The following is a 144,179-nucleotide window of genomic DNA, read 5'->3' on the forward strand; positions in this document are numbered from 1 at the left end:
GGTTATCGGGACGATGTTTTAAGAAATTTTAACATTATTGTAAAAATGATGAAAAAAAAAACAGAATTTCATCAAATTCTTTTTTATTCTAAATTTATAGCATTAATTTTCTAAGATATTTTTACTTTATGAGCATAGTCTATTATTAGCAAGCATTATAAAATTTACTCCATCGTGACGTCGCGTCAATTAAAAATTTTAAAATATTCATAAAAAATCAAATAGAATTTTTTTTTTTTTTTTTTGATAATTTTTTCATCGATGAAATAGGGTGTAGTTTCCCTGATTTTGATATGTGCACTTTATGCAAACTCACCCTGGATATTGTTTATTGGACCCACCTCACATGATTAAGCTAGCCCGAAATGTTTTTGCGGAAACTAAAATGAGTTCTGAAAAAGGAGATATCAATAAGAATAAGATCAAACCATTTTCTTCTTATTTCGGCATTCGAAGGCAATCTAGAAAAAAACTGTTTTGTTAGGTCTTGTTTTTACATTTAGTGTGTTTACCCTATTTTCAAAGTTTGTCAGATAGGTACACATTTGACCATGGAGCATAGAGAATTCTCTATGCTCCATGCATTTGACACACTTGACAACCATATTTACCGGTATTGCTAGTAATAAATTTATTATATTTACAAATTACCTACGGTGCTATTGTGAGAAATATCTTTGTTTTTAATAAGTAAACCTGTAAGCGAAAGTAATTTGTTTTAGTACATATGCGGTACTCTCATAAGTTTATCATATTATGCAAATAAGTACGTTTTCATTTTCATTTCTTACACAATCTTATTATATTAAAGGAATTAAATATTTTATATGGCAATCGTGCGAATGAGACACAACGAAGCTTAAATTATTCTCTCTCGAGCCCGAGATTTTTGACTGTGTATTTGAATATTCTAAAAACAACGATATCGCTTTAAAAATAGAGGTCAATTTTATTTAAAAGGATTTTACCAGTAAGCCTTCCAGTTGTACGTAGTACATACTAATTCCATGGTCACACCCATGAAGCTTATAAGCTTCTTGGTCACACCATTGTCGGACTATCAAGACAGATTAAAAATTTCTTATTATCTTTCAATTATTTTTTTTAAATAATTAAAAATAGTCAGTCCAGGATTTTTTAGGAAACCCATTTTTAATATATTATCTAATACTGTACTAAATTTATTATAAAGTATTTTTCATTCTTTTATCAGCTCGGAAGATCGACCTAGGTTCGAATCTAAGACCATTTTAAAAGAAGTATCAATCGTAAATAGAGATCAAATCTTTTCTTATAATTAAAATTGTTGACTTTTATATCAATCCAATTATCCAATAGGACAACAAAACCTTTCTTTTTTCATTTTCCAATTGAGTTATTGACTAATAGGATTTTTGCATATTAGACATTTATAAGTATCTGTAATCAAATGTCAAACAGAGTACAAAACACGAACTAAATTGATCTAACTTGTTTGTTTTGTAGTAATGAGATTTTGTGAAAACATTATAAACTAACATTGCATATACTAAAGTGAAACAATATTTATGTAATTGTTATAATCGAGTTATATTATGAAGTAACAGTGACATCATGCGGCGAGGTCATAATGTTATAGGCGGATGGCGCAATGAAAATCCGAGGCATTACAGACCTCGGAACGGCGGCAATCCTCATTTTAGATCCTCAAGAAGTTATGGCTTATTCGATCCACCGAGGTTAATAGTATAAATTATCTAATATCAAATTAAAATAATCTTAGCAACTTATATGTCAAATTTCAAAAATGCTTACCTTGTACTTTATAAAAAATATTAGTAATCTAATTAGCATTGTTTTGTAAACATTATACTTATATGAGTTTGTAAATTTACATTTTTAATTTTATTTTAGGTAAAAAATTTCTTGAAAAGATACGTAATAGAAGTAAAATATTTCAGATTCCCGCCACCGAGTTCAAGGTCAGGGCGACAACAATTCTACGCTCGCTCAGAGAAACCTGATCAAAGTACTTCAGAGCATGGAGATAGGAATAGATACAGAATTAATCGCTATAGTGGTTATCACCAAACTCATCAACATACAGAAAGACATATCCCAACAGTGCAGCAACAGGGAAGACACAGTAGTAATGATCATAAAAATACATATAAAGATGCACAAAATTTTTACAAAGACATATGTACTGATAATTTTCACATAAATAGCATGGGAGATGTGGATCATCGCCAAATTCCACAACTGAGAGATTCATTTGTTAAACCGTACCCACACCCATGGCAGACAGGAAGTAATGTACAACAAAGTGTTCATAAAAATCAAAGTATTGAAAGTGATGAAGTGACTAAACTTTCAGCTGATTACACAGGTCATAGACCCCCTGCCTCTGACCACTTTGGTAACAATCCTAATAATTCCCTCTCATTCAGTAGGTCTGTAAATGATACTGTTGATTTGATTAGAAAAAGATTGTTGAACCGTAATGAACAACAGACTACATCAGAAAATTTTGAAAATAACCAAAACAGAGTTGTGCTTCAGAATAATCACTCCCAAGGAGAAAAAACTAGCATACCACCAAAACCTCTAAACCAGCAAGAAAGTCCCACTAAAAAGTATCAACGGCAGCAGCATAGTGATAAATCAAACTGTGCAAAAATTAAAAATAAAATTGTTCATCAGTTATTCAAGATGGACAAAGATAAAATTCACAAACTTATGGACAACCCAAATTCATCAGATAAATTTGAATATGCAATCAGCAGTCTAATTACTGAGTCTCAAAACAGTTTTAACAGACATTTGAGGTCAGCTGCAGAAAAATCCCTATGTAGTTCAAGTGCCGACTTTATGCAAAATGACAATAATACAATATATGAAGACACATTTATGAAACAAATGCAATGTATTTTAGACCCTCAAGATACTATACTACTTGAGGACATTAAACCGATAGTAATGGCAGAATTGTGTAAAGTTTTACAGATTGGTGAATTTGAAGATCAACATTATAATGTTGCTGAAACTGATAACTCATACTCGGTACACAATGAACTACACAATTTTAACAACTATTCGAATAATGAATATTCATATAAGGACTATAATCATGAGAATGTTGAATACATGAAACCTGAGACCAGTGAAAGTAAATATAAACCTTATGAAGAAAATCAAGTTCCATATAAAAAAACTAACCCATTATTTGAAAGGAGATCAAGAAGAAAAAGCTATAGCTACAGTGAGGAAGGCTGTACTTCATCAGAAACTTCTTATTATAATAAATCTATTGCCGATACCTGTGATGATGAAAGAAGGCCTGAAGCATCACAACAGTTATTCAATACGAGTTCAGAACATTTTTCAGAAGAAGATGATCCTTTTGCTGAATTAGATAAGCAGTATCATGTCGCTGTTGATCCAGATTTCATAGAACAAGATGATATCTCACATCATACACAAGTTACAGACACATACAATAAAAATTTAATGACTATTAAAATGGAATCGGACACCTATTCACCAGAAAAAAAATCAAACTCAGTCACAGAAAGTTTAAGTAGTCAGACGCAAGGTGTAATTAATTCTTCAGATGCATTAAACAGATCTTGTGAATCATTCAATGAGAGAAAAGATGATGATAATTTACAATCCAAGACAGAAAATTTTACTAATAATTTACTTGTACAAGATAACAATTGTAATCCAGTTACTAGTACTAATGATAGTAAAGATGAGAAAAATAAATCACAGTCAAAAGAAATGACAAAAGAAAATGAAAAATCGATCCACATTGCACCTATAATTAAGACTGCAACAACGTCTAACTCTCGCAAGCGGTCGACAGACCAAAGACCTTCTCACCGTAAAGAAAAACGAAAAAAAGTTGACTTGTGTCAAACTGAATCAAATAAGCAAATATTAAATAAAAATATAATAATAAATGTTAATGACTGTGCATCCAAGTCATCTGATAACTGTGAAGCCCCCAAGTCAATATTTAATTTATTTTTTTCTAAAGAAGAAGATAAACCTGTATCTAAAGAAAACAAGAAAGTTGGTTCAAATGATAAAAACTACACAGACAAACATGTCAAGAGAAAAGAAACTTTAAAGAAAGAAAATGAAAAGAAGCCCAAAACCAGAAAAGATTCAACATCCAGTCAAATAACGAGTACTAGTGATAATAACGTAAATAGTAATAGCCAAGGGCAAACCAAAACAGAACCAAAAATTACTTTGAAGACAATAGATATGTTCACTGAGCAGCCGCGAAAAATAAATGTTCATCACGCTCATAGAAACACTTCTCAGACTCCAACTGTTGCACCTAAAACTAACATTGACAATACTCCTAAAACAAAGGGACCACTCTCTCAGCCACTAGTAAAAAGACACGTAGCTGTACAAGTTATTAGAAAAGTACATGTAAAAGAAACACAAACAGAAACAAAAAAAATCGCTGTTAAAGCAGTACAGACTGACACAATAGTTCCAGAAAGACCATGTTTAAAAGCAACTGATGCATTTGAAAGAATGAAAGAAATTGATTTAGAGATACAAGTTTTGCTTCAAGAAAAATTTAAACTGTACAATTCAATCGAAACCAAAGATTCAGACACGAATCCGTTGCAAACATTGGGTATGACAGTACTAAGTGTAAATCATTTCAATGAGGAAGAAAATGGACCAATGCAAGATGACTTAAGTGAAGATGTAATTGTGGAAGAATTTGCAAACATACCTGTTGAAGAGTTAGAACAGATAGCTCTAGAAACTGTGCAAGAAGAACAAGTTGAAACACCAAAAGTGGAAAAAAGAAGCAAACGCCAAAAAGTATCTTACCAGGATTCACTCAAATCAGAGAGTCCAACAACAGTTACCAGAAGGAAAGGTAGAAAAGCAAAATCACCAAATATATCTCTGATAGAACAAATTATTACAGATGATAGGCCTCTCGAAGATATTATATCTCTAGACGATCTGGAAGCTCCACAAACAACAAGAAGTAAAGCAAAAAAGGCACGAAAAACAGCAAAGTCAAAAGGAGTTGGGAAAACAAAAACCGTAAAAAGTGTCATTCCTGAAATTGAACTAAAGGAATGTTCTGTTGTTTTAATAAGAACAGATCTAAGTAATTACGTTCAATTACCACAAACCGAAGAATCTGAAATCTCTACTGAAAAAGTTCTAAAAGAGGATAACGAAGTTTATGGAGAAATGAGTCAATCAGAAATGCTTCAACTTAATGATAATATAGTTGAATTTGTCGCAAATCATATGCAATTTGATATGTTAGACGTATCTGAAGACATAGTTGTAGGTGACAACTGTGAGGTAAAGAGCTTGGATGATAAAGAAATTGCTGAAACTATATCTGTACCAATCAGTGAAGAAATTATATTAGACAATAGTCAGTCATCGATGGAAGATCTGACAGCACCAGCAGCATGCCAAGGAGGAGAGTGTAAAATGTATGATTATTCCGCAGACGAAAATCTCCGTCGTGATTCTATTGTCGTAACGGGCAATGGTGATGCTGTTCTCGCAATTGAAGTAAGTGTCACAGCTTTTGTAGTTATCTTACTTCTTAAATTATAAATGCGAGAGTTTGTGAAGATGGATAAATGTATGTTTGTTACTCTTTCACACCACACAACAAAAACCGGCGGTTTGCGGGTTCAAGTCTCGCTTGGGTTGTATTTGTGCATATATTTTTCTCCGGTTTGGATGTCTGTCTTTGTGGGTCTCCCCCACTGTGCCTCGGAGCGCTCGTTAAGCTGTCGGTTCCGGTTGTTATCATATACATGATAGCGATCTGATAGCGATCGTAATTCATAGCTGGGAATATGTTTGCCAACCTGCAGCGTGGTGGATTAAGCTCCGATCCTTCTCCGACATGGGGAAAGAAGCTTATGCGTAGCTGTGATATGTTACAGGCTGGATCGTGATCGAATTACTCATTTAAAAATTACTGAAACTATTGTAATGAAACTTGATATGTAGAAAACTGAAGATCAAGAATAACACGTACTATTTTTGTTCCAACATACCCACAGGATCAGAGGCTCCGCTAATATTTTAATATTTTATATTATGTTGCTTGAACTTAGAGCGTAAATATTAAAATATATATATATATATATATATATATATATATATATATATATTATATATATATATATATATATATATAAGTAAGATTTAAACTTAATGTTGTTTAAAATGTAATTTTAGCATTAATTTTGTAAGTTCAATAAAATATTTATTGCAGTGTGTTGAAAACAATTTCCTAGCGGCTTGTTTGGATGGTAATGTCTACTACTTTAGTCACGAAGGACAGCTCATAACTACTTTGCGAGGATCGAATCTTGCGGTGACTTGCTTGACTATTGTTAAGGAGAAATACGGAACTACAGTATATACTGGCTCTTTGGATTCTCGGATACGTTATTACGATCTAGAGGTAAAATCTATATTTAACAATTAATCTAATATATAAAATTCTCTTCGGTGTTTGTAGTTAAACTCCTCCGAAACGGCTTGACCGATTCTCATGAAATTTTGTCTGTATATATTGGGTAGGTCTGAGAATCGAACATCTATTTTTCATCCCCTTAAAAGTTAAGGGTAGTCCACCACTATTTTTTTTTTTTTTTTGATAAATTATTTATTTTTTATTTTATTATGATTTGGCGTCAAAAATACACAACCCTAAATTTTTACCCTTCTACCACGAAACACTATTTTTAAATAGCGTTTAGCGGCAAGACAACGTTTGCCGAGTCAGCTAGTTAAATATAAAATTGAATACTTGCCATGCTCCCGTGAAAAATTTCAAATCCGAAACCTTTCAAACAATACTATCTAGACACATATTATAAAGCTGAATTTTTGTTTGAACCTGATAGAATTAGAAACTAGTACTTAGTTGTATAACCTGGCTCTGGTCTGACCTGGTCGTCCAAGACTATAGGCTATATCCATAGGTGCTGAAATTAAAAAAAAAATGCATAAAACAGCGAAGGCCCTTTTATTACATACTAGGTGACCCGGCGAACTTCGTATCGCCTAACACAAACTTTATCGTATGGTATTAAAGTTCAAATTGACTTTTAAGTATTATCACAAATCTTTTGTATGGGAGTATAGAAAAGTGTTGTTTTTAGACTTTTTCAGGAAATTTAAATTTTTTTTTTTTTTTTTAGAATTTTTCTCTCCGTAAGAACCATCCTCGTACTTCAAGGAACATTTTAAAAAAAGAATTAGCGAAATCGGTCCAACCGTTCTCGAGTTTTGCGCGTAGCAACACATTTTGCGATTCATTTTTATATATAAGATGGGATAACATGAATGCAAAGTCTAGGGCGGCATAAGTTAGTTTTATAAAACCATGAAATTCGATTGCTGAAAGATAGTTTGGATAGTCGAAAATACAAAAAATATATATATAAATTATTAAAATGTAACGCCAACTAAAATTAGTTACGCCTGAAATATTGCAACATTAACAAAAGTAAAATCACATACAAAAATATCTATAATTTTGATTCGTTCTTTTAAATTATACATTTCATATTTCAGTGAAATATTTACTTCATGGTCAAAAAACTAATGTAATAATCTCAAAGAATTGTATCATTATTGTATATCTATATATAATTTTTAATAATAAGAACAGTCCTCTTTATAACTTAAGATATTTTTTCTTTAGACGGGAATAGAAAAAGGACCTGAATGCAATGTGCTGAGTCCCATACAAACAATGGATCGTGCTTGGGACACTGTGTTTGTTGGTACGAGAACAGGATTTGTTCTCCAATTTGAGTGTAAAGTATGTACTTTTTATAATCACAATATATTTTTAGTATTATTAAAATAATTTTCGTTAGCAACAATAAGTAAAATAACATTTTATTGGAAATACATGTATGAGAAATTTATCTTATATTAAATTATATAAAAATATATAAATGTAAAAAAATATATAATTTTAATTTCAGAACAACATGCTCATACCAGTTAGCACCGTAAAGTTTTCTGACCAGTCCATCTTGGCCCTGAGAGCAATGAAAGAAGGTCCGCGTAAGGTTCTCCTTGTAGCAGCTAGGTCTGAGAATGTTACTATAAAAGACGCTCAAACTGGTCTGCTTTTGAGGACACTGTATGGACCAAAAATGACAGTTTATACTCTACTATATGAAGATGGCAAGGTGTACTGTGGCACCAGCAGTCATCAGATACACGTCTTTGATTATACGGTAAACTTAGTTTTAACAATACACACTAGCTATAACATAAAAGGAATTTGTTACTATTTACTTAAACTATATTCATTCCAATATTGATTTTCTAATCTGTTATAAAAAGAAAGAATAATGGTATTTCTTGTTTATAAATATGCTACTTTTTTTGTATTTTATTTATTCGGTCATTTTTAATAAAAATTATGAGAATATGTGCAAAACATGTTTTCAATTCATTTTATGTTACTTTATGTACAGTTTAATTTGTTATTCAAATTATTATCCATTTGTTAGTTCAAACAGACCAAAAAACTTTAAACAAAATTATCTGTTTTCAATTATTACGTCACTTTTTTAACATTACACACACTGTTAATTGTTTCCAAGGTAAGGGTTTTTTTTATCTAACCACAACCGTTCATGTTATATGTGAAAAAATAATTCCTAGACCCTTTTTAATTTTATTTGTCGTAATATACGAGCTACTCTGGCACGATAGCTCTGCAAACACTTCCCTTTGATTGCAAATTATAGCCGTTCTTACACGCTCATTAGACAGAAGGATCGCAGTTTTTTTTTACATACCGACCTAGTTGTATATGAGGACGAGGTACTTCCCCAGTCGGACTGCTCCAGATGTCGACCAGGACGTTTCCTGCAGTGCCCTACCTCAAAGTTAAAATCCCATAAATAGTAACACATTTGCATGTTAAACTTCGTCAATCACCGGTAGTAATAATAATAATAATAATAGCTCTATTTAAAAATAAACATTTTAAACAAATGGTAACAATTACAAAAATCACTTATGCATAAGTTAAATACACAAAATTTTTGAGTTCAGACTGATCATCCTATATGGATTATAGATATAATCTGTGTTAAGGATGATCAGCCAACCTCCCTGCTACAATATAATTTTGGCACAAGTTCTATAAGAAGGGGTAGACATATTTACAACAGATACAATCTTAAAAAATAATAAAGCATAAGATGCTGAATAAATCAAGTATATTTGAGTTAGTTAGTGTATGTGTGAGTGTAAGTGTGTGTATGAGTGAGTGTGCGAAAGTGCCTAAGCTAGTACATGTATCAGTTTAAGTAGACAAGAGTCTACAGCTTTGTAACCGGTGTAACAGACCCGGGTAGTACAAGGTAACGTTGCGTTTTGCAGAGCGGCGGTCACGTGGGCACGCACGAGGGGGGTAAGGGCGCGGTGTGCCTGCGCGCGAGCGGCGGGCTGGTGTTCGCGGGCTGCTACGACGGCTGCGTGTACGTGTACCGCGAGGGCGAGGCGCGGCCCTTCGCGCAGGTGCGCGGGCCCAGCCTCATGCTGCTGTCGCTGGCCGTCGTCGGCGGCAAGGTGAGGGTAGCTCTGTAGCGGGACGTGCCCCGCGCTGTCTTCAGCTATGTGTGTCTTGTACAACTGGGTCGCCACAGAAGCGTACGGTTCACCTGATGGTAAATGTTTACCGTTGCTTATAAAGGTGTGCAACACTAGAAAGATCGCAAGTGCAACGACCTTACCCCCTCAATACCCACCCGCTCAGAAGCTCTGGTCTACTTACTCGCCACAAGAACACAATACTAAGCAGTATTAATTAGATGTAGTTTTAGATTTTTAACAAATGCAGGCGATAAATGGTACACAGTAAAGTCTATTATAAACTTATGCTGTACCTTAAAATGATACATATACCAACATTGTCATTAACGATAAAAAGGAAGGATATGGTGGCGACGTTGGTATGTACTGAGTACGGAGTTTGAAAGTTTTTGATCCTCCCACCAAAGATTTTTGACCCACGTCCATTCCCCCTCCCCCCCCCAACGTAACTACGTAACCCATTCTTACCTAAAACTTATATTGCTCAAAGTATTGAAAAGTCACTAAACACTCGTTTTCTTTTTTTATTAAAAATTTGCTTAAGTTACATTCGAGGGATTTCCGACGAGAGAAATACGTTGCTGTCCTTAGATTTAACGTTCGTAGCGTTTTACTCAAATAAAAAAAAATGTTACGTAGCGCATTATTTGAAACCCCATCCCGGTCGTGTCACGCGCCGTAACGCTTTCAAGACGCTTCCCTCCCCCGAATTGCGTTACTGTTTGTACGCCCCGTAGAGTTGTTTTGAGATAAGTAAATATGTTTTTCTCAAATTGTTGCGTACCCAAGACAGCTAGGTTTTTATGTACATATAATTTGTTTTTTTCTTATTGCTTCTACTATACATTATTTCACTCTTATGACGATAATTGATCCATTTCTACGATTCACTTTATATTTAAGATAAGATAAAAACGGGTAGTAAAATTCACTATAAACTTTTAGATACAAAAATTGTCAATAAAATTGTTCTATTTATTTATTGGTAATTCATCTAATATAAATAGATCAATTTAACTTAAGTTACAGACTAAAAGTTTTGTATTAAATTATAGTCTTATATTATTGCTAGCTTTCCGGCTACACTTTGTTGACTGTTCCGTTATGTCACTCAGGGATAAAGTAGTGTTTCACTGGTGAAAGAATATTTTAAATCGGCCTACTTCTTTTTAAGTTGATATTATTACAAATAAACAAAAAATCAAATATTTCTTGTTATACTATTCGTTCCTTTTATAATATTAGTCTAGTTTAGTGACTACAATATAAACATATTGTTACAGATAATTGCCGGCTACAAGGACAGAAGTCTGTACATATGGAAGATACCTCTTTGTATATTACAAGAAATGATACTTTAATTTTCTACCGATCTGTGTGGATCACGCACTGTTATATTTTATAGTTTCGTATATTTTTTTCTTCTCGCTGTAACATTGCATAAAATAAATAGTTTTAATGGGTTATTAATTTTATTTTAATTTTATATTAATTAAAAATTGTGTTAATCAATGAAATTTATATTAGTGTATAAAATCAGTTTGTTTTTTTTTTTGTGTTTTTGATTAGGAAGTCGGAATATCTCATGCAATAAATGTAATTAATTTAATAATAAAATTTTCAAGTTATACCTTGTCCAACCGTTTTTCTTTGTGACAGTTCAGGTCTATAAAGGTTTTTTTTCGGAATAATTTACTAAATAATTCTACCGTAATGTCACACTATTGACGGGTAATGATTAGTAGTGAAGTGTCCTGTCCATAACAAATTCTTAAAATACAATAAATCGATCATTTGATAAAAATAACGTCATGTAATGTCAATGTTTTTATAAACTTGATGAAAAATAAATATGGAAATAAAAATAATATCTAAGATTCCAAGATTGATTTTTTGCAAGGAATTAAGTCGAAATCATGGAATTTAATTTCAAACCAAAAGTAAAGAACAATAACTCTGTGTACGCGTTGGTGAAATTTAACTTTAAAACGCGTGGTTAGAGTTTACTCTGAATCAAGTTACTATATTAACTAATAGCAGTTAGTTGTAGTAGTTATGAGCAAATATACCTACATGGAAAATCAATACAATCAATACTTATTTATTTAACAGACTATAATTGGGTACACAAATGAAACAAGTAAAATTATTAAATAAACTAACAAAACAACTAATAAACGAATAAATAATTAATATTTTTAGACTAAAAATATTTCATTAAATCGATTGAAAAATCTTCTTAAACAAAATCAATCATTATTTCAAATAGAATTGGTAACGTGTGAAAGAGTCACTTACTTAAATTTTCTTGAACTGTCAAAAAGAAAAACGAATGGATGGAGTATATTATTATGTCCATTTATTTTGATATCAGTCATACTGAGCCAAAAAACTTTAGTTTTCTCATTCCAAAGAGTTTTGTGATCTGACTCGTATTTACATAAACATTAAATTATAATTATTAGTATTAAAAGACAAACTCCTATTTTATTTCAAAACTAGCTGTGCCTGCAACTTCGTCCGCGTGCAATTAAAAAAAATATTCCAGCTCGCAGAATTACAAAACAATAATATTTCTAAAATATCAGTAGCCTAAGTCACTACTGTTTCAGAGATTAGCCGGAACAAACAGTCAGACAGACAAAATTGTAAAAAAATGTTATTTTGGTATATGTACCGTGTATACATCCATATGACACTCCAATTTTATTTATTTGTATAGATAAAGAGTTAACGGAGTTATGTTACTCTTCTGGTTGCTAATATTCGTGACCTTTTAACTATTTTGAAGATTGTTTAAAATAATCTAGTTAACATCAAAAACTAAAAGAAAATATGGGAAAAGCTGAATTTTCCATATTCTGCTTGAAATTTGTATAGCTGAAACAGGAGTCCTAGATAGCCTATGATAAATGAAACGAAAGGTTGAGAGTAGAAAATGAGAGAGGATCTCAATCCAACACACTCGCAAAACTAACGTTTTTTTTACGACTTTTTTAAGATTCGACGTACGACGCTTAGTAGTTCGACTGTATTATTATTGTGTTATTGTGTTTGTTCTCAAAGAGAAAAAAAATTCTTCAAATTATATGCATTAATAGGATAACTCAAAAACTACTCGTAAGATCTCAATCAGATTTCGATCGTCAGATCACTTAAGTGAGACCACGTGACAAGCACCAGCTTTGGTACACAATAAGAATTGTCAAAATCGGTACACCCACACAAAATTCAGTCGAATTTAGAACCTGCTCTATTTTTGACTTTATTCTATGAAACATTTTTCATAACAGGTGTGTTAGGAAAGTATACCTAGGTGAAAACGATACTGAACGCAGGTAGGTACAGTACTAATCTTCACCCGAAGGACATTTTAAAGGGGTTAAACAAGATAAAAACATCCAAGAAAGACCGAGAAACCGAAGAAACCCCGACGACCGAACCCTGACCGAAGAAAGAAGAAGAGATCGACTATCTATGAAAAAAACGATAAATGTATAAAAAATAACTTATATAATTAGATTATAGTGAATATGAGTTTGGGGATTTGACATACAAGACTCCCAGAAGAATCCCTGAGCCTTTTTGTCTAATATCCATGTGTATTGTCCATTGTTGAACATGGGCCTCCCCAAGTTCACCCCAAAAACGGCGTGAACTCGTGTGTTGCCCATAGTTACGTCGCTGGGTAGGTGACCCCAGGGTTGGCTTTGTCGCACCGAAGACGCTACTGCCCGTCTTCGACCTGTATATTATAAAGTCAGCAATTGAATGGTTATCTCGCCATCGGTCGGCTTTTTAGGTTCCAAGGTAGTAGTGGAAATCCCTTAGGGCAAGGAGAAGCGCTGAAGTGGCGTGAATTTCTGCAGAGATGTCATATCGACTGGCGATATATCGAGGTACTGAGATGTATGTACGACGCGGTGACGATGACCGTACATGTCCAGGACCAGAGAACAAGACCTATTTCCCTCCGGCGTGGAGTAAGACAGGCAGATCTAATATCACCGAAACTGTTTACCACTGCGCTGGAGGATGTCTTTAAGACTTTCGATTGGGGGGAACGAGGGATCAACGTCAACGGTGAATACATCTCTCACCTTCGTTTCGCCGACGATATTTTCATCTTTACGGAGACGTTGGATGAGTTAGGCCAAATGCTGGCCAGCCTAAACGAGTCCTCCCAGCGTGTCGGTCTCTGTATGAACTTGGACAAAACGAAAATTATGTTTAACAACCGTGTCATACCGAGACCGGTATCGGTCGATGGTACCCTTCTCGAAGTTATTCAGGATTATATTTACCTCGACCATACTACCCAACTAGGCTGCAGCAACTTTGAGAAGGAGACCGACAGGAAGATTCGGTTGGGCTGGGTGGCGTTTGGCAGAATTCGTCGAGTCTTCACTTCGAAGATTCCGCAATGCTTGAAGAGAAAAGTCTTCAAGCAATGCGTCCTGCCTGTGTTAACATACGAAGCCGAGACGTGGACACTGACGAAGGGACTGGTTACCACAAGTTTAAAGTCGCTCAACGTGACTGTCCGCGAGAGAACGGAAGTAACCAACATAGCCCACAGAATTTGCAAGTTTAAGTGGCAGTGGGCTCGCAGGACCGATGGCCGTTGGAGTAGACGGGTCCTGGAGTGGAGACCGCGTCTTAAGTACCTATTATCTTTTTATCATTCTGTTATAATTATATTTGTTTCAATTGGATACTTGCAAATAAAAATAAAATAATACTAAAACGTTTTTATGAGGGAAAATACTATGTTTTAAAATTCATACGGATAATAATAATTTTATTGTAATAGTGACAAGACGTAATGTCATTTCAGAACGCAATTTATTTTTGCCAAGTGGCACTCCTGCAATAAGGTGAATATCTGACTTACGTCAGTGTGGGTGTCTCAGTGTCGGCGGCCATTATTCTACGTATAATATTATATTTTTTTGTTTTGCGCTATACAATATTCGAAACAAAGAAGTTGATTGTATTCAATATTCGCTAATATACAATCATTTTGGTTCAAATAAAATTATAGTACAAAATGAATCCAGAATAGTAAGTATCTTTTTTACTGTGGTGTGTGAAACAAGGATGGGCAAAATTTCGATTCAATTTTAGCATATTCATTCAGAGAAATCTCAATGATTTTCCTATCTTTAACAAAAAAGTCAACAATGTATGTTATATAGTGTGTGTTTCGTTTCTTTTGTTTTATCTTTAAAAAACCTATGGTGAGTCATTACGATCATAGTACCAACAAAATCGAAACGTAATCACGAATATCTATGTGAAGGTGCACTAAAATGTTCAACTAGTTCTCACTTTCGCCTTTTTTACAATATTCTTTTATAGTAAAAGACTAAAATCTATCATATAAGATTTCTTTGTTTAGCGAGACAAAGATACGCCTCCTAGACGAGGTCGTAGAGTGCGTGTTTATCGTTTCAAATTTTATTGACGTCGTATTCGATTCTTATTCGCATCGTATGTGTTAAAGTACAAATCATTGTTTACAGCGACTACCTGTTCAAATTACTCTTGATTGGTGACTCTGGTGTTGGCAAATCCTGTCTCCTACTCAGATTCGCAGATGATACGTACACGGAAAGTTATATTAGTACTATCGGAGTGGACTTCAAAATAAGGACTTTAGATTTAGATGGAAAGACAATAAAGTTACAAATATGGGACACAGCAGGCCAAGAACGGTTTAGAACAATCACTTCATCATACTACAGAGGAGCACACGGCATCATTATTGTTTATGACTGCACAGACCAGGTAATATTGTAACAATTTTTTTTTCAATTTAGGTATGTATCATTGTTATATTTTGTTAGTAGGTAAAACATTTTAATGAACTAGTTAGCTCGAAGTAGCAAAAAAGTGTAGAGTTCTATTAAATTGTTGGAGTAATAGATAATTTGAGTTAGGGAATTTTTATCATATTTTTAGTGGACAACCCTTGTCTTGAGAACCAAAATTTTAATTAAAAAGTTTCCTTTTATCACAGTTAATCACAATAATAAAATTATTTTACTTATAATTTTTATTATTCTAAAGAGACCACTTCTTTAATTTTGTCAACTATTACTAACTGTAATAAAAAATAAACATTAAAATGTAATTATTCTTACCAAACAAATCATATTTCTCAATTCTTACTTTAAAGCTACATAAATAAACAATTTTTGAACTCTTTTATTTACTTAGGGAAGCAACAAAAATATTTTTGAATATTTATTCCTATATTTTTTGTTTCCTAAATTCTTGAATTAAATATTTAAAATATGAAGTACATTTAGAGAAACTATCTGTATTGTCAATACACTGACCTTGATATAAGCTAAGGTTGTGCACACAATGAAAGATGCTTATGTCAAATATATTTTTATCATTTTATAATCAACTAAACAAACTACACTTAAAATATGGAGGTAATGATTAAATAAAAAACAATCGTATTTAACAGAATATAATATAAGTAACAATATTAGACACAAATAGATTGAGGTAGAGCATAGAATATTCTGCTCAAAATCTTTAGTGGCACGTTTGGGGAAATACCTCATCGTAACTGAAGATCACAGCTAAATAATACTGCTCTCGAGTACTGTTGAGTTCCTGTGGTGAGTGAGTTGCCCAGAGCTACTGGGTAGGGTCGCAGGGTCGCAGGGTAGGGTCAGTGATGCGCCTACAATGCTTTTGGTGTTGCATTTATGTATAAGCTACGGTAATCACTTACGATTAGGTGATGGTAATTTGTTCCAATTGTTTTTTTTTTTTCAAAGTAGTTGTGAATCCTTCTTTTACTGCCAGTTAAATACTTAAAATAGAATTTATAAAATTTATTAAGTAAATAAACATTAAATTTATCTTGTTAATATTGTAATAAGGAAAAATAAACATGAAACTAAAATTACTAAACAAAATTAAAATAATCGAAATGTCATATCTATAGTAATAAATGGATGGCCGATTTTTTTGTTTGGTTGTACTGCAAAAAAATACTGAACCGGTCAGAATAATATTATAATATTGTTGAATACCACTAGCTGTGCTCCCGACTTCGTCCACGTGGAATAGTGACTATATGTTTGACGTGATTCTTTAAATTGGCCTAATTTTTTTATTTATGTACCAATTGATATGAAACAAACAATAAATGTTAAGCTAAGCTTGTCACAATACATTAGTGAAAACCACATCTAAATCGGATAAGTCCTTTCTGAGATTAGCTTGCACAAATGCATAGACAAATAGACAAAAATTCTGACAATCATTGTTTTGGAGTGCTATTTGCGTTGATAAAGGTCCCAGAAACCATAAATTCTCAAACTGGTGAAACTACAGTTCTGATGAAATTCAAGTTCTGACATACTGTAACTGTCCATCCCTGAACTTATAAGGGCGTGTGCTAAACTACACTCATTATAGTTGTTCAATTTTTTTTTTCATAATATTGTCAAAGTTTTGAAGTCTTTCGTCTGATACAAAAAGTAATATGAATCTATACTAATATTATAAAGCTGAAGAGTTTGTTTATTTGTTTGTTTGAACGCGCTAATCTCAGAAACTACTGGTCCGATTTGAAAAATTGTTTTAGTATTAAATAGTCCATTTATCGAGGAAGGTTATAGGCTATATATCATCACGCTAAGACTAAAAAGAGCGGAGCACCAACGAAGAATGTTCCAAAATCGGGTGTTCTTTTTTCCTTTTGAGAGCTTCCGCTGCGTGCGCTGTGAAAACAGTTAAATTTTCGCAAAAATCATGTATGACAGAATTGATCCTTTTTAAAAGTTCTAAAAAAAGTCCGCGACAACATATATCTACCTTTTAAGGTTAGCTCACTACAACCTTTTTTATGCTAACCAAGTTTGTTCTAAAATAATGCATTATTTGCGAAGATGTTTTTATAAACATGATATTAATCCTTATCTAAATAAATACGTTATTCATCACAAGTATTTGATTTAAAACAAAATAGCCTTTTAGTTTGTTGTAGTAGAGTATCTCAGGAGATATCGCAGTTTTAATAACATCGCAGCAAAATAATGATCAAGTATTGCGCGCGCCTCTGTTCCACCGCGCAGAAGCTAGTAAATAAATAAAATAATTGATTTATAATCGCGTAAATCTACATCTGCACATAAAGAGATGTACATAATTATATTGGGCTAGTGCAAATACGTAACTGCCTCGCACTTAACGGCATCCACTAGTATTTATTCTTATGTCGGGGGTTTGGAAACACATACTCCAGACACACAAGCATACAATCTGTACAACCCATTCAAATCTTTGTCATGAGCTTGATACTCACATAATTATTTTTTAATTACAAATCATTTAAAACATAAATATGTCATAGCTCATTAAAATTCGTCTCATGTGAATTTAAAACAGATAGCTTTACTTGTACTCGAGCCAAATTAGCAGAAGTGATCTAAGTAAGAATTTATAAACTGAATCACAACTGACATACTTTAAAATTTAATGCTTAGAAATGATGGACTTACATAAATCGATAATTTCTAATATTTGATATATATATATATATATCAAATATTTGATATATATATATATCAAATATTTGATATATATATATATATATATCAAAGAGTAGTTCCGGAGACTATATTAGTATAGCTACTTAATTGCATCAGAATGAATTTACGTGAAGAAATTCTATTTAAGAACTATATACAAGTAATAACTAGAAAATCAGAAGCTGCTTTACCTATAGTGCAGGGGGTGCGTTGCACCCGGACGCCGGGTGTTCGGGGGCGACAGCTGCACGCAAGTGCCCAAAATATCGATATAAAAAAATCAATCGACAAATATCGTTGATATTTGTTCATTGATGATACCCATATCCATAATTTTTCTTCACTTACAATTGTAAAGATTTCTTTATTAGTTCAACTGCACCGGGGCGCTACATAGTCTACAGACGCCCCGCATAAAATAGTGTATTGTAATGCCTTTTGATTTATGATATTCATGTTTTTAGACTGCCTTTTTAACCTACTTCTACGACTAGACCAAACGACTATTTTTTTTAATGTTAATCATCCTCATAACTTTTTATTGGGTTTGCCGATTTTGCTGATTCTATTTTTTATCGAAAGCTATATATTTGTCATGTGTCATTTAAATTTAATCGAGATCTGACGTGTACTTATTGAATTATCCTTAATAATGCGTATTTAATTGACTGAATTACCGATCACCTACGTTGTATTACTTGCCGATGTAATTGAAGTCGGTTTTTTCCGAGCAATAATTATGTACAAATCAATAGTATATTATGCAATAAATAATTTTTTAAACTTAGAACGTGCCAAACGAGCAAACGTTCCGCCTGATGGTAAGCGGATACCGTAAGCTATGGACGCCTGCAACACTGTGAACATTGCAAACGCATTGCCGACCCTAATTACTTACTCTCCGCAGTAGCTCTAGCCACCGTACTCACCACAGTTAAACAATTAAACAAAACTACTTAAGGAGCAATACTATTTATCTGTGATCTGGTTTTATCATTTTTGATAATTCTGTAATTTTGAGGTACTTCCCTAGTCGGGCTGCTCTAAACTTCGAGCAAGATATTTCCTGCTGTTCCCTACTTCAAATGAATAATCATCAAAATTAATGTTAATCAATTTCTTCATCTGTCAGGACTCATTCAGCAACGTGAAGCAGTGGTTAGAGGAGATCGATCGCTACGCATGCGACAATGTTAACAAGTTGCTCGTCGGCAATAAGTGTGATCTGACCACAAAGAAAGTTGTCGACTACACCACGGCTAAGGTAAGGTTTATAGGTATATATTTTTTATACCACTAAGATGAATAACAAATGTGCAGTTACCCTGGCCTGTAGAGTGTTTACCATTCGCTATGATGGCAAACAAGCATATTATGCTCCTGATGGTAAGCAGTTGCACTAAACTATGGAGTATTACAAATGCCTATGTAAGTATGCAATATCAAGTGCATCACAAAGGGGTCATTCAAGTATTACGTAAGCAGGATTTTAGTAATTTTTAACCCCCCCCCCCCCCTCCCCTTGTCAGCGAAAGTATATTTTTAATCTATTCAGAAATAATAAATAAATATTGCTGACGTAACCACCATCTAGACCTCCGGCCCCCATGTCATCAAAAATAAGCAAAACATAGGTGTCCCCCGGTCGTCACTCGTCATATCGGTGTTTACGTAATACTTGAATGTCCCCAAAAGTGTTGTCGACCATACTCTTGACACTTCATAGAAGCTCTGGCTACCGTACCACAGAAACAACACTGCTTAAAACTAAGAGCAGTAGTATTTTGGTTACAAATTTCTGTAAGGTTGAGTTACCGTCCAGTCCGTCACCAGATTTTGAGCAAGATTTTTTTGCTGTGCCTTACACAATAATAATTACGTTTGTTAAATATGTGATAAGACTTAGAAATAAATTCGAAATTGACTCAGTAAAAAACTTAAAACATGTAAATCAATACAACCGAGTTCTCAATTGCTTAATTTGTCCTTCTTATATATCTTATTACATCTTGTTTTATATTACAATACTGTCAACTGTAAATAATTATGTGTTTTTATATCATTACATAGTGTAAAACAGTCTCTTCCCGCTGTCTGTATGCTCAGATCTTCAGTAAATAGAGTGATTCCAGAGGAAGGTTTATATGTATAATCATGCATAATATAGTAGAGGAACAGCGATAGTTTTTGCAACCCAGCGAAGCCGGGGCGGGTCGCTAGTATTATTTTAAAGTACACCTCTATTAAGCTTTATTATTATTCATGTCCTTTTTCTAAAGGATGTCTGGAAGATACCGCTCTTTAGTGATAAGACCGCCTTTTGTACATATTTCTTTTTTTTTTTTTCATATTTTATGTTACATGTTTTGTTTGTGGTTGTACAGTAAAGTATATTTGTAATCATAAATAATATATTACAAGTATTGTCTTCTGTACATTTTCTTATTATAACAGCATAAGTTGCATTAAAATATAAGAAATTACAAATCTCATCAGACAAAGACAAAAATAAATCAAATGAACTTTGCAAGTCGTATTCAATATAAAGATAATAAAGTGCAACGTCAGTACAATAAACTATGGGTAATTAGACACATTTTGATTACAAGTTCATTACCATCTGTTTAATATTAAACTTGAATTATGTATTTATTATGTATATAGTTTCACACTGCTATTATTCATGATATAGTCATATGTATAAAGCACGTCGTTATATTTCGTACTTTTTTAATTCTCGTACATTTAAATAGATTATACATAATGAAATTATATGCATAAAGCATCTAAGAATTATACTTTGTACGAATACTTATTATTCCGCATTTTTTCATATATTTCTTTACATTAAAATCGTTATTAACCTGACAGTTGTTGCCATAGACACCGGATAACGATCGTTACTCGTGGTAGGGAAACCATCGCCAACCCGTAGTAGAGCAGCGTGGTAGATTAAGCTCCAAACCTTCTCCTGTGTGAAGAAATAGGCCTTTGCCCAAGTGTATGACATTTACAGGCTGACTCAGTTCGGTTCAGTTAAACCTTATATGAAATTATAATTTTTGTCAAATGTGATCATAATAGAAATTTTTCGAAAGGCATCAGGTTGCATTGTGTTTGTTGGTTGTTCGCACGTTCAACGAAATATAAATAATAATAATATTCTGTATTGTACACCATTAAAAGATACAAACAAAAGTAGTATAATTAGAGGAAGATGTACAAAGGCGGTCTTATCGCTAAAAGAGCGATTTATTTCAGACAATCTTTAGGTATAGGACAGCGCATAGAAAAGCGGTTAGGAAGTGTACAAATAATTGTTATAGAAATTAGAATACATCACAATAGATTATAAAATTATACATACATATATACATACATATGCTTACACACTTACATACATTCACATATACACATATACTCACATATAAAGGCGAAAAGACAATATAAATAAATACACGTGATATCTCAAAATACCCCCCCCCCCCCGTGATATTCCGTGATGCTTTTCCCAATACCCCCTTATCTAGTCTCGCGTGACTAATAGACCGGCAATTCCGTTCCGGCAGCAATACGCGGAGCAGCTCGGCATACCGTTCCTCGAGACGTCGGCGAAGAACTCGACCAACGTGGAGCAGGCGTTCATGACGATGGCGGCGGAGATCAAGGCGCGCGTGGGCCCGCCGTCGGCCGGCGCGCCGCCCGGCGCCGCCGTCAAGATCGACCAGGGCCGCCCCATCGACACCGGCAAGTCCTCCTGCTGCTGAACGGCCCGCACGGTATCCACCACCTCTATCTACACCAAATAACTAGCCTTACTACAGGTCGGCTTGCGGCTTCGTCTGCGCTGATTTTAACTATTCAATGTTTACCTGTACAATATAGCCTACGTTACTCACTGATAACGTAGCATTCTACTGGCGAAAGAATTTTTAAAATCGGGCCCCCTAATATTTGAGTTTATCCAACTCCTCAACTTTTACCTGTTAAATATAGCCTACGTTACTCACTGGTAACGTAATATTCTACTGGCGAAAGAGTTTTTAAAATCGGGCCCCTAATTTTTGAGTTTATCCATTGCAACGAACAATGAATTTGACTAGCTCGTTGGTGAAGTTTGCAGTGCAGTGGCGCAGAGTCCAGCTCCGATTCAGGATGTCAGTGGAGTTAATTGTATAAGAATCTAGCCTTACTACAGGTTTCGGCTCGCGGCGTCGTCTGCGTTGATTTTAACTATTCAATGTTTACCTGTACAATATAGCCTACGTTACTCACTGGTAACGTAGCATTCAACTGGCGAAAGAGTTTTTAAAATCGGGCCCCCTAATTTTTGAGTTTATCCATTGCAACGAACAATGAATTTGACTAGCTCGTTGGTGAAGTTTGCAGTGCCATGGCGCAGAATCCAGCTCCGATTCAAGATGTCAGTTGAGTTAACTGTATAAGAATTTCCTCAAATATATATCTCACAGGTATCAATCTACGGAACTGACGACCTTGTTTGTCTGTGGCGTGTTTAAGATATTTATTTATTTATATTTTAAAAAGTCAAATCTATCCGCTTTGCAATATTATAGTTGTAAAAATTTACCTAATAGGCCCGTTTTGAATTTTGTCATCGCGATGTAACTAGTGATGTAACCATACGACTCGGTACTCGATTCTCACAATAAATCGATTCAAGTTTGATCGATTTAATTATGTAATGTAAAGTGCATTGGGTTAAAGTTATAATTAGAAAATTTAATTATTTTTATTTTTTTGTCTTTAATTTAATATTTTTAGTTACAATAACATTCACTCGCTTACAAAAATTCAAGGAAAAGCGAAAGTGATTGAATCTTCATTCAATCGTTTTCTTCGGATGATGAGCCATAACCGTCCATTAAGCTATCGTCGCCTTTAAATATAATTATTTCATTTTCAATTATATTATCAATATTGACGTCTCCGTCGTAGTATTCCGTTATTATTTTTCAAGTTTTTTTTTACCACTTTTGCCCAGACTTCTTTAGTAATTTTGGCACAAGCTTCTTTCAACAATATCATCATTTGCATCATTGCGTACTGCGAATCCTTTAACTTGAGCCCAGATCAATTCAATAGTATTTTACTAACAATAGTACTGCTACGATCTTATCACTTTATGTCCATACTGAAGTCCATGCAAATTGTGATTTTGTCCATTTCTAAGAATGTGTGCAAAATTAAATCATATCATTCCATCATAATTTTCCTCTTATTTTCTTGTATTTGAATCCAATTTACTTCATAATTGTTGTTAAAGACGTGGAACTTACACTAAACAGACAAGCCTCTCGTGGTAATAGAAATTAAAATTGCATGCTACTATCAAGTAAGCGCGAAAAGAATACTCGCGATGTATTCCATTATCTATTGTTCTTTTATTATTATTATTCTATTATTATTTAACGTGGCAAAAAAACGCACGTATTTTTTTTAAAAAAACATGTAAATTCTTTTATTTTTTGTTTCAGTTTCGTTATAAGTTACTATGGTATTCTAGTGTCTTTCTTAAATGTCAAAACAGGCCTATATTTTGATGACCATAGTATATATATGTGTACATACGTCCGCAGGGTGGCGGCAGGGAGCAGGTCGAAGGGCGCCGGTCGCTGCACCCAGCTGTTGAACTACAATTACCACAAATAAAATTCATGATCGCATCCCTATTATTAATAATAAATAAATAAAAATTATATATAGTTCCGAGTGCCGTCGGTCTCGTAATGTTAATTCGTAAGCTGACTCCTTTTAAGTTGCTACTGTCCGGTGTATTAGAGGAGCGAGGCGGAATGTATGGGTGGATGTTTATACATGTTTATATATAATGAATATTGTAGGTTAATTTCGTGCTGTATTCCAAAATATATATGAACACGGAGAGGTATATGTGTTTGTAATGTCGGATGTTTTGAAACGAGCCTTTTGATATCTTAAGATGTATACTTAAGTATAACTCGACCGGTTGGCTATCGATTTGTAATACCGCGTTCCTATTTTCTGAAAACGGTTCCTATTGCCCGTGAGCGTTTGCTACGTGTCGTTGTTCGTGAGTAAAACGAATGGTTTTCTGATTATAGGAACAGGTAAGTGTCTCGCAGAAATAGTTAGCACAGTTGCACATAGTTGGTCGGCCGCCGTGCTGTCATACAAACGGAGATTCATTGTCACCACGAAGCGTAGGCTAATTTTTATTATTTAATCTGCTTTTCTTGCGTTTTTACATCATGAACGTCACAGAGGTACTAATTTTATAAATATCGTCTGCACTGGGTGTTATTATTCAATATTAATAATATACTTATCAATTGCGATGCGTACTGGGGTTGTGCTGTTCGAAATTTTGTGTTAGATATTCTCATTTAACAGAACACTAGTATATTTTAACACAAAATTGTAGATATAGCAACATTGCCTTAGGAAATTTAGACAGATGTATAGTAAACTTACGTAGCCATCGATAACAATCAAGCGGGAACATAGTATTAATTAAAAGACATATTCATATACTGATATCACTGAAATTGTGATCCTTTTAAAATATATACCGCTTAGTGTTTTAAATATTAATCAAATTTAATAAAGGTTGGAACACATTATAGCTACACTGTTTGAGTTATAATGTGATCATTTTGAAATGTATTGTGTTTTTGAAATATCACAAGTACATAGACAAAAAGATCACTTTGAGAAGGTAATTAATTTTAGATATATGATGTATGTAACATTACATGTTAAATAAATTTAATTTTTTATTAAAGTAGATAAGATACTTAATTTTTAGCATAAAATAATAGAATGGTGTTTAAAAATAACTTAACATCAATGTGTTCCATATCTTCTTATTACATATGAAGTAATAAGCAATGTTTGATTATATTATTATAATAATGTGATTGATATTTAAAATGTTAAGTAAATAAATTATTAATTATTATTTCCATCTTATAATATTAACTTACTCAGTATGTCGTTATTTTTGTACTATTATGTGAAGAAGTTAAGTTTACTTAATCGATCCGCTAACCCACTGTAATTCTGTATTGAGGGTTTCTTAGAAATTAAAACAGTATGCTATTTAAAGATGTTTTATTTAATCCCTACTTTTCCTTAGATGTGCCTAATGTATGTATAAATTTATTTTTATTTTCTTTCATTTATTATTTATTTATTTAATAAAGGCATACCAACTAAGTACATAAAACAACTTTCTACATTAAAACAATACCACTAAGATTTACAATTATGCACTTAAATTAAAAGTTTTCACAACATTGTTAGAATGTCACTGTAATTAGACATTAATCTTATTTGTGTAATCTACCGAAAAAAGAACATTTGATTCATACAATAAAAAACAAATTTCTAGGCGTATTTAAATGTTTGGCGGCAGTTTGGTGTAGTCAATACATTAAAATTCAACGGTTGCACAAAGTCACAAACGTTCAGAAGTTCGATTGCGCTCAAAGCAAGTGGTTGAGCGGAGCTTACTTTATTAACAACAGCACCTCATCATATACTCGTAGTCATGACAAAGCCCGTGCAAGTTGAGAGGACACTGAAGAAAATCGGGACACTGAACAGGTAATTGGTCTGTAAAGTAAAATTATATTTTAATTATCTAATAAATGATAATAAATTACTAGTTGTTCATATGCTTCTTGAGGTGCCGATAAATGTGTTTTTGTATTTCCGGACCCAGTATAGTATTTCAGCGTATTTATTTAATTGTACCATGACCGTTAACCTTTAAGTATGGACGTCATTTTTTCTCAACACTACTGTGGACGTGTAGTCTCACAGGCTCCTATATGCACACACATTTTTTTGGGGAATTTGACATAAGATCGTTTTAAAACGAATTAAATATTGAAATTATGTAGTTTAGCAATTAAATAACTTGCTTATATAATCAAAATGTATTTTAAAAATTCTAGAAATATTAAAAATCAAAAATTATGGCTCTTTTCAGTCTAAATCTACCGAGGTTACATTTTTAGGTAATAAAAACAGCCAAACTTATTCTCATAACAAAATAAGTATTTTTTTCTCAAAATATAATGTATAAGAAACCAAAAACAGAAAACATATACTTCATGTAACAAATACAAAAAATTTTGACAACAACTCAAATAACGTAAATTTATTGACAGTCAGCGCACAAAGGTCTAGAATATTGGAGACACACAGGTTTGTTGCACCCAACACAAACATGGGTAATCATCCTATGTTTTTTCGCGGAACAGATTTTACATGCTGTTCTGGTTCTTTGACTGGTTTCTTGATCCTGGACATCTTCTGTAACCTTATTATTACCTAAAATTACAGTATGGTCAACCTCAGCGCTCTTGGCAGTCATTTATTTATAAAACGTCTTTGATATACGTAGACATACCACAAGCACATGTGCTAATTTTTTAAAATCTCTTTCCGCAGCTTTTGATTGGTGTATGTTATATAAAATGTACGCATTCATGGCACTCAAGTCAAGGACATGATATAGCAACACCATAGGCTATCTCTATCACTACAAGATTATTCTCCTATGTCCTGGTCCTGGTCCTGGTCATCATCACTGTCACTTTCATCAGTTTGTACTCCAATATAAAAAAAAATCTTCAGTACTCTCTTCATTGTCAGACTGATCCGAACCTAATAACAACCCACTCACTTCTTGTTAGAAAGGTGGAAAGGATCTCCTGCACAAAAAAATGTTCTCGCAGGGCCCTGAACAGAACTCGTAGATGGTCGTTTTGCTTTAGAACTGCCGGTTTTATTGTTTTTTGACATTTTGTACTTCAAAATATGATACAAACTAATCGCTACTCTTATAAAATATATCATAGGGCAAAAGTGGACGTGTAGCCTGACAGGCTCCGGTCAATATTTTCATGGTCATTACTTAGGTGATATTCATTGGAAGACGCAACTCTCTCTCTCGTTGGTAGTTTTACAACTAAAACAAAAGCTACTGAGCCGCATAACCGCGGGGAGTGTGGACAATTAGGTGAAACTAAGAAAACGAAAACATCGAGTAGCCTGTGAGACTCCACGTCCATACTTAAAGGTTAAAAATAAAATGAACTGTTTTTGCCTAATATATACGGAGACAAAGGGTTCGGGCATTCATCATTACAGCCTATACAGTCTACTGCTGGACATAGGCCTCCACAAGTTTACGCCAAAAATAACGTGAACTCATGTGTTTTGCCCATAGTCACCACGCTGGGCAGGCGGGTTGGTGACCGCAGGGCTGGCTTTGTCGCACCGAAGACGCTGCTGCCCGTCTTCGGCCTGTGTATTTCAAAGCCAGCAGTTGGATGGTTATCCCGCCACCGGTTGGCTTTTTAAGTTCCACGGTGATAGCGGAACTGTGTTATCCCTTAGTCGCCTCTTACGACACCCACGGAAAGAGAGGGAGTGGCTATATTCTTTAGTACCGTAGCCACACAGTACCAGTTCGGGCATTGACGACCTGATAACCTAAATAAACACTTGAATAGTCTAGCAAAGTATAAAAGGTAATCTATTAAGAACGAAGCTAGAAAAAAAAAGCTCCAATTAAATTCTCTGGGCTTTTTTTTATTAATTTTAATAATTTTTCTATCTAAAAATATATCTAGTAGTGGTTAAATACCTATATAATTAGAGAATTATCACTATATGAATCGCGAAAATATTTTACATATTTATAACATCACGTGAAAATATTAAAATTAATATAGAATATTAGAGATATTAGTAGACGACGACGACAACGTAGACAACTACCAACTAGGCAAAGATTTCATATTCTATTAAGAAAGGCAGATTGCTAAAACCGTTCTGCTTTACTAAGTACCTATAGATAGTTTAAGTTAAAAATCATTAAGATGGCTTTCTTCAACGATGATTATGAAAAATAATTTTCAGACTGATTATCCAATTGAAAGTGAAAAACCTACAACAATAGGTACCTATGTTACCATTGTGAATGAAGGTCAAACCCAAAGCTATTATGACGCAATGAAATATTTACATATAAATATATCTACAAATGTGTAAACTATTTTATTACCTAATCCATAAGCACAACCGCAGCAGTAGCCGTGGATTATCGCTTCATCATCTTCGCAAGCTGCCGGTGGACAACCGTTACACCATAATCCCATTCCGAGCCATGGAATATTCCCTAATTGTTAAATAATCACATTTTTTAATCGCAGAGTATGTCAGAGGTATCAATATCAACAAGATAAATTAGAAACATACTACCGCTTTTACCCGCGGCTTCGCTCGCATTGATTTTTTTTTTTTTAATAAAAAGAATCCTATGTTACTTCTAATACCTCCAAGAATATGTGTACAAAGTTTCATGATGATTGGCTAAGAAGTTTTAGCGTGAAAGCGTAACAAACAAACTTACATTCACATTTATAGTATTAGGAGGGATGTCATAGAATTTTATTTATAAATTAAAACTAATTTTAACTCTAAAAGTGATAAAATCATGTATACACAATTCTTAAGTATATAAAATTATAAATAATATCACAAATATACCTTTGTTATAATAATATTCGTCGTAAGACATTATATACCCCATGTAGGTACTCAGTGGGATATTGTGGGGGGACATTGCCATGGCCCTGGACGGCACACGAAAGGGGGGCGGCAAAATCACGACTTTTTCAAATGACAAAAAAAATCAAATCGCGTTCGCGATGTAACATAGAAAATATAGTTTAATTGAGAACCTCCTTCTTTTGAAGTCGGTTAATGAACATAATGAAAATTGTGCTTGTATTAGTTTCGTAAAATAAATGTAAATGCAAATTTTCGATGTACCCCGGGTGGCAACAAATCACGCTAGCCACCGTAAGTAATAGGTATTTAGACTCAATTTCAATCACTTGAAAAATAACGATTAATATTGTAAAGAGATAATTACCTAACTGCACAATTACCTTTCCATAACAACAACATAAATGGTAATAGTTTAAAAAAAATCTTACATATTATGAAAATTTAGTCGTGCTTATGCGCAGAAAAATTCTTAATTTTTCTTTGAGGATAAATATTTTTTGGGTCTTTGTAACAGGACTAAAGAAGTTTAACAGAAATCTCTATAATATTTGTATTTATTATAATACTTACATCTCGGCGCTTTTTTCACTGCGTTCAAGCCAGTTTCCGATGAGGGTAAAAACAGCGTGAACGATACATTTATGAAAAAATTTAAGAGTATCCAACAAAATAATACCCTTCGTAAATACATGTCGAACTGTCTCTCACATACATGTCAAAACTCCCTCCTTATATAGGTAGTTTCCCATACACTAAGTTATTATTATTTTGGTAATTATAGGTCATTGTCACTAGGTGATTAGTTAAATAATTTTACGATGAGATAATATTGACGTTTTTACTTTTTCAATAATATCAAGAAGGCATATTTTAAACTTTTTACGTCGCTTTTTCTTTATTCTTTTCATTTTATATTTGCCTATTGTGATGCGTTACCAAACTCCGTGCAATAATTAACATTATAGTATTCAATTACGAAAAGTTTTTTTTTTTTTTAAATCAGACCATCAAGCATTTTTATGACATACAAACATTCGAAATTATTCGGGAATCGAACTTGCAACCACAACGAACCGTTGATCACTGCTCTACGGCACCATCAAAGTGTCTGCTATAGTTTTTTTTTTTTTTTTGTAGTTTTTTAGGGTATTTAGTTTTCATACGTTTCTTTATATGATATTTTCATAATTATTTAATCTTAAAATATCGCTAGTAAAGAAAATAAATATGAAGAATATTTTCAATTAAATCCAATACAAAAAGCGCCAAAAGAATTCCGACCTGTGCGTTCAGATGATTACTGTGTTACCACTATGCGTAAGTAACCCCACCCCCCTTTTTACGTGGGGAAAATCCTTATGGACATCCTGTGGCGCGGGGCTACCAGAGAGGTGTCAGACTCTTACTGACTAAAAACCGCCACCTGTGTTCCGCCGATGCGCCTATATGGTGGGATCGCGAGGACGCTATAGTATGCTTCCGCAACCCCACCGGCGCTTATGCTTACGGGCTCATTGTGGTGCAGAACACCTCAGACGGCGCACTTGAACACGTAGTGCACCTTCCGCCTCAGGGCCGATTAGCGCGGACGACGGAACCCCGACCCACCACTCGCCGGGCCCGCGGGTGGGGTGTAAACCCCCCGCCCGCAACACCACACCTTTCAGAACCGCACTCCAGGGGCGCAACCTCCTCGCGCCACCCCGGCGCCTCAGGCGAGCCCACCTCAGTTGGCAAACGCCAAGGTGGCCACGGCCGCCCACTACGGCGAACCGCGACCTCGGCGAAATAGAGAGCGCGCTTTCGCGCGCCTTAGGGCGGGTGAGCGAACGCACCCACGCCGACCTCCGCGTGGGGTAAGGAAAACCCGACCCCCACGTCTCCGTACCGTCTCAGTGCCACACCTTCACCGTCGGCACCCTACGTGCTACCCTGCACCGCACACGACCTCCGAGCCGTAGGATGGGTACGCCGCCCCCCGGCCAAAGGCCTTACAATCCTCAGGAGCGCGAACCAACGTCCCCAGCAATCTTCTGGTTTTAGTCCGCGGGGGTCCGAAAACCCCTACCACCCACGGCGGTAAAACCGCGAGCGGCGTTCCCCTTGGGTCCGATACGCGCCCAGTAGGAGATCCATCTACTCCCCTGGAAGTTAATCAGACTTGTGAAATAGACAGACTAGCGAATAGTGTCAGAAATTGTGAAAATTAAGAAATAAATTAAGGTAATAAATTAAAGTAATAATAGTGTTACATGTGGTAGAAGCGTCCGCAATATTAAATTAATGTAACTTTCTATACCTAATACCTTACGTTTAAAAGTTAAAAGTTTTATTGGTGTATTAAACAAATAAAAAGGGTATAGGACCATATGAACAGTAGTAATGAGGACCCGAAAAAAAATCTTTTTTAATCATAGAACATTTATTTAAAGTGACTTTATTTGGCACAATATTTCCAAAGCGATATGTTACAATAAAAATTAACATCAGTCAAAAAAAACTTAATAAATAATATCCCATCAAATACAATTTTGTAAAAATTATAGTATTGAGCATCAATTAAAAAAAATGAGATCAAACAATATCACAGATAAAATACAATTATCTAAAAAGTGCATTTTATGAATACTTTTACAGATAAAATTTAATTAAGACCTAAATCTAAGATAGAGAATAACTGAATATTTAAATCTAATGATAAGTCTATTTATATGTCGATAAGTTTGGCATTGTCTTTGACAATAAAATATTATCATACATTAAAATTAAACTGTCGTAGAAAACAAAATATGACTAGATTTGTCAAATCGAGACCACAATATCGCTTAGCTTCTAAATATAAAATAATTATGTATCTGTTTAAGTCTCCTGTTATCTAAAACACAGGCATTTAGTTGCCTACCTTAGGAACAGACGACCCACGTGTATATAAAACATATTAACACATTATTAATATAATGTCAGTATTTTATTCTGCTCATCATCTGCTATTTCACAGATTAATCTTTAGAACGACGACGGCTTTATTAAAGGACATACATAATATAATCCTATAATGTCAAAATGTTTATAATTTATAAATGTATAAAACTTTGGCTACAATAAGATTTAAATAATACTTATACTATAGCAACAATATAATGGAAATAGAGAGAAGCGAGATTGACACACTTTTAGTTCTAATAACGTACATGTACATTTTTTTTAAGAATCACTATATCTCATCAATTAATTCTAATCGCATAAAAAGCGTAGATTATATGAATACAATATATATTTATAACTAAATTTGGCAACAATTACAACTTATATCTAAACCCAGATCTATAATCTATATGTACTCATAGTTTTCCAAATGTAACGTAATAAAAAAAAAAAAAAAAAAAAATTAGTAAAAACAAAAAAAATGATAAAATGCGTTACAACTAACATTATTAATAAATATTAAAACATTTGGTGACTAGAAGCATTCCTTTAATTACACATAGGGAAATACCTAATGAAATTTTTATATGAAAATGACGCAACTATTTTTTGATTACATCATCATTAACTGCGCTAATTGATATTTAGCATTTACTAGGGGACAATAAAACTTGATTGTAACATTTATCTGTAAAAATTAAAATAGATCGCTAAATGTTACTAAGCGCAAAATTCGAGAACGATTGAACCAATTCAGCCATTTTTTAACCGACTTCCAAAAAAGGAGGAGGTTCTCAATTCGACTGTATTTTTTTTTTTTTTTTTTTTTTTTTTTTTTATGTATGTTACATCAGAACTTTTGCCCGTGTGGACCGATTTCGACAAATTTTGTTTTAATCGAAAGGTTTTGTGTGCCAATTGGTCCCATTTAAATTTATTTGAGATCTAACAACTACTTTTCGAGTTATATCTAATAATGCGTTTTTACTTGACGCTTTTTTCGTCGACCTACGTTGTATTATACCGCATAACTTTCTACTGGATGTACCGATTTTGATAATTCTTTTTTTGTTGGAAAGAGGATATCTCTAGTTTGGTACCATGATAACGAAACTAGGATCTGATGATGGTATCCCAGAGAAATTGAGGGAAACTCTCGAAAATCCGCAATAACTTTTTACTGGGTGTACCGATTTTAATAATTTTTAATTTAATCGAAAGCTGATGTTTGTCATGTGGTCACATATAAATTTTAATGAGATCTGATAACTACTTTTTGAGTAATCTTTGATAACGCGTAGTTACTTGACTATTTTGTCGTCGATCTACGTTGTATTACTCGTCGATGTAATTGAAGTCGGTTTTTTTTTCGTTTGCGAGCAAACACAATTATTTTTGAGCTTATTATTTTCCGAGTGACTAATAACTTAAAAGTCGACTAAATGTTTGCAACAAATAAAATAACTTGCCAGCGATTAAATATTTTCGCGACTATTATATTATGTAAGGTTCAAAATTAAAGTTGTTATAAAAACTAAAAACTAGCAGCTGCGTTTAGGTAGCAAATAAACTATACCAGTCAAATAAAATATTAGGCAAGAAGTTATAAATAATGACTTGGCGACTAATAATGTTAGTAGGGTGGCAAAGATAATAATATTACCAACTATTTCGTGCCGTCTAAAAACCCACTTTCAGGCTTCGCTTTGCGGGCAGCTCTAAATATTAAAACGAGTACAATAAAAATGAATAAGAGTTAATTATTAATATTTTTTGATCATAATTTCATGAAAACGGCGGAAGGTGCGATGGTTGGATACGAGTGTAGTGCGGGGTGGCGGGGTGCGTGTGGGTGCACGGCCAATAGCAAGCGGCGCGGGCGGCGGGCCCACGCGACTTCTAGATTGTTATTGTTTTCATTATTCGCCGGTAATGTGCACGTTAATGTTTAGTTTTGTTTATTTTGCGTAATATTTTAGTGAATTACCAGTATTTAGTGATTTATATGTGGAGATGAGTCAGTTAGAGTTAGCTGGACCAAGTCGTGAAATAAATTGTGATGAAGGAGTGCCGGATTACTATTCAAGTGGAGCAGAATCAGAGGATCAAGGACCAATGAAACCCAAACGTGGACGAAACAAACTTTGGGTTTTTAAATCTAAATTTTCAAACTTGAAAGAGGCGGAAGATTTCGTGAATTCAAAAAATACTTGGTCTCGGAAATTTACGCGAATGACAGAAGAGGGGCAAAAACGTTTTTACAGGTGTAATAAAGTTCGGAAGAAGGGACCACAGTGTGCGGCAGAACTTTATTTGTTATTTGAGAGTGGAACCGACAATATTCTTGCATATCATACAGATGCTGAACATAATCACGAAAATATTGGCACTCGAGGCGACTACGGCATCGACGCTCATACTCAAACAGAAATCAACAGACTTTTTGACTTACATTTGAAGCCTAAAGCTATATTGCCTTCTCTTCAAAAAATTGATGGAATAAATTTGCCTACAAAAGTTCAACTAAATAATTCTTTAAGTGATAGGCGGCGCGTGAAATTCGGACACCACACTATTCACTTAGGTGAATTAGAAAAGTAGATACATGATCATGAAGCTATTCCTGAAGATGAGGATAAACCATTTGTTATTAAGTACTGGATATTAGAGAGTGACCAACCGATCTTCAGATTTGTTTTGACAACAAGAAAATTATTAAAGTTTGTATGTTCTTCTGACGTTTTCCACGCTGATGCAACCTACAAATTGATATGGCAAGGCTTTCCTGTTTTGATTGTTGGAACTACAAATAAAGACAGAAAATTTTATCCCCTTTGCTTAGGAGTTTCCACTAATGAACAAGAAGAAGACTTTGAGATGATTTTTAGTGGATTAAAGGAGAAAGTTCATTCACTGTTTAATCATGATTTACAACCAAAAGTATTAGTGTGTGACGCAGCTCAAGCAATAAAAAATGCTTTTATCCATGTTTTTGGTTCTGATACTACTGTGCGTATGTGTTGGGCGCATGCTAAAAAAAATATGCAAAAATCTGTTGAAAAGTTTGTAGAAAAAAGATACAGAAAAGATATTTTGCAAGATATAGACGCTTTGCATAATGCATCATCAGTTGATATTTTCAATGCTGCTGCCCATGCTTTTGTTGCCAAACATGCTACTAAGACAGCATTCATACAATACTTTAAAAGGGAGTGGCTAGTCAAAAACCCTAACTGGTACTTTGGGGCTGCAGCAACCCTTTCACCGACCACAAACAACGCTTTAGCATTTAACAAGACTATCAAAGATCATAATACGATGCGGGAACGTTTTCCCCTTTCACGTTTCCTTGTTGTGGCGAGTGATATGGTTACCCAATGGTCAAACCAAATCTCTGAAGACTTATTCCCAGAGACACACAACATTGAACTCAAAGAATGGACAGAAGGATATTGTTGGGCAAAGCAGAACATTAAAGTAAAGACTTTAGCATCGGATTATACAAACAACGTTTATATAGTACCTAGTGAGAAAGCTAGGGCTACGGATATGGCATATAACGAAACATGGCATACATTTGATGAGTATAAAGAAAAAAACTTTGCGTTCTGGAAAGTTGTACTGCCAAGAACAGAATGGAAGAAAGGCATGTGCAATTGCCCTCAATTTTTTAAAATATATGTGTGTAAACATATAATAGGCCTCGCCATAAGGTTGAAACTAGCCACTCCGCCTTTAGAGGCCAAATTGATTCCAATTGGTCAAAAAAGAAAGCGAGGGCGTCCTGCCAAATCTAAACCTACCCTAATAATACAATAATAATATATTTTTTTTATTTAATTGTGTCTAACTGCGTAACTTTTTATTGTGTAACTTTAATACTTAGGTATAACTACAGTCTTCTATGATTATTTAAAAATAAATAAAAGTAATTACTCTTTTTATTTTTTTTATTTATTCACCTATAATTTTGAAAATAAAGGCCGCAAAATATTTTTTCTGCATGCCATTTTAGAGTTTATTTAAAGCTATTAAAAGTCACACATTATATGTATAATATAAGCTAGTTTATATTTATTCTTCATACAAACAATTTTAAATAGAATCTGATTTATATTATTTATGAATGCCTATTTTCTATTTTATTTTCGCCATAAAGTTTCCGCTTAGATATTATTTCAGTTCCCAAAAGAAAAACTTGATGCTAGTTTAAATTAAAACGGAGCTTATTACTGATATATTAATATGCTACCTATTACTTATTACGATACTCCTTATTAGCTGCCAACCCATTATATATGGTACCCACTCTAATTTTTTTTTAAACCTATATTCATTTTACTTAGTTGCCGCACTAAATACATGCCTTTTTTTGTAGTCTCCTAATACTTTGTAGAAGGTTCTTACGAACCAACTGGGCACCGAGGTATTATTAATTGCACCCGGGCGCTATATGGGCTAGACTAGAGCCTTCCCTATTCTTAAGAAAGCATCTTGTCGGATCAGCTATAATATCAGAATAAATAAATGTTTATTAGTACGTTTAACTCAGTGCTTCTTTTGCGTTGAGAAAACGTATGTTTTGCCAGGGACCACCAACTGTTTTTGGAGAAAGTTGTGTTTGCTTGCAAACGATAAAAAACCGACTTCCATTACATCGACAAGTAATAAAACGTAAGTAGACGAAAAATAGTCAAGTAAATACGCATTATTACATATAGGTCGAAATGTACTTGGCTCAATTAAAATTTAAATGAAACCACACGACACACTACATTCGATTAAAACAAAAATCATTCAAATCGGTCAAAAGATCTGAGGTAACATACATTTAAAAAAAAAAAAACAATTTGAAAACCTCATTTTTCAAAAGTCGGTTAAAAATATAAAGTACTTAATTATGGCCCAGTGAGATTCAGTCACAGTGAACCCCGCTTCCGTGGATCGGGCGCTAGTCCGCCAGCGCCGGCTCAGACGGAGGCGCGCTCGGCGAGGTCGGGCGGGCGGGCGGCGCGGCGGGCGGGCGCCGGCAACAGCGCGCCGCCCTCGCACTGCTTGTTGCCGAGGCAGTTGCACGAGCACACCTGCCGCCGATTATACAACTCAAACTATTGTTAGCCACCAATATATATATATATATATATATATATATATATATATATATATATATATATATATATATATATATATATATATATATATATATATATATATATATATACGAGGGAGCGTTTTTATGTTCGCGGAATGAAGGGTAAGGGGTTGAAATAAAAAAACCAAATTATTTTTCCTTTTCAATATATTCACCTGCAAGACGGACACATTTTTCAGATCTTTCAATTAATTTATTTATACCCTCATAAAAAATGTTTTGTCTTTGTCCTCAAAATATGCTAAAACTGCCTCCTTAACTTCATCATCGGTGGTAAATTTTTTACTCCGCAGCTCTTTTTTTCATTTTTGGAAAGAGGTAATAATCACTCGGGGCCAGGTCTGGGCTGTAGGGTGGGTGGTTCAAAATATCGAAGCCCATTTTAAGCAGGGCAGCCAACGCAACGCGGCTCTTGTGGAGGGGCGCATTGTCGTACAAAAGCTGCACACCTTTCGTCAATTTTCCGTCTTTTCTGTTTAATGGCTTCTTTTAATCGCTCTAATATTAAAGCGTAGTATTCTCCGGTTATAGAAACACCTATATCTTTATAATCGATCAATAATTTTCCTTCTGAGTCCCAAAAGACCGTTGCCATGAGTTTCCCAGCTGACTGTGACACCTTAAACTTCTTGGGGGGTGATGTGCTCTTTTTATGCCACTGCATAGAGTCTTGTTTCGACTCAGGTTCATAATGATGAACCCAAGTTTCGTCTTCAGTAACAATTCGACTCAATACACCATCCTCGTCTTCATTGCAGAGGTCCAAAAATGCACGTGAACACTCTACGCGTTGTTGTTTTTGCGGCGGCGTGAGCATTCTCGGTACCCATCTTGCGCTGACCTTAGTCATGCCAAAATGATCGTGCAGGATTTTAAAACTGGTTGTATCGGATACGCCAACCATTTCTGCGAGTTGTTTCTTCTTTAGTCGAGCATCGTTGAGTACAAATTTTTCGACTTTTTGGATAATTTCTGGCGTGGTCACCTCGATGCTCCTGCCCGGCCTCGGATCGTCTTCAAGGGATTCCCTTCCTTTTTTAAACAAACTGTGTCACTTGTACACCATGGGTTTTCCTAGACAAGAGTCACCGTAAACCGATGACATCTCATCCATTATGGTCGCAACTGATTTTCCTTACTTGGTAAGCAACTTTATAACGGCACGAATATTCGATTTTTTCCATATTTCACTTTTCACTCCTGATTATGTTGCTTGGTTGGCGATAGCTCAAAGTCTAATAGTCTAATAACAATGAAATCTCGTATTTATACTAATTATGAGTCACTAAACACGTTACGATCCTAATGAACCTAATCACCCCCCTCCAACCCTCTCATTCCGCGAACTTAAAAACGCACCCTCGTATATATATTGGTGGTTGAAATATAAACAGAAAAAAATTGAGTGGATTGACTTTTATTTTTACACTACTGTAATGTAATGAACGAGCACCAAGGTCTCAGTGTATTTTTAAATATTACAGTGTTTACTTCCTAAGAAACCATATAAGTTATTGGCAGTGAAATCGTGTGAAACGGTATCGCTGAGTAGTGATGCGTTCTGTCCTGACAGTGATGTTATACTGCGAAACGTTTCTTATAAAAAGAGATAAATACATATTTACGATGTATATTGAAGTAAAACTTCTTACACACGCTGACTTGGGGAGTAAGCTGGTGATTGTGTGACGAGGGCGTGTGATCGGGTAAGGCGAACGGAAGTTGAGAGGGAGATATAAGTTAGATGGAGCTAAAGAAGTTTTACTTCAGTCGTTTGATATAAACTTTAAAGCACACTCATTTTTTTTTTATTATTTTGTGATTTGATCCTAAGCTTTCACGGCTTGAGTTTAAAAAAAATTACATTTAAATATTAGCAGCTTCTGTGATTGTAATATATTTCAAAATTGACAGATGTCTATAAATTACATTCAATTTTAACATTAAAGATCTTTGAAGATTTTATATATATATATATATATATATATATATATATATATATATATATATATATATATATATATATGTATATATATAATTACTTTACCTTACCTTACCGCACCTTAGGTCATCAAATTTATCTACTTTTCGTACAATAATATATATAATTTGTCGACCTCACCTACCCCCTAAACATGACATAGTTTGTATCAAAACTCACAGCACGGATTTTCGATACCAAATCACTACTAAAAAACATTTATATTATTAACATTATAAATTTTCGTCATTATCATCAAGCACGAATCAACAGAGTTTTTATAGTTCTTCCTGATCCCTTTCATTCATATCTGGGTACGAGCCTACTGACTGAACCTCTGTGCCCAGGAAATTTTTTACCAGAAATCATTCTCCCCGAGTCCATATGTATAAGTGTACTATTAATGATTTTGTAAGAATTAAATATAAACATAAGCACCTCACACTAAACAGCTAGTAGAAGGAAATTCTCATGTGTCGGGGGTCCGGGAAAACACACAATACTCCAGCACAAACGCCCAAACCACGGCATACATCTGTATGACCAATACAAATGTTTCGCAGTACAACCAATGCGACGTCATATTAAATTAATAAAGCAACTTACAGAAGCTTGGTCTTCATGCGAACGTTGGCGCCCCGCTAGTGGATGTGCGTCTATAGGCAGCACTATTCTCGAACTGTCCTTATCTTCGTCGCGAGCATTTTCCTCAGCTTGCCTAGAATAATAATATAAGTTAAAGAATCATACATATGTAAACATAATCTGTATAATAATTTGAAGAGGATTAGCCCAGGATTCCGGATCCATTTTTACTACTTTTTTTTATACAAATAGGTCTTAGCTAGACGTGTGCAACACCAGAATCATCGCAAGCGCGTTGCAAACCCTATCCCCAATTGCCCCAGGGGGGTCTGGTCACTTAGGTCGATGTACTACCCCAGTCGAGCTGCTCCATATTTTGAGCAGGAAATTTCCTGCTATGCCCTACCTACCTACCTCAGTTATAAGTTACTTATTAAAATCAAGTAAATTTTACGGGACAATAAATTTTTGAGAATCGTCAGCTTTACATATTTCATCCCTACTACCCCTTTTCTTTTATTAGCTACCATCATCGAAAATCGTTGTCAGAGGAAAAGTTGGGCACCTTGTCAAAATCTACTCTCCGAACGATTTTTCAAACTGATCAAAGATTAATCAAAATTCAAAATCATTTGTAATTGAAAATATTTTACTAATTGGTCCTTTGAGTAGCAAACTTTACGACGTTTCAGAATTTATATCTTTTTCGTCAAAGTTATATATTTTACTATTCATGAAATATATGCCTACACAATTGAAAATCTTTGTAGGTTTGCAATAAACAGTAGGTAAAATACAATAAACAACTAGTTTTGTTAGTTTCTCGTCAAATAACTCACATAGTCATGAATCGTAGCACCAATAAATTGATACTGGCTGCGACTACCGCCAGTCCGAACAAGATGAAAACTAGACTAAGCGCCACGTAGCCAGGTTTGCTTGTCAGTGCTTGATCGTTCTGAAAATTATATATATTTTATGATAAAGATAATAAATATTCAACCTTATTTCAATTGTCAATAATTAACAATACCTGCAAGGCAACGTAGTCGCCGAAACCGATAGTTGTAAGTGTGACAAAGCAATAGTAGAAACTGTCGAAGTAACTCCAACCTTCGTATCGAGAAAACACAGCAGCTCCTAAAAAATAACGGCTTTTATTTTACTGCAAAAAAAAATATCTCAAAGATTTAATTGAGTTCAATGATATGATACATAATTAGGTTGCACATAGTGTTTAGAAAATTGATAATGCACAAGATGGACATTTTGTGGACGTTATTTCCTAATAAACACGTTTAGTAATCCATACTGTTAGCATATGTAGCTGGCGAATTTTGATTTGTACATTGGTTATGTTTTTTTTTTTTTTTTTTTTTTTTTAACAAATATCAATTATTTCAGTTATCAATTATATCAGTTTTATATTTTAGTTTATATCCATATTATATTATTTTCTATCTTATTCAGACTAATCTTTGTCAGAGATCCTAAAGTCGGCTGCTGACTATTTAGGTATTTATATATATACTAGTGGTCACCCAGTGATAGAAATTCGACCATAATTAAAATTTTGAATAAAAAAATTAAAATAAAATAAAAATTTGAATAAAAATATTAAAATAAAATAAAAATCTTTTATTTTTAAACTTTCAATTTGACCACAGTCTTAACAATAAACAAAAGAGTATATGTGCGTATTATGGTGCGTGTTAAATACATGGTAGTGTGTGTGTGTTTTTTTTAAATTGATTTAATGTAGTTTTTAGCATAATTAAAAAAAATATTAGCATTCTGTACTCAGTGTGTCCGCGCGATTTGCCTAAAAAGGGGTACAAAATTTTTGTTTTACATATATACACTAATATTAAAAAGAGTCTGTTTGTTTGTTTAAACGCGCTAATCTCATGAACTGATGAAGTTTAAAATTCTTTTTCAGTTGGATAGTCCATTTAGTTAAATTTTTTTAATATGTTGTTTCCTCAAATTAACGCAAGCGATAAATTTACTTTGTGATATCTTTAAACTGTATTGTTTCATTATGCTTGACGTCACAGAACTCATAGAGCATAAAGTGCCAGCACATTAGCAATTTAAGGGAGTTACATATTTGCTGTGATATTAACATTAACATTTTTGTTTTCTGTCTAGACTGTCCTTATTTTAAAGCTTACCTGTTGTTATAATGATAGATGACAGCATACCAGTCGCAAACATGAGATTCATCTCGGTAGCTTCAGTTGTATTGCAACGTAAATAGCACTTAGCACGTCTAATTACCACTGACGCAAATTTGTTGAGACGCTCGCCTATACTTTGAAACATCACCAGACCTAGTGGAATGCCCACCTGCAAATAAAAAAAAAATTTGGCCTATGTACCGTGTTTGTGTTTATTTTTACTTTAAATTGCATACATTTTCATCTTAATTTAATAATTATGTTTAGTAATGAACATTTTATAGTTATAGATATGTCTATTGAATAAACAAGAAAAAAAATGGTATGACATTATTATAAACTAGCGACCCGCCCCGGCTTCACACGGGTGCAATGCTGATACTAAATATACTACAGAATGTCTTTATTTATAGTGTGAAGCTAGCTTATAGCATGGTTATTATTAACATAATAACAACAACATTCAAATATGCGTCATTAGATTACGCGTTGTTACAGAATGCGTTGAAGAAATAAAGGTTCACTGCTCTTTCCACGTAGGTGATAGTGTGATAATATGTAGCCTATATGTTGACCCGACTTCTTAATAATATTCGTGCCAAATTTGAAGTAAATTCATGCAGTTCTTTTTGAGTTTATCCCAGACATACATACAAACAGACAAAAATTCTAAAAATCATATTTTTGGCTTTGGTATCGATTGTAGATCACATCCCAAGTATTCTTTTAATAAAATATTTAGTGTACAGTTTTGACTTTCCTACCATTTTATTATATGTATAGATAACATAGTTATTTCTTTATTGTAAAAATAGTTTACTTGTTTACTGCTTAATGAACAGTTTATATCCAATGGCTCCAGTAAAATAAATGGCCCACATATCACACAAAAACAAAGCCCAAGATACCATTAAGAATCTGTATGATTTATAAAAAAATTTGTAACATATCAATCTTTAATACATTGGCTAGTGGCGTGTTCACTGAGCTGTGTCATCACACGTTAATGACTCGTTTTTCTTACCATAGCATAAGCCATACAAAATGCCTTTCCTCCGACAGTAACAGGTGTTGAATGTCCATATCCAATCATAGCTAGTACAACTGTAGCAAAATAGAAAGCTCCGGCAAACTTCCATTGAGGTCCAGCCTTGTGAGGTTTGTTCTCAATAATAACTATTTCTATCATGTGATAGTCTTCTGGTGTAATATTGTATTTACGCACTAAACCATTTTTCATATCTAAAATTAAAATTATTTATTAAAAAACAAAAAACCCAACTGCGTCAAATAACTATTAAAAAGGGAGGAACAAGCTTTACAAGTTAGTGTGAAATGTATTCAGTGCACCGAGTATTATATTACATTTGATACATATATAAACTACGAATATTTTAAAGTACTAGTTATACAATTTATTTCCTTCCAATTCTTGCTCACCAGGACAGTAAAGGTCTACAAAATACTGATGATATATCAATCAAATATTAACAAAACCTAAGTAAACTACTATCAACTTAATTTATAGTCCGATCAATATACATTTCCATCCCATTCCCACAGAGCCAAATATTGGTGGAGTGCCATTACAAATAAAGTTTTAAAAATCCCCATCAATCCTGTGTGCTACAAATGTTATTCGGGGTCAAAGGTCAAAATTTAAGGTTTTTTTTTTTTTATTTTTCTTAATTGAATTAAAATAATATGGCAGTACGAGGTTCGGTTCAAATTCATATCTAAAAAACAATCAAAGCTAAAACAAATTATTACCTGACAGTATTTCCCATCTTTTGCTTTCAGTATCAGATTCTAAAGCATCGAATACTGCAGCCCCAATAAGAAGATATGTGAATGTGCAAACAACCAACGAAAGAGTTCGAACGTTTTGTCTTTTCATGGTTATTTATTTTTTCTACCAGGTGAGTTACGTTTTTCTTTTTCAACTATAAGTTGTGCAAACGTAAGTGATAGATCTTGCAATCAAAAAGTAAAATCAGCTTATTTTATTACAATTTTTTTGATTTACTCTAAATTCTTTTGCTCATAAAAATCGCAAGTCCCAATAACGTATAAGTATCCTTAAACGTATGGAAAACAATACATAATCAACATTTCACTTACTTATGGCTATTATTTCACGCCATAATTTACGACGTATTTTGTATAAATAAAATTAATCGTGAATAAAATGAAAAATGGTTTAATGGAACCAAAACAATAATTTAGCTCTATTTGAATTTGTGACTTTAATACTGCAGTGTTGCTGTGCAAAGAGTATCTGAGTTGATGGTTGCTACTTGGTACTCCAACTACATACATTCATAAATCATAATTATATACATACATTTAATTTAATTATACAAAATTAATAAAATAATTTTGTTTATGAATATGTGTGTATATTGTTATGAATTTTGCCTTACAATTAAAAAATTAAGACATTGGCTACAATTTATCTGTAATTATGAAAATTATTTCCGAAACAGAAAATTCCCTTACATTACATCATAACAAATACAATAGGTAATAACTTTTTTAATCAACCGCTATCATTAGTAAAATATCAATATTATGTTTTATTATTGGAGTAGAAGTTATATTTTAATTCGATGGCGTAGAGAAGAAAAAAAAATAATTAAATGTGGTCATCACCCACATTACTTGAAAAGTTGAAAGTTGAAACGTAAGCTAGTAGTTTCAAGGACAGATAAGTCAATACTGTCTTTTTGACAGTTCTCTACATCGTGTGCTTCTGAGCGATTTCCGGCGAGGTGCCGAAATACTTAAAATACCACGATAATAATTTATAATTGTAAAAAAAATATTCTAACATGAAAATTCTTTGTAATAAAGCTAACCCGCCGCTCGGTAATATTTTGACTGGTTCCTTTTTATTTTAAAACCCGTAGGACGAAGTTTAAACTAGCTATTTTTGTATTTTATTTCAGGTGGTCTGCTCGCTGCAGAATTTTATAGATCTTCGGCAAATAATGTCGAGATTGTGTGGGGTGGCGAATCTTCTGTTACTCTTCCAAACACAAAGAAAGCTTTGTCGTATGGAACTAGTAACGACTTGATAAGAATTCTTGAGAATGCATTCAATAAATCAGTTGGACCACTACAGAGAGTGACGATGAACCATTGGTTATCTTTCAGTCTTATTCTTGATGAGGAAATACCTAAGTCTGTCGAGTATCTTGACAAGATTCTTGGTCCACTGACTTATTTAGTTGGTGAATCACTCACTGTATCTGATTTAGCTGTCTTTAGCGTTTTGTATGGTAAGTATTTATGTAAAAAAAAATTAAAAACCAATTTTACAACAAAATTCATATATGTTGGTTCATACAATCTTATTACAAAACTTTGCTGTAAATTATATCATCTTTAATTAACTGTCTTTGTATTTGTCATATTACATTCTTCACATATATAGATGATGCAATTGTGTAAGGAAATAACTCATTTCTTTTACAGCATCAAATAAATTTAAAGAGATATCAGCGTCAAACCCTCTAAAGAACATTCAACGCTGGATGAAGCTTGTTCAAGCGCAAGATCCTGTAACTAAAGTACTTAAAGAGTTACCTTCTGATGTCCTTGAAACTATATCAAGGGCATCTTCAAAGTAAACAATTTATTTAATATATACTAACAGAATACAGAATTTGTTGCATACTTTCAGCATTCGTATAATTATTTTTTGCATTATGTAATAAATTTAAATAAATAATATTACAGAAGGTCACCTTCAGTTAACAAAGATGCTGGATCTGGACGCCAACAAGAAGGCAAATTTGTTGAACTGCCTAATGCTGAAATGGGCAAAGTTGTTGTTCGTTTTCCACCAGAAGCTTCAGGGTAGGCATTAAAATTGTAATTTTTCTTTGGAGTATAAAACTGCTAACATACTATGGATACATTAAACACATTATTGTGTAAAGATAAGTGCAATAGCAATTTATCAATATAAGTGTTAAAAGAATAACAATAAAACTTCTTATCAGCTTATAATCAGTTAAGTGCAAAACTGTAAAATAAAACATGTGTATTATGATTAACCTATTGACATAGTTTGCAGTGGATTTGCTTTCTGCTTCAAGCCTTGCGGGTTTGATTCCTGCCCTGTAATATATATATTTACTTAAACTATTATTTATGTACCTTCAGAAAATATATATGTAGATATAACTCATCATCAGACATTGAGTTGCCTATGTGGGTATGTTAAATATTTATTATTTTTAATGAAATAAAATAAGTTATTACCCAATTAAATAATTTTTCAGGTATCTTCACATTGGTCATGCTAAAGCGGCTCTACTTAATCAATATTACCAACAAGCATTCAAGGGGAAATTGATTATGAGATTTGATGACACCAACCCTGCAAAAGAGAATGCTGAATTTGAGAAAGTAAGAGAGTTTATTATTAAAAAGAAAATAAAGTTTATTATATTCTCCTTTGTAGTCTTGTTAGAAACAGTACTCCTTTGTTTTACTACTACATTTGTTTTTGTACTGAGATTTTTTTTGATGCATTTATATTTTTAATTTTTTTCTATAATAAGTAATTTGATACAGCTATAATTTAATATAATTGCACTATCGCTACTTAGATAACATCTGTAATTATTAATATTTATACATATATATAATTTCCATTTTTACAACGGTAAATGCAATTTCCGATTCTTCTCTTCAAAATCTACTTTCTGAATTGGTGGTAGCTTCACTTTAACTGTGTAAAGTTAATTTATTAAAACAATTATAATTTTTAATAAAATGATGTTTCATCAAGTGCTTTTATTTTAAAACCTTCTGTCATAAAGGAATGATTTTGATTTTTTGATTTTTAGGTTATCCTTGAAGATGTAGAGATGTTAGAAATAAAGCCTGACATGTTTACTCATACATCACAATACTTCGACCTAATGTTAGAACTGTGTGAGAAACTTATCAAAGAAGGGAAGGCATTTGTTGATGATACTCCCGCTGAGCAAATGAAGAACGAGAGAGAACAGAAGATTGAGAGCAAAAATAGGAATAATTGTAAGTTGGATGTGTATGAAACAATTCTGTCTCTATATTTTTACATACATCCTTGTTTGTCAACCTGCTTACTTAAGAGAAATATTAAGAACTAGAAAAAATACTATTAAGTATTAACACTTGACAGATTCTAGTTCTCTCAACTTTTTTGTACTTTTAGTGGATAATAGTAATTTTAGCCGAGAAATAATTTCATAATATTATATTGTACTTAACTGATTTATAATTGGTCTGTCAAAGAATATGCCGATAGCCATCATATTTATTTTCTACTGAGATTATTTTATAACAAATAAACTATACAGTGCTTTTATACTTTGATCATGTAATATAGTATAATCAAAAACAATATTAATATGTATTTTTCAGCTGTTGAGAAGAACTTACAACTGTGGGAGGAAATGAAAAAGGGAAGTGCAATCGGTATTCAAAATTGTGTTCGAGCAAAAATAGATATGCAGTCCACCAATGGCTGTATGCGTGACCCCACTATTTACCGTTGCAAGCCCGAACCGCATCCACGTACTGGTAATAAGTACAAGTGAGTAGTTTATTATCAAATTTTACAAATTCAAATGTCGACTGGCCCTGTTGTACCACTTTAAAAGTGCTAAAATTTATAAATTTCTCTCATAATGAAGTAAAATAGATGTGTAAAAATTTCTTCATACCATATTCAATTTTATATTTGAAATCCACATTTTATACACTCAAAATATCATATTCACATATGAAATATTACCATATACAGTAGGTTTTCAAAAGTCAGGTCATGGAACATTGTTACTTCAATCTAATAACATTCATACAAAAATTTCAGAGTGTACCCAACCTATGACTTTGCATGTCCAATAGTGGATGCAATTGAGGATGTAACACATGTGTTAAGAACTATGGAGTACCACGACCGAGACCCACAGTTCTATTGGTTCATTGAGGCTTTGGGTTTGAGAAAACCATATATATGGGAATACAGTAGGTATGTATTTGTAAAGATTTTTTAAGGTATGAGGTTGGAGTTAAAAGTTATAAAATCTTATATAATTTTATATTGTTATGATAAGTTTAATAGTTTAATAGTTCAAATAGTAAAAGAATAGGAGAATTCACTGGATTAGTAGACTAATACTAGACTGGCCTTTTCGATAAATGTATTAATCTGTAATAATGGCTTAATAATTGCATAATAAATGGTTTCAATTTTTGATTGTCTTTTGTATAACAGGCCTTTTAACTAGTATCATATTCAATGACTACAATTCACAATAATATAGAGTCAATTGAAAAAAGTTGTTAATGTCTCTTGTTTGAGCTAAGCAAGCTAGAATTACAATTTCACAGCACTTGCTTTCAATTTTGATATATTAAAAATGTTGTCCCACCTGCACCATATCAATAATAAAGTATTACTTGATTTAATGCAACACAACTTATTAAAATGTACAAATATAGGATTTCTATTCTTTCAGATTGAGTATGACAAACACTGTCTTGTCCAAGCGGAAACTTACTTGGTTTGTGGAGCAAGGTCATGTCGATGGCTGGTAAGTCATATATATATATATAAATTATCATATTAGAAAGTTTTTCTTTATATATACTGTGTGGTTATGGCAGTAAATAATATAGCCACCACCTCTCTTTCCGTGAGTCTTGAAAGAGGGAACTAAGGGATAACACAGTTCCACCACCTTAGAACTGTTAAAGCCGACCGATGGCAGGGTAACTACCCAATTGCTGGCTTCCAAATACAAAGGCTGAAGAGGGGCAGCAGTGTCTTCAGGGCGACAAAGCCAGCCCTGCCGTCATCAACCAGCCTGCCCAGCATAGTGACTATGGGCAAAACATATGAGTTCACGCCATTTTTGCGCGAACTTGTTGAGGCCTATGTCCATCAGTGGACTGCGATAGGCTGAAGTAATGAGGATGAAGATGATGATGATATTAGAAAGTTTTTCAGTTCATATCTTTCAAGTGATTATCTTAATATATATAAATTACGCGTCACGTTGTTAGTCCGCAATGGACTCCTAAACTGCTTAACTGATTGTAATCAAATTTGCACATCGTGTGCAGTTTCATCCAACTTGAAAGATGGACTATATTTTATTTTGATATAATATGTAATTTTTTATTTAAGAAAAAAAAATCAGGCGATAAATATGTATTCATTTTAGAGGGTCAATATTTAAGAATTCATTGTTAGATTATTTTCTGTGTGTAAATAAGCTAATAGGTGAACTTTCATCCTATTATAAATGTTGTTAAAGGTTGTTTGGTTGTTATAGCTCTTTTGTCAAACAGCCTTTTGTATATATTATTATTTTTCTTTAAAAAAAATTCTTGGTAAAATCTTATGAGTGTACAATAAAGTATATTTACATATTTATTTATTTATAAAACAGTATGTTATCTACCAAGAATACATTTCTAGAAAGTAATCTTCTATACATATATTAATATGGGAAGCAAAAATTTTGTATCCATTAAGTTATAATAATTTAAATTATACATAAAAATACATTAAATCACTAAAGAAATCATTACACACACTACCATGTATTTGACACGCATATAAATACTCTATTGTTTATTATTATACAAGTTAGTCTTTGACAACAGTACCTTAATAATGTTCAAAGTTATAATTTAAATTATGGTCGAATTTCGATCACTGGGCGACCACTAGTCAATATAAAAGTGTTACCAAAGATATCAAAATTATAGGCTTACTTATACCGCTTTACCGCAAGTAATATATTTATTTGTATTTCACTAATATTGATTGTCGTTATCCAGGGACGACCCACGCATGCCGACGGTGCGCGGTGTACTAAGGCGGGGGTTGACAGTAGAAGGGTTAAGACAATTCATTAACGCTCAGGGGTCAAGCCGTTCCGTAGTTTTCATGGAGTGGGACAAGATCTGGGCTATTAATAAGAAGGTACCATTTATTTATCACACTTATATTATATGCATTACTTACTGGTATGATTGTTTTAATTGTTATTTGCGTTATGTTCTTGTTTAAATTAAAAATTTCATAAATATATACCTATATCAAGCATTTGTGTATTTTCTTAGAAAAATAATTTTTATAAGAAATTCATTCATGCCTACTTCTTCAAGTTTATTTTTAACTTTGCAGATAACTTTTTACTAATGAAAAATAAAATAAACATTACAAATTTACTTAAATACTACTAATAATACTAAATTAAATCTTTAACAAAAAAATATACTTTTTTTAATTTTTAGGTGATAGATCCAATCGCACCTCGCTACACTGCATTAGAAATGAACCCAGTAACCGTCAATCTTAAAGGAATCGAATCTGATAGTACTTTGAATGTGGCATTACACCCCAAAAACCCGGACGTGGGTAACAAAACCGTTTGGGTATCTAAACGACTGCTCATAGACCAAGTCGATGCGAAAACGTTGAAGGAAGGAGAAAATGCTACGTTTATCAACTATGGAAATGTTATGATTGACAAAATTCACAAGTAAGTGTTAACCTTCAAATAGATTTTAGCGCGTTAGTAAATTTTATGTTTGATGACGTAATAGACAGCTTTACAAACATATTAAGTATTTATAGTAGTATTAACTACATTTTAGTGTGCGTGAACGTACAAATACGCAGTTTTGCGTGTCAGTGACACGGTAAAAGGCATACGAATTACACTACAAGTAGTCAATGATAGTAAGATCTAATATTTGCGTAAGGTTCTGTATAGTTATCGAAAACAAAAAGTAAGAAATGGTCATATTCTAAGCATAATTAAAATAAAACTAGAAATATCTTAAGTTAGTACAGCCAACGTCCCACTGCTAGGTAAAGGTCACTTCTCTAAATAAAAGGTTAGGACCTTATCTACCAAGCTGCTTGACAGCGAGTTAGCAGATACAAGTATACAAGGCTACAAATAACTATTAGGTATTAAATATTAAGTTTTTTAGATGGAGAGTCTATGGGAACCATGGGAGGAGTTCTCCCGTGACCATGGTTACTGTAAAGTATCCAAAACGTCGGGCATTTAAAAAACTTAATAAACCGCGATAAAATCCGAAAAAGTTGTTTCATTACGGTTGTCAGTAAAAAAAATATACTTTTATTAAAAAATATAAGAAATAAAATATTCCATTTACCAGGGCAGCAGATGGTACTGTAACAAGTATAGATGCTACACCAAACCTTGAGAACAAAGACTACAAGAAGACATTAAAACTAACCTGGCTTGCAGACACACCACAATCTCCTATGGTGGAAACTTACTGTGTGTATTTCGATCACATTATATCAAAACCGTTACTAGGCAAAGATGAGGACTTCAAACAGTATATTGGACATCAGACCAGGGTAAGTGACAATTTTTTTATCGTAACAGACTGTACCTGTCAGATCTTAATGCGTGTGTTTAAAATATATGTAATTTGTTAATAATAGTATTTCATTTCGTTATTACTATTAAAAATAATTGTAGCAGTAGCCTTTTCTAAGATTTAACATTTTCAGAGCATCTAAGTTTTTAAATTTAAGAAAATTTAAAAAATACTCGACTAGAATTGATCCAGTCACTCTCGATTCTTGCGCTTAGCCCATACAAGTTATTCACTTTTCTTTGTATAGATTATATTATTCTATCTTAAAATTTCTAAGACATAATTTTGTTTCAGTGGGAAATCCCAATGCTGGGCGAGCCAGAACTAAGCAAGCTGAAACAAGGAGATATCATCCAGCTACAGAGGCGCGGGTTCTTCAGAGTGGACGTGGCCGCCGCTCCGCCCTCCCCCCACACATGTCGCGCCACGCCGTTGGTGTTGTTCCATGTACCAGATGGACATACCAAGGAAATGCCAGGGCAGGTGAGTGGAGTCTACAGGATCCAGGGGAGAGGCAATGGGTGAAATTACCTCCATTTCTTCTTTATTTATTACAATAAGCTTACGGCCTGCTTGATTGAAAGCTGTTACCAAAACCTTACGACGCGTGAAACACCAGAAGCATCGCAAGCTCGTTACCGACTCCACCCCAATCCCCCCCCCCCCCTCCCAGGTGCTCTGGCAACCTTACTCACAATAGGAACACAACACTACTTAAGAGCAATGTTATTTAAATGTGAGGTGATTGAGGTACTTGTTTCAAACTACCCCTGTCGGGGTGCTCCAATTTTGAGCAAGATGTTCCCTGCAGTGCCCTACCTCAAGACTACTTGTCTCGATTGAATGTAGATGTGGTAACTATTTCCATTTCTCATGTACTACATCATCTGCTACTCTGGTGGGTATCATGTTCTTTACAGCAAACATAACTGCATTGTTATAAAACATGTTATGAAATTGTGCAGAAACAAAAAGGAGGGTAGATTATATTTTAATATAAACGAAAAACTAGCAAGTGCGATTAATACACAGATTAATGAGAACCTTTTAAACAGTGAAAATCATCATTTCTTACTTGCTTATATTATTTTATGTGCTTTTTCTACTTTTATACTCAGATTACAAAAAGTTATATTGGGTAATTTCATTATGCTGGACATTAATTTTAAGTGAGAAGAGAATTTTTTTATTTAAATGCAGATACACTATTTTTTTTTAACATTGTTGAGTATAGCATTTTTTACATATTGAATACGGATTATAAAAAAAAATATATTATATGTGTAAAAAAATATATCAGATACTTATTTAATATTACCAATGTTAGAATATTTAAACGATATAAACGTAAGCACATGCTTTATTGCAAAAATATAATTAAAACCTGACAGTAATAAGCATGAGAAAAAAAATATAGAAAAAGATATGTACTGTATAAATGTAGTCTAACCAGATTAGATAAATAAAAAAAACTAGAAGAATTTTCTAAATCACTGTATTTTACTTAATTTATAGTATAAGGTAGGTATTAAGAAATTACCTCAACATCATCAAAAACATTTCAATTCGAAGAAAAACGTAAATCCATTTATAGATAACAAAAAAGAAACAAGTTAGTTTCTCACTAACTCTCTTAGATATAGTATCAAACTTAATATTAATACACGATAGTAGTACAATTTCAATATTTCAAAAAGATTCAAGTATTTGGTATTACTAAGGAAACTAACAGTCATACATCTCATAAACGAACGGATTAGCGTAAACAAATTCAATAGTAATTCTATATTTGGGATGAATAGTTAACATTTGTACAAGTAGCTTAAGGAGGGACTTAATTTTTTTGAAATCATTCGATTTCTGTATTTTCGTTCTCGTCGACGCCCAGTTATTGTAGTAGGCAGCATAAACAGTTTTATATAATTTCTTATACTTGTTAAAATTATTTGTAAATACTGCTTTCTGAAAACATATAATTTTATTAAAAAGCATATAATTTTTTATCTCTAATGATTTAACGAGTCCTTATTTACTTTACATAAAAAATAATATACATAATAATATATATGTATAAATTATGTACATGTATGATTTTTCGATGTTTAATTAAATATTTTAAAGGTATAAATTGAAAAAAAAATTGTCGTGTAAATTTAATTTGTCTATCAGATAAAAAAAGTTATGGAATATGAATGCACAACTTTATCGTTTTGTAAGTCATTTTATTTAATAGCTACCCTGTTTTTACTAAGATAAAATATAAAATTTTCTATATTAGAATCTGTACACTTATAAATTAATTTTATATGTTCAAACATTTAACATAAAGTTATTAATTTAAAAACACCAACCTCTTTAAAATAAAGTCGCTTTCTAAATATACCGCCGATAAAGTATTGGGATGTATAGCGAGAATTACTTAACATATCAGGAGGTATGTTACCAAGTGCACAAATTTGTTTGTTTAAAATATTTAAGTTGGAATCCCCAGGAAATAATTGTGTGCCTGTTGTCATTTCGTACAAAACTAAAGCTGTGCACCATACATCGACGCTGAAGCCGGCTGAGTAACCTAATATTACTTCTGGAGGACGGTAGTTTACTGAACCAATATTTGGTTTAATTAAAGCCTCTTCTATATAGTATGTACTATCAAATCCACACAATTTTAAACAGTTTTGAGAACTATTCAGTAAAATGTGACTAGGTTTTATATCTAAAAGTAAAAATGAAATTAAAAAAATGTATTTGAAAAAAAAAAAAACAAAAAGTATAAAATAAATCATTTCCATCAAATCCACTTACCAGAATGAACAACATTATTATTTCTTAATAAAGTAACAGCCGCTACTAGCTGCCTACCAAGTTCTTGAACTAAATCTATATGAAATGGTTTGGACGACTCTTCGAGCGCTTGTTTTAAGTTTTTCGGGTAGAAATCCATTAAAAAACACCAATATCTATTGAATGAAAAACTTTGTGAGCAATAAACGAGGAATAAATTTTCTTTTGGAATTTCGGCTTGCAATCTCCTCAACATATTTTCCTTATTTATGCCAAGATAAAACCTGTCTGATTGCTTACTGAAAAAAAAAAAAATTGTAACATTATGCTAACATATACATATTTTTTTTACCAACATATTAGTAAACTAAGATACAGATACAAACTTTAACATTTTAATTGCATACTGCTTGCCAGAAGAATCTTTGCATTTAAATATTTTAGAGAATTGACCATAATGTACTACTGATTCTACAGAATATGTTTTATGTAGATAATCAAACATTCTTTTTTCTAACTTTTGATATAGATTATTGTCGGATTTGCTTACAACACTTTTAAGACTTGTAGTAGATGAAGTCCTTTCTTTCATAAGCTCTTTGCCCTCATTTAGGACTGTAGCTTTTATATCTACAACTGGATTTACAATATTTGTTGTATTTTTAGGAGTTAAGTTTATACTATTGTCTTGAGATTCATTAGTATTATCTATGTTTGTAATATTAGGTTTATTATTTAGGAACTCTTTGGTATCTTGACAATTTTTGCTATTGATTATAATATCCTCATTTTTGTTTACATTTTTCAAAGGCATTTTAGTATGATCTATTGAGTCTTGCTCTGTATCTTTTTCAATTATTTTAGCTTCCGTGCATGTTGTGTTTTTAACAGTATACTCTACTGCAGTTGAATCAGATTGTGTATTAAAATTATCACTCCTCAATGTGTTTGTTTCAGTTATTCTGTCAGAATTATTATTATCTAAAATATTTGTTATAATTTCATTTTGTATCTCGTTTTCTTCATTATTAAGAGTAATATCTGATTTTTTTGTTGATTCAAGCTCAATTGTATCAGATTTTTCATCATTATCATTTGTCTTTAATCGGTTTTCACTACATGAAATTGTCACTTTATTTTCATTATATTTAACCAATTTATCTGGTAAATCAATAACACCTGAAGTTTCTTGTACAGTGTTATCATTGTCGTCACAGTTGTTCAGACATTCAACTATTTCATCAATATTAAAATCGTCCAGAAAACTTAAGTCAACATGCTGAGGTGATAGAGTTTGCTGTTTAGAACATAAAATTAGAAATTTTTATAGTAATCGTTTTTAACTATAATTAAATAACTTATATTTTTTTATTTAAGGAAAAAATTAAGTTAAAATAAAATTAATATACATACAGTAATTTATAAAATACATAATATAATATGTGAAATATATTAAACAATTCATTAAAATCTTTGAAAAGTATTCAATTAATACAATAAGTTATATGCTATTCACCGTTTCATTTTCCGCTTTTTGGCTCTTAGGTGACGGGGGATAACATAGTGGTGCTGATAGTATAACAATATTGGGGCTTTTACATAGAGAAAAATAATTATCCAACAATAAAATATACATTTTAGTTAGTATTTTTTAGGATACACTATGACTACATGTAATACTTCTATATTATTTTTTTTGGCTACCACATATATTCTTATTTATCTTACCTTCGGTTTTTTTAAATAGCTTTAACATCTATTATTTTACTTTATTGGCATTGACCAATATATTGATATAATATTATTTTAAAAGTACCACAAAAACCTTACAGTATTAACCTCCTTATTGACTACTTTATTATTAATATCACTTAAAAAAAGTCAATTTATCTATTTTCCTTACCTTAGGCATTGCATCTCTGGAAAGAAGAAAAAAGTATTGACCCAAATAATATTGAAACAAATAAAAGTACTTAATTTATTTTTAGCACATTACTATTTTCAGCTCTTTTTGCAAAATATTAAAGCTGTACTGCAACATAGAGAATGTTTTAGGTGGTTTTACTTACAAATTAAAGTAAGTAATATAATTCTTTTAAATTTAGTTCAATTTTAGACTATTAATAAATTAAAATACAAATATGTGATACTATTTGTTTATTGTTAGAAATTTTTGGAATTTACAAAAAGTAACAAAAATTAGACATAATTGTAGTAGAAACAATATTTAAGAATTTTTGCTTGAAAAATAAGTGACATTTGTAGTATTTTGTCTTAGTAACTTAGTACCAAATAAATAAGGATATAATCAGTATAATTATGAAAATTACTGGAAAACATCTTTTTTATGTTTACCAAACGCAGTCTTTTACACTTTATACACGACACCTGCAACATTCTTTTATTTTTTGCTGTACATAAGCCACAGTAAGAACTTTAGCTTCTTCATCAGTCTCTTGAGCAAGTAAGTAGGAAGAAGCAATTTGTAATCTAGATCGCATTCACAGTGTAGACATTTCAGTGGATAGTTTTTCATCTAATTTTTTTATTTTAAATAAATATAAATATCTTATAACATACAGACACGGTTGTCTGTTCCTAAGGTACACAACTTAATGCTCGTGTTCTTGGTAACAGCCGGCTGATATAGCTAAATATATTTATTTTTATAAATATTACACCCCGTCTCAGGCAGAAATCGAACTCATAACCCACGGAGCAGAAAGCAGGGCCACTACAAACTGCACCAACGAGCTAGTTAAATTTATAGGGTTTAATGGTTTTTTCTTGTTTGGATAAAACATTGTGAATTAAATTATATAAGAAATCATAAAACCTACATTTAAAATACCATAAAACATTATTATTTACCATATTAGCCTTTTTACAACAATACAGCGAAGAACTCATCTGATCAAATGTGTTGACACTGCCTTTAGTTTTGTTGTAAAATTTAAAAAATTATCTCAGATTTGTCAGTTTGTAGCAGCATCTTTATCACATGAAGACAACATATATAGCATCTTGAACGGTTTGTCTTGAATGATGTTAGGGATTAAGGTCCATTGAAATAGAATATAGATGTACCAACAACTTGAGAATCGATGTTTTTCAAATCTTCAGAAATCTTCGTTTGTTTCATATTATAATGTTATAACACTACTAGAAACTATATAAATTATTAATTATGATAAACTTATACTATGTTAATTATATATACATGTGTACATATGTGACAAGTAACAAAATGAAACGAAAAAACACAGTTACACAAAAGATAAACATGCGCTTCCCAGGCAGGCGCTAAGCGTAATCATAGCAAGTAAACCATGGTACTTACTGAACAGCAGTATTCATCTTTCAGACGGGTTGAACGAGGACAGAGTTGGCATGGAAACACTAGCTTTGGAACGCGTCAGTTAAAAAGATACAGTGATAGATTTGATTTACATGCACCGCGCACATTAACTTTCTAGTGTTAAATATTTCTTTTTTATTTATTAAGCTATAGTTTGTTTATGTAAAATCGGTAAAAAGCCAAAGATCTATTTGAATTTTGTTTATTGAAAATGTTTATAGGCTTAATAATATTGCGATTTGATTCATTCAAACTGAGCAATAACCATAATCGTCAAACAAATAACTAGAGGTGTCAAAAGGTTGTCGGCTTAATTACGAAGAATTTAATAATATGTTTTATTAATTTAAAAATCACATGAAACTAAAATAATATTTTGAAAGTACGAGACTGTTAACTTACAATTTTACGCTGTTAAGAAATGTTTAATTTCCTTCCGTTGTTTTATATGCGATATCGATTCATGTAACATGGAATAATATGTATTAACACTTATTTCTATAATAATAAATAAATAGGTAAATACAATGAACGTTATATTAAATCAAACGTAACAATTCAAATAATGTCACTTGATCACAATTCACACTTGTTTTTGATGGCTATTAGGGCGTGTTCCACCTAAAGCCCCCAACACCGTCGACCACGACCGCTGAAATTACCGTTCCCTAAGGTAAAAAATGCCGTGGGCGTTGTACTTGTAGGTGAATTTTATAAGTGGACGCATATTTGGGCGCCTTCAGGTGTCGGCTGTGTGCTCGCAATATGGCGGCATGGTGGAAACATAAAGCTATGGGAGTTGTGAGTAAAGTTAGAGAGAAAGTTGTAAGTATTTTGCATGGATTGGAGTAAAATTTAATTCAACATGGATTCCCGGAATATTATTGTTCAGTTTTTGCCTAATCGAATGAGAGAACATTCACAATTTGACAATGACAGTTATTTTTTAAAAAATCCCGCCACGTTTTGATGAAAGCCAACTTTGACCCACCTATATTTTGCGGGCGAATTGGGCCCGTTGTGGTCACGAACAATGACGTCACCTATGACGTCGAGCGATCGCTCACGACGACCACGGGCCTAAGGTGGAACGATAGAATACGCGTTGCGGATGCTTAGTGGAACGCTGCCTTAGTAGGCCTTTAACTGAGGTAGGGCACAGCAGGAAATCTGCTGCTCATTATATGGAGCAGCCCGACTACCCCAGTAGTACCTCGACCTTACAGAAGATCACAGCTAAGTTTTCAAGCAATATCGTGTTCCTGTTGGTGAGTAAGGTGACCAGAGCTCCTGGAGGAAACTGGGGATGGGGTCGGCAACGCGCTTGCGATGCTTCTGGTGTTGCAGACGTCTATAAGCTACTGTAGTTGCTTACCATCAGGTGAGCCGTACGCCTGTTTGCCGATCTAGTTCAATAAAGAAAAAGTGTAGTTAGCCATGGGGTTGCATAGTTCTAAAATAGTTATTCCTGATCATTAGGTAAATAACTCTGATATCCCTATTTTTAACGACTTCAAAAAAAGGAGGAGGTTACTCACTTCGACCGTATATGTATGTTTTTTTTATGTATGTTCGGGGATAACTCCGTCGTTTATGGACCGATTTCGACAATTCTTTTTTTGTTGGAAAGAAGATATCCATAGTTTGGTACCATGATAAGGAAACTAGGATCTGATGATGGGGTCCCAGAGAAATCGAGCGAAACTCGAAAATCCGCATAACTCTTTACTGGGTGTACCGATTTTGATGATTTTTAATTTAATCGAAAGCCAATATTTATCATGTGGTTATATTTAAATTTTATCGAGATCTGATTACAACTTTTGGAGTAATCTTTGATAATGCGTATTTACTTGACATTTTTTTTGTCTACCTACGTTGTATTACTTGTAGATATAATTGAAGTCCGTTTTTTTTTCGTTGGCCTGCAAACACAATTATAATTGCACTTAAATTAATACATTTTAAATAATAGTTTGTTTCTGTATTTAAAAGAAATCAGAAGGCTAATAACAGTCTATGTAATATAAAACCATACCAACACGGAAAAATATACGCGTCATTGAAAACAAAAAAAAACGTCTATTCAGCGCATTGTAGTTTGAAACTTTATAGTAGAAACTGAAAGGCGAACTTCTTTTAAGTACCTAAATTAAAATACTAATGATTTATAAAAAAAAATTTAATGCAATTTACAAGAACGTATGTACCCTACATATAAAAAAAATAAAATTGAAATGAATTTATAACATTTAACTTTTAGCATTGTTTTTTATCATATTACGTACAAAAAAATAATTTGACAAATTATATGCACTAAAATAATAATATATTTAATTTATTACAATATAAATAAAAATACAAACAGTTCTTTTTAATTTTGTTCTTTACATATATTTACTGTTTAAAATGATATACCAATGCTATTCAGCGAATAATTAAAAATTAGAAACAAAATATAATTACCTATGTATTGTTAATTATACATTGGTATTTTCTATCTGTTACATTTCAAATTATGTTAAGTTATATCACAATTGTTGAAATAATTATAAACATATATTTGAAAAAAAAAAAACAATCTTTTATTGTATTTAAAATAATAAGTACTAGTTACAACAATGTTACAAATTCTCATAAATTTCTCACTTTTTGCAAATATTGTTTATTTTTAAATTTTGAATGGTGTCAGAATCATTGTCCAATTTTGGAACCATTGCAACTATATTCTTTTCAAAGTAATCTTTATTCATATTATTACATAGTGTTTGTTCATCCATAAAAACATGATTAAATTTTGTATCATTATTGTTTGTCTCAAGATAGTCATACTTTAATTCTGTTTCTGTATTTACTGTATGAGAGTAAACGTCATTATGTATATCATACAGTTCTGAATGTTTTGTATCATCCACTTCAAGGATAAGAGTGTCAAGAGAATTTATAGAGGAATACATTTTTTCCGTTTTTTTGGAAACTAGATTAGAAGACCTTTTATCTAATAAGCTCCAATCATCGTCTAAATCCTTCATTCTCTGAAAATATTTAATACACATTAGTATGCACACATGTTTAAAACACTCGAGTAAATCACATTTTTAAACTAATTGATTTTAAACAGGAAAATTAACATAAACACATTTTTAATGTAATAAGATAAAAAGTAAGAAAAGTATATTAACTGACCCTTCTAGTTGACTGCATTAAACTTTCTATCTCATCGTCTGTTGAGAAACTAAAATCATCAGAACTAATGTTTTCATATATAGAGTTATTATTTAGTTCATTGCTTGTTGACGATATCGATGACAGGAACATTTCACGTCTTTTAAGAGTCTTCTCCTTTATAGATTAGAAAAAATATTCTAAGACATCATTGTTATTAGGTGAAAACTAAAATAAATCTAGGAATTTCTTAATGATATAAATATGTATGTTTAACACATTGCTGTCTGTTTCTATGGTAATAACTAAATATCTGTATTTGTTAACAGTAACTGTTAAAGAGGATAGGAATGTATCCCACAACCCTAGAGCAGGCAGTTATAGTGTACTCTATTGAGCAAACCATCAATTATATAAAGGAAAAAATAAATTACTTACAGTTTTTAACCCTCTATTACATTTTTCTTTTTTAATAGGTTTTTTAATTTTCTGCTTTTTGAAACATTTTTCTCTGCAGCAACACGGAACAATCCTGTCTTTCAAGATTTTTTGAAGAAAGGGATATTTTTCTTTTGACTCACTATCAATCAATCGTTTTTTTATCTTTGTGTTACATTTAACTTTTATTGTTAGTTTTTCCTTAGTTCTTTTGACAGTTTTTGATAAAATAAGAGTTTCCTTTTTGTCTGCACATTTTAAAAGTATTACTTTCCTCGTATGTTTAATATTTTTATTTGTTTTCCCCATTTTGATTTTAAATGTTTGAAATAAATAATAGCTGAGAACATAAAACGTAACTTCTTCGTTTTGATTAAATAATACCCACATAAAAAAAAAGTTGTTAACTGCATCGCAGTACAATAAATCATAATCACGTAAATTTCGTACACAATAACGTTACGGTTAAAATTTATATTTTATACTTCTATATTTTTTTACGTTCAATTTTTACTTTTTTTGAACAATCAATGAATAAATCGTTATTTAATAATTATCAGGCACATAAATTTTAGTAAAAAACTAAATAAAATCAGATTATTTTTATGTTTGACATTCAAAACTTTTTGACCTTTTGCTTTTGAAGATAATACGTTTGGAAATTGGTAATAATGGTTTTGAAGGAAATAATATAAAAAAAAAAAACGTTATTAAGCTAAAAACAATTCGCTTAATGTTGATAAAAAAATGAACAGACACAAACTACAAAGACCGTTTAATGAAACTAATGTAATGTTAAAGTATACGGAACGAGGTCTGATTGTATTTCGCGAATTCAGCAAGTATTCAGACTCCAGTAGTTATTATGAAACCTATTTATTCATCAAAGTATAATATAAATTTTGTTTTTATTATGTACTTATGTTTCATTTTGAATAATTTTGATGACATTTCTTATGATTTTACTTTTGAATAGCATTTATAGTTTAATCATCTGAACTTATAAAAACCAAACAGATATCTTTAAAGTATTATATTATCTAGTAATTAATTGAAGTGTTAACCGATTTTTTTTTTCAACAAAACAGAAATATCGTTTTTCACTAGTATATTTTTTATATAAAAATAAATATTGGTCGGATAGAAAAAACCCAAGTTGGATTTCAAAAAGTTGTATTTAAAAACTGAGACGGATCGGTTTAGTTATTTTCCAACAAGGTTGTTCAGTGTTCACCGACTTTGGAGACAGATTTTTGAGAAAAACGCGTTTAATGTTTTAAAAGCTCCAGCTCCTAATAACTCGATTTGGTGTTGTCTATGGACCATTCTTCCTCTCCGCGTGCACTCACGTGCTCTGTAGTCCGAACTCCGAAATGTACACGCTGTTTATCCTCTCTTTAGGCATATTGTATGCATATAATAATATAATGATCCTGTAAGTTGGTTAAATATACTATCAGTTATAAATATAGCTATTAAAAGTAGTTGTCAAACCGGCTAAATTATTTTGAGAGATTTTTCATATCAGTCGGTTGTAGCTCTCGTTTTTGTTCTGGGTTAAACGAACTACACCATTTTCTAATAAGTTCTCATTACTGAGATCTGTATAAATCGGAAGGATAGCCTTATTGATATCTTGTAAATGTATCAATGATGGATAGTCAGATCTGAAATTGGTTAATTCGTTGGCAGCTGCTGCCCACTGCTAAGTTCACCATGACTCTGATCTGATCGTCGATAATAATAATGTATGGACTACATAGCATTAAAAACATAAACGAGTTTTTAACTCTATTCCTTTGCTTAATTGTTTAGTACTCAAATACTACATTGTAACATTTATTACTCAATTTGTGAGGAGGTGTGCTGTGTGGCTACGGCACTAAAGAATTTAGCCACCCCCTCTCTTCCCGTGGGTGTCGTAAGAGGCGACTAAGGGATAACACAGTTCCACTACTACCTTGGAGCTTAAAAAGCCGACCGATGGCGGGATAACCATCCAACTGCTGGCTTTGAAATACACAGGCCGAAGACGGGCAGCAGCGTCTTCGGTGCGACAAAGCCAGTACTGCGGTCACCAACCCGCCTGCCCAGCGTAGTGACTATGGGCAAAACACATGAGTTCACGTTATTTTTGGCGTAAACTTGTGGAGGCCTATGTCCAGCAGTGGACTGTATAGGCTGTAATGATTGTGAGGAGGAAAATGTAGATATATCTTGCAGATATAAAAAAAAATGTTATTTTGTCACTTTGCGATTTTGATCACATTTTAAGAGAACATTTATAACTGATAGATAAAATTAATGGGACAGCGTGGAAAAGGAAAATCTAAAAAAGCTAAGAAAGCGCAGACGGTGCGGCCTTTACTTACAGACACGATATATTATCACCGTACTAGTTTAAAATTTTCTAATATGTAACATATCCGTACTGCACAAAAAAAAAAAAACGATTTTTATAAAATTCTTACTGTACGTAAGTAAGTTTAACACGTTAAAAATATTTTAATTTTTTAAAATTTTATTAGTAAATGGTGGTTCAACTCCTAACATAATTTTTACTGTCCCGATTTCTAGTTTCTACTACAGTTTTAATTACAAATTAGAAAATTTTACTAGTAGAAAAAAAAGCACTTCTCGTACTTTTCAGTTTGTGAGAATAAAGCACAGCTTCCTTGGAGGCACGCAATTTTAAACTCAGTAATGAACTTTTATGTTTATTTTTCAATTGGTCTTGCATTTAAGCGTTTCACATTAAATTCTAAATAGCGAACCAACCGGATAGTATAATATTGAAGGCTATAGCAACTTATTCGGCTATAAAACAAGACTCAAAATTTTTAAAATATAAATCTAAATCTGCTTTCGTAATTTATTTTGCGGAGCACGTTTTAAGGGCGTTTCTAATTTAGGATAAATTTGTATCTTTACTCACTTACGGTCTTACTTATAAAAATCTCGCTAAGCAATACTTAGCCACCGCTTAGTTAAACCGCTCTTAAGCTACAAATCCATGTTTAACTTTTGTTTACTTATAAACGTTGATTAGCTGTTACTTAGTTCAGAAACAAACAAAGAATGATAATTTTTTTTTTCTAACAAACACACGCAAGTAAGTAGATCAAACGTCACAATATAACAGCTGATTTATGTGAAATCCGCCATCTTGCCGCTTAGCAGGAGTTAAACTATGCCTCGGCAGTGTTTAAATTTGACGGCTATTTAAACACTACTTAACGACTTCTTAACGCTAAATAGTGTTTATAAGTGAGGTTTTTGCTAATCCGTTGCTAAGCAATTGATTAAAAATTAAGAAACGTTTATAAGTAAGACCGTTATTGTATAATAAAATAAATACCTAGTTAGTTAGAAATTTAAAGCTAATAAGTTATTTAAGTGTAGGTACCTACCTATATATATACCTCGTAAGATCCTCATAACGTTGTGAGACCCGACGAACATAATATATTATGTTGCACAGGTGCAAATCACATTTCTGTTAGGATACGAGAAAATTATATTACTACAACTGATCCCGTTACGTTTGAAAAATGGTCCTGTGACCGACAGACGTCATTGTAAAAAAAGGTAATAACAGTCCTTAGGGGCTAATAATACAAAGTCTTATCCTATGTAGTCCTAAGACTATTCTTTTTAAATTGTTTGTAAAATTTCGTCATGTTAGACTGTCGCACAGCTAGCATTTTATAACATAAAAATAATTTAAATAATGACGTTCATCTCATCGTACGACCAAAATAATGTTTCACTACGGAAAGTGAAAGTCAACGCCTGTCTACCACGTAGATTGCGAATTGTTCAAAACTTTAAAACATTCGGTTGCTTTGTTCCGCGTGTTACACGTGTGTGGGTTTTTTTTTTTATCTGTTATTATTTTATTATTTTAATCGCTAACTGTGTGCAAAGTATGTTATATTCGTTATTAATATATATGTATTTATGTTTTGTTGTACGTGTATGTGTAGTGTTTCATTTATTTGGAATTAGTTCGCGTATGGTTACATATTTTTTTGTATTTTTATGTATTTGTGTGTTTACAATATGTGTGGATTTATAACTGAAATTACCGACATGTAGCGTGTGCACAACTTGTAGTTACGACTTAACTAGACGAGTAGACGTTAAATAACAAACAGTCAATATATTATTTTGTAAATTTATTATGCTTTTAATATATATTTTTTTATTTATCTATTCCGTAGCATAATAAGAAGTACTTTTTTTAATTATTATTTTGTCTTTTTGTTTTTAAAAATCAAACACGAAATATTTATTACACATTTCATCATTTCCGCTCTAACGTCTAGATGGTTTTTTCAATCTGAAATTTTGAATCAAATAGCGTGGGATATAAACAATGAAAAAATATTTAAATAATGTTACTATTATTTTGTCTTTTTGTTTTTAAAAATCAAACACGAAATATTTATTACACATTTCATCATTTCCGCTCTAACGTCTAGCTGGTTTTTTCGATATAAAATTTTGAATCAAATAGCGTGGGATTTAAATAATGAAAAAATATTTAAATAATGTAACTATATGTACTGTAATATAGATGTATAGATAGAAGTTATTGTGTGTTATGACACCGAGTAAGGAATTATTTGTACCGGCTTATGTATTGAAAAGAAAATTTCTGCAATGCATTTAAAAAAAAATCACGCTACGACTCATGCATGTACAAAGAATAAGAGGGAACTTAATGCCAATGTTTTTGGCCACAGCCAGCTCATAAACATATTCAAATCTGTCCGGTGTATGAATACTGTCGGTCTCAGTTTTTGTCACCTGATAGCGGTCACCTCATAGTAGGGAATATATCCGACACCTGTAGAGAGAATAAACGTGAAGTTTAAGCTTCAAGCTTTCTACATGGAGATAAAGCCTATCCCCAGTAGTGCAACGTTAGAGTTTTAATATGTCGATCAATGATATGAACCCACAAAGCAGTTGATGGAATCGAACCCACGCCACGTAACGCCACGCCATTAAAAAAATTAGTTATTACAAAAAAAAAAAACGAGTATACTTTAGACCACACGACTGAAGTAAATCTTCTTTAGCTTCACCTAACTTATATCTCCCTCTTAACTTCCGTTCGCTTCGCCCGATCACAATTTTCGTAGCACTCGAATCATGCATTCACCAGCTTACTCCATAAGTCAAGCGTTCCGTAAAGAAGTTTTACTTCAGTAATATAAATAATTGTTATTAATTAATAATTTTGTCAACAGCCGAAATCAGTTCAGACGACGCAAGCCAAGCAAACCGCACCCGCTCCAACACCCACGAATGATGCAGCTAAGCTAAACGAACAAATAACCAAGCAGGGTGATACTGTTCGCTCCCTGAAAGCTGCTAAAGCTGATAAAGCTAAGGTCGATGAAGCTGTTAAGACACTATTGGATCTGAAGGCTCAGTATAAATCTGCTACTGGTCAGGTTCGTATATCTTTACATTTTAATTTATTTATCAAACCTGAGGAGGCGAGGAGTGTTCGATTTTGGTTCGATCTCCTGTTATGTTAAATAAACAATGTCGCATGTAAGCAGTTCATAAAAAGTTGTCTATTCCTAATATTCCTTGCTAGTAAGGATCTGTTATGTTCAAAGTCTATAATTTCTTTTAATTGATCACGATTTGAAAGGAAAAGGACCGAAATATTGACCTTAAATCATAACATGAATTATTGCTTTATCTAATTGTTGTTTAGTTCAAAATAAATTGCAAGACTTTCACCGAATTAAGCTTGAATCGTGATCAGTTCTGTATCTATGTTTCATAAACTTATGTACGTTTAGTAGCACTATTTTTAGATTTTTTTTTCAACAGCTTGTCTAAGAAACTTCAGATATTTATTCCTTAATATAATCTTTTTTACGTTGACCTTATGAGTGCTAGTTGTATAGACGACATTAATCTCTTTTAAATTTACATAACCAAGGCCAAGAACGGCATTCTAGACTGTTTCGATATCTGTAGAATTTTGGACTGCGCTCTAACACTTTCGATGTACATATCTCTGTAGAGTTTCTTCTTTAAGTTTTTTAAAACAGTTGCGCGTAATTATGGACACGTGAATATGAAAAGCCAACTGAATTTTCTAATTTTACATAAAAGGGATAAATTGCTAGTTTTTTTTTTCCGGGACAGTCAGGAAGACAGGATGTCTTTTTATTAGACTTATAAAATATAACATGATTTTTCACAAGCAACAAAAAATGCATTTAGCCTTTCCTTTCCAAACTCTTTAATAAAGAAAAATAACTTGTTTAAAGGATTGGAAACCAGGCGCGGCTCCAACTGCATATGCTGCTCCCAAAGAGGACGTGTCTTCTCTTAACAACGAGATAACCAAACAAGGTGACTTAGTCCGTTCCCTGAAGGCTGCTAAAGCTGAAAAAGCAAAGGTAGATGAAGCGGTCAAACAATTATTGGATTTAAAAGCCAAGTACAAGACAGCGACTGGTCAAGTAAGTTTATTTATTAATTTTAATTACTATAATATTTATTAATTTAAATATATTGGCTGTGTGGCTACGGCATTAAAGAATATAGCCACCCCATCTCTTCCCGTGAGTATCGTAAGAGGCGACTAAGGGATAACACAGTTCCACTACCACCTTGGAATTTATAAAGCCGACCGATGGCGGGATAACCATCCAACAGCTGGCTTTTAAATACACATGCCGAAGACGGGCAGCAGCGTCTTAAGTGCGACAAAGTCAGCCCTGCGGTCACCAACCCACCTGCCCTGCGTGGTGACTATGAGCAACAGACATGAGTTTACTCCATTTTTGGCGCGAACTTGTGGAGGCCTATGTCCAGCAGTGGACTGCCATAGGCTGAAATGATGATGAAATTCTATGAAATTACTTTAAAAAGTCTATATCTATATGTTACTATTTTAAATTAGTAACTATTCAGTTTTTTTATACAAAGTTTTGAATTTCTTTTAACACTAAGCAATCCTTCTTTATCTTTTGTAAGTACTTTGTAATATTTTCCAATAAGTTTTGACCATCAAAAATGTTTTTGATTTCGGGTTCGAATCCGTTCAAGAGCAAGGGTGTCGTCATTTTGTTGTATTTATGTTTGAAATGTATGCTTTTAGACTCCCGACAAAATCCTCTTGGGAACTATTAAACGCGCATGATTTATTTATTGGATTCGACAACATAATTATAAATATTGTAACATTGAAACTTCGTAATTATTTCTATTCAAAGTATAGGTTACGTTATTTTTCCTTAAAGGATTGGAAACCAGGAGCAACCGCGCCTGTTTCAACACCATCTACTAACAACGCAGATTCTCTAAACCAAGAGATCACAAAACAGGGTGACTTGGTTCGCTCCCTCAAGTCTAGCAAAGCTGAGAAGGCTAAGGTTGATGAAGCGGTCAAAATATTGTTGGAATTGAAAGCTAAATATAAGACGGCTACTGGGCAGGTAAGGTTTAACTTCATTTTGTAAATTTAGATAGAAATTCTCTATGCATTAAATAAATAAATTTTGAATATATGAGTTACTGAGATTAGGCTTCTTAAACCAAGAAACAAATACTTTGATATTTTAGGAGTAATAAAAAGAAATATGTATTATATTAGGGATTTGTTGACTAGGCTGAATTTTTTTTAATAGAGGTAAAAAATTGGAATAATTTTTTTCAAACCAACAGACATAAAAACTATCTTCTACATGTATTATACATATATAATAAATAAATAAAGAAACGTTTCACACTGACCGGACCCTAGTGGAATTTTTTCCTGTTTCGGGGATCTGGAAACACACACAGTACACAAGCACAAACGCTCAGGTCACGACAAACATCTATGTATTTTGTGTATCATGTCGTGAGCGAGGATCGAACCCGCGACCGCCAGCACAACAGCCTGTGACAAGACTATAACATCGTATTCATATTTTAGGACTGGAAACCAGGATCAACTCCCGCACCAAAAACATCCTCTGACAGTTCAGCGTTAGACACAGAGATTTCGAAGCAAGGTGACTTGGTCCGATCTCTCAAAGCCGCTAAGTCTGACAAAGCAAAAATCGACGAAGCGGTTAAGACTCTACTTGATTTGAAGGCCAAGTACAAGGCTGCTACAGGACAGGTGATTATTATACATTATTAAATGAGCTTTGTGTCAAACAAGTCTTAACTTATCTTGTATTTGAATTAAATGTTCTTGGCAACTTTGGGATATTTATTAACATGTTCGACGATGGTCATTTTGACTACCTAGAATGTTGGCACTTGGCACTATAAAATTATTTGTAAGAACAATAAAAATGGAAATTTATTATTATTATTATAAGTTTTTTATTGTGTAGGAATTTATCATATTTTATCATAGGTGTTTTATGTGATAGAATATTATTATTGTTAATAAATATTAGTGTTGATAACTGTGAGAATTAAAAGTGTCATATAATCACACGGTTATAATAATAATATATAACTGCTTCTAATCTGTTAAACCTCTCTTAAGATTTATAATTCTGTGTAGACGTATATGTATTAAATACTAATTTTAATTAAAGTACGAAGCGTTAAATCTCTGATTATACAAATATTAAAATTTAATTTTTACAGCTGTTTAGATATTTAGTTAATTTCCAAATGTCGTAATTACTGTTGATTTTTTGTACATAGTAAATTGTATTAATATAATTGTATTTAATATTTAGTAAAAATACACATTTTTAATATTGTTCATAACTCTTGATGATCTTCAGTGTCTAAACGTATTTCTTGTTTTTAAATCTAACTTATAAGAAAAAAAAATCAATATGTTATTATAATATATTTTTAAGTTAAATTTCGCAATACTTATATACATTTTAATATTTTATTTATGAAATAAAATATTTTTAAAACATCTGAGAAATTTTCAAATAAAATAAATTATTTGAATTATGAAATAATTGTTGACTAATGTTATAGGATTGGAAACCACAGGCTCAAGAGCCAGTTGCCAACAGTGACGATTCTAAGGTGGCAGCTATCCTGTCACAGATCGCAGCTCAGGGCGATAAAGTGAGGAAACTCAAAGCTGAGAAGGCGGATAAAAGCTTGGTTGACGTTGAGGTTACCACAAAATTCATTATTTACTATAAGGAAGTAGGCTTTTTTAAGAGCATTTGTAATGCTACTTTATGTTCGTAATAGTGAGAATGGATAGGGTTTTGTTTCTTATAGAAATAAATATTTTGTAAACTTTTAAAATAGTAAAATATATATCCCACGACTTAGGGGTCATTCATGTATTACGTAAGCAGCATTTTAGTAATTTTTAACCCCCTCCTCCCACTTGTCAGCGAAAGTCTGCAAAACCCTATCCTTTCCCCCCTAAGCTTACGTAAACATTGGTATATATATTCTTAATCTATTCAAAAATAATAAATAGATATTGCTAATGTAACCACCACTTGACCCTCCCCCCCGGCCCCCCATGTCATCAAAAATAAGCAAAACTTAGACCCCCACCCCCCTTCAGTGTTTACGCAATACTTGAATAACCTTAAGAGACAAATAAACACTCTTACATTTGGGTTGAAATACCCATAATACCCAATAGTTTTATTTGTTTCTAAGGTAACTGTGCTGTGAAATTAGATATATAAATATAAATCGACCTAATAACTTCCGTACGAATAAGTGGTGATTCTTTTTTATTGTATTCGTTATTGTTACAACAATCAATCTATAGAAGTAAATTTAGAAAAAAGAAGTATAATCATAAAAAAAATCTGGCGATACGAAGTTCACCGGGCCAGCTAGTTTTAAAGTTTAAGCTAGTTTGTTAGTAGTTATAAATATCACTGAACTAGGCAGATTTTAATTCTATTTATCAAACTAGATGCGCCCCGCGGTTATACCATAGTATATCGCCTATAGTCCTCGATAAATGAGCTACCTAACTTAACACTGAAAGACCTTTTCAATTCGGACCAGTAGTTCCTGAGATTAGCGCTTTCATGCAAACAAACAAACAAACTCTTCAGCTTTACAATATTAGTATAGATATTAAAATCTTAGGAACAACTTTGTTCGTCAGTAATTACGGTAATTCGATTGAGAATTAAAATAAATATTGCTTGTACTTTTTGTTTTAGGTTAAAAATCTTTTGAACTTGAAAGCTCAGTACAAAGCTCTGACCGGCTCCGAGTGGACGCCCAAGACTGTTGCTCCGACGCAAGATTCTAACAAGAAAGCGGACCAGGTAAGTTTATATTAAGTAATTTTGTATTGAGTGAATAGTTATATTATTTATATACTAACACTAGCTAACCCCGCAAACGTTGTTTTACCAGATACACCATATATGTTATTAACCCCTTTTTCCCCCCCCCCCCTTATAACTTAGGCGTATGAAAAATAAATTTTAGCCGATTCTCAGACCTACCCGATATGTACACAAAATTTCATAAAAATCGGTCTAGCCATTTCGGACGAGTATTGTAATTAACATTATGACACGAGAATTTTATATATAAGAATGATAATCTTTTAAAATAAAAATATTTGTATGACTTTGGTTTCAAGTGAGTCTTGATTTCTGTTTTGACAAACTGAACGAAAGTTTCGATTTCGACTGCAACCCCTATTTTCGTCGGACACTATATTATATTTCTTATTAACATCTTAACTAGATTGACGTATCACAACAAAAAAAGATTCCCCCTTTTTGGATATTAGGATAGATAAAAAAAATGTTTGGAAATAGATAAAGATATTTCTTTTTGTCATTCAGAAAACAAGTACAGAAATGAACGGCAATGGGGATGAAATCGCAGCGGAAGTTACGAAGCAAGGTGACCTTGTAAGGGATCTTAAGGCTAAAAAAGCGGACAAGGTTTGTAAAAAAATATGTGTGTATTATATAAATATATTATTTTAGCAGAACACAGCACAAGCAGTACTACAGTAGGCTAAATTACTATTAAAAACCGTGTATTTTAATTGACGCAGAAAATACCCAAATGCTGACATAATATTAGGAACAGCTTAACTGAGGAAGTACCTCAACCTTACAGAAGATAACGCTTTCAAATGTACGTTCTTGTAATGAATAAGGTAATAAAGGTTCTGTTTGGTTAAATTAAAAATAAAATTTAGGTTGGGGTCAGGTTAGGGTCAGTAACACGCTTGGTATTGCAGGTGTCCATAGGCTCCGGTATTCCATTATGTAAATCGAAGATTATACTGAGGTAAAACATAGATATTAGCATTGTTAGCATTTACAACTGAGGTAGGGCACAGCAGGAATTTCCTGCTCATAATATGGAGCAGCCCGACTGGGGTAGTACCTCGACCTTACAGAAGATCACAGCAAAATAATACTGTTTTCAAGCAGTATTGTGTTCCTGTTGGTGAGTAAGGTGACCAGAGCTCCTGGGGGGGATTGGGGATTAGGTCGGCAACGCGCTTGCGATGCTTCTTGTGTTGCAGGTGTCTATAAGCTACGGTAATCGCTTACCATCAGATGAGCCGTACGCTTGTTTGCCGACCTAGTGACATAAAAAAAAAACCTGTGTCCCATCAAACTGCAAAAAGTTACACAAAGACTTTGATATTGACTTGACATCATTTACCATAAATGATATTAAAGAATTTAAGAATGTTACTTTATTAGTCGTGTACAATTATATTAATAATAAATCATTAAACAGGCAACAATAGACGCAGAAGTAAAGAAGCTTCTAGAACTAAAGGCCAAGTATCAAGCGGTGACGGGAAGCGCGTACGCTGCTCCCGCGCAGGTGCGAGACAAGAAGGAGAAGAAGGAGAAATCGAAGGAAGTTAAAAAGGAGAAGTCTAAGGAGCCTAAGGAACCGGTGAGATAATGTTTGGTGGAGTATATCCTCTCGCTAAATGCGCCCCTGCTTTTTGTATGCAAATTAATAACTTCGTGTGTTATAGCTCGATATAAATTACAAATTTTTTTTTGGTTTCGAGATAAGAGGTTAAGACAAACAAATTTTTAATTTTCATAATATAAACTTACGTAAGTGATAAGGTTTGGAGTCTTAATGCTAAATATTAATGCTGCGTCAGTTTAAAAGAACTTTGTTTTTTTTTTTAATAGTCACCAAAGCCAGCTAAGGAAGAGTCTTCGTCCGGTGTCAAGAAGGTCACTCGGCTAGGACTTGAAGCTAGCAAGGAAACTGACCTACCGGAGTGGTACTCACAGGTCATCACCAAATGTAAGGGAAATGTTTTATTTCTAATTATATTAGATTAACCATCTTTTAATGATTTTGCAAAAATTTTGGTAATACTTATTTAAGAGCCATTTCACAAAAATCGGTAACAATCCGCGAAATTGTAATATTTTGACGTCGTTAATCTCAGTGTTGGATGCAATAATGTAATTTATATTCTTGAAATATAATAGAGCAACCTTTGTTGTAGTCGATAGTCAGATCAGAATTTTGATTTATATTATGTGTATAAAATTATTAACCTTTTCATCAGCCTCCTCCCTGGTTAAACGGTCGTAATGTATACTTTGAAGTCCTACTTTTCAATAACCTCTACGTTGAAACCATTTTAAAAAAATACGTAATATGTGGAATATAATTTTATTGAATAATAGAACAGAGTTTTATTCCATTTGTATCTCTATTAATCGATAAAAAAAAATTAAAGTTACGAATATTTTCCAAATAAGTATAATTTTAAAAGCGATATTTTTCTTAGAAAACTAAGAAATTTTAACGAACTATCTTCATCAAAGTAAACTTACATCATTAAGGAATACAAAAAAAATAATTAAAAGATGTAATAATTTTTAATACATTTTATATTAAATAATAAAAAGATAGTATATATTACCACGCATCAAGCCCAGTAAATCAGTCGAGCGCTAGCGCTCTTAGAGTTAAGGTCCACGCCAAATTCTGCGCAGCCGTCTCTTTCGCTCACACGCGCCAAGCGCCTGTTGTTATAGCGGATAAAACGCATTTGATACTTTCATAATAAAATAAACATATTACGAAAATGACTGTAAAATAATATAATGATAATTTCTGTAAACAAATGTATAATTTAATTTTCTTTTCTCACATTATCAATACAAATAGGCATTTCTATCTGTTTGTCTTGTTATTTGTTAATTAATATGTTTGTCGGTGTCGATGTCATAAAATGCTATTTTATTCATATCGTAAATATTAGATTCATTCGTAAACTGAAAAACTAAATCAATTTAAAAAAAAATTGTTTCATAAAATTGATTTTTTATTTTTATTTTAAATTTATTGACTGTTGTTATATAACATACTTGAAATTTTTAACAAATTAATTATGTAAAAAACATTTTATACCATAGTTATTAATTTTTATTATACATTAGAAAATGTCCAAGATGGTCTTTTGGTTGTCACACTATACTTACTAGCACAAAGATCGCGCGGCTCGTACGACTCGCGCGATGCGACCAAATTTACCTAAACTTGCAGAGCGTAAAATTGTGAAATGGCTCTTAAAAAATTACAAGAAAACCCAAAATAAATATAATCTGCTAACTAAGTCTTCTAGTGAGATCTTTTTGACCTACATTTTATCTAGTGATAGTGATTTTTTAAGCATTTAAGTCAAGGATACGTATTTGAACTATTTAAAACTTAATCGTTTTACAAAAACGAAAAATAGTGAATAGAATAGTTTTTATTTTAATAAATTCGGTAGATTTCTTAGAAAGAATCGTTATTGTTTCTAATGTTGTTTTAACAGTGTATTTTTCTTGACAGCCGAAATGATTGACTACTACGACATATCCGGTTGCTACATTCTAAGGCCGTGGTCGTACAGCATCTGGGATGCTATCAAGAATTTCCTCAGCACTAACTTCAGGAAGTTGGGAGTGAAAGATGGGTATTTCCCGATATTTGTTTCTAAAGTGAGTTTATTTTGTTATGCATAACTTAATAGTTATCTATCGCGATTATGCTGACTGCATAATTAATATTACTTTTTTTATGAAAGCAATATTTATGTTTTGGTATTTTATCGTATTTTATAAGTTTATTTTATTTAAACAAAACATGCTAATCTATAATTCAAAATTTTATAGTGAATATAGTATATATATATATATAGTATTTTCAATGTCGTAAAATACTTCAATACGAATTTAGTATTATCATGTCTACATCAAAGTATAGTCAGTTGTGCTATTCTGTAAGAACATTTTCGTGTCTCGACAGCGGAATCCGCGGTGAGATATCAAATTGGTATTCATTAAAACTCGACAGTCCCGTAGCGACACACTTGTGAGTGCGGCGACGAGTCGAACCCTGTTGCGTGAGAACGTTGTCATTAATAATATGAATTCGGTATTCTGTAAGGGGATTTACCGCTTCATTCATCACAATTCGGCACTTGATTCGACACTCGACTTCATGCGCATATTCTAAAATAAAGCTATAAGAAAAGAATATCGATAAAACATACACAGCTCTAGATTGCCGCTCTTCGACTCGACAACTCAGTTCACTTCACTTGTGCGTACCGAATGTTTACAGAATTCCAAACCAAGGTCAAGTGGGTTCGCTTTCGAAGTGAGCGCTGTCACTCAGGTGGAGCTCGATATCGAAATGGATATTTACAGAATAGCCCTGCAGGCAGGGGTAGCAGTACCCGACAATAAATATTTATTATTATATATAAAGTAAATTATTAATTTCGACTTCGTAGCGCATTTTAGTTTCATGACTACTACACTTTTGTTTACTTTAGCTTTATAAAGCAACAAATAACTAGTAACAGGTACCTTACTAACCGACGCCACGTCTGCCCAGGCGGCCCTGGAGCGCGAGAAGGCGCACATAGCGGACTTCGCGCCCGAGGTGGCGTGGGTGACGCACTCGGGCTCGTCCGAGCTGGCCGAGCACATCGCCGTGCGCCCCACCTCCGAGACCGTCATGTACCCCGCCTACGCGCGCTGGATCCAGAGCCACCGCGACCTGCCCTACAAGCTCAACCAGTGGAACAACGTCGTGGTGCGTCTGCTCGCTCTCTGTCTCTCTCGCTCGCACCCGCACCGTCCCTCTCGCACGCTCTAACACACACTCGGGCTCGTCCGAGCTGGCCGAGCACATCGCCGTGCGCCCCACCTCCGAGACCGTCATGTACCCCGCCTACGCGCGCTGGATCCAGAGCCACCGCGACCTGCCCTACAAGCTCAACCAGTGGAACAACGTCGTGGTGCGTCTGCTCGCTCTCTGTCTCTCTCGCTCGCACCCGCACCGTCCCTCTCGCACGCTCTAACACACACTCGGGCTCGTCCGAGCTGGCCGAGCACATCGCCGTGCGCCCCACCTCCGAGACCGTCATGTACCCCGCCTACGCGCGCTGGATCCAGAGCCACCGCGACCTGCCCTACAAGCTCAACCAGTGGAACAACGTCGTGGTGCGTCTGCTCGCTCTCTGTCTCTCTCGCTCGCACCCGCACCGTCCCTCTCGCACGCTCTAACACACACTCGGGCTCGTCCGAGCTGGCCGAGCACATCGCCGTGCGCCCCACCTCCGAGACCGTCATGTACCCCGCCTACGCGCGCTGGATCCAGAGCCACCGCGACCTGCCCTACAAGCTCAACCAGTGGAACAACGTCGTGGTGCGTCTGCTCGCTCTCTGTCTCTCTCGCTCGCACCCGCACCGTCCCTCTCGCACGCTCTAACACACACTCGGGCTCGTCCGAGCTGGCCGAGCACATCGCCGTGCGCCCCACCTCCGAGACCGTCATGTACCCCGCCTACGCGCGCTGGATCCAGAGCCACCGCGACCTGCCCTACAAGCTCAACCAGTGGAACAACGTCGTGGTGCGTCTGCTCGCTCTCTGTCTCTCTCGCTCGCACCCGCACCGTCCCTCTCGCACGCTCTAACACACACTCGGGCTCGTCCGAGCTGGCCGAGCACATCGCCGTGCGCCCCACCTCCGAGACCGTCATGTACCCCGCCTACGCGCGCTGGATCCAGAGCCACCGCGACCTGCCCTACAAGCTCAACCAGTGGAACAACGTCGTGGTGCGTCTGCTCGCTCTCTGTCTCTCTCGCTCGCACCCGCACCGTCCCTCTCGCACGCTCTAACACACACTCGGGCTCGTCCGAGCTGGCCGAGCACATCGCCGTGCGCCCCACCTCCGAGACCGTCATGTACCCCGCCTACGCGCGCTGGATCCAGAGCCACCGCGACCTGCCCTACAAGCTCAACCAGTGGAACAACGTCGTGGTGCGTCTGCTCGCTCTCTGTCTCTCTCGCTCGCACCCGCACCGTCCCTCTCGCACGCTCTAACACACACTCGGGCTCGTCCGAGCTGGCCGAGCACATCGCCGTGCGCCCCACCTCCGAGACCGTCATGTACCCCGCCTACGCGCGCTGGATCCAGAGCCACCGCGACCTGCCCTACAAGCTCAACCAGTGGAACAACGTCGTGGTGCGTCTGCTCGCTCTCTGTCTCTCTCGCTCGCACCCGCACCGTCCCTCTCGCACGCTCTAACACACACTCGGGCTCGTCCGAGCTGGCCGAGCACATCGCCGTGCGCCCCACCTCCGAGACCGTCATGTACCCCGCCTACGCGCGCTGGATCCAGAGCCACCGCGACCTGCCCTACAAGCTCAACCAGTGGAACAACGTCGTGGTGCGTCTGCTCGCTCTCTGTCTCTCTCGCTCGCACCCGCACCGTCCCTCTCGCACGCTCTAACACACACTTGGGCTCGTCCGAGCTGGCCGAGCACATCGCCGTGCGCCCCACCTCCGAGACCGTCATGTACCCCGCCTACGCGCGCTGGATCCAGAGCCACCGCGACCTGCCCTACAAGCTCAACCAGTGGAACAACGTCGTGGTGCGTCTGCTCGCTCTCTGTCTCTCTCGCTCGCACCCGCACCGTCCCTCTCGCACGCTCTAACACACACTCGGGCTCGTCCGAGCTGGCCGAGCACATCGCCGTGCGCCCCACCTCCGAGACCGTCATGTACCCCGCCTACGCGCGCTGGATCCAGAGCCACCGCGACCTGCCCTACAAGCTCAACCAGTGGAACAACGTCGTGGTGCGTCTGCTCGCTCTCTGTCTCTCTCGCTCGCACCCGCACCGTCCCTCTCGCACGCTCTAATACACTCGCTATTGCATATTTACTATCGTTATAACAACGAAAAGCAGGCAGTGTCGGACCAACCTAGCACAGACAGTTTTAGAACTGGTGGTCTGAAGTTAATCTATTTTAAAAGAAAAACGCACGCCGTATAGTAACAAATATTTTATGTAGTAAAAATGATATGCGCCCGTGGTTGTTGTTTATATAAAAATAATTAAAAAAAACACGCCTACGTGTGAAGTGCTAACAAATGCAGGCCACATAGTTTGCAATATTACAATTAAAGCATAGGATATGTTAGTTCCAGTAGAGTACCTGGTGTAAGAATTCCACACTAGAGACACCAAAAACTTTTGTCAGAAATGAAAAAACAGTCTATCGTGACACTCCTTTACTCAAGAACATGCGTACCGATCATATCATTAAAAACAATAATACCAAAAGACTTAATGTATACAATAACTGTCTGCAGAGGTGGGAGTTTAAACAGCCGCAGCCGTTCCTGCGCACGCGCGAGTTCCTGTGGCAGGAGGGCCACACGGCCTTCCGTGACCAGGACGAGGCCGCCGAGGAGGTTCTTCAGATACTTGGTACATTGTTATTTATATATTATGTTTATTAATATCGTAGAGTGCAAGACTCTTTGAATGCGCTAATCTAAGATTAAATATTTCTCTGTCCATCACGCTTTGGCTGATAGGACTGGAACAGTAACCATGAATATTAACTTTATTGAGGTAAGGACACAGCAGGATATATCCTGCTCAAAATTTCGAGCGGCTCGTCTAGAGAAGTACTTAAACCGTACATATAAGAATCTGGCTCCGAAGGACTTGAATGGAAATCATCAGCTTATACTTATTAATTTTATTTATTTTTAATACAGATCTTTACGCGCGTGTCTACGAAGAATTACTCGCGATTCCTGTGATCAAAGGACGTAAAACTGAGAAAGAGAAGTTCGCTGGAGGCGACTACACCACTACTGTGGAGGCTTATATACCCGCTAGTGGCAGAGGAATACAGGTAATAAAATGAAATGAAAATCATTTATTTTGCCATAAGGTGGTTGGTTGTAAATACCATAATACGCTTTAGCCTGTAATATCCCACTACTGGGCATAGGCCTCTTTCCCAATGTAGGAGAAGGATCAGAGCTTAATCCACCACGCTGCTTCAATGCGGGTTGGCGGATATACTCCCTACTATGAGTAACGATCGCTAACAAGTATACATGATAACAACCGGGACCTACGGCTTAACGTGCTCTCTGAGCCACGGTGGGGAGACCCACAAGCACTGCACAAGACCCAGACCACGGCAAACACCTGTATGGCCAATACAAATGTTTGTCATGTGCGGCGATCGAACCCGCAACCGCCAGCGCAACAGGTAGAATCCATGGCTGTGACCGTAGCGCCAATGCGGCGTCGTAAATAATATAATATTGTAATACAAATAAGTATGAATATAGAACATTATTTTATGTGGTAGGTGTGTATAAGGTGACTAACTTACAAAAAGTCCGTCTCATAGTTAGTGCTATATTAACACCGGGGGCATACGGTAATTGTTGCCGTTTTAGAAAACTAAGAACATAGTGCAGGGCATAGATTAGCGATAGCTTAGAATCTATTATTTTAGCTTTTTTAAACAAATATGTGCTAAGAAAGATGACTAGCCCGTTGGCGCAGGTGGTAATGGCCCTGCTTTCTGCAGCGTGCGTTGAGGGTTCGAGTCCCGCCTAATAAATAAATAAATACTGTGTGTGTGTGTGTGCATTTGTGTCTGTGTGTGTGCGCGTTTGTGTGTGTGTATGTGCGTGTATGTGTGTGCGTGTGCATGAGCGTGAGTGTGTGTGAGTACCATTTTAGCGCCCCCCTCCCATTCGAAGACCATATAATATGTCCAAACTTTTAGTCAGCAGTTTAATATATTTTAATGATCACAGGGAGCAACAAGTCATCATCTTGGACAGAACTTCTCAAAGATGTTCGAGATTGTTTACGACGATCCCGAAACGCAGGAGAAGAAATATGTTTTCCAGAATTCTTGGGGACTCACAACCAGGACTATCGGTTAGTTTAATATGTAAATTATATGAATAACTTTGCATAACCATTTAACTGAAAGTAAAACTATTTGCCTATCTGTTGTGGCACTAGAGACACACAAAAGAGACGAATGACGGCTCTAAATTCCTATTAATTGGATTCGTTGACATTCTTTGGTGTTGACCGTAAAAATTAAATTTTACTATCTATGGCTCTAATAATTCGGACAAAAATTTACTAAATTGCTCGTGTGATAATTTAGAATTTTTCTTAAACTAGGTGTAATGGTCCTCGTACACGGTGATGATAGAGGCCTAGTGCTGCCCCCTCGTGTGGCAGAAATACAAGCAATCGTAGTTCCTTGTGGTATCACGGCATCTAGTACTGCCGAAGAACGCAAGGCTTTGATAGACTCTTGCAAACAGTTGGTCGAGGAATTGATAGCGGTTGGAATTAGGGCAGAGGGTGATTACAGAGATAACTACTCGCCGGGATGGAAGTTCAACCATTGGGAACTTAAGGTAATTGTGATTTGTACTCCTATTAGTAAATAGTATTTTATAATTATTCTAAACTTCAAATCTCTTTTCGTACCTGTGGATTAGACGTCAACTGTAGTGTGTTTTTCAATACTATACAAAGTAACTCAAATGCAAAAAGCAGATATATCTTACAGATGTCTTAGCTCTACATTTATAGCTATATCAATCGCTTGTTACCTATAACACAAGCGTTAAGTTACTTATCATAAGACCAAATGACGTATGTGTACGAAGAAGAAACGACTTCAATTATATCGACAAGTAATACAACGTAGGTAGACGAAAAATTAGTCAAGTAAATACGCATTATCAACGATTACTCCAAAAATTGTAATCAGATCTCGATGAAATTGAAATGTGACTACATGATAAACACCGGCTTTCGATTAAATTAAAAATCATTAAACTCGGTACACCCAGTAAAAAGTTATACGGATTTTCGAGAGTTTCCCTCTATTTCTCTGGGATCCCATCATCATGGTTATCATGGTACCAAACTAGGGATATCTCCTTTCCAACAAAAAAATAATTATCAAAAGAGTAACCTCCTCCTTTTTTGAAGTCGGTTAAAAAATAATGTATTTTTTAATTTTCAGGGTGTACCTATCCGCGTGGAGTTGGGCCCTAAGGACATGTCAAAGGGCACAGTGGTAGCAGTGCGTCGAGTGGCTTCCGATAAGCTCTCCATCCCACGAGCTGAGGCTCCCAAGAAGTTGCTAGAACTGCTAGAAATAACGCATGATGAGATGCTAGCCAAGTATGTGATATTCTATTACACTTTTTTTTATATGAGTAATGGAGTTTTATATAATATCAAACCTTGATACAACGGGTATGGGGGATTCTTGGCCAGGCCAGGATTGTATGTCAGTCTAGCAAGCCAGAATATCCTCATAAACCCATACGCTCTATCATATCTAACTGTGCATCATTCATAATCAATTAGATCTAATGGAGAATCTCATCACAATGATGGCGAGTATCTGTACTTTTATAGAAATGCTTCTAGTCTGGATGATTGTCCTTTTCGATTTTTTTCATATGTCTATTTATTGGAACAAAGTTTATTAAAACGAGTTTTTGATTATATTTACATAAGTCTCAAAATGCTGAAAAAAATCTGTAGTTTTTCATGCAGATACAAATGTATTTTACTTCAATGGTGACAAACTGACTGCTTTGAAGTTACTTAATAGCTACTTTTTGTCAGAGCAACGAAGGAACGCGACGAAAGGTTGTCATTCGTAACTAAATGGGAAGATTTCACAAATGCCTTGGATCGGAAGCACATTCTGCTCACACCATTTTGTGGTGAAACACCGTGTGAAGATAACATTAAGAATGATAGTGCCAGGTATGTTATTAGTATAAAAATATGTTATCAGAATTATTTTAATAGAAACGGTAAACGGTTAAATAACAGTTTCAACAGCTGCCAATGAAGTTCATCTTGCACATAATTCACTAATATTATTTATCAGAACAAAAACACAACCTGTTTGGAAAGTATATTTTACTTCAACTCATAAAGTAGAACTCAGTTAAAAAAGAAAAAAAAAGAGATTTTGATTGTGAAGAGAAAAGTATATAAATTTTTATCTGTTGAATTGCATCATACGTACAATAGGTTTATCCGCAGCCAGCTGAATATAAATCATCTTTAAACAACATTTTATATTGTTAAATTATATAAACATATAAACAAACATACATATAAACTTACTGTGATTTTGATGTTTGTGTCTATGTAAATGTAAATATTTTTTTTATTTTATTTAGAACTGAAGATGACCAGACAACAGAAGTGAAAGGGCCTGCAATGGGAGCTAAGTCCCTTTGCATTCCCTTCGAGCCTCCTCGTCAACTGACGGCAGATGACCGCTGCATCCATCCAGCTTGCATGAACAAACCTAAGTTTATTACATTGTTTGGCAGAAGTTATTAAAAATAAAGTTTTTTGTAAGTGAAATAAATTATATACTTAAATAATACTTTTTTTTTATTTAAAGCTAAAAATGAAGCTGTCATATTCATCTGCGTAGCTTAAAACGTTGAACGCCAGACCAAAAACCATGTTTAGTTCAGTGGGCCGCGACGGACACCATGTGACTGCCATTATATTGGGTCCAAGAGGCCGCGTCGGACACCATGTGTCCGCATGCCCTCGATCATTTCAGAAGCCTCTAGGGAGCTGACGGACAGTGTTTCGACTGTTTTTACTAAGGCAAGTGACCCGCGCGGCCTCACAGTGCAGCAATAAGGCCACATAGCACAAAAAAAATCGAAAACACTTTGAATTTATAGGCTTTTTAACAAGTTGTTTCCAAAAATGTTATAGCTGGTGTCTGCCACTTGAGATCTTGGAAAATAATGGGTAAATCACTGTTTCCGTCAGTCGCCCATTATTTTTGAGGTTTTCGCTGACAATATTTGCAGAAAAACACCTTAACAATATTTTGACGATTCTCGATTTATTGGTGTGGCCCCAGGCGAAAGTATGCTGTCGGACATATGGTGTCCGTCATGGCATCCAACGTGTTAACTATTTATAAAAATATTAAATACTTTTTAATATTAAATCGCGTAAAAGTTTCAATCCCACTATACACTCAACCTCGCCTTATTGCGTGTCAACCCGGGTTTCGCGATTATCTGTGCACCTTGACCTACCTCTGACTACGATCTCTTTCGCACATAATTATTGTAGGTGACAAATGTATAAAAATCAATTTTTGGAATTTTGTGCTACTCTTACTGACACTGCGTTAGGTCCAAATGTCACAAAATATTAAAATGTACAGAGTTCCTACGTTGAGTTCATCCATTTTGGCGGCCAGTAAAAAAAATGAAAAATGGCGGGAAAGTATTATTTAATTTTTACTTTTAAAATGTCATCTTTTCATGGTCTCAAAACCAGCCAGTTACAACCAATACAACCAAAAAGATTTTATTGCAACCTTTTTCCTAGTATATACGAAGTCTTTTTCCCCGACCTATTATGTTTATAAATATTTAATATAATTCTATATATATAATCTGAGTCTCTAACTTACGAAAGTTATTAACAAGCTTACGTAATAATTCTAAAGGAGAATTTTTTTTCTTGATAATGATGTACAATTAAACTGGTGGCTGGTGACTTAGTTATTTCATCAAAAAAAAAAAATTCATCCATTTAGCATCTTCGCCTGCTATTTAATATGATAACAGTAGCTTCTTATTATAATTCCTAATTTAGATTATTTATTGCCCTTTTTAAGAAGTAAATAAATTTTTTATGTCAACATTTAACCCTAGTTTATTATTAAAGTGAACTATTGGCAGACACCAATTTATGTAACTTGCTTAACTTCCTAAATAAAATTAGGCCTTTATTGTAGTGAAATTGCAAAAAAAATGTTTATATTATTTTTATTATATGTAAACAGTCTTAAAATAATAATGCATAAATAGACTTGTCTTAAAATAGATAATAATTCACAATAGTATGTATACACTAATAAATAAAATTGGTGTTTTTTTAGTCATTTCGGTACAAATACCAAAATTATTTTAATTAAATTTTTGTCTGTCTGTTTGTTCCGGGTAACGTCTGAAACGTCTGAACCGATTTTGACGGGACTTTCACTGGCACATAGCTGATATAGTAACGACTAACTTAGGCTACTTTTATTTTAGGAATTTATTTATTTATTTTATAACTCTGCGCACTGAACAATAATTTTTTTGTTAGATTCGTTGTGCCCGTGGATGAAGTCATGGGCACAAGCTAGTACTTTATAAACAGTGTATATATATTTTTGCATTTATAATGCTAAAATGTTAATTTTTATTATGCATCTATACACAATAATTTTTACATAATATTAATATTATATTCCTATACACATTTACAGAGGACATGATGCTTTGGTTCAAGTGAATAAGCAATTGGGAAAACTTAATTCAACGAAATTTAATTTGTTTTAGTATTAATATTAATAACATTTATAAACAGACTGTGTAAACACCTAAAATGTATTAAATTATGAATTTTCACTTTCCATAGTATCTATGTGTTCCTCGAGTAATTTTATTCTTCTTTTCTTAGAATTTAAAAGTTGAACAAATTTTCCATACAAACTTGTTTCTAAATTGTCCTTAATATCAATTAATTTTTCAAATTCACTCTTACATTCATCTAGTTCGCTATTTAGCGTGTCATTTTTGCTTTGTAAGTTTCCAATTGCCTTTTGAAGAGTTTCATTTTCATTTAATAAATAATCTATGATGGTATCTTTTGATACGGTACATACATCGCATTTGACAGTTACGAAGCCGTGAAGTAAAACAGCAGAGGAGTCCGCAAATTTTTTTTTCCAAAAAAATTGTGCTTCGTGCGGATTTTCTTCCAATTGCTTAAAGTCGTATAAAAACATATCACTATTTCTTTTTAAAGCATTTTTTATATTTTCTGAATATATGACTCTATTTTCGTCAAGACGTTCTTCGAACGACTTTGCTTGTTCGTAAGAAAAACTACCATACCAGCTGTGGTCATTATTGAAAATTTGAATACAAAATAAATCAGTTTCATTCTTGGTCCATTGCACTTTTGCGTATAAGTAAGTTTCATTGACATTAAATTTTGTTACAAAAGTTTCTGGTGCTGAATTGCAATTCATATTCGTACATATAGCATACATTTAAATATTTTATAGAACAAAAAATTCTACGATTTGTTTCTGTGATTTATTTACTAATACCTCGTCTGACGTAGGGAAGGGCACCAAATATCGATATATCGAAATATCGATATTTTTGTAAAAAAAATATCGATAAATATCGGCGATATTTTTAATTTCAAAATATCGATAATCGATATTTATTTTTGAATATCGAAGTCGATATTTTTTTTAAACCATATTATATTTTAAATGAATTATGTATTCTACTTTTATTGCAACATGTGGTCCGTTTTATCTGTAAATGAATATAAGACAGAGCGCGCGAGAGTTTGCGAATTTTGGTATTAGTGCTGTCTATATCCCTCTGTAGTTTGTGAACGCAACCAAAAAACATGTCTATGGGTAGTTTCTTTAGAATTAATTTGAGTGTGATCAAAGACCAAAGTGTGAATCTAATGCTAATCTATGGTGTAACGTGTGCGTACATGTTCATTAATCTGGACCGATTTTGACGAGACTTTTACTAGCAGATAGCTGGTGTAATAAGGTGTAACTTAGGCTACTTTTATTTTAGATTTTTTTTATAACTGCGAACTGAACAATAACTTTTTTGTTAAATTCCACGCAGACGAAGTCGCGGGCACAGCAGCCAGTAATAATATGTAATTCATATATACAATAGTATATATATTCTTCATTGTTATCATAATACTTAAGTCTTCATAGTAATAATATGTAATAACATTAATATACTTGCCAAATATATATTAATTTTCAATTTTTAGTAAAAATATCGATATATCGAAATATCGATATTTTTTATTCAGTATATATCGATATTTTTTAAAAATATCGATACGATACATATCGATATATTTTTTTCATTTGCCCATCCCTAGTCTGACGGTGACGTCTCAGGCCAAAGAGTAAAATATCTCAGGCACAGAACATAGTAATACTTACTAGGCCAAAGAGGTCTTGGTCTAGGCATGGCATCTGAAATCGATTAATCGAAGAAAAGATTCCTCGAACTCGAACCAAATAAATAGAGTTTTTAAATCGATATTTTGTACTGAATCGATTCAGTGAATCGATTTTTCATACTTGAATATCGACATTCTATTTTTTTTCTGTTTTGTTAAAAACCATAAAATTATTTATAACGTGTAGTACAATTAAGGTGGCCATTGACGATCAGTTTAACTGATCAGTTTTTGGCGTCAGTTAAACTGATCAGTTTTTCGCGTCAGTTGAAATATTTGCCCATTGACTTGCGTCACTCCGGCCCTTCAGTTTTCGTCCGACCGGGCTGTTCAAAGGACGTGTAGGAACACTTCCTATTCCGATTCCGAAGAAGAAACATTAATTCTTAAAGCGGCTACTTTTTGTTGCCATATATTTCATTGGCATTCTACAATGATCTATAATTTTATATGAACAGTTTTTATTATTAGTTGTATAATCTGTAATAAGTATGTCAATGGTCAATCGATCATGCACGGTGTCGTTAATGCCATTAATTATAACTGTACTTATTTATTTTTAAGTATTATTTATATGTATTTATAAATAATTGTGTTTGCTCGCAAACGAAAAAAAAACCGACTTCAATTATATCGACAAGTAATACAACGTAGATCGACGAAAAAAATGTCAGTAACTACGTACTTAGTACTTCAAATTTGATGTGCATGTAAATTAGCCATCGCATTTGTAATCATAATAATTGTGTTTGCTCGCAAACGAAAAAAAACCGACTTCAATTACATTGACGAGTAGTACAACGTAGATCGACGAAAAAATAGTCAAGTAACTGCGCGTTATCAAATATTACTCAAAAAGTAGTTATCAGATCTCAATAAAATTTATATGTGACCACATGACAAACATCAGCTTTCGATTAAATTAAAAATTATTAAAATCGGTACACCCAGTAAAAAGTTATTGCGGATTTTCAAGAAGTTCCCTCGATTTCTCTGGGATCCCATCATCAGATCCCGGTTTCCTTATCATGGTACTAAACTAGGGATATCTTCTTTCCAACAAAAAAAGAATTATCAAAATCGATACACCCAGTAAAAAGTTATTGCGGATTTTCAAGAGTTTCCCTCGATTTCTCTGGGATCCCATCATCAGATCCTGGTTTCATGGTACTAATCATGAATCAATAATTTCATGTAATAATCATCAATAATTTCATGGTATCATGGTACTAATCTAGGGATATCTCCTTTCCAACAAAAAAAGAATTATGTAACGCGGGCAACACCAGCGACACCGCAAGCTCGCCAGAAACCACGGAGGTTACGGGCTCGTTATCTGTGAACTGTCAATTTTGAATATTAAAAAAAAATAGATTTAAAAAAGAAAGGAACTGTCGATTGTCGAATGAAACATTATTATTCTTTGTCATTATAAACTATAAAAAAACATTATTTGTGGTTTGATTTTTATCGACTACAAAATGGCGCCCAACGTGGGGCAAGAATAGTGCTCTCCACCTCATCAAAATCGGGGTCAATTATAGTGGAATTTACCCTGTCAAAATTGGGGTCAACCATTGTTGCGTTTGCTTTATCAGACGAGTCGTCATAATTAAAATACTCCAAGTCGGAACAGCGGTAATCACTATCTACCGTTGCGTCGTAGTAGGCATCACAGTATATCGAACTAGAAAAATCATCTACGGATGACAGGTGACTATACTCCTCACTGGTTATCGGACTGTAAGTAAACATGTTAATGTCACTGGAAAGTGCTAAACGTTCCTCGACATTATTTACTGGAACTTGTAAACGCCCCTGCACTACCTCGTCAGTTGTGGCGAGTTCGTGTAAACGAGGCACAGTTACAAGCGAGTTTCGAGTTTTTCTGTTGCAAGTGTCAATAGTGTCATTAAGACAAGTGTATGTGTGCGTGAATGTTTGCATACCTGTAATATCGTGATTTGAACGATAAGAGAAAACACAATCATTACCATCAAAAGAACCTTGAAAAGGATATAAGAAGTCGGTGTCACCTGTGGAGAATGTCAGCTGATTGTTCTTGCACGTTGTACACTGCGATCTGACGACTCCTTGCGCCCCACAACCATAGCAACTTATTTGAGGCACATTTAAAATCTTCTCATTAGGCTGGTTAGTACAATTTTCACGAGTATGTCCATGCATTTTACAGTAAACACAAAAGCGTGTTTTAGTAACATTCAGCGGTGTTGATGAATCCAGTGGCGGCGGCACAGCGGTATGCTGGCGCTCCGCGACAGCAGGGTCCCCAGGAGCGGCGCTGGCGCGGCGAGTAGTCAACGTAGACGGCGTGGCCGTCCTCAGGCTCGACGTGGCGTTAGCTCGGCGCAGCGGAGGTAGTGTCGGGGTCACAATGGCAGTAGTCGCGCGGCCTGCGGTCGGCTTGGCTGCGACTGCGGACCGCGATTCAGGCTCCTCGAGCTCCTCCTCGATGTTACGTGCCAGCTGAAGTAACTGCTTGAAGGTGGTGATCTCTTCACGGCGTACTCTTTTCATTATTCGCCTGTCTAGTAGTCCGTACACCATATCTAGTTGTACTTTCTCTGAGACATCACCATAGGGCAATCTGGCTAGCAGCGCTCTCGCTCTTGCGACAAAAAGATCTGTATTTTCTTTACCTTGACATAATGAAAACAGTTGTAGGTATATCTTGTGAGGAGTTTTGCGGTCGCCGAAGGCGCTTCGCAGACAATCGAGCGCATCGGGCCAGGTGCTCACTTCAATTTTAGCACTCTGCCACCAAACTGTGGTCTTGCCTGTTAGAAGCATTGACAGGCCGCGTATCGCGTTCTGATACCGAGAACTTCTGATAAGGCTTCTTCGATTGTACTGAAGGAAGACGAAGGAACCATGCTTACCTGCGAACAACGCCAACGTCCAGAAGAGCTGCTGCAGCGACATGAAGATGCCTTTCGGCCAGGAGGAGAAGCTACTTCATTTGCCAAACACCGGATAGATACGGGCGATCACGCACCCATTGCCGTACCACCTTACCGTCTTACGCCAGCGAAGAAGACAATTATGGAAGCGGAGCTGAAAAAGATGTTAGAAGACGAGAACATAGAGGAGTGTAAAGCTGCATGGGCCGCACCAGCACTGTTGGTCCCTAAAAAAGATGGTACTTACCGATTTTGTGCCGATTACCGTCGCCTGAATGCTGTAACTAAAACAAATAACTCCCGTCGACCAGCGCCTGACTTTCAAGAGGGTGACCTCGTATTACTAACGACGCATGTCCATAGTAACGTGCAGAAGGGCAAGACAAAAAATTGATGCCTCTACGCGATGGACCATATAAGGTACAACGTGTGGTTAGTCCATGCACATACGAAATAGGCGATATGCAGGGGCAAACCTTAGGACGTTTCCACGGCTCTGACCTTACTCCATTTATAGGCATGGCGGGGCAATACCTTCCTGTACAGCCTCGTCGATTACGTGGGCGACTTCGTGTTCAACCCGACACCCCCCGTAACACCTCGTGTAGACGCTCACCCATCCACACTCACTCCACCTCGACACACTTACACCAACTCACTTTTGGGGCGAAATCGTGATTTGGAGGAGGAGGCTGTAACGCGGGCAACACGAGCGACACCGCAAGCTCGCCAGAGACCACGGAGGTTACCGGCTCGTTATCTGTGAACTGTCAATTTTGAATATTAAAAAAAAATTAGATTTAAAAAAGAAAGGAACTGTCGATTGTCGAATGAAACATTATTATTCTTTGTCATTATAAACTATAAAAAAACATTATTTGTGGTTTGATTTTTATCGACTACAATTATCAAAATCGGTACATCCAGTAGAAAGTTATGCGGTATAATACAACGTAGGTCGACGAAAAAAGCGTCAAGTAAAAACGCATTATTAGATATAACTCGAAAAGTAGTTGTTAGATCTCAAATAATTTGAAATGGGACCAATTGACACACACCACCTTTCGATTAAAAAAAATTGTCGAAATTCGTCCACCTGGTCAAAAGTTCTGATGTAACATACCTAAAAAAAAATACAGTTGAATTGAGAACCTCCTCCTTTTTTGGAAGTCGGTTAAAAAGAGAATATTTGAAGAAAAAGAAAACTTAATATTTATAATTATTGAACTAATGATTGATTTCAGTGGGCAGAAACCTTTCACTGATTCCTTTATTTATTAGTTGTTGTATCTGTATTGTATATGGAGTCGGTGTTTTTTACTGGCATCATTATTTCTTATTCTTGTAAATGTTCGAATGCTTTGAGTATAACCGGCCTCGGTACTGTTTCGTTTGATGAGTTTGTGTTCGAGAATTTTTTATATCTGTAGATTAAATTAATTAGCCTCAAGTAGTGTTTTTTATGTGTTCCTGTGGTGAGTAAGGCCGGCAACGCCCTTGTAATCCTGATGTTCAAGCTTTCATAGGTTATGATTACCACTTATTACCAGGACCATAAACTTACGTAGTATTTAAAAAATTAGTAATACTAAACTATACTAATAGTATAAATAGAAAAAGAAAGAAGAAAGAGGAAGAAAAAGAAGAAGACGAAGAAGTATAAGAAGTAGTAGAAGAAGAAGATTTCCCTTAGTATATGAAAATAAATTAATGAGCATAATTTTTGGTGTAACTGCTCTAACAGAACCACATAATGCCGACTACTTAGCACACAATTATAAATAATAGCAATTATTGATATGACAAAAAATGGGGCATTACAAGTAACAAAAAGGTAGCGTTTATCACAGAGAAGGGTGTAAATATCGTTAAAGCTGTCATAAATGTTTATGTCAAAATTAAACACATGCCACGTTTTGCCCACACATTAAACTTAGTAGCATCAAAACTATTTGACAATTAGGATGAACTGGAAGAAGCAAAGAATTTACTAACAGCTGTCAAATATATAACTAAATATTTTAAGCATAATACAAATGCTGCTGACTCCTTAGGGAAAGCTCAGGATTACAAAATAAAGCCTTTGGGGCTGATTCAGTCTATATGTACCAGATGGAATTCTGTTTTTTATCAGTTGGATTTCTTGAGTTATCGGAAATTATTGCGCGAATATTACTCAACTATCCTAAAGCGCCGACAATGCTAACTGCACAGCAGTTAGAATTTATAAGAGATCTTATAAATATATTGAGACCACTGAAAGTGATAACTAAAGAAATATCGGGAGAAGACTATACAGCCAGTAAAATTATACCAATCGTATCTTACCTGATTGAAAAATATAATACTATGAAAACTTCAACTGATATTGGTGCTAAAACAAGAATTTTAATTATGGACGGCTAAGAAAAGATTTTGAAATATTAAACAAGTTCATTTGTTAGCTGCTGCGACCATTTTAGATCCTAGATTTAAAAAATACGAGCGTTCAGATGTTAAAGACCGCAACAATAGAGACTGGTAAGATGAATAAGTGATATTTCTGAACGCAAGCATAGAGAGTTTTAGGGACTATTGATGTGTCGAAATAAAAGTCTTGATCAGAAGGTGTCGATCGAATATATTTATTGAATAAAAAATGGCAATATTTAAATAAATATAATATTAACAATAAAAAAATAAGTATAACAATAGTAAAGAAGTTTTATGACCAGTCATAGATGTTTATTATTTAAGCCTTGCGTCCCTTTCTCGCACGTGGCTATCTCTTTTTTCGCGCGTGCCGCTGTAGATGACTCGTGCGCATCGTTAAAAGTCGGAGGCGCGGTAGCGCAGAGCGATCATTATAAATAGGACATTTTTTTTTCACCCCCCCGGACAACTATTTTCGTGTAAACCCCGTTGTTACAGAGGTATCGTGGTTAAATTTTTAAATCGGTCACTAATTTATGGGGTTAGGGGGAGAAGGGGTGAAGGGGTATTTTTTATCATATCACATCAAAGCTACAGAACCATTAAGAGGTCAAATAAAAAAATAGAGTTTCCGAAAATAACAAAAAATCTCAGCATTCAAAAAGCTGAAAGCACACTTGCTATGTTCATGTGTGAACGCTCTGCATTACAAAGATGCTGCTGGAAATAATCCCTTCAAGGAACTGGCTGCATTTGCAACAATGTTATTAACATTACCACAGCCAAATGCAGACGTAGAGCGTGTATTTAGCAAAGTTAACTTGGTTAAAAGTAAACTCAGAAACAGTTTATCAACTCCAACCTTAAACGCAATTTTATGTGTAAGATTCCGGCTGCATCTATTCAAGAGGATACAGACGAGGGTTTCATAGATTTATTTGTGTCACAAATTTAGTTATTTAGGTGGCTCTATTCTACAATTGTAAAGAATAAATAATAAATACTCTAACTTTCTATGTTGGAATTAATTTTTGGCATTTTCCGATAATTTTAGCATGTTTTGGCATTTTTTAAGCGTAGATTTAGCAGAAAATAATTTATAGAGTTGGCAGCACTGCTCAGTCCCCGCCTTTTGGAATCACCAAGAATTTTTTACAGATAATTTACGACAAACAATTTTTATAATGACCTCTGTGACATCCGAGAAATATTTAGTGATATATTTGCGAAACCCTTTTAACCTTAATAACTTTTTTAGTCGGATATCAATGTCGATTTTTCACATCTTCATTACAACGCTGTAATAAAGGTGTATACAAAAATTCAGGTCACTAGGAATTTTTCAGTAAATAAAGCCTAAAAATACAAAAATTATATCCAAATGACTGGACTATAATCTTACCTCTTATCATCTGCTTTAAATAAGTAGTTTTATGAAATAATTATTATATTTCATAAAAAAAAACCAATAATATTGATCATATCTTTGTTTATATTTCTAATATACATTTATTAAATATTTCAAAGGAACTAAAATTATTTTGATGTAATATGAAACCAAAAATGGTAGTTTAAGAGATCGCATTTAACAATTAAATATCAAAGAAATATATTAGACACTTATAATTAATTAAAGCATCTTGGGACTTGCTAAACAGCATTATGCAACATTACAATTTCACCTTTTTTCAAATTTAATAAATTAAAAAATTTTTTGCTTAAAGTTTTTTCCATATCTACTTTTAAATTTAAAAATTCTTCTCTATCCTTTAAGCATTTCTGATATTCGTTTTGAATGTTTTCGTATTTATTTTTAAAATGGTTTACTTTGCTACTTAGATGCCGATTTAACGCTATTAAAATATCAATCAAATCAGACAAATATATATTAGGAGACGTTTCTATATTTACGGGTAGAAAACCTTCGATTATGACAAAATCGTTGTCTAATTTCCTTTTCCAATAAAAGAAATCATTTTTTAACTCATATAAATAATTTTCTCTATATTCCGACAAACATCTTTTCACACTAGCTATGTATTCATTTTCAGGCATCAGCAAATTTTTGCTGAATCCTGTAAGTCGATGGGATGAAAATTTTCCTTTCCAAACACTGTCATTGTTGTAAATAAAAATTTCAAAGGATCTTGATTGCCATCTGATTAGCAGGTAAATTTGTCCAATATTACTATTTAATTTTGTCACCGTTATTGCTTCCTCAAGTTCCATTTTTTATTTAAATATTGTTATTGAAAAATTTTGATATAGGTACGGAAGAATAAACGAATTTAGATACATACTTACACAGTGAAAGCTAATTACGACATCCCGTCTTGATGACACATGTAGACAAAGTTTTTTTCCTTTTTTAGAGATTATTTTGATCGCATGTCAAAAATTGTTTTTCAAAATTAATAAATAGCTACTACCAGAGAAAAGGAGTGAAATGTTAAAAAAACCGATGGTAGCCTATTTATCGATGCTATGGGTGATATATAAGCGTAATGATTTCTATAACTCTACACCTCATGCGAGTACAAAAGTGAAAACATGACTGAATAATACATATAGGTACTCATAATTATATTTATTGAGTTTACAGACATTATAGTTTCCAATATGATGTAATCGTAGGTACATATGTCCTTAGCTCAGTTTCTATGTACATATATAAATTGTAGGTACATTATTTGTTATTTTTATGAACACAGGGACAGAAAAGCTGAATTGACGTTTATTAAAAAAATTTTATATGGCAATTTTGGAACAATCCCATTGTTATTGTGATACATTTTAGTAGGTAACCTACCTAATTTACCAAGAAAACTTTTATTGAATAGAAACTTCTTTAAAATCGTTGTGATTTGAAACTCTATGTAACGACAATGTGTCACGATAAGGAAAGAAAGATATAAATATATAATAGATATAATGAGATAGAACACACTACTGCTCAAAACGCGTAAACGCCGCGTTTTGTATGGCGCTTACGACCTTTTTCACGAGACCGTGATCATCGTCGATAGAAATCATAGAACAAATCGCAACGGCGTACGACTATTCAGTCGCTTTATTTTTTCCGTGTGTGAATTGCAAACACACACTTTTTCAGCTTTTGTGTCTGGTTAAAGTAAAAAAAAAAAAATAGATTTTTCTTACAAACTACAACAATAGTAACTTTATAAAGTTATAACATGGCTATTTACATCGATTTATGATTTGCAAGATAAAATTATCCAAATATTTAAAATTAACTTCAATATAAAGTCTATATAATTTTACTATCAACGTTTCGAGACCCTGTTTTCTTCATCTACGATTCTTACAGCTCCAAAGAATTCGCTTATTGATTAACCACATTATCTGTATAAGTAATAAATACGAATTTCTCGTTTAAATTCTCGATCACGGATTTGTAAAATTCGCATTTTTTCTTTAAATATTTATTTTGGAGTTGTATTTTCTTAAACTTTGTAGCTAATTTATTTTTAGCTGTAATTACTTTCGATAATTTCTTTTTTAACGCAGTTTTACTTGGAGAGTCGAAAATTGATTCCAAATCACTTAATGTGTTAGGTACTGGTTCTAAGGGTTCTGCTATTTCTTCTAATGAAGACTCTTTGTCATATACTATGTCATATGGTACTGCGAATTTTTTCAGGTATATGCGTCCTGCCTTTGTAATATATTTGTCGCAATCTCTGAAGTGCTCTGAACATATGTAAGAGTGATTACTCGGCAGCCACGTGTCTTCATTACGATTTTTCTGGACAAATTCGATCCATGTTTCTCTGCATTCGTGATCAGGTCGAAGAAATCTGAAAAAAATTGTCTTAGTCTTACTATGAATAATTAAATGAAATGTATTTTTTAAATATTTATGTGATCACATCACTTCAGCCTATCGCAGTCCACAGCTGGACATAGGCCTCCAATTTCGCACCAAATATGGTGTGAACTCATATGTGTTGCCCACAGTCACCATGCTAGGCAGGCGGACTCGTGACCGCAGGGCTGGCTTTGTCGCACCGAAGACGCTGCTGCCCATCATCAAGCCGGTAGTTGGGTGGTTATATCGACATCTGTCGGCTTTTTAAGCTCCAAGGTGGTAGTGGAACTCTGTTATTCCTTAATCGCCTCTTACAAATCTACGTGAAGAGAGGGGGTGGCTACATTATTTACTGCCGTAACCACACAGCAGCCATTTTTGTAATAAGAAAGTCTTAATTGTATTGCTTTGCATTACAAATAGAACAAAATACATGGAATTAAAAACGATATTACTTATCAGGTCAAAAGAAAATTAATTTTTATTTTGAGGTAAATAAATTAGAAGAATTTATTTGCTCATTTCAAATTTGACGTGCATGTAAATTAGCCATCGCATTTGTAATCATAATAATTGTGTTTGCTCGCAAACGAAAAAAAACCGACTTCAATTACATTGACGAGTAGTACAACGTAGATCGACGAAAAAATAGTCAAGTAACTGCGCGTTATCAAATATTACTCAAAAAGTAGTTATCAGATCTCAATAAAATTTATATGTGACCACATGACAAACATCAGCTTTCGATTAAATTAAAAATTATTAAAATCGGTACACCCAGTAAAAAGTTATTGCGGATTTTCAAGAAGTTCCCTCGATTTCTCTGGGATCCCATCATCAGATTCTGGTTTCCTTATCATGGTACCAAACTAGGGATATCCCCTTTCCAACAAAAAAAGAATTATCAAAATCGGTACATCCAGTAGAAAGTTATGTGGTACAATACATACAACGTAGGTCGACGAAAAAAGTGTCAAGTAAAAACGCATTATTAGATATAGCTCGAAAAGTAGTTGTTAGATCTCAAATAAATTTAAATGGGACCAATTGACACACACACCACCTTTCGATTAAAAAAAAATTGTCGAAATCGCTCCACCCAGTCAAAACTTCTGATGTAACATACATAAAAAAAATACAGTAGAATTGAGAACCTCCTCCTTTTTTGGAAGTCGGTTAAAAACAAACAAGAATCCAACTTCAAACAAACCTAGTTCCTACTTCGAGGGTATTTATTTATTTTCTCTGTTAATTGTTTATTAAATTTCGGTCCTGTCAAACCAATATTAAAATTACTATTTTATTGATTTTAGAGACAAGTTCTGTTTCCTTACCGATGAAATGTCACGCCACTATGTTTTCTTATGTTTCTTGAGTGATTTGAACACGTTTGTAAAACACAATTCGGCATTTTCAAATGAACAAAATGGGCAAAACACTTTCGCACGCCATCGAATGTAAAATTTGACTAAGATCGTTTTCGTTGCGGTCAGTGGGTCGCAAGGAGAGCTCAAAGTGTTAGTGTGAAACTTATATTCTTGTGGTTTAGTGATTTTATCGATAATATTTTGGTGCTGCCTATCCTATTATATCAAAAGTTCCCAAACTTTGATTTCAATTACAAACTTCGAGTCTATATATAAATCGTAACAATTTTACACTGTTTCTGCGACTTCTTTGATAATATTCGTACAATATTAATACGAAAAATCGATACCTTCCATAAACACGCTTTGTCTATGTTTCATGAACAGTAAATCGCAGATTCGCAACAAATGTCAAGTTACTTAGATCAACAGTTGAATGAGTTGAATGTGAGAGGTTATATCAATGTAAATATACATATTTTTGAAATATCGTGTTCTTTTCTTATGAAATTAAATACGTAAATATATAGGATAGGTTTCTACTAATTTTAAATTGATTAAAATGGAAAGTGATGAACAGTATAATAGTTCGGATTCAGAGCAAGAGCAAGATGAGGAACGCGTGAGTTATCAATTTTTACTTTAGGTTTTTTAAATGGGTGTATATAAAATGGATTATTAAATTATTTAATTAACTTGCAATATTTTACATCTGCTTTTTTATCACATATCAAACTAAAACATAAAATTAACATTAGTTATTAAATTTTATTTGTTAGTTTGCGATCAAAGAAGAACTATCAACATTATCTTTCGAAGATCTTCAAAAACTGAAAGAGAGAGTTGGGGCTAAAGTGTATAAGCAAGCTATTTTTGGCGAAAAAAAAGAAGTTAGGAATGTACCAAAAGTTTTTAAAAGAGAAAATAAAAACAGACCGAGAGAGATGTCTTCTAAAAAACCAGTACCTATGGTACCAGCTGTCCCTAAAAAGAAAAGTGAAATTCGGGATCCAAGGTTAGTTTATATTTATCTTCCTATAGTTGATATTTGTGTTAGTTTATATTTGTCTGTTTCACCTATTTTGGGTAAAGATTATCCAACACATATGTTACTAATAGACTTTAACAGAAGGATAATAATATATCTGTCTGTAATAGAGCTCGTTTTTTCTTCGATTCTCACTTTAGCCTGTAATATCCCACTGCTGAGCATAGTCCTCTTTCTTCATGTAGGAGAAGGATCAGAGCTTAACCTACCACACTGCTCCAAAGAGGGTTGGCGGAATTCGAGTTCACTTCGATTAATAAACTTACTCTTAGTTTAACTTTTGCGAATTGAAATAACTCATAAACATTTCAAAAGTAAAAAAGAATAATATATCAGAAACTTTTGTCTTTTAAATACTGTCATCCACCAGATAGCATTAATATGTGCATAATGTTATGTGCATATCTTGTAGGTTTGAGAATCCAACATCTATATTTCATACCCCAAAGTTACAAGGGAGGGGGGTTAAGGGGGGTAATAACATATATGGTAAAACAATGTTTGCGGGGTCAGATAGTATATAAAAATTAATCTCTATTACCCTTGGACCTCGTCACGCCATCATGTGTGACCGGCTAGACCGATTTTCCTAATTCTTTTTTGTTGTTTGTTATATTCAGGAGAAGGTTCTTATGAAAGAAAAAAATTTTTTTGGCCGTACCAACTCAGAAACCTTTATGGGCTCATATATGCACAACACTTTGCTGAAAATAGTGACATGATTAAATGCTATAATGATTATGATTCTATAAAGGACATACAGACACATTCATTTTATATATATAGATACCAATTCGGATTCAATATTCATAGTTAAGACAGAACAACGTCTGTTGGGTCAGCTAGTTTTCTATAAATATAATTTTTAGTATTAAGATCAAAACCTTTGTTTATATTTATATTTCAGATTCGACCCATTATGTGGTACATTTGATCAGAAAGAATTTTCTGAAAACTATGGTTTCCTCTCTAAATTACGAATGCAAGATATAAAAGCTATCAGAGCAGAATTAAAGAGTACTACAGATCCTGAAAAGGAGCAACGTCTTAGAAGGCTGTTACAAAGATTGAACGATCAACACAAAGCTAGCAAAAAGAAGAAGAAAGAAAGAGAAATTTTAGAAAAACAGAAAAGTGAAGTCGAGGCAGATTTTAGTAGCGTGAGACACCCACATTTCAAAAATAAATGTAAGACATTTTTTTTGTACCTACTTTTTATTTTAATGTATTGATTCAATAAAACCTGAAGCTTGCCTATCTTATAACACTGTAGATAAGTACATAATAAGTAAAAGTATAAAAGTATAAGCTTGTCTTTTAAATTCTTATTTATTCATAAAATAAAACAATAAAATGTATTCAACTGTTTTAATCAATAAATGAACCTTAGAGAAAATAGGTTTGGTTCACTGTTACTTTTACTTTAAAGAAAAAACTTTTGAAAGTTATGTTCACTTAAATTAATTTGTTATAGCTGAGTTACGTGTGGAATCGCTTGTAAAGCAATATGAAGAATTGAAGAAGAAGGGCACAGGTCGCATTCAGAGGCATCTTAAACGTAGACAACAGAAGATTAAAAAACGGTCATTTAGAAATCAACTACCAGAAAATTGATAATATTAATATAGTTGTTATAGCAATTAAAAAAATATTTATATCAATAAGTTATTTTATTTAGTAACTCGCGTCGTTTCCCATTCTGTGAAATTGTAGAAATAAAAAGTAGCCTATGTTGATATTCTGGAGCTCTAGCTGGCAGTTTAATCAGTAAGTTTTTGTGAAAAAGTAATAAACATCCACTCATATTTAAAACGTTTCGCATTTGTAACAATTGAACACTGAGATAAAAAAACTTGATTGATAGTTTTCAAACATTTAAATTAGCTATAGATGCGTAAAGGTATTTAACTCTATTTACAGCTGAAACAACACTGAAGACAACACTTGACACAACTTGACTTTTTGTGCGAGCATTAAAGTACTTCGGCTACTTTTATTTTAGAAATTTATTTATTTCGTACCTCTGCAAATTGAACAATATATATTTTTAATTCAACGTGGACAAAGTCGTGGGGACAGCTAATTTAAAATAAAAATCTATAATAATAATAAATACATAAAAATCGGTTCAGCCTTTCCAAAGAGTAGCCCGGACAAACAGAAAGACCGAGATACATAAATTTTAAAATCATTTGTTTGTTTCAGTATCGTGTAAATAAGTAGGTATAACACTTGAAAAAACATAACTATTTTAAAATCAGTCCCAAACTTCAATTATTTTGTATGTATAGATGATAGATGCACCTACGAGTTTAAAGAATTAATTTAATGCCTACCGACAGTATGAAGCCTATAGAAAATGCAAATAACGTTACATTGTCTATTATTTTCCTAGCATAACTACTTGGTTGGTAGGATATAAATATATTTTGTTCTAGTTACTTTCATCCACATCACTATACATAGCATAAAACAAAGTCACTTCCCGCTATTTGTATGCTTCGATCTTTAAAACTACGCTACGAATTTTGATACGGTTTTATTTAGTAAATAGAGTGATTCCAGAGGAAGGTTAATATGTATAATAAATGAATTATACAGGATGCTTGGTGGTGCGTCGGACAAACGGTCAGGTGGTTAAGAGGGAGTCATTGCCAATATATCTGGCCACTTAAGTCATCGTCCTTTGTTTTTTTTTCATGCAGTATTTAATTGTTTTTTACAAAATCTCCAGAATTCATCATTCAAATTATTTTTATTTCTTGTTTTGAATAAATTCCCAACATTTTGAAAGCATGTTGTTCATGTTGTTGTTAAACACGGGCTGTTTTCCGCAACTCGACGTCTTCGTGCGCCTATTTTGTGTGACTGGCTGTGGACACTATTCGTGCCAGCCCAGCTCCTTAAGGAAGCCTAGCAGACCCTTCACGTTGCCGACGACTTCCTGGAGCGACCTCGGAGTCCCGAGGTGTAGTGCCCTGTAGTTCGCCACACTACCGCATTCCAGCAGGATATGCGAGGCCGTTTCTTCTGCCTCCATGCACGCTCTGCATAGGGGCTGTCTGTAACACCTAAATTGTGTGTTTGTTAAGCAAGGCATGTCCGGTAAGAGCCCCGACCAGTAGTCGGAGCTGAGCTCTCCCATAACCGCGAAGTTTGCGGGACAATCCTGGGTTGATCCTCGGAAGAGCTCCCTTGGTCTCATCATCATCATCATCATTACAGCCTATTAAGTCCACTGCTGGACATAGGCCTCCACAAGTTTACGCCAAAAATAACGTGAACTCATGTGTTTTGCCCATAGTCACCACGCTGGGCAGGCTGGCTGCAGGTAATTAGGTTTGTGTAATATTCTTGGTGCATTACCTTGGTGTTGTGTCGGATCGGTTGTGGAGATAATTGGGGGACGTCCAGCCCTAGATGTCTACTGTCTAATTGATAAAATTTTGCAACTCTAAAAAATTTTGAAGTCCCATACTGTCTTATTTATTTATTTATTTATTTATTCTTAATGTACACCAAAATACAGACACATATAAAGAAAGATACAATACAAGATGTACAAAGGCGATCTTATCGCTAAATAGCGATTTCTTCCAGATAACCTTTGGGAACTGGACACGATACAGTAGCAGCGGTTAGAAGTGTGCACAAATTAAGGAGGAAAAATCAATAATAAATAGATAAAAACTACGATATGATACTTACATAATTATTAAAGAAAAAAAAAAAAAACATATAAATAAGTAAATATTTTAGTGTATACTATATAAAATACATATACACGCACATAGACATACATACACACATACATACATACACATATAAAAATATATACATATATACACACACACACATAAATATATATATATATATATGTACACTTAAAGTAAACTACAAATCGCGACAGTTATGACTTAATGAGCGACATATAATGCTTTTTAAGGCGTTGCTTGAAGCAAGCTTGTGTTGGAGCTTGTTTTATTGAGAGCGGAAGAGAGTTCCACAGACGGGCAGCATTAACAGTAAATGAATTGGAGTAGAAGGAGGTAGAATGGGGAGGAATTTTCAGAAGCAAATTGGATTCAGATCTAAGGGACCGCTCATGGGAATCGCAAAGAAACGTAAACCGTTCTTTAAGGTAATGAGGGGCATTAGGATTAAAAAGAACACAGTAGAGTAGAGTAAGTACATGGGTATTCCTGCGAAGGCGAATTGGGAGCCACTTGAGTTTACTGCGAAAATCGGAGACGTGGTCATATTTGCGAAATTTTTTTCATGTTACGATATTAAACTTAACCAAACAAAGATTATTTTCTGTAAGTCGTCGAATTTAAGAGGTCAGTAGGGGCGGTAAAAATTGAATAACCTACTAAAGACAAATTTGTAAATTCGCCAATGAGTCCTAGTTGTATTGAAGTAATATTGATAAAATAAAACGGTTGGTCAAAATGGACATTTTTAAAATCAATAATTATGACAGAGCTGTATCTTGGGTATCTAGGGTCTTTGAGTAAGCCAAAAATCGCCAAAGATTTCATGTGTGCAAAAAAGCAAGGTCAAAGGTCGAAAATTTCCTTTTATTTTGGTTTTTTTTCGACGATGATCATCTTTATTAAAATATAGTTCAAGTAAAAATTGTAAGAAAAATGAAGAATGGGGCGGCAGTTTTTGGTAGGTCCCACGGGCGGCAAATAAAACACGCTTCGTCACTGTACTGAATAAAAAAAGTATTCAAGTAAAATAAACCTTTCCTCCCTTGTAAGTAAAAAATGTAAGAAATTATTATTCATAATAGAGCAATCGTGTCTTTGAATAACGCCTAACATTAAACAAATGATTATGTTACGTCACATAGACGCGACATGTTTATGTAAATCCAAATAGTAGTCATCTCGTAGTCATATAAATTATTTGAAAATATATTTTTAAGTATCATAATTTGGCCTCTAACCAAATCACAACACGTCTACAGCAGTTGTGGATAAGGTAGCTGGTAGATATGGAAAATTACTGCTCAAGTTCAGAGTATGGCGTCTGTAATTGTCCTAATATAAGGAAAAAAATTGAAATAAATTATGTAGATATTGCCGAAGAAGAAAAAAAGTGATAGAAAATATGTATATTTTCGAAACAGAACATAGTAGTATATAAGAATACGCTATGTGTATTAACAGAGAAACAAAACGACGGTAGTTTTTTTTTGTTTATAACTTTATTTTACAAAATAAAAATACGACTAAATAATACAGGGGTATTACTTTATAGTGTTTTACATTGATACATTAGATAAGGACATAAATAAATTGTTTTTTTACAAGCGAATTAGTTTAAATGTTGATTAAATGGTATAAATATTTTATTAATTCAGTAGGCAGCCCATATTCTGCGGCGTGTCGATGTAGTAAATGTGCATGGTCACCACGCCAGGGTCTCCAGCTAACTGGTACAAGCAATCGGGCCCTTCCGGCACAATGAACTAAAACAAATTTTACTTGTGATATTAAATTAAAAATAGTAAAAACTTTACATCTACGAATTAATATTAAAACTTAAAATTAATTGAGTAATAAAATATCATTTTTTGTTAGGTAAATTATACTATAATATATTAAAATTATTATTATGTCCTTTAAAGTCAACTTAGTTATAAAAATATTTGATAAAAATAGTCTTTGGAAACATTATGTAATGTTAACTGAGGTAGGGCACAGCAGGAATTTCCTGCTCAAAATATGGAGCAGCCCGACTGGGGTAGTACCTCGACCTTGCAGAAGATCACAGCAAAATAATACTGTTTTCAAGCAGTATTGTGTTCCTGTTGAGCTCCTGGGGGGATTGGGGATTGGGTCGGCAACGCGCTTGCGATGCTTCTGGTGTTGCAGGTGTCTATAAGCTGCAGTAATCGCTTACCATCAGGTGAGCCGTACGCTTGTTTGCCGACCTAGTGACATAAAAAAAATTGACGTTTGCAATAATTTGTCACAAAAACCCGTAATATTTCGTTGAGTTTCATTTAGAAACGATTTCGGAAAATAAGAAGAAGGCTGGATTTCAGTTATCCTTAAAAATTTGTCTTCTTGTGTAACAGTAAGGAAGTTGTACACAACTGTAAAGTAATTAGTGTAAGCGCTTAATTTTTGTGACGTACGTAGGGGAAACCCGGGCAAGACGGGGTGGTGGGCAAGACGGGGCATCAGGCTTTTTAGGTGATTTAAATTGATCAATTTCATTCGCTCTGCCATCTCGCTACTGGCCGCCACGACAGCTCTTAGTCACACGAGTACTAACACGGCGGCTATTCATTTGTTTTAGTTATCGCCGAAAAGTAGATTTCGTTTGTTCGTATTAAAATTTCTTATATGTACGTTTCGTAGTGCATGAAACTTGTATTTGGTGAATTTTAAGCGGCATCTCGGTTAATCCTATCTACAGTACATTGCAGTAACAGGTAATAACTTGTTTTGTTGTGAAACATTATTCGATTTTTTTTTGTTTGAATATTAATTTTGAAACGAATCAACGGGCAAGATGGGGCGGCATCTGATACCCCATATTGCCTGACACGATTTTGATTATTTATATTTTTTTATATATTGTTTTAGGATGGTTTATATTTAAAAAAGTCATATATGTTTATAAAAGAAACTCAGGAAGAGGAAAACGGTCAAGGGAAGCACTGAATAAGACGATAGAATTTGTTTTGAAGCGAGAAATGGGATATATGTTGGATGCAAATTTTTTCTTAGTCCCACAACTACATTGGAATGAAAGGTAAAAAAGGCTAAAAAAGAATGTAAAGGTACCTTTGGGTACCAGTATTTTCGCAAAAAGAAGAAGAGGATGAGCTTGATGGATTATTTACTAGACATAGAAATCGGTTTATTTTTTTAAATTGTAGATACTCTGGCAGCACCTCTTACAACAACAGCAACGAGCACTGCAGTTGTTGTTACAGATCCTGCTACTTCAACAGTTGTGACAACTAGTACAACTGAAATTAACACATATTTAAATTTGAGTCCTTCCCCTAAATTTTCTTATTGGCCTAATTTAGTGCATTAGCCAGCCCAAAGCAACTATTGCCTCTTCCAGTGACCAAGAAGACATTAAAAGTGACGAAAAAACGCGGTAAAACTACTATCATAACCTCTTCACCCTATAAACAGAAGTTGTTAAGAGTTAAGTTAGAAGAATTTATTTTAAACAAATGTGACAGAAAAGTTAAAAAAGCAAAACTAGGAAATCAGACAGAGAAAAAAGGAGCGAAAACAGAAAAAGGAAGAGAAACAAAACCTATTTCAAGACTAAAGCCACAAAGAAATATAATTTAAAGAAACGTATTAGACAGTCGTCTTCTGAAAAGAGTGATGTTGAAACCGAAAACACTCCATGCCTACATTCTACAGGGTTATATTTCGACTCCAAGAAAGGTTGGATTGCTTATTCTTCTTGTGGTAAATGGTTACATTATGGCTGCGCAGGAGTGGATGATAATGATGCCGAAGCAACATTCATTTGCGAGTTCTGCACTCCTGAATAGTCGAGAGAATGGCTATACCCCATCTTGCCCATTAGGCCCACCCCATCTTATTTATTTATTTATTTATTTAACACTTTATTGTACACCATACAAACAAAATAAGCAAGCAACATTAGCAATAATTTGTAGAAAAAAAAATGTACAAAAGGCGGCCTTATTGCTTAAGAGCAATCTCTTCCAGGCAACCTTAGGGCAAAGGAGATGATATATTGACGGTGTAGGTGAAGAGTATAATTTTATAAAAAATAATAGAAAGCAACTCAATAAATAAACATACATACTAACATAGATAGTTTGTATACATACATACAAACACACACATACACACAGACACACATACATACACATACATACACACAAAGTTCATACTAGATAACTAAGAAGTTTTTAAACAAGATTAATAGTGACAGAAGAAGACAATCATAAGACTGGAAACCTAAAGCAAAGGATTAATTCCCACCCATTTTAAGAAAGTGTAGTTTAACGGATTTCTTAAAAATAGGAAGGGATTGAGAACGTCTAATCCACAAGGGCAAAGAATTCCAAAGTCGAGCAGCTTGTACGGTGAAGGATTTGGTGTAGAAAGTAGAGGAATGAGAAGGAATTTCAAGAAGTAGATTGTTGTTCGACCGTAAACTACGTTCATGTAAATCAGTTAGATATTTAAACCGCTCTTTTAGGTAAGATGGAGTTGCCGGATTAAACATAATGCAGTATAATAGCCTGAGAATGTGAGTATTCCTGCGAAGGCGAATTGGGAGCCACTTGAGTTTTTTGCGAAAATTGGAAATGTGATCATATTTGCGCAGACCAAATATGAATCGGATACATAAATTTTGAATGCGCTCAAGCTTATTCAATTGCTCCTCGGTTATGTCAAGATAGCAAGTGTCAGCATAGTCATAGATAGGTAAGAGAAGACTATGTACGAGCGCAATTTTGGTGGACGTAGGAAGGAAATTTTGTAGCATGCGAAGGGATCCCACAGCAGAAAAAACTTTTCGACTTATCTCACCAATCTGTGGACACCACGAGAGGTTTTGATCAAATATGATTCCCAAATTTGTCACTTTTTCGCTATATGGAATTTCAACACCGTTAAAAATTACAGGGGATAATTGTGTCTTATTTAAGCGAGGAATAAGTTTAGAGCTTCCAATAATGATAGCTTGTGTTTTTCTTGGATTCATTGTTAAGCCAAAAGATTGACTCCATTTAGAAATGGCTAATAGGTCTTCGTTAATACGAGAAACAGCCTCTGGTAATTCTGTAATGGTACAGTGGGTGTAAATTTGCAGATCGTCAGCATAGAGATGATAATTTGAAGATATAACGTTAGTGACCGAGTTAATGAAGATAGAGAATAAAAGAGGAGACAGTATGCCACCTTGAGGTACACCAGCACTGATCTCGACCCAATTGGAAAAGGAGTCATTAGCTCTAACTCGACATCGACATCTTACCCGACCTATCGGGCATGATGGGGTGATATGTCATATTTTACATTTTGTTATATTATTAACAATTCTATGGTGCTGTGTTCCTGATTTAAATTTAATATGTAAGATTGATAACTACAAGCCTGATTAAGAATAAATATGATTATGAAACCATGAACCCCTACGATTTCTGGAGCTTTAAACCTTAACTACCCCATCTTGCCCGGTGTTCCCCTACATCAGTAATTTTTTTTAGCTTTCGTAAAATCATTTTTAATAAGAGCGATTCTTCCATACATCCATTAATCAGCCTTTCAATCATTTTCATCAGACATCCAACAGTTAGTGAACTGTTGAGCTGGACATAGGCCTCATCAAATGTTCGCCACCCTCCTCTAATGTTCGCTACAGACCGAATCTTAGTTGGATAGAAAATGATAGTTGTTTTTATACCAATTTTTTACAGTTAGATCATAAGTAGACCAACCTTCTAACTAAAACTAAATGACTAAAACTTTAATCTATAGGTTAGTTTACCTCTTATAGGATATTCTTTTATGCTTAAGTTATAATTACTAATAACTTTCAAATTACACCTCATACTCGTATACCTCTTATAGGATATTTTTTTATGCTTAAGTCATACTTACTAATTACTTTCAAATTACACCTAGAAACTGATTGTTCCTTTTTTGTTACTTGTTACTTGAATATGTTGTAGGTATAAATATGGAAATAAATAAATAAATCTAAATCTAAATAAATGTGTTAAAGTTTAAAATGATGTTACCCGAACAGCAAGCCCTGGTGGTCTTTCAAACCAGTCACGTTGATTTGCCTTGATGGGTAGTTTTCCGAACATCATCAAACCAGTTCCAACTAATTGGCCGGAGTGCACGAGCGGGAACCAGGGGTACATAGTACCCGCCGCACACTGAGTTTGTTTCGTCATTTTGTAATAGAAGTGACGACCTGAAATAATACGTAAAACACCTCTAAATTTTCGTTAGTTTCGAGTAGGTACATATCGTGGTGGGTGGCTGAGTGTGGGTTTGTGAGATGATTCCTATAATTTGATTAATTGTGTTTCCTATACTTAAATAAAGATTAAAGTAAGTTGAAAGTCTTTGAAGTAAAAAAGGCATAGCTAGCGTATTTATAAAAATAGAAAACATGAAATTAATTTATTAGTATTACCCATCCAAGGAACGCAGGCTTGTCTGGTAAAATCGCTGTTCTCGATGTCACTGCTCCTGGCGGAAATCTCATCAATAGCACCATTAAACCCATTAACCCAGAGTGTGTTTTGTTGGAGTAACTTGGTGTTATCGTAATGTGCGAGACGCTCAGCTGCGTCTAGATCAAGGTATTCTGAAAATTAAATTACCTATTATAACTTCTTGATCACACGACAAATTTTCAATAGTTCTTTCATTCTTATAGTCGGTTTGTAAAGAACTAAAGAACGCGAACGCTAAGATTCGCTAAAGACTAGTCAACCTGGCGAACTTCGTACTTTTTTTTTTTCCTTAAATATCATATTATATAGGTAATAATTTTTTATTTTATTCTATTTTTTTTTTTGTTTTTTTTTTATTACTCACATAATGTATTAGACCTAAGATATTGATTGTAATGCCTGCCTCTGATGTTATATGTATATGCATATATTGTGTATGTTAGGAGCAGTGTGTTTTGCAAATAAAGTTATTATTATTATTATTATTATTAATATTATTATAATATCGTAATAAAATATAGCCTATCTTTCAAATTTGATCAAACTGCACACGGTGTGCCAATTTAATTAATATCGGTTAAGTAGTTTATGATTCCATCGCGGATTGACGAGTACTACCCGTCTCTTCGCAACCTGTAATAATACTTGATTTTGTGACAGTTATTACCAACCTTGATTAACGAAATACTGTTGTATAGCCCAGAAAACCCTTACGTCTCCGGCAGGGGTATTTGTAACCCATTCTACGAAACCTTGTGATTCCCAGTCATAAACAGCGTCCGTGAATTCATCTTGAGGTATCTAAAATCACTTATTGAAGTTGACGTAAAAAAGTATTTAGAAATTATTAATAGTAATAAGTTTTTATGTTAAACCAGTCTCTTGTTATCTATATAAGTAATTATCTTTTATTAGGCATTCGTCTATTTTGTATAAAGTCAGGGCCAAATTCTTCGCTCCGAGTATTGTATTGTTTGTCATAACTGGTGGGTTTTACCCACATTCGCGTTAATAGTTATAAAAAATGGTTAATAGTTCCGTTTGCATATATTTTGTTATACATGTTTTCTTTGCTTATGTTTTAATGACTTAAATTTATCGACATGTGTGTAAGCTATAAAAATTTCTAAAAAGGAATATAACATAACATAATAATACACTTTATTGTCCATCAAAACAGAAATAATACACATCAGATTTATTTTAACAAAGTATCATAAGGTACAAAGGGCAGTCTTATCGCTGAAAAGCGATCTCTTCCAGGCAACCTCGGGACTGAGGAGATGACATTGTGTCGGTATAGGTGTACAAATTGTGACATAAACGTCTCAATATATTTACTCAAACAAATATACATATAAATACATACATAAATAAACACATACATACATACATACATATATTTAATTTTCTATAATATGTTCTGTTAAGTGATACTTGATGGCAAGAATTATATTTTTATTTAATATTATATAACTTTTAATATTCTTTTAAATGTAGACCGATAGTTGATAGAGATAATACGTTGATCGTTATCAACTGGCAATCGTGGCATAAAATATAATTAGTCAAGTTTATTCATTTATCATAATTACAACTTATCGGTGCGTAAACATTATAATATCTACTGTATTCGAAAAATAACTTTTATAGCGATACGAATCGAAAAGTCCGAAATGCGAATTAAGTAGTTTAATAATTATATTAATAAAGAATACTTACACCAATTTGTAAACCGGATATTATACCATTGTCATCATATAAACCACAGACGACGAGGTCGTTAGAGCAGTACATCACGAGGGAAGGTAGTGGAGGGTTGCCTGGTCTTTGCGTCAAAACCCATCGTTGTATGACTGCTGCTGCCAATCTTCTGGGTACTTCGAAGAAGAAGTCGCTACCAATGCCGAAACCAAGGTTGAATTTTACTATAAAAGTGGCAATAGTTTTATTATTAAACCTCATTATTAATAAGGTCATCTCTCTATGATCTCTTTTATGACCTGTTTTGCGGTAACTTGCTTGCAACTACTAATATTACAAAGTAAATTGTACAGTTGTAAAAATAAATACCAGATCGAAAACTAACGATGACTATTATACATATATAGGTTACACTTTATTTACAACGTTCGTTCAGCGGCGCTGTATTTCACGCAATACATGACTAAACTTATAATAATTGAGTTTCTCTGCAGAATTTACAATTACACGTAGTTCTTTTTTTAAATACGACTGGGATGAAAAACAAGCATACGTTCTTGCAACACCAGAAGCATTGCAAACGCATTGTTGCCCTTCCTCTAACCCTTTCTAGGAGCACTGACCACCATACTCGCCATAGAAACACAGATCTAATTAGGAGCAGTGCTATTTAGCTGATTTCTATAAGGTTGAGGTACTTCTCCAAACAGGCAGCTCTAGATTCGGAGCAAGATATTTCCTGCTGAACCTCTACCTCAATAATCTTTAAAATAAATAAGAGACCGAATTCAATAAAATAAATTTTAAAATAAGTACAACAGAATGACTTACTTCTTAAGCCTGGCTGAAATGCTGCAGATGCTGCAATAAAAAACACGATGGTGAATTGAACATGATTTTTAATGACATAATAAAAAAATATTGTTCTATAATTACCGCCGGCGATAGCGAGGCCAAGAAATAGCAACAGCCCTTTCATAATTAAAGCTGGCTATGCACTGATTGAAATTAGGACTTTATCAAAATTTTATATATCTACGTAAGTAGATATTTTTACAATTTTTAATCATTTTTTCCTTTACACGTTCATCGCAATTCGCAGTAGATAAGTGGTACAGGCGGTTGTTAATTCGATAATACTGTGATAATTGTATCTCTGCGACAAAACTTTAGTACAATGCACATTTTGTTATAATAACTCGTCATAAAAAATATTTTTTTACCTCTTCGATTCTACGATCGAAGACGGTTAGTCAAGGCATTCATGACTGTGTTAGAATGAGACAGCTATTGTTTACTTAAAGGTTCCGTGTTAGATCATGCTGCTGAAACGGTGCGGCGAAACTATAGCACAATCAGGGAAAAATAAATAAAATAATTGATGGAAGTTTTTAATTTTAATTTTAGAAATGAATACATCCTGTTCTGTTTTTCACAACTTCAGTAAGTATCTTCGGCAAGTTTTCATATCGGTTTTAATATCTTGATCTAATTTTTCCCACTTATCATGATAGTAAAACTTTTATCCATCAGAGCCGTCCACATTTAATTTCTTTTCGTCGGAAAATATTACGTGACATGATTTAAGAAAATATCCGATGATTCTAAGTTGAAATTAGGTGAAAGAAGTGTTATGTGTTGGGCTGCTATAGGTTTTGAAGGAAAGGCAGATATAAAATTTATCTCTGGATAAATTAATAGTATAAGTTATGTAAAATGATCGACGAACAGTTAGCCAGAATTATATTTTTCAGCAAGAAAATTCTGCTCTTCATACTGCAAAGCTCGTTAAAGACTATTTTAATTATTTTTGCTAAGAGTTATTATAAAAAATGTGTAGTGTGCTAAAGTTTTGTCGCGGTGTCTACACAGGCACTATTCTTTTTTAAATATTTGACATTAAAATAATAAATAACTGATTTATAGGTTGAACCATGTAAATAGTAACAGTGCAATTAGCAACTTTTGTATGCCAGGTGCCACAGTAGGCGAAATAATGGATAAGGTACTAAACTGTACGTATGAACCTCCACTACCTTAACATTACTATTCGGTAGAAAAGGGAACTTAAAACAACAGCAGTTATCCTTTTATTTACATAAATTATATAGACTTAACGTAACAAAGATTATTTTGTTTACATTCTCCTATATTGGTAACTGCAATGAAAATAAAATAAGAATTAAATTACATCTTTTGTTATATAATAATATTGGAAATAATAATGTGACAATTGAATAGTAATATTAAAAAGTATTTTAAATTAATTGACATTAATTCAGTATTTAAAAATGACCCACTCATTTTGAATGAGACAGGATAGATTTATTCTATCTAATTATTTTTATAAACAGATAGCATGGTTGCTATTATATCACTTACTTTTTGACATTAATTTACCAGCTTCTATTGAGCAGTCAAACACATTGACATATTCTAGTAGTACCTTTAGTTCTACTTTTAGTAATAATAATTTAAATTAAATAAGCGGACAACAGAGGCAAAAGTCTCTTGCTATCAATGGAATGTAAATAGTCATATACTAAGTGATCAATATTTATGTAACAAGCATTGTTTAAGCTTGGTACATCAAAACATACAGGGCCTTTTGGGTAAGGAACTTGAATTAGAACTTTTCTTAAATAAATATAATATTAATATAATTTGTATTACTAAACACTGGCTTAAAGAATACCAGGTTGTTTTTAACTTTGATAAGCACCAAGTTGCTAGTTCGTTCTGTAGGAAGACAGCATACATGACGGCTCATTAATAATCTATACTAATATTATAAAGAGGTAAAGTTTATAACTTTGTTTGTATGAAGGGGGTAATCTTCGCAAATACTGATTCGATCATGAAAATTCAAAAAAAGTGATTAAACAAAAAATTCAGTAAATAAGAAAAAGATTAAAATATAATATCAAAATGGTAAATAAACTAGCGCCATCTATCGCTATTAGAAAACAATTTATTAGTCTTTCGACGCTATTAATTTAGTCTTATTTTAGTCTATCGACGACGTTTTCTCGATTTTAGATAGATGTCGTTGGAGCAACATATTATTTATTTAAGTGCTATAAAATTTGTTCTTTAATTTAAAGAATGTTATTTGGTTCTGTAATTTAAAATAATAAATACACGATATTATTAAGATTTTATTCATCGCTGTAGGCGCCTGCTGCCGTAACTCGTAATCCGCTGTTGCGCGGGGGGACAATTGAACACTGCGCATCATGCGCATCGCATGACCGTTTAATTGTTTTTTAACCGACTTCCAAAAAAGGAGGAGGTTCTCAATTCGACTGTATTTTTTTTTAATGTATGTTACATCAGAACTTTTGACCGTGTGGACCGATTTCGACAATTTTTTTTTAATCGAAAGGTGTTGTGTGTCAATTGGTCCCATTTAAATTTATTTGAGATCTAACAACTACTTTTCGAGTTATATCTAATAATGCGTTTTTACTTGACGCTTTTTTCGTCGACCTACGTTGTATTATACCGCATAACTTTCTACTGGATGTACCGATTTTGATAATTCTTTTTTTGTTGGAAAGGAGATATCCCTAGTTCAGTACCGTGATCAGGAAACCAGGATCTGATGATGGGATCCCAGAGAAATCGAGGGAAACTCTTGAAAATCCGCAATAACTTTTTACTGGTTGTACTGATTTTGATAATTCTTTTTTTGTTGGAAAGAAGATATCCCTAGTTTAGTACCATGATAAGGAAACCAGGATCTGATGATGGGATCCCAGAGAAATCGAGGGAAACTCTCGAAAATCCGCAATAACTTTTTACTGGGTGTACCGATTTTAATAATTTTTAATTAAATCGAAAGCTGATGTTTGTCATGTAGTCATATATAAATTTTATTGAGATCTGATAACTACTTTTTGAGTTCTCTTTGATAATGCGTAGTTACTTGACTGTGTTTTCGTCGATCTACGTTGTATTACTCGTCGATGTAATTGAAGTCGGTTTTTTTTTGTTTTTCATCTATACGATAGGATTCCGCGCGGCTAGCGTTAGCGGTCAGCTCCCTACGTAGCAGACGTCGACGAATAACGCCCAACGAAGTGGGCACCAGTCGGCTAGTACTAAATAAAAACCTAAAATTTAAGGTACGTAGAGATATTGTAAGCCTTTCCATTGAACGAACTATAGAGATAGCCTGTATCGAGCTTGCGCAATGTATAATAGTCAGTATCTATAGACCACCAAGTGCGTGTTACGAACAATTTGAAGCAGTATTAGAAGAATTATTAACAAAGCTAACTGTTAAACGTAACAAAGATATTATAGTGTGTGGTGACTTTAATATCAATTTATTGGATGATACTCATGGACTCAGTAAAAGATTTTTTATCGTTGTTCGTATTGGCGTAACTGCGTCCTTCTCAGCTCTAATAAATAAATTAAGTACATTCTGATAACTGTGTCCAATTAATCAGCTTCAATTATAATACGGAAATGCAGGTTAGTAAGAGGAAAGTGGTTGTTCCAGTGGATGTTAAACGTATGGAGAGATTTAGAAACCCTATAAAAAATCAAATAGATATACCTCAGATTAATAAACAAAAGGCAGATGGAGCGCGCCGAACATGCGAGTGAAGCCACCAAAGCGAATACAAAATCAAAAGCGAATACAAAGTCGCAGCAGTGCTAAAGATAGCGTCGTATTGTATAAACGTCTCGAGTGATTCATTATTTTGTGTCAAAAAATGCCGTCTTGTGTTATTAAACATTGTGAAAGTTGTTCCCAAAAATAAAAAAAAGAGGATAGAATTTCATTTCACAGGTAAATTATAAATTATTTAATTGATTTTATTATTTATTCACTCAATAAATTATATGGTTATCTCGGAACACAAAACCTCGACATTAATTCAACTGTGTTGCCAGTGTTCGGCGAAATGTTTTTCCCTTCAATTGGGGAAACTACGTGATGGTCTAGGCGTTAGTGAGACTGACTTTTAAATGTACGGACGTGTATTCGATTTCCACACGTAATATCACGCCTAAATAGTTATTCCGAATTTAGATGTATTTTTATCTATTATTACCATTTACTGTGATTCGGTCATTAATATCTAATGCAGGAGCTTAAATAAAAATGTATAATGTATATCAATTCAGGTTATTATATATATATATATATATATATGATAATGATGAAGTTATTTACATATATGGTATATTTTGTTAAGTTGTGGGCAATAGCCAGATTATAATATTAGTGGAATTAATGGAAGATGCTAGATATATTTAAAGAATACATATTGTAATCAGTGTCAAGTTTTTAGCCATGCGAACTTTATATCACTGAAAAGAAAAGAGAGATATATATCATTTTGATCTTAGGATATATATCACTCATTTAGCTCTTCAGCTCATTTAGCTCAGTGAAATAATTTTATAAAGCAACCAAAATGCAAATATCACTCATTTAGCTCAGTGAAATACTTTTATAAAGCAACCAAAATGCAACCTTATGTGGTTGTAAAAAAATACTTTTTCGCTTGTTCAAAGCAAGACGGTTGAGTCTTATGACCTTGTGAAATATGAATCGAAAAGATACAGAGCCATAACTAACTATCTCTCTCTTTCGCATGATAAACGCCATCGTCCGATCGAGTGGCTCACTAGCTCAGTCTCGTTTACTCCCGCTCAGTACGTCAGTCTCTCGAAAATGAATCATAAGACTAGTGAGCTGGAGATATATTTGAAACGTAAGTGAGCTGATGAGAGACTAGCTCACTTGAAAAGATATGTTTCATTTGTATCACTCACTCATGAGTTACCCAAGTCTACAAGTTTTATTATTTAATGATTCTACGCGAGGAATGGGTTTCTATTATTCGCCAAAGCAGGCAAGACAATAATTGGCAGGCTTCAAAATTTTGCGTTGTGTGTTCATTACATTTTAAAGAGGATGGCTAAGGCTTTACCGAAAAATGTCGTAGGTTGATAAAAAAAAATTCCAATGTAATTATTTGTAATACTATCTAATCTTTTGGTCTAGTCTTTAAGTTGTCTGTATATCGATGTATGTGTGTGTGTGAATAAATGATGATGATGATGATTATTATTATTAATAATAAATATTTTAAATTATGTATGTTTTTTAATTTGTCTAATGAAATAAATATGATACTACTGAAAAACACTAAAGTTTTATTATCTAGAGTTGTAAACATTGTAAAGTCCATTTAAACCTTATTAAACAAAAACAAAATTAATACCCGAAGCAAAGTGTGGACGGACCGCTAGTTATAAAAATCTTGACATATTACCTATTTCTTTCGTTATTTTTAACGAAACCTTTATTAATATTATTATTATTATTAAAGTATTTATTTAGTTATAAATTCATGTATCCAAATAAAACTTTAGAACCTATTGTCGTAAAAGGACATTTTAAAAAATACAGGGAGTTTTTTCTTTTTATGGTATCATTATACACACATAGATGCACGTGTTCCTACAATGCCATTTCTAGTCGCCACGCACACATGAATAAAAAGTGGCTTCATACTTTTTGTTGCACACGCTCCATCTGCCTTTTGTTTATTAATCTGAGAGATATACTATCAATAGGTGTTGTTAATGATAAATATGGAGTTTTATGCGGTCATATAAACAGTGTGTTCAAGAGTGTATTTATTCCAAAAAAAATCTCTCCTAAGTATTGTAAGTCATTCGATGATTGGGCGACTCCGGGAATCTATAAAAGTAGGCAAAAATTATATGATCTCTTATACGAGAAATCGTATAATACAAACATTGTTTTTTGTAATTATATCAGAAAATATTCAAAAAAATTTAAACTTGTTTGTGCTGCGCCTAAGTCAATTAGAAAGTTCATTGGAAATAAAATGAAGTCTAGTAAAAACAAAATTAAAATGACTTGGAATATTATAAATGCCGAAACTGGAAAATCAAAAAAATGTAATGGTGTCAGAAAACTAATCATTGACAATCACTCTATTAAAGCGTTTAATCAGGTGGCAACCGCTTTGGAAAAACACTTTGCTGACATTCCACTTTCGACAACTAAGGCGCTTATATCATCGCCCGAAGTCGCTGAATCGTTGCTTAAACAAAATGTAAATGCATGCAGAGGTGATTTTATTTTTAAACCCTTAGATGCTAATGAAAATTTTAAGACATTTAAAACTTTAGAAATTAAAAAAAAAAAAAAATACAGTCGAATTGAGAACGTCCTCCTTTTTTGAAGTCGGTTAAAAACACCGCTGACCTTTGGGGTATATCTGTTAAAATTATTGGTACAATTGTTGATATCATAGCACCCCACTTAGCGATTATATTTAATGAATGTATTATAAGTATCGGCCGACCGATGGCGGGATAGCCATCCAACTGCTGGCTTTTTAAATGCACAGACCGAGGACGGGCAGCAGCGTCTTCGGTGCGACAAAGTCAGCCCTGCGGTCACCAACCCGCCTGCCCAGCGTGGTGACTATGGGTAAAAACCCCCATGAGTTCAAACTTAAAAATAAGGCCCTCAGTTCCCGGCAGCCCCACTATTCCCGGCTACGGCAGCGGCCGTGGTAACGGTGAGGTAGAGGGTGCTAAGAATCACCGGGGTACGGGAGGCTGCCATAGAAAAATATTCCTGGCTACGTATAATGGACGCACGCTACGGTTGGACCATCACCTCACCGAACTTGAGGTAGAACTTAGTCACATTAAGTGGAGCATACTGGGGTTGTCTGAAGTCCGAAGAGAGGGAGAGGACACGATGATCCTGGACTCCGGGCACTTGTTCTACTTCCGTGAAGGTGATGGGCTTTCCCAAGGTGGCGTCGGTTTTCTGGTTCACAAGACTCTCACTAACAACGTTGTGGAAGTCAGTAGTGTGTCGACCCGGGTTGCGTACCTTGTACTTAAGCTCACCGACAGGTACTCCCTGAAAGTGATACAGGTATATGCGCCGACCTCGGCACACTCTGACGATGAAGTCGAAGCCTTGTATGAAGATATCACAAGGGCCATACATGGCACTACTTCGACCTTCTACAGCGTTGTTATGGGAGACTTCAACGCTAAAGTGGGAGTACAAGGCCGCGACGGATCGAGCATCGGACCACACGGATTGGGGCACAGGAATCACAGGGGGCAGACGCTTGTCAACTTCCTCGAATCGGAGGGGCTCTTCTTGATGAACTCATTTTTTGAGAAGAAGCCCCAAAGGAGGTGGACATGGCAAAGCCCCGATACTGTGACGAGGAACGAGATAGATTTCATCATAGCGGATAAAAGGCATATATTCAGAGATGTCTCAGTGGTTAACAGGTTTAACACCGGCAGCGACCACCGGCTAGTACGGGGCACTCTGAATATATGTCTCCGAAAGGAGCGGACCCGCTTGATGAAATCTACTCTCCGACCCACGCTGCCCCAAATACTATGTGGCTCCGAGCAGTTTCAGTTGGAACTCCAAAACCGATTCGATTCGCTGGAAACTACTAGCGACGTGGACGAGATAACCGACAACGTGGTGAAGACGGTGTGTACACTGGGTCGCAGGCACTTTCCACCAACAAAGCCAACGAAGCAGTCCAAACTTTCTCCCGAAGCCTTGGATCTGATGCGGCAGAGGCGCGAGTTGCCGGCTGCTTCGCCAGAACAGAGGGCTCTTTCCAAGAGGGTACGGAAAATTATTCGCCGAGACCTCCGCTGCTCAAATACGAGAGAGGTTGCTACTCTGATTGAGCAGAATAGGGGGTCCAAAGTTTTCCAAAGACCATTGGGGAGAAGCCTTCTTGCGAAGCTTAAAACAGCAGATGGCAGAACCGTCTGCTCTCGCCCTCAGGTCCGAGAAGAGGTTGAGAATTTTTATGGACAGCTGTACTCGTCGAGCGCACGCAAGCCTGCGACTTGGGACACCGAAGATCCACGGGCACCATTGTTGCGCCATTATTCGGAGTGTATCCCGGACTTCGAAGAGGATGAGATTGGTGCAGCGCTCGGGCAGCTTAAAAACGGAAGGGCCCCGGGGGATGACGGAGTTACCACTGAACTCCTTAAAGCCGCAGGGCGACCTGTCCTGAAAGCCTTGGCAAGACTATTTAACGCCGTCATCCACCGAGGTACCACGCCGGAGGCGTGGTCCAGGAGTGTGGTGGTGCTGTTCTTTAAGAGAGGCGATAAGTCTCTGTTAAAGAATTACAGACCGATCTCACTTCTGAGCCACGTCTATAAGCTGTTTTCGAGGGTTGTTACGAATCGTCTCGCCAGAAGACTCGACGAATTCCAACCACCAGAGCAGGCTGGGTTTCGAAATGGCTACAGCACCGTGGACCACATCCATACTGTTCGGCAGATTATCCAAAAGACGGAAGAATATAATCAACCGCTGTGTATGGCATTTGTGGACTACGAGAAAGCCTTCGACTCCGTCGAGACCTGGGCTGTCCTGGACTCTCTGCAGAGATGTCATATCGACTGGCGATATATCGAAGTACTAAAATCTATTTACGACGCGGCGACGATGACCGTTCATGTCAATGACCAAAGAACAAGACCTATTTCCCTCCGGCGCGGGGTAAGACAGGGGGATGTAATATCACCGAAACTGTTTACCACTGCGCTAGAGGATGTTTTTAAGACCTTGGATTGGGGGGAACGGGGCGTCAACGTCAACGGTGAATTCATCTCTCACCTTCGTTTCGCCGACGATATTGTCATCTTTGCGGAGACGCTGGATGAGTTAGGCCAAATGCTGGCCGGCCTAAACGAATCCTCCCGACGTGTCGGTCTCTGTATGAACTTGGATAAGACGAAAGTTATGTTTAACAACCAAGTCATACCGATACCGGTATCGGTCGATGGTACCCTTCTCGAGGTTGTTCAGGATTATATTTACCTAGGCCATACTATCCAACTAGGCCGCAACAACTTCGAGAAGGAGGCCGATAGGAGGATTCGGTTGGGCTGGGCGGCGTTTGGCAGACTCCGTCGAGTCTTCACTTCGAAGATTCCGCAATGCTTGAAGACAAAAGTTTTCGAGCAATGCGTCCTGCCTGTGTTAACATACGGAGCCGAGACGTGGACACTGACCAAGGGACTGGTCCACAAGTTTAAAGTCGCACAACGTGCAATGGAACGGGCTATGCTTGGGGTCTCTCTCAAAGACAGGATTAGAAATGAGACTATCCGCGAGAGAACGAAAGTAACCGACATAGCCCACAGAATTAGCAAGTTGAAGTGGCAGTGGGCTGGTCATCTGTGTCGCAGGACCGATGGCCGTTGGAGTAGACGGGTCCTAGAGTGGAGACCGCGTCTTGGCAAACGCAGTGTGGGACGTCCTCCGGCCCGTTGGACCGACGATCTACGTAAAATTGCCGGTGTAGGCTGGATGAGGATTGCGGAAGACCGGGATGTGTGGCGCGAACTTGGGGAGGCCTATGTCCAGCAGTGGACTGCGATAGGCTGAAGTGAGTATTATAAGTAGTGAGATTCCTGATCTTATGAAGCATAGTAAAGTTATACCTTTGTTTCAGTCCGGTTGTCATACAGATCCAACAAATCACAGGCCCATTTCTGTTCTAGCTGCCCGTAGTAAAATATTTGAAAAAGTGATTCTCGGTTAGCTTTTAAACCATTTCATAAGAAATAATCTTTTACATAACAAGCAGTTCGGTTTCACTAAAGGGCGTTCAACAACTGATGCCGGTGTCGAGCTTTTTACTTCGATAGTCAATGCTTGGGAGGAGTCGCGTGATGTTTTAGGTGTATTTTGTAATTTATCTAAGGCATTTGACTGTGTTCACCATAACAGATTAATTAGGAAAATCAGTCACTATGCCATCAAAAATACCGCACTAAAACTTCTGAATTCTTATCTTAAGGTTAGAATTTAGAGTGTTGAAGTAAATGGTATTAAGTCGTCTGGGTCTCATATACAGATGGGGGTCCCACAAGGCTCAATTCTTGGTCCATTCTAGTTTTTAATATACATAAACGACCTACCGTATTTAGTAGAGAAAAAGCATGAGATTGTATTGTTTGCTGACGATACTTCATTAATATTTAAATTACGTAGACAAGAAACCAACTATGGCGATGTAAACAATGCTCTCTCTGAACTGGTGCACTGGTTTAGTGTGAATAACTTTCTTCTCAATAGTAAGAAAACTAATTGTATCAAATTTTCTACTCCAAATGTAAAACAAATTGATATGCATATGAGTTCGGCAGCGTACGCTGTCGATACAGCTAGATAGATTAGTTTACTTCAGCTACTTCCATAGTATAATGTCCTATAGCATTTTGCTATGGGACAATGCGGCTGATATTAATGTCATTTTTATTCTGCAGAAAAGGGCTATCCGTTATATTTACAAAATGGAATGTAAAGAATCTCTGAAAGAGAAATTTAAAGAGATCAACATCCTGACCTTTGCATCGCAGTATATTTATGAAAATATAATATACATACAGAAAAATAGGCATTTATTTGTTAGTCGTAATGATCGACATGCCTCACATGTTGTAACACTCAGGAACGACCACAAATTAATATTTTCTAAATGCCGGCTCAGAAAAAAAAGTAGTTCCTTTATAGAAATGTCTATCATAATATACAATAAGATTCCGGCTGTGCTTCAATCTCTGCCTTTACTGAAGTCTAAAAAAATTATCAAACGAACTTTATGTAGTAAAGCCTATTATAACATCAATGAATATCTTAATGATAAAAACGCATGAATAAAGCTCGACCAGGCTATGTCTTTGATCTCAATGTGTAAATAGATATAGTTAAAATATTGTGAGCAGGTGACATGTGGTGGTTTCGACACACACGATTGGCTGTCCCGTGTTTGTCCTGATCATTTCATGGTCATACTGTTACTTTTTGTCTTGTATATGACTTTAAATTTTTAAAAGAGTACCGAAAATTTTTTCTTCCGCCTTTTTTTTTCTCTCCGCCTACACTAGGGACATTAGTTTATCTTATTTATTGTAATATTTAATAAAGCCGAAGACATAATAGGAAGGCAATGTCTACCGAGACATTAGAAATTTAAAGTAACTTAATATTTTGATTATTTTGACCCAATGTTAAGATATAAATTTTTATTTTATTGTTTGTTTTTTTGTTTGCTACCTTAACTTTCTTGTATTATTGTCGAGCCCTTTTTTAATTTATATGTATTATTATTTTTGTAAACCACATTATTTTGACTTTCGTTAAGTGTGTATATCACCTTATGACGAAATAAATGTTTTCATTTCATTGTGAATTGCAGTCTTATTTCACATACTTATTGTATGTTAATTAAAAATTAAGCATTGTTTAAAAATCTTCCATAGCATAGGTATATATATATATATAAACATTTCAAATAATTTATTAAGCTATAATTAACAATTTATAGGTCATTCTTTTGATATTTCGTATCTGCTTAGAACTTTTCATTTAAAGGTTAGTCTTATGGAGTACCTACATAAATATTCAAGTAGGTATAGAGTCTCTATTCAACAGCCGAAGTATAATTAATTACCTATGTTGCTTGCAAACGAAATAAAACCGACTTGAAAAGAGGCGGCTCATTCCCAACCCATAACCAACAGGAACACAACACTGCTTGCAATATGTATAAACTCAAATTGTGTATTATTATAACTGTAAGTTCACCTCAAAAATAAAATAAATAAATAAATAAAAATAAAACAGTGTCGTGTTCTTCAGATGTGATCTTCTGTTGGGTCGAGCTACTACACCAGTCGGCCTGCTCCATATTTTGAGCAGGAAATTTCCTGCTGTGCCCTACCTCAGTTCCAAAGTCATGGATGACCTAGCTTTGCTCGTTTTTTTTTGGTGAATCGTGTTTTTTGGAAATTATATTTAAATGCGAATTATAAACTGATGAAATATGGATATTTTGATCGTACTGACATAATAATAAAAAAAACATGAACTGGTTATTTTAATAACAAAAACTCGAGACCTTTGAAAAAAAAGGGAAAAAATAATCATACTGGAAATATCTGGAAATACTGGAAATATCTGTCCGACCGGGGGCTTCTGGTTTTGGGATTGCCCGATTTGCCCTACCTGAACTATTATAACTTTGCAGATGGTTGCGAAATTTACCTTCGTATTGTAATGATATTGTGGTAGTTTTTTAGTGCCTGAAAACACGGATAAAGCGATATTTTCCGAGATTCAGATTATGCATATGAGTATATATACAAGAATTGCTCGTTATGGATAAATTTCTAAATTTTGATTGAACTATGGCCTGGCCAGGATTTTTCAGGCAACCCTTTAAGGATTATTTTTCTAATAATGAAATGAAAATTTCTAAGCTGAATATAAAATAATTTTCATCCATCACGTAAATGGGCAATGATCGTCTCTAGTTCGGATCGCCTACTGATCGTCTACTATGTCTTATTTTATTTACAAATTAAATTGTGTTATTTTGTATTGTTTTAGTCAGTGTCAAGAAAATAAAACAATAAAGTAATTAAAAGTTTTTATTTTTGAATAAAATTTTTGAGACTGTATTATCGAAAAAAAAAATAAGGCTGGTAGATACAAATATTTTTGTTTTAAATCGATCTCATGCGAGATAAGTCGACAATGTATAACACTCGCTTATTAGATATGGAAAAAACGAATCGCAGCAAAATGAAACACTGTTGGAGATTGATCCATCAATTTTAAAAAGTACAAGTCATCGTTTTAAGTCGAATAACATTGCTGCCGTATTTTTATAAGGTGCCAAAATTTAGCTAACGTCTTACTGTAAAGTTAATAGTCGTGGGAATAATTAAAATCTAGTATAACTGTTCCCTTTGTGGGCTTTCCTTTATTTTCCACTAAATACCTTCTTAGTCAAGTCCCAAAGAGTCGACACATATCGATCTCCGTTGAGAAGCAGCCGATTGAGAACTCCAGCAGGCTTCGCGGAGTCGCCGTCACTGTAAATTACAATCAGTTCCTAATACATGTATAAAAATGTTAGAAATATTCTTATACTTATAAGCTTAAAAGCCATATAACGAAGAATTGAATTGAATATACTGAAATTTACCGGCATTTTATTTCCCAAGGACTGTCAATGTAGTAAATGTGTAGGGATAGAGCGGGGCTTGACTCCGTCATTTTGTAAAGGCACTCCGGGGCAAAGGGGATGGTCATCTGAAAGAAATAGAGAGAAATACATAAAAAATGAGATTTTTTTTCCTATGTTGTGTAGTTCTAAATTTAATTTTCCTAATTCTGGTTTTTTTGCCTATCATTATTAATTTTTTTTCGATCCCAGCTATTAATTTTTTTTAATAAATTCCGCATTTATCATTAAACTCACGTCACTGAGTATAGAAATCATCAAAACCAACCAAATGAGTTCATTTTTATAACCCCAATGAACCGGTGACGAGTTCTAGTAATCCTACAGCTAAGCCTATCAATCAGATATAATACTCTCTAACGCAGACATTAAAATAACTTTACCTCAGTGACTTCCCTTCCACTATATACTTCGAACCAATCTCTACCCTTGGGTGGTTGGGTCACCTTGCCAATAAGCTGGAATCCAACTCCTACCAGATATCCATTGTTTGTGAGAGCGAACCATGGAAGTATGTTATCGCATGACATTTCGTGGGTCATGTTGTAGTGGTAATGGGTGCCTGAAATTAGAAAAAAATAAATAGTTAACGCATTTATAACCATAATTATGTTATAAATATGAAGGCGTTCGATTAACTTATTTAGTATTTACCTATGTTGGATGGATGAAATGGATTTCAGACAAATTTTGACATGGAGTTCTATAAGGATTAGATATAACTATATTATTCATTAATTTAATTTTAAGCTCAACGGTTTTCTACACGTTTTAACCATATATACTTTAATATTATTGACTATTTTAATCCATATATATTCAAAAAATTATATTAAAAAAAATTAATTCAATTAATCGTTCTTAGATAAAAATATTTAAAAAATCCCTAAAAGGAAAAAAGACGCCTAGGAGTAAATATTTGTTGATTGTTTGATTAAATTGATTGATTGATTGATAGGTTTAATGGCAAAATATTTATTGTTCCTCAAACATTTAAGTTTCTGTCGTACGTCAACGAAATAATTAACATGGTCTGAATAATATTTAGCAACTATATTTTTACACTGTGTCCGGTGACAAAAGTGCCCAGATACGTACATATGCATAAAAATGGTATTGGTGATTCCATACTAAACGTTGAGTAAATATTAAATTAATAGCAGATTAAAATTTCTTCATTCAGTTAAACTAAAGGCACTGTAGCGGATGGGGTCAGTGAAAAAATTGCGGCAGTTAAGAATACTGATACCAATTGCAGCAGCATAACAGCTTTTAAAATGGAATTCATTCAAAATTCATTCATTTATTTAGATTAATTTCACGCTTTCAACACTGTCAGAAAAGCACAGATGATTTCCACTATGTCACATGTAATAGAGAAAAAAAAAATACAAGTATGAATGAATCAATGAATGAATAAATTCGTATGTAATAAGATCCTATGATTGTAGTTTATGCATCCAGCAAAGGCTGGTTCAAGTTTCATTTCAACATTTCTATGATAACTAATGCTAAAAATAAAAATGTAAATTGCCTGAATTCATCCAAATGAAGTCGCGATAATAGGTAATTAAATACAAAAACGATTAATTTTATTTATAGAATTTGTTTGACCGCTAATTAATAATTAATTTGAAGTTAGGTTCTCCGCACCGTTTTCTCCATGCCTGTAACACTGTAATAAACCATAAACAATTACCACAAATGCTAAAACAAAATGTTTGAAAGTATGTCAGTAACTATTTGAACTGTTAAATTGATTTCGTGAAAGCGATTGTGCAAGAATGTTGTTCAATTAAGGCTCAAATACTAAACTATGTTAAAAGCACCCAAACTTTATGTCTACAATATTATTTAGATTAATTTCAGAACCCGTATTTTTTTTTATATTATAGCACTCACACACATTAGTCTGTTTTTAAGGTAAGCAGCTTAATGCTTGTATTATAGGTAACAGCCGGCTGATATCAGACTCTGGCGGCAATCGAACCCACAACCCGCGGAGCAGAAAGCAGGGCCACTACAAATTGCGCCAAAGGGCTAGTCTTTTTAAAATTTAACGTAATATTGAAGACCTGACAATTTTTGTTCATGAAGTCGATGCACTCTTTCGAGTTAAATTCCGCCCCTAAAAATATATACTTTTAAATGTTCTACCGTATCATCGTTCCCTTGTGAAACGTTTTTCAAATATAAGTAATTGTGAGAGGATCTGATCAGTACAATTGAACGTCTTAATTTTGTAAACATGATTGCTAATTTTGAGTTTAAAAATATGATGACTATACAAAATAAATAAGGCTTATGTTGTCTTTTTAAAAGTCGTAAATTATGTAATCTTTGTTGTTAAAATAACACCTACTAAGTTTTATCATATTCTGTTATCAGTTGTTGTGAAATTTTAATTCTTATTTCTTATCATAATAATTTTTGTATTCCAAAGTTTATGTACACATAGTTATATAATAGAATAATAACTTTATTTATATGTAAGTATATGTAAATTTATTATATTTTATATATAAGGATTTATTATATTACATGTATCAATTATATGTATATTAAAATGGTGGAGTAACATCAACCGAAACAGCATCCGAAACGTCGGACATGTAAAAAAACCTAATTATAAAAACTCGATCTTTATTGTACCTACACCAAGAATGAGCAACATTACAAAAAAAAAAAAAACAAGAGATAAGTAAAAAGGTGACATTATCGCTAATGTGCGATCTCTTTCAGGCAACTTTTGGGTAGAGGAAATGGTACATAGATGGTATAGGTGTACAGTAATTACAAAAATTAAACATAGAAATTTCATAAATTAAAAAGTATATATACGTACATAGTATGTATAAACGGAAATTATAATAGATATACATAAACCTATATATAGATAATTAATTATTAGGATACGATTCAAAGTAAAGATAGAAGATAATATGCGACCGGGTAGATAAGGTAAGGATTAAAATTAATGAAAATAGTGTATACAGTGTTCTTGAAAATCGCAAGTGATTCAGCTCGTCTAATGGGCAAGGGTAAGGAGTTTCAAAGCATATGAAAGATCTAAGAAAATTCCAGACTTTACCAGAATCTTCCGGATTCTAAGAAGATTCTAAGATATATTTATAGATATGGCCAGCTTTTAATCTCTACACAGTTTAATGCAGGGATTCTGAGCCTTCACATATTTTTCCCTATTAATTTCAATGGGATTCATTCTGTATTTCAACTCATCATCATTCTTTTTGTTCTGTATTTTCTTAATTTTAAGTGTATTCCATGGCGCCAGGAGTTGTTTTATTTTCACAGGACGGATAGGTGCATAAACATCATATAGCTTGATTAATAGTTAAAAGTTATTGTTTAATCTGAAAAATATTTTATATAATTTGAAAAATTCTTGATTTTATTTTAGGAGGCCTAAGTTTATTGGATAAAAAATAGGTCATTAACCATGTTTGTAATATGGTCAAAAGAGGAAACGGTAATTATATCTAGGAGTGAAAGAGAACAGTTAGGAAGAATGTGAGTAGCAAGCAAGGGTAAATATGTAAATTGCTGCGATGTCAGTGGCAATATGACGGCTAGACCGGTGGTTGTTTTTTAATAAGCAGGTGTTGAAATCGCCCAAGTTACTGTATAAAGGAGTAATATTTTGAAACATTACAAAATAGTAAAATAGTTAAAAGTGAGGCATGTACTATAAAAACACCGAGAAGATGTTTGAAATGTGAAACATACTTCAATAAAAAGTATTTCTAGTAGTAAAATTACTTCAATGTTTATAATTAGTATAGAACGATGGGTTTATGTAAGTCACAAAATAAGTTACTATAATGATTATTTACCTATAAATTTAACTCTGAGAAAGTTTTAAGTATAAACTCTGACTGTATTGAGATAATAATTATATTCTTCGACTAAAAAACTTAAGAAGCAACACGCAGTATGATAGGATTAGATGTGGCTAAACATTATTATTATTTAGTACTATGTCTGGTGTAAATTTTCTGTAAGAATTTTTGGCAATGTTACAATTGTTCATCTGTCACCGAATGTGGCAAAAATGAAGTTATGTACGATCGGTATTATATATCTTTTGAAATATGATATACGCGTATCATCAACGAGTTTGAAAGCCTAAATTATTGTATTTAATTACTTATTGTGTACCTTTGGTAATACATACCCATGTTTGGTATACAGTTCTGTTTCTTAAATAAGGTAGTGTTAAGTTCAGCCTCTGTGCTGGGTATGCGCATAAGTTGCCCGTCGAGGTCGTTTACCCACACGCCACCATCTTGCAATGTTGCACCATTTTCCACTTGTGGACCGGCACCCGCCTTGAGCGATTCTGAAATTTGACAGATTTTATGTTTACTTAAATATTCAAACACAATTTTTTCCCATGAGATTTCATGTCACTAATATATCAATATTAAAAAAAAATGATATTTTGTGACAATGATGCCAGTAGAAATAACTTTTGCTGTGAATTTGTTATAAGTATCCTAAAAACATTGTACAACATCATTCCGACCATCAACTGCTCGTCGGAAAGATGCGGCTGAAATTGTAGAGAACAAGACAAATTGAAATGGCTTGAAGAATGGAGGTAAAAGATCCACAATCACTGGCCACCTCGATACAGAGTAGGCATACCGCATAGAGAGCAAGTATCGAAAACAACGACTCAAACTTCATATGGACCTCGTCAAAGACATATATTGTAGAGGCGATTGCAGAGTCACAACCGAAAACCATCTTACCCAAAATGACAGCATTGAATGACGGAAAACACATGGCATATGGTTGAAAAACGCAGAAAACTTAAAGCCACTGGTGCTAGCATTACGAAGCTAAATGCTAAGGGATTGCATATGTGAGCTATCATACCAGCTGCTTCCCGACGTGATCGCAATAACCATCTGGGTAAGATATATGATGATCTGGAACAGCATTCCGATAAATATCAAATCAAATATCTGCATGATAAAGTACGATACATAACACGCCAATTTCAACCCAAGGCATGGGCTATTTAGGACTCTGCTGGGACAACGGTTACGGAGAATCGTGAATGTGTGGAAGGAAAATTGTATCACTATTTTTCAGCAATTTAGCACAAAGTTTCACATATTCTCCACACAAACATATGTGACCGTGAATCTTGCATCATATGTGTTGAAGTACAAGCAACAACTAAACATCTGAAATGCAATAAAGCCATAGGTTGTGATAAAATCCTAATCGAAGTCCACAAAGTGACGGGATAATGTGGATTCGATGTCTTATATACCATCTGCTGTAAAATATGGAAGACAGGAATATGGGCTGATGACTGGCCAAAATCCATTTTTATTCTACTGCACAAAAAAGAGTCCACCAAGAAATACGTACGACAACTACCGACTCATAGCCTTGATATCGTATGCAAGTAAGATGATGCTCCACATAATCAATACAAAGCCGCTGGTCTACCTCTCAAGGCAAAACGCATCCGAGCGAGTCGGATTTGTTAAAGGAAGAGGCACTCGCGAACAAATTATTATATTGCGTCAGATTTTATTGAGTTTTATTATTTTATTTATTGTTGTATAGAATTCTCTGGCTTTCTCAATAATGCTTTATGGACTTTCGCAAAGCATTTGACACGGTCATATGAATTCACCACTGGAAAATACTTGACGAAATGTGTGTACCACAACATCTTTTAGTTCTTTTGAGGAGGCTGTATTAAGACGGTACTGCAGCGGTACAAGTGGATGATGATACCCTTTCGAGTGGCTTTAAGACTGAGGCCGGTGTTCGACAAGGATGCCACATTCAACACCTACACCGAGTATTGCGCATTGTCCTGGACGATTGGGACAACCCACCATGTACCTCGTCATCGCAACCACGACCACTCTGTCAAGAGTGTCCGATTAAGAAGATTCTAAAAACAATAGCTTACGGCTATGTAATTCTGTATGTCTTACCTTCTGAGACTAGGTACTGTGTGATGGTCCAGAACTCCGTCGCTGGTTCGCTGTCTGAAGCCGGAGCGCTCCATTTTGTGAATCTCTGTTCAGGTCTGAATGATGCTGTTATCAGTTCATCGACTGGAAACTGTTCAAATTCAATTCAGATTTAAATTTTATTAAGCCATTTTAATATGTACAGATACCTTATTGTATTCCATTTGTATACTGCTTTATAATAATAGTATGTACATAAATTGAGCAGTATTATAAATAACTAGCTGACCCGGTGAACTTCGTATCGCCTAACAGTCGATTCTTTAATTTTATTAATTTTTTTTTTTAGAATTTTTCTCTCCTTAAGAACCATCCTCGTACTTCAAGGAATATTTTGAAAAAAGAATTAGCGAAATCGGTCCAACCGTTCTCGAGTTTTGCGCTTAGCAACACATTCAGCGACTTATTTTTATATTATAGATTAATCTTTTGTTAGTTAAGAACAAAGTTGTTTTGTTGAGTACCACCGGCTAAATACATTTATGTAGGCAGTAATTAACCAATATTCGATTGTAGTGTGTATTCTTCAACTATATTTTAATTTTTGTGTGTTTTTTTTAAATAAGATATACTGTATTACCAAAACTTAGAAAAAACATTAAAACTAAATATAAATGACTATTATCTCGGACAAAACTTCGCTTATTAATATTCTTTCTTTTGACAATTAATTTGATTTTTTTAGTCTGACGAACTACACACGTATGTTTTATTATAAAGCCTGGTCTTTCCTATTATTATAAAAGATAAATAAATAACCAAACCTTTTCATATATGGACAATAGACATTTCTCCAGCCGATATTTATAAGATGACTCAGATAGATTCTTAAAAATACTAATTGATCAAGTCGTTTCAAACGACATTGACAAACATATTTATTTTTATTTATAAAATTTTCGTGTCTAACAAATCTGAATCTGAGTCAACAACTTTAAATAATAAAGAAGCTTCTAGAAATGAACGTACGTGTCCTACGAGGCAGGAGTAATCGGTCTCCAGCACTAGCGTCTCGTTGATTCAAATAAATTAGATAAACGATTGCATTGTGACCAATGATGAAAGTACAAATTGCTCTTTCGTGCCGAAACGGAATATGTAATCTCATCATTGTAATAGTTTTGACCTTGAGCATTGGTAAGACTATACCATAGTAAATGAATATTAAAGTGAAGTTCGAAAATGATGCGTTATTTCTAACATGTTTCATGGGTCTGTGTAAAAATGTTCGAAGCTATTTAAATGTTGTTTACTTCTTAAAACAGATATTATCTGTTCTAAAATATCGAATAAGTACCTGTTGATTTATAAATAAATGGATAGTTAGATATAAAGCACACATGTACATAGACTAGCCCGTTGGCGCAGTTTGTAGTGACCCTGCTTTCTGCTCCGGGGGTTTTGGGCTCGATTCCCACCCTGAATCTGGGTGTAATGTATATATTTATTTATATACTTATATATGTATTATTTATAAGTATGTTTATCAAAAAAAAATGTAGCTATACTAGTCGGCTGTTACCTATAACACAAGCATTAAGTTGCTTACTTTAGGAACAGATGACCGTATGTGTATTGTGTAGATATTTATTATTTATTATTAAATTGATATTTTAAAATATTTGCCTAGCCTTTTTTAAAAGATATATTAAAGACGGAAACACAAAGCCTAGTCTTAATATTTTTATTCTGGCATTTTGGTGTCCATGAATTTATCGCTACTAAAACGATAAAAAAAAAAGAATATAAATAAATAAACAATATAAATCGCAATTATCGTAAATTAATTTCTTATCAAAGATTTGGTCTTTATAAATCATGCTTGGGATATTATAATTAAATAGTATTATTTTTTGATTTCAGATAAATATCTTTTTCTGTTCATACGCGTGTACTGTTTTCAAGGTGAATCTCAAATACTCCCCCATCTAAAAAACGTAATAACACACACTGATAGTAGTAGCAGTTGAGGATAAATTACTACTGGGGAAAAGATACAAAAGTAAATTAAAATTGATTATACTGTGTCGATCCGATATATGGTGAGGGCTGGACAGGAAATCAAATTGAATGTGTCGTATAAATTAATACTTACTGCTAGCTGTATACCAGCGACGAAACCTGATGGGTCGTATAGAGTACAGAGAGTCCTTCCAGGAGAGCAGTACAGACGCAGCTCCTGCATCGGTCCAGGTGGACGCTCTGTTCTACGCCATCCTTCAGTCTCCGCCTGATTGATGGTGCGTGGTAATTTGTAGAAGTACTCCTTGTCAGCGAGTGCATTCGTCCAGCCGAATTTAACTGTTAAAGTTGGAGACTGCCTTGTTAAATCTGTTTGTATATGGTACCATATTTTATCTGCTAATTTATGCGTTGATAGTTTTTTTTTTTTTTTGGTTTAGTATAAACTCGATGTCCTGAAAATTACAGCTAAAGAATGGTGCTTTCGGGTGAGCGATCTATAGACCTATAGACGAAGCCGACCTATTCACAGGCGGGCCAGAAGTCGGGCGTCATGTTCGCCTTCCCCATGGCGCCCCGCTATGACGGCGAGGACGCCTGGTTTTAGTGGCACGTTCTAACCGTTTTGGGAGCTCCACACTCCCGTTGCCGTTGGCGGCGGCTTAGGGCGCAAAAGCATTTCCCAGCGTAAAAAAATACTAATTGAGAACAATGCTATTTAGCTGTGATCTTCTGTAAGGTTGTACTTCTCCAAACGGGCTGCTCCAGATTTTGAGCTGCATATATCCCGCTGTGCCTCACCTCAATAAAATTATTCCTGGTTCTATGAAAAACAACAAATGGATCTCTCTGTGTTATTATTTTTGTGACGATTAAGATCAAGTCTAAAACTAGAATGCGAAATAAAGGCTCTAATCAAAATGTGTACTAGAAAAACGATTTGTTAATAATAATTATATGTATAGCAACAGCATCTCACCTCTTAATCCATTGTATTGAATACCTGAAACAAGTTAATATGTCTGTTAGTTTATATTAAAGATTTATTCAGCCATTTCAGGTTGTTCCCTTTAAAATGTAATACTAAACGCCCGCGCTAGCTAGGTGCGCCCGCGACTTCGTCCGCGTGGAATTAAAAAAATAGTTATTGTTTAGTTCGCCGTTATAAAAAAAAAAAACTAAAATAAATGTAGCCTAAGTTACTCTTTCTTGCATCAGCTATCTGCCATTGAAAGTCTCGTCAAAATCGGTCCAGCTGTTTCAGAGATTAACCGGAACAAACAGACCGACAGACAAAAATTGTAAGAAATGTTATTTTGGTATATGTACCGTGTACACATTCTCATGCAATTAATAAAAAGTGGTTATATTAATATTACAAACAGACACTCCAATTTTATTTGTTTGTATAGATATTTAATTTTTTTACTCTTTTTTCAATTTTTTACCCTTTCTTTCAACTGCAATCTACTGAATTTTACTCTCATTTCTTACTTTTTTAATGATTTTTCCATATTTTCGCCGTTTTCATCTTGGTAATACACCCCTATCCCGTTGCTAGCTAGCATTTTCACGTTTATTATATTGTTGCTCGTCTTGTTTATAATAACAACGTCCCCCACATTCATATTGTTATTCTTATTTTCATTCATAATATCCTACAAATAAGTAAACAATTTGCATGGCGGCCCGTAGGTCGGATCGAACCTCGCTGACAGAGTCGAGGCGCAAAAAAAAATTAGTTGCATCGACCGCGTAAACAAGGGACTGCGATAATACTATGCGTCATAAAAACACGGCTACTCGTTTGCATGCCGCTAAGAAACTTGCTTTTGGCTTTTATACTGTTTTTTTCTTTATATATAACTAGGTGGGCAACCAAGTGTGCAGCTCACCTGATGGCAACTGATTAAACTGATTTTACCTTAGCCTATAGCCGCCTGCAACACCAAGTCAAGTCTCCGACCCCCCCCCCCCCCAGGAGCTCTGGTCAACTTACTCCCCACAGGAACATAACACTGCTTGAAAGCAGTATTATTTAGATGTGATTTTTCTGTAAAGTCGAAGTACTACCACAGTCGGGCTGCTACAGATTTGAGCCGGATATTTCCTGCGGTCCTCTATCTCAGTTTAGCATAAATTATGTCAACAAATTATTGACTTTAATTTAAATACTGTTAGAATTCGCCGCGGTTCGTTAAGGAAACTCAACACTCGTGCCTCTGGTAACTATAATATGCTATATCTGGTAAGTATGGTGTATATTTAATAAAGTTTGTCTTTATAATTTGAGTATATACTAATACAATATATCGCACCCTTAATAAAACAAAGATGTAACTCAAAAATCGCAATTTGTGGGAATTGGCGTTTGAAGTTTAGCACTTTTTCCGCATTGTGTTTGATTAAAAATTACCAATTATTTGTAATGCTTTTAATGACTTTTATTATTGATATCAGTAGTTTAAAGTACAGAGATTAATAGAATAATAGAAAAACAACTGTGTTAAAATCTATAATAGCTGTAAAATGGAGATGAAAAAAAAGTTCTGACTTAAATCTCTTTATGCCAAAAATTACTTAATATTTTAGGTAGTATTTCAAAAAAAATCTCTTTAGTATTAAAACATAACAAAAAGTTTTAAAAATAAATCACAATGTTTCGTTTTATGATTATTTAATTGTAATTATGATGTTGTATGTACTAATGCATCATTTTTTTATAAAACGAAAACTGAAATTTATCACCTTTTTTTTAAATTAAACAAATTTTTATTAATCATCCGATATTTATATATCTCTTTATGGCTACAAATATTGTTTTTTAAACAAAACAAAAACTATACACTATTATAAGAATTAGGTACAATTAGTCTCTAGTACTGTGTGGCTACGGGTACTGTGTGGCTACGGGTACTGTGTGGCTACGGTACCAAAGAATATAGCCACCCCCTCTCTTCCCGTGGGTGTCGTAAGAGGCGACTAAGGGATAACACAGTTCCACTACCACCTTGGAACTTAAAAAGCCGACCGGTGGCGGGATAACCACCCAACTGCTGGCTTTGAAATACACAGGCCGAAGACGGGCAGCAGCGTCTTCGGTGCGACAAAGCCAGTACTGCGGTCACCAACCCGCCTGCCCAGCGTGGTGACTATGGGCAAAACACATGAGTTCACGCTATTTTTGGCGTAAACTTGTGGAGGCCTATGTCCAGCAGTGGACTGTATAGGCTGTAATGATGATGATGATGAGTCTCTAGTAAATATCTCCTAAAATCACAAATAATTACTACCCACAAATAATCTAATATATAAAATTCTCGTGTCGCTGTGTTTGTAGTTAAACTCCTCCGAAACGGCTAGACCGATTCACACGAAATTTTGTGTGCATATCGGGTAGGTCTGAGAATCGAACAACATCTATTTTTCATACCCCTAAGTTATCATATATGGCAAAACAACGTTTGCGGGGTCAGCTAGTAAATAGTATAAAAATCAGCAGTCTCTTCTTTCTTATATTGTCTATCATCTTGTTTTTGCTCATTGTTTGAATTATCATAATTATGATACACATATATCACACTGACCTTTTTTTGGTTGGTGAAACCCTAAGTTAAATACCGTCGGAATCAATATTTTCTGCACATTTGAATCGTCTCGCCATAAGACTCGACGAATACCAACCACCAGAGCAGGTTGGGTTTCGAAATGACTACAACACCGTAGACCACATCCATACTGTTCGACAGATTATTCAAAAGACAGAGACATATAATCAGCCGCTGTGTATGGAATTTGTGGACTGCGAGAAAGCCTTCAACTGTGTCGAGACCTGGGCTGTCCTGGACTCTCTACAGAGATGTCATATCGACTGGCGATATATCGTGGTACTGAGATGTATGTACGACGCAACGACGATGACCGTTCATGTCCAGGACCAGAGAACAAGACCTATTTCCCTGCGGCGTGGGGTAAGACAGCAAGATGTAATATCACCGAAACTGTTTACCGCTGCGCTGGAGGATATCTTTAAGACCTTGAACAAGGCATCAATGTCAACGGTGAATACATCTCACCTTCATTTCGCCGACGATATCGTCATCTTTGCGGACACGTTAGATGAGTTAGGCCAAATGCTAGCCGGTCTAAACGAGTCCTCCCGACGTGTCGTTCTCTGTATGAACTTGGACAAAACGAAAGTTATGCCTAACAACCAAGTCATACCGAGACAGGTATCGGTCGATGGTACCCTTCTCTAAGTTGTTCAGGATTATATTTACTTAGGCCATACTATCCAACTAGGCCGCAACAACTTTGAGAAGGAGGCCGATAGGAGAATTCGGTGGGGCTGGGCGGCATTTGGCAGGCTTCGTCGAGTCTTCACTTCGAAGATTCCGCAATGTTTGAAGACAAAAATCTTCGAGCAATACGTCCTGCCTGTGTTAACATTACCGAGCCGAGACATGGACACTGACGAAGGGACTGGTCCACAAATATAAAGTCCCTCAACGTGCAATGGAACTGGCCATGCTTGGGGTTTCCCTCAAAGATAGGATTAGAAACGAGACTACCGCGAGAGAACGAAAGTAACCGATATAGCCCACAGAATTAGCAAGTTGAAGTGGCAGTGGGCTGGTCATCTGTGGCGCAGGACCGGTGACTGTTGGAGCAGACGCGTCCTGGAGAAGAGATCGCGTCTTGGCAAACACAGTGTGTGACGTCCTCTGGCTCATTGGACCGACGATCTACCTAAGATTGCCGGTGTAAGCTGGATGAGGATTGCGGAAAACCGGGATGTCTAGCGCGAACTTGGGGAGGCCTATGTCCAGCAGTGCATTGCAATAGGCTGAACTGACTGACAAATATTTGGTTTATTATTGCAGTCAGAGTCAGAAGAACTTTGATTTTCAAACATAAAATTTCTTCTGTTGACAGGCTTATTAAACAACGTATTAAAATCTACAGTGCATCGTCGTCACTCAGGTGGCCACACTATTGTAATTTCGTCGCTCTCTCAGCTGAATTTGCTCATATTTTGCTCAGTATTTTGTGGTGAATTGGTGTAAGACGTCTTTTCTTCACAATCCGTTGTAAAGTTTTGTGGGGCAGGGTTTTGGGTAGGCATTGAACTATTGGAGCTTGAAAAACTGGATAAAGATGAGCTGGATGATGAAGAGCTTGACGATGAGCTAGATGAATCGGAACTAGATTAAGATGATCTTGAAGACGAACTAGAGGACTGTAAATGGCTAGTATTATTTAGGTGTCATTTTTCTCGTCAACTCATAAGTGACAGTAAAATATTGAGTCGGTGTCATCATTTTCGTCAGCTCTGCAGTTACATTTTTGGCCTCTGGAGATATATGTATTTTGTTGATTTTCCTCTTCAACCTGCATAACTTCTTTAGTCTAAAATAACAATAATTCATAACACTGTAGTATATTTTAAGGATGAATAATAATCATAATTATTTAACGTCAAAATAGCAGCATTGTTGAATGACAATGATCTATTCAGTCGTTTTGCCATAAAAGAGTAACAATCATCCATCCATACGTCATCCTCATAAACTTTCACATTTATTACAGTAATCAGATGAAAAAAAATTATAACTTATTACACTATTATTATATTACTTAAAAAGCCGACCGGTGGCGGGATAACCATCCAACTGCTGGCTTTGAAATACACAGGCCGAAGACGGGCAGCAGCGTCTTCGGAGCGACAAAGCCAGCCCTGCGGTCACCAACTCGCCTGCCCAGCGTGGTGACTATGGGTAAAACACATAAGTTCACGCTATTTTTGGGGAAAGCTTATGGAGGCCTATGTCCACCAGTGGAGTGTATAGGTTGTAATGATACACTATTATGTTTATCTTATAACTTTTACGCTCGATACGCTGAAACTTAACAAAAATTGTGAGCTCTAAGACGACTCCGTTTTCAAAACCTATACAAATAAGCACAACAGTTACAAGTTATTCTTAACTTTTACACGAAAAGGGAATTAATGTTGAAAGTTTTTACTTATCTTTCGTCATTCTAAATAATAAAAAGAAGTAAACAAAAGTAGCTTTTATAAATAGCCTTATTTATTACAATAAAGTGATACTTAACCAATTACTCCAACAACTAAGGCATATATTTCAATATAAAACTGAAGTGTTAGGCGTTAACTTTGTAAAATTTGTCAATTTTTAAAACAAAACCGAAGTAAATCCAAATGTTACACATCATTATCAAATGCGTTTTCTGAGAGAATGAAGTATAACAAAAATCATCTTTTTATTTTAAATCCCTTTTAATCTAATATCGAATTATTTGATGTTACTCAAAACGGCAGCACTTTAATCTCCGCTCACTGCCGGTGCATCTCTGAAACACGCCACTTTATAAGAACTGACTTGTCAGTTCCAGTTCATAGAAAAGAGAGCAACAGTCGCGTATCTCTCTGTATATTATAGTTAAAACGCCGGAGTCGAAGTCTACCTATTCTTTACGCGACGAAGACGGGTTTTCTTGTAAAATCTCCAAATCCACAAATTTTGAGTTACATCTTTGTTTTATTAAAGGTGCGATATGTATTAATACGTGAAGCAAAAGCTTTGTACCTCTATTTACGAAAATTGCGCGAACGGAGGAGTATCAAATTTCGCACACTTACAGTTTATATGTATAGAGAAGGATTGCAGAATGCATTTTTTTTTTAATTTATGTATAAAAAAAATTAAATAAAAAATACACGCACTTTTACGTATTTGACACTCACATTGCATATATATTCTTTTCAAACTTTTAATTAAATTAATTATCTTTGAATTCCGACCACTAATATAATTATGGTTGTGTGTGTCAAATACATGGTAGTATGTTTAATGTTTTTTATTTATTTATTATATTTTATTATGAAAAAAATATTAGCATTCTGCACTCCTCTATATAAACTATAAGTGTGCCAAATTTCAAACTTCTCCGTCCGCGCAATTCTCGTAAAAAGGGGGTACAAAGTTTTTGCTTCGCGGTATTTGGTAGGATAATTATTACATACAGTATATGAGTATACATTTCATTAGAATGAACATGTCTAACCTGTTCTGTTGGCACGACAAAACTTTTTTAAATAGTTGAATACCTTATATTATAAGAGTATCGTAAATATTTATAAGTTCGTAAACTTTTTTAATCATTGTAATAATTAAAAAAGGCTGATGTGTGTGTGTGTGTGTGTGTGTGTTTGTGTAATAAAAAAGTTAATAACTTCGTTTTTTCTTTTGTTGAGAAGGTTATATATGTATCCAAGGGTTATCTTTGTGTATTAATATATTTTAATGACCCGATAGTATTCTTTGTACGTAAGTTTAGTTTATCTAAAATAAATATAATAAAAAATACATGATTTTTATTTTAACGTTTTATGATCAATAAACATCATAGCGAAACAAGTTGAAAAAGTATTCATTTTGTTGGAATCACACACAAAATGAAATCAAATCAAGTTGTTTTTATTTTTGAGATACACACTACTAACAGACATATTAGTGACAGCATCTGCTAGCATCTAGCATCTATCAATCATTTACATAAAACTTTTTTTTTAATTAAAAAGTTTATTAACCTTGTCACAACATATTTCTATTTTGATTAACAATAAATATTACTTACTTATTATTATTATTTTTTTTTTAATGTAATGAATAAACATAATATGTTTGACTTTAAAGTTTTTTTTATAGATAATTACTCATTTACTTTTGTATAGTTAGACTGAACACACCCTACATTATAAATAGTATAGTAAAATAAGAGCGGGGTACCACTGGTCATCTTCGCAAAAAACACTTTAGTATATTTATTTGATTTACAATTTTTGACATTTTTTTATTAATTTATAGCGTTTTCCGTAAATTTTTATTAAAATGATAAATTATGTTTAAATTTTTATCTAAATCAACAAATGTCTAAACCACTTACAAATTAATAATATCGTAATAATATTAATTTAGACAAAAGAGGACCAAGAATAACTTTATTACTAAATTAATAATAAATAAATATAATATAAAGAAAATTCTTACCGGTACTCAAACTTGCAGTAGCAAGGAAAATAAATAGTATTTTCATTTTTAATATCACTTTCTTAGTCGTACAACACGTTACCAGCTAAGACCGAGATGAACAGACAACTGATTCGTAAGCCACTTTATACTTGTTTTGTCGACGTAACAAAATGAGACTATTTTTTCATATATATGTACCTACTAGCATCGCCCTAGCGACAAGGTATAAAGCTCACTCTACACGTTTGCTCTGGTCCAGCATTTATAACAATATCAAATTAATGTGTTTAATATGTACACTTACTGATTTATTCCCAAAGTTGGAGAGTGATAAGGCGATAACACGCTTGTAATGTTGCAAGGGCCAAAGGCTATGGTAACGGTACGCTTAGGGAACGTACTCATACTACGTGACCTGTTCAGGGGAGTCTTAGGTTTTCGTAACGTAGTCAATTTCTCTAGAAAAATCTCACGCTTTTTCGAGCTATATTCAAATATGCTGCTTTTTAAACTCACAAGAACGTTAGCTCATAGCTGATTAAAAACTGATAGTATACCGAGCAGTGAAGTATAGTTAAAAAATTTAAACCATACTTCTGAATTACTACGTGAAAACTCGAAGGGAGGGGGCGGTCTTAACTAATACAACGGTGGTCACCAAGGGAGGGAGGGATCAAAATTGTAAAAACGGGTCACGTATTATGGGTATGTTCCCTTACCGTCAGACATACCATTATAAAAATAATTGTCGCCATACTATTATAAAAATAATGTTTAAATAAGTTTATATTGGTGTTCTTGAATTGTATAAAAATTTATTTTAATTTTACTTCATAGCTTGTTCGTATAAAGATTTATTTTAAATTTAAATAACGCTAAAATACAAAAAACAAAATAAAAATGTACTTTGATCTATATGATCGAGGTTATTTATGTACGTATTGATTTTATTATAAATGCGCATATATTATCAATAAAATTCGTTAAGATATATTTTAATGCTAACATTCATTAAAAGAACATTATTTAATTATTAGTATACATTTATTTTATTTTCTGGTACGTAGGTATCATAAGTCGGTATACTAATGACAAACGTAGAAGTGATTAATTTAGTGTAACCGAATACAACTTTATCTATACGAATAAATCTTTATCTTTACATACAAATAAATAAAATTGAAGTGTCTGTTTGTAATATTAAAATAGCCGCTTTTTAATAAATGCGTATGATGTATACACGGTACATATACCGAAATAACATTTTTTTTTACAATTTTTGTCTGTCTGTCTGTCTGTCTGTTTGTTCTGGCTAATCTCTGAAACGATCGAAATGTTAATAACTGGCATCTGTCTGGCACAAATGAGTAGACGAGAAATCAAATTTATTAGGTAATTCGAAATGTAATTTTATAGATAGTTAAGAATACACATAAATATTAATTATTAGAAACTCGCAATGTCTGGCGCGAACTTGGGGAGGCCTATGTCCAGCAGTGGACTGCGATAGGCTGAAGTGATGAAATCAGTACACCATAAGTATTTGTTATTTAGTTTATTTTATTCCATATCTTTAAATTTCGAATGACTCATATAATGAATTTCATAAATTTCGAAATGGTATAGCTAAATAATCAGCTAAATCGTATTGAATATGTAAACAAATGTTAAGAGCCGTGAACAAGAAAAACTGGATGAAATAAAACATTGATAGGCAAATAAGATAAAAGATGTATACCGTCTTCTTTGCGAGCGGCGCCGAGTAGGCGTTATAGTACCGAGTTGGCGATGAGCCCACTAAACTGATGGAAACTACAGTATAGCTGTATCATAAAATATTGAATTAAGATTATAGTATCGTAGGTCAGGGCGTATCTTGTGTTCGGGTGGTCTTAAAGTAAACTGTATTATTTAAAACATTTACTACTTACGTAATTAATAACGGACTATATTCCAGAATTTTGATCAATATTCCCTTTCCGACTACGTTTTACGCCGACTTGCTATCTAGTTAGGTTAGGTTATGGTGTACTTTCATTTTTATAAGTTCTGTTAAAGGGCTCACTTTTTAACGACTGGGTCTCAGTATCGGGTCCCCTAAATAATATAATAGTATCGTCTTTTGATTTGTGTTATGTACGATGTATTGATTAATCGTGTAATATGTTTTATCGTTAATATTTTTATATCAACTCAAACAAAATATGTTAATATTTAACGTTTACATTTTATCTGAGGTAGGGCAAAACAGGAAATTTTCTGCTCTGCAAGCAGCCCGACTAGGGTAGTACCCTACCTTACAAAAGAGCACAGCTAAATAATACTGTTTTCAAGCAGTATTGTGTTCCTGTTGGTGAGTAAGACACCAGAGCTCCTGGGGGGAATAGGGATAGGGACGGCAATGCGCTTGCGATGCTTCTGGTGTTGCAGACGCAGAGCCGTACGCTTGTTTGCCGACCTAGTTACATGCCGTAAATTTATACCGTTTCCCGGTATAAATTTAATCGTAGCACTGAACAATTAACTCTTTCTTTACTTATTTACTACTATTTTATCTCATTTAATGCAAAATTTATTGTTATCCTGTTTCTAGACAGGTATAATATATGAGTATGTATCTTCCACGCGGATTGGCTATTAAAGGAAATTGTTGAAGCTCCATCAACCTCTTTGCTTATCAAATTTATCTGGAACAAAAGTAACAATTAAGTTAACAAATAAGTCTTGTTTATTTGCAACTGATTGACAGTAAAACAGTAGGTAGCCCTCCACATTAACAATTCAGTACATATATACACACAAACTTTTAAGCATAATATTTAAAATATGTTTAGATATGTCAAAACTTAATCTACGTAAAACAATACATTATGCCGTAGGAGAGCCAAAAGAGAAACGCAAACAATTTGACCAACAACAAGTCAAAGTTAAATATTAGAAATACAAGTTGCGCTTCGCTCGTGTACTCAGTGAAGTAGAATTGTTTCAGTAAAAGTAAATCGAGCTTTGCGGATTGTTCTTTATTGTCAACATATTTCTACAAAATCGAGAAACAAGTTTAAATACGGTTTGATGTTGCCACTGTAGCTGTTGCCGTTGGTATGACTGGTTTGCCCTGCTTGCCTTGTCGTGTATAAATAAATAAACACCCTTAAAGTATACATAATTCGCTCTGTTCTTAGGGTAGGCAACTAAAACTAGGATTACGTTTAGGATGTACCGAAGTCTGTTGATGTCCATTCATAGGTATTTGCTGACTTCCATCATTCATACGATCTAATAGGTACTTACAGTTGAATACGACTACTGAGACTTTGATAAGTAATTAATAATAAGCGTCTTAGGAGCCATAGCCCCCATGTAGGATGGGAATTTTATTTCAAGGGTCAGACTATGTATGACAAATAAATTGTGTTGCCCAAACATGTTTGTCACGTGTTGGCTTCTACCCTACTATCGATACTATGAGAGTTGCGCTAAAGGATTGTCCAGTGATTGGCATTTCTATAAAAAATAAATCACGATTCAGGCATAACCCTCTTTCACTACGTAGGAGAAGGATTGGAGATTAATCCACCACGCTGCTCCACTGCGGGTTGGCGGATAAATTCCCTATTATCATCGCTATCAGGTATTTATGATAACAACCGAGACCGACGGCTTATAAGAACAAATAACAGACATAAAATAATAAAAGTTTACTTAAAACCACGTTTAAAAAATGTCGTCGACCTTTTAAAAATAATCTTTATTCGATCATTTTCTTGATATATTAAATCTTATCATTATCAAGTATAAAATCGATGTAATTATCCTTTTCTATTAAAAAGATAATTTCAAGGTCTAAAATTTTGTTGTAAACATTTACTCCTGATTGAATTTTCTTTTTATCTGTCATATCTACAAATACATAAAATTTGCATAATTAACTCACAAGGCGCAAATCGACTTCAATTTATATTGACAATTAATACAAAATATATAACGTAGACCGTCGCAAAAATAATAAATTTAAAAAAGTCATAATAAATCTCGTTCAAATTTAAATTGAATTTCATGACAAGCGTCAGCTTCCGAATAAAAAAAGCCTCATCAAAATCTATAGACCCAGTAAAAAGTTCACAAATATGTAAGACATTTAAAAAATATATTATATGTAAAAAAACTACATTCAAAATTAGAGCCTACTTCTCTTTTTAAGTCGGTTAAAAATGTAATTGAGATGTCAGCTACAAGATAATGTCATAAATTTGAAAGTTTAGTAATTTCCGTGAAGGTTATTCCGAACCCTTTCATGACATTATCCCCTATAACAGAGGCAGTTAATAAGATGCTGTTACACTG

The 144,179-nt window shown here is 34.3% G+C and overlaps 9 protein-coding genes and 1 long non-coding RNA gene across 10 annotated transcripts; 4 read left to right on the top strand and 6 right to left on the bottom strand.

Annotated features, from left to right (window-relative positions):
- The first annotated feature begins 1,578 nt into the window (after positions 1-1,578).
- LOC123662336 lies at positions 1,579-11,099 on the top strand. Its single transcript, XM_045597189.1, has 7 exons — positions 1,579-1,718; positions 1,941-5,556; positions 6,275-6,466; positions 7,715-7,834; positions 8,004-8,261; positions 9,421-9,609; positions 10,917-11,099. Exons 1-7 carry the CDS (start codon positions 1,594-1,596, stop codon positions 10,992-10,994), a joined length of 4,578 nt encoding a protein of 1,525 aa, XP_045453145.1. The 5' UTR covers positions 1,579-1,593; the 3' UTR covers positions 10,995-11,099.
- Positions 11,100-14,502: 3,403 nt separating this feature from the next.
- On the top strand, positions 14,503-25,301 carry LOC123662338 (ras-related protein Rab-1A). The gene is made up of 5 exons (XM_045597190.1): positions 14,503-14,697; positions 15,159-15,423; positions 19,327-19,458; positions 21,764-21,973; positions 23,795-25,301. The coding sequence occupies exons 1-4, from the start codon at positions 14,684-14,686 to the stop codon at positions 21,959-21,961; spliced, it is 609 nt and encodes a 202-aa protein (XP_045453146.1). The 5' UTR covers positions 14,503-14,683; the 3' UTR covers positions 21,962-21,973; positions 23,795-25,301.
- LOC123662119 lies at positions 25,295-29,475 on the bottom strand. Its single transcript, XM_045597003.1, has 3 exons — positions 29,355-29,475; positions 28,276-28,389; positions 25,295-25,811 (listed from the first exon to the last, which is right to left on the bottom strand). Exons 1-3 carry the CDS (start codon positions 29,473-29,475, stop codon positions 25,714-25,716), a joined length of 333 nt encoding a protein of 110 aa, XP_045452959.1. The 3' UTR covers positions 25,295-25,713.
- A 7,204-nt stretch (positions 29,476-36,679) lies between these two features.
- LOC123662120 (potassium channel subfamily K member 9) lies at positions 36,680-43,877 on the bottom strand. The gene is made up of 7 exons (XM_045597004.1): positions 43,378-43,877; positions 42,632-42,849; positions 41,602-41,776; positions 40,461-40,567; positions 40,267-40,385; positions 39,449-39,560; positions 36,680-36,793 (listed from the first exon to the last, which is right to left on the bottom strand). Exons 1-7 carry the CDS (start codon positions 43,502-43,504, stop codon positions 36,680-36,682), a joined length of 972 nt encoding a protein of 323 aa, XP_045452960.1. The 5' UTR covers positions 43,505-43,877.
- A 455-nt stretch (positions 43,878-44,332) lies between these two features.
- On the top strand, positions 44,333-82,512 carry LOC123662048 (bifunctional glutamate/proline--tRNA ligase). Its single transcript, XM_045596938.1, has 31 exons — positions 44,333-44,475; positions 44,556-44,888; positions 45,085-45,235; positions 45,349-45,468; positions 45,897-46,023; positions 46,467-46,659; positions 47,029-47,200; positions 47,480-47,638; positions 48,129-48,203; positions 49,459-49,603; positions 49,918-50,165; positions 50,815-51,022; positions 51,340-51,537; positions 66,049-66,255; positions 67,093-67,287; positions 68,071-68,265; positions 68,748-68,936; positions 69,770-69,913; positions 70,942-71,049; positions 71,581-71,682; positions 72,500-72,664; positions 72,925-73,033; positions 74,582-74,730; positions 75,632-75,832; positions 78,400-78,517; positions 78,814-78,953; positions 79,879-80,005; positions 80,261-80,502; positions 81,120-81,280; positions 81,734-81,877; positions 82,303-82,512. Exons 1-31 carry the CDS (start codon positions 44,439-44,441, stop codon positions 82,466-82,468), a joined length of 5,028 nt encoding a protein of 1,675 aa, XP_045452894.1. The 5' UTR covers positions 44,333-44,438; the 3' UTR covers positions 82,469-82,512.
- On the bottom strand, positions 67,048-67,597 carry LOC123662051. The gene is made up of 2 exons (XR_006744438.1): positions 67,564-67,597; positions 67,048-67,210 (listed from the first exon to the last, which is right to left on the bottom strand). It is a non-coding gene; the product is annotated as an uncharacterized LOC123662051 (long non-coding RNA).
- Positions 82,513-84,453: 1,941 nt separating the features above from the next.
- Positions 84,454-85,273, bottom strand: LOC123662049 (DNA repair protein XRCC4-like). Its single transcript, XM_045596939.1, has one exon. It carries the CDS (start codon positions 85,206-85,208, stop codon positions 84,549-84,551), a length of 660 nt encoding a protein of 219 aa, XP_045452895.1. The 5' UTR covers positions 85,209-85,273; the 3' UTR covers positions 84,454-84,548.
- Positions 85,274-97,103: 11,830 nt separating this feature from the next.
- Positions 97,104-99,411, top strand: LOC123662042 (ribosomal RNA processing protein 36 homolog). Its single transcript, XM_045596929.1, has 4 exons — positions 97,104-97,324; positions 97,482-97,717; positions 98,658-98,938; positions 99,225-99,411. Exons 1-4 carry the CDS (start codon positions 97,265-97,267, stop codon positions 99,362-99,364), a joined length of 717 nt encoding a protein of 238 aa, XP_045452885.1. The 5' UTR covers positions 97,104-97,264; the 3' UTR covers positions 99,365-99,411.
- A 3,535-nt stretch (positions 99,412-102,946) lies between these two features.
- LOC123662177 lies at positions 102,947-110,685 on the bottom strand. The gene is made up of 7 exons (XM_045597061.1): positions 110,613-110,685; positions 110,508-110,537; positions 109,695-109,900; positions 108,644-108,773; positions 107,930-108,103; positions 107,523-107,704; positions 102,947-103,229 (listed from the first exon to the last, which is right to left on the bottom strand). The coding sequence occupies exons 1-7, from the start codon at positions 110,653-110,655 to the stop codon at positions 103,113-103,115; spliced, it is 882 nt and encodes a 293-aa protein (XP_045453017.1). The 5' UTR covers positions 110,656-110,685; the 3' UTR covers positions 102,947-103,112.
- A 12,813-nt stretch (positions 110,686-123,498) lies between these two features.
- LOC123662121 lies at positions 123,499-132,333 on the bottom strand. Its single transcript, XM_045597005.1, has 7 exons — positions 132,309-132,333; positions 131,912-132,147; positions 129,778-129,907; positions 127,986-128,150; positions 124,174-124,352; positions 123,752-123,858; positions 123,499-123,638 (listed from the first exon to the last, which is right to left on the bottom strand). Exons 1-7 carry the CDS (start codon positions 132,331-132,333, stop codon positions 123,527-123,529), a joined length of 954 nt encoding a protein of 317 aa, XP_045452961.1. The 3' UTR covers positions 123,499-123,526.
- Positions 132,334-144,179: the final 11,846 nt, after the last annotated feature.

This window comes from Melitaea cinxia, chromosome 18 (assembly GCF_905220565.1).
Source record: "Melitaea cinxia chromosome 18, ilMelCinx1.1, whole genome shotgun sequence".
In the NCBI taxonomy this organism is placed as follows: domain Eukaryota; kingdom Metazoa; phylum Arthropoda; class Insecta; order Lepidoptera; family Nymphalidae; genus Melitaea; species Melitaea cinxia.

What these genes read in the sequence shown, in the direction of transcription:
- LOC123662042 (XM_045596929.1), top strand. Translation starts at nt 97,265, where the DNA reads ATGGAAAGTGATGAACAGTATAATAGTTCGGATTCAGAGCAAGAGCAA. An exon ending in AAGAGCAAGATGAGGAACGC is followed by an intron (nt 97,325 to 97,481) that starts GTGAGTTATCAA and finishes TTTATTTGTTAG; the next exon opens with TTTGCGATCAAAGAAGAACT. An exon ending in AGTGAAATTCGGGATCCAAG is followed by an intron (nt 97,718 to 98,657) that starts GTTAGTTTATAT and finishes TTTATATTTCAG; the next exon opens with ATTCGACCCATTATGTGGTA.
- LOC123662338 (XM_045597190.1), top strand. An exon ending in TTTATGACTGCACAGACCAG is followed by an intron (nt 15,424 to 19,326) that starts GTAATATTGTAA and finishes TTCATCTGTCAG; the next exon opens with GACTCATTCAGCAACGTGAA. An exon ending in TCGACTACACCACGGCTAAG is followed by an intron (nt 19,459 to 21,763) that starts GTAAGGTTTATA and finishes CCGTTCCGGCAG; the next exon opens with CAATACGCGGAGCAGCTCGG.
- LOC123662121 (XM_045597005.1), bottom strand. Translation starts at nt 132,333, where the DNA reads ATGACGCCCGACTTCTGGCCCGCCT. An exon ending in ACAGTACCTAGTCTCAGAAG is followed by an intron (nt 128,151 to 129,777) that starts GTAAGACATACA and finishes GTCAAATTTCAG; the next exon opens with AATCGCTCAAGGCGGGTGCC. An exon ending in GTGGAAGGGAAGTCACTGAG is followed by an intron (nt 123,859 to 124,173) that starts GTAAAGTTATTT and finishes TATTTCTTTCAG; the next exon opens with ATGACCATCCCCTTTGCCCC.
- LOC123662119 (XM_045597003.1), bottom strand. Translation starts at nt 29,475, where the DNA reads ATGTATTTACGAAGGGTATTATTTTGTTGGATACTCTTAAATTTTTTC. An exon ending in AGTGAAAAAAGCGCCGAGAT is followed by an intron (nt 28,390 to 29,354) that starts GTAAGTATTATA and finishes TTTAACAATTAG; the next exon opens with GGAATATTCCATGGCTCGGA. An exon ending in CGGTTGTGCTTATGGATTAG is followed by an intron (nt 25,812 to 28,275) that starts GTAATAAAATAG and finishes TTTACTTTACAG; the next exon opens with ACCAATTACCTGTTCAGTGT.
- LOC123662336 (XM_045597189.1), top strand. Translation starts at nt 1,594, where the DNA reads ATGCGGCGAGGTCATAATGTTATAGGCGGATGGCGCAATGAAAATCCG. An exon ending in TACACGTCTTTGATTATACG is followed by an intron (nt 8,262 to 9,420) that starts GTAAACTTAGTT and finishes TGCGTTTTGCAG; the next exon opens with AGCGGCGGTCACGTGGGCAC. An exon ending in TGGCCGTCGTCGGCGGCAAG is followed by an intron (nt 9,610 to 10,916) that starts GTGAGGGTAGCT and finishes ATATTGTTACAG; the next exon opens with ATAATTGCCGGCTACAAGGA.
- LOC123662049 (XM_045596939.1), bottom strand. Translation starts at nt 85,208, where the DNA reads ATGTATGCTATATGTACGAATATGAATTGCAATTCAGCACCAGAAACT.
- LOC123662120 (XM_045597004.1), bottom strand. Translation starts at nt 43,504, where the DNA reads ATGAAAAGACAAAACGTTCGAACTCTTTCGTTGGTTGTTTGCACATTC. An exon ending in TTTGTATGGCTTATGCTATG is followed by an intron (nt 41,777 to 42,631) that starts GTAAGAAAAACG and finishes TTTTATTTGCAG; the next exon opens with GTGGGCATTCCACTAGGTCT. An exon ending in CGCATGAAGACCAAGCTTCT is followed by an intron (nt 36,794 to 39,448) that starts GTAAGTTGCTTT and finishes AATCGGCGGCAG; the next exon opens with GTGTGCTCGTGCAACTGCCT.
- LOC123662177 (XM_045597061.1), bottom strand. Translation starts at nt 110,655, where the DNA reads ATGAAAGGGCTGTTGCTATTTCTTGGCCTCGCTATCGCCGGCG. An exon ending in TATCCGGTTTACAAATTGGT is followed by an intron (nt 108,774 to 109,694) that starts GTAAGTATTCTT and finishes AAGTGATTTTAG; the next exon opens with ATACCTCAAGATGAATTCAC. An exon ending in CACCAGGGCTTGCTGTTCGG is followed by an intron (nt 103,230 to 107,522) that starts GTAACATCATTT and finishes AATTTGTTTTAG; the next exon opens with TTCATTGTGCCGGAAGGGCC.
- LOC123662048 (XM_045596938.1), top strand. Translation starts at nt 44,439, where the DNA reads ATGAAAATTCTTTGTAATAAAGCTAACCCGCCGCTCG. An exon ending in TGTCTTTAGCGTTTTGTATG is followed by an intron (nt 44,889 to 45,084) that starts GTAAGTATTTAT and finishes TTTCTTTTACAG; the next exon opens with CATCAAATAAATTTAAAGAG. An exon ending in TCAACCATTGGGAACTTAAG is followed by an intron (nt 80,503 to 81,119) that starts GTAATTGTGATT and finishes TTTAATTTTCAG; the next exon opens with GGTGTACCTATCCGCGTGGA.